Source organism: Nuphar pumila, chromosome 7 (assembly GCF_984573655.1).
Source record: "Nuphar pumila chromosome 7, dmNupPumi1.hap1.1, whole genome shotgun sequence".
Taxonomy (NCBI): domain Eukaryota; kingdom Viridiplantae; phylum Streptophyta; class Magnoliopsida; order Nymphaeales; family Nymphaeaceae; genus Nuphar; species Nuphar pumila.
Genome location: NC_143255.1, coordinates 407,095 through 551,273, shown reverse-complemented (window position 1 = coordinate 551,273; position 144,179 = coordinate 407,095). Strand labels below are relative to the sequence as shown.

Here is a 144,179-nt window from a genome sequence, read left to right as displayed (position 1 = left end):
ACCATTGTTGTGTGCCTTCAAGCTTTAGTTCTCATGTATTGTGAAGAAAATTCTAATAACCTTCTCCCCGAGTTCTCTTTCACTTGGGCGACCTGGGTGGGTGTGGATGGCAGTAGGACAATGTTGACTTGATCTTCATCACCTTTAAGTAACACATGAAGTTGCCACCTTATATAATCTAATGATAAAAAATTGGTGATAAAACTTTCAACATATGAGATGATTGAACATGTGCGGAGTGCTATAGATATCCATAATCTTCGTTTATGGTGTGTTTCAATGATCTATAACAAGCTTAGGCTGCTAATAGAACTCAGTACCACTTTAATGTTTCTTTCACCGACTCTTGAAAGAGTCAAGAAAGATTAGTGCCAAGCACGATTTATTACTGCCACTTTTCATGGACTGAGTTAGGAATCTAAACTAGAGTGGGCACAAATGCATAGTAAAAAAATAATAATTACTAATAAACTATACTAAAACAAATTACACAAAAAATTCTAAAATTCTACTAAAAATCAAGCATGAAATGATGATAATTGCTAATTGAAATGCAAATTGAAAAGAAAAAAAATAGGCAACCTTTAAAACCCTAATTAGATACCCGTGTCATTTGAGCAACTTAAATCAAAAACCTAAATCCTAGCAAAATTCCTATAGATAAAAAAATTGCTAATATTGTAACCAATATCAAGTGTTCATTATTCATGGATTCTTGGCTAATGATCATTGAAAGAAAAAATACAAAAAACCCCTAAAATCATAACTAAACATTTATGCCATTTTAAAAGAACCAAATCAAAATCATAAATCCTGACAAACATCATTCATAGATATGTTAATTAAAAAAACCTTAAAATTCTAATTAAAATTAAGCACACATTCATAGAACCATGTTTAATGTTGATTAAAAATAAAAACTCAAAAATACCTAGAAAGTCTAATTAAATATTCGTGGAATTGGAAAACCAAAATAAAATAAATAAATAATGACAAAAGTAAAAAAATTAAGGGTTTGATAACCAAAACCAATGAAATCATCCTTAATGATAATTGAAAAGAAAAAGAGCACAAAAAAAACCCTAAAACCTTAAAATCCTACCTAAATATTTATGTCATTTGAAAAATCCAAATAAATACCCTAAATCTAAAAAAAAAACATTAATTTATATTAATTAAAAAATAAAACAAAACTCTTGATATTCTAACCAAACTCAAGCATTCATTATTTATGGAGTCATCTCTAATGATAATTGACCCAAAAAATACCAAAACCCTAATTAAACATTCATATTTAAAAAAATTAAATCAAAACCCTAAATCCTAACAACGATCATACATTTTGCGAATTGAAAAAAGACCTAAAATAAAAACCTTATCAAGCATTCATTCAAGTAAAAGGGAAAATGATTAATTAGAAAAAAAGAAGAAGAAGGCAGGGCATTGGGCACAACAGTGAACATGGACTCATGCCTTAGTCATCATGGCCCCATGCCCATCCACTTCTGTAATGCTTCTGATTTATAACTCAAAATTTAATTAATTTTTTTTATGCAAGGCCTTTTTTATGGCATTGTTCCAATCGGACTAAGCTCTAGGGAGTCAGCTTGTGTGCACACACTATAGTTTGATGTCCCTATAGAACCAAGTTGAGAAGGCGACATCCAAGAACAAGAACCTCTTATCAAGAAAACAAAAAGATTACAAAAAATATGAAATCAAGAATGCTACAGACATCATATCAACCCATTAACAAATCAAATAATTTTCATAAGTTTAAAAATCATCATCCACATTGAATTAAATTATAATGTTCATAATAGGCTAGGTTCAGAACCACTAAGCCAATCTTAGAATCTAGTGAAAAAAACTGCATAGTATCTCAAAACAAAACCCCGTCAGTCCAGTCGTCCAAGTCTGAAAGGAACTATCTGATCAAGCCTCCTCACCTAAAATGTTAAAATTACTGTGGTCAAACTTGTCCAATCTTAGTAGGAACACAAATGCATACGATTACAATACTAAATATACATGAAACATACAACTTTCAAAACATATGTGATGTCATCCTATATCATGATGCATTCCATTAGACAATTATAACAATTAAATCCATGCATCATATTTCAAACTTAAAAATATATGGCTAGGGAACAACGTAACATTCAACATTTAAAAACATATAGGCACATAACATATTTATGCATGAGGAGTTAATCAATATATGAGTTTATTGGAACAGTTGAAGCACCTCTTTTATGCATGGACAACTTTTTATCTTATTTATCATATTCCTTACTTAGATGATGCATGCAATGCCTTAACTACATGCATGTCACATAATTGTTTTTTTATCACAAACTTTTGTGGGTACTACACAAACCTCACCAGATTAGAGGCAACAACTTGAGATGTATTTTCAACCAATTTGTGACTTATTAACATGGCTTTGCACATTGTCACTTGACCCAGGATATGGAGTGACCTTTGTTGAGAGAGTCTCCAACCCTTCAACCTGATATATCAGAATTCGTTCAGTTAAAGTACAAACCTACCACTCCATAACTGTAGTGGTAGCCAAATCTCCTCTCTTCAAAAGCCGAAAGCAACCTTCTGTGCTATAAAATAATCTCACAGAGCCGAAAGTATTGCTTACCTCTCCTTGTAAACCCAAGAAAATTACATATTTCATATTATTTTTGTCAGTTTTCTTGTCATTCATGCCTTAACAAAATTAACCCCTCACAAGGTCAATGACCTCCAATTTAGGTACAGACATAACACCATTTCGGGTGCAAACATGCTAAGATCAATTCGATTTTATTCAACAATTAATCTAGTTCCTATCGGGTTCTCATAATTGTAATACATATGCATTCCAATGTTCAGATAGGACAAAACAATAATTTTTTATGCAAGCAATAATTTAACTATATCCTCAACATGTAAGTCACCCATTGTACATATATATCAACATACATAACATGTTATATTATGACAGAAATCTAATAACAAGACAACATACCAAAACCATGCTTAATCTTCCTATCAACATGTTAATATCATATTCATAACATCACATTGTATAACATCATATGCATATCTTCATGTTGTATATCATATCAATATACATAGCATACCATTCATACATAATGCATAAAACCCAAAACAACTTCCTTATTAAACTGCAATTTATAAAAATTTACATATCATTATAAAATAAACCACAAATACCTCAAAATAGAATAAATTCTAGGATTTTTATTGTAGATTCATTAATTTGTTATCAGTACATAGAAAAAACCCAAACCCAATCACATTATAGATTAGGGAATAAAAATTACATAAGTAGCCATGGTGTTTTGTTCTCAAAACAGACTTGTCAAATCCGTCTCTCCAAATGAAACATCAAACATGAATTGTAAAAAAATATTTGATTTTAATCCTAGCAGAAAATTAAAAATACCAGAGCACCTGCCATTTTTACAATTCTGCAGCATAGGTTCTAAACCCAACTTCCAGGAGTTTTCATTTTCAAACTATAAAGAATTAACACCCAAGACTTTTATCTTGTGTTTCTACATATAAAAATGAACACACATAAAAATCTCAATCCCAAATCATGAATAATTTGGGAGAAATAGACTTCACAAAATTCAACAAGTTGTAACAACTCTCTGTCATGACAAAAAATTTGTACTGAATAACAGAGAGCATATCTCCAAAAATGCAACTCATTTAAAACCAATTTTCCTTTCTGGTGCTTCTTCTATGTGTTTAAATTAAACCCATAAAATTTCAAAATTTTATGGTTTAAGGTTTAGGAGAAACAATTGTTTCTTTCAGGCAGTTCAGAATAAATCAATACAGAAAACAGTTCAATGTTTTTGTATAATTAACAAAACATGATCAAGAAATTCATCCAACAAGTTTTTGATCTATAAACACCTCCAAAACAACATGAGATTCATACATATAGGCATATAACATGCTGTACAAGCATAAAAATCTAAACCATAGCATGAACACAACACCCGAAATCACGCGTACTTGAAAAGGAAAAGCTGATTTTCTTAAAAGAGGCATCCACGCACCAAAAATGATTTTTACAATAAAGATTATGAATTTTAAAGCATTCATGCACATGTAATAACATATACAACATGAATCCAAATCCATACATGTTCATACATGAATGTCATGCTAAACAATCAATAGCATAAACCATTTTTTTTTTAAAAGTCTCAAAGATCCCAAAATCGATTTTTCACATATAGGCTTTTAGGATATTAGTTAAATCATGCATAACCAATATCAGTTTCAGCATGGTTTAAATTTGATACATGCATATCATTTATAAAACCTACACATAATATAAATCTAAACACACATAAAAAGTTTTTAAGAAAGTGTAGTTTCTCCAAAATCAATTTCTCATAAAATTGTTTTGAAGTTTAATACAACCAAAATCAATATCATCTCAGCCTTCTCATTAAGCATGATTGATATGCATGCGTAGATATGCACACACACAATTAGTATGCCCCTACCTTAAAAATTGTTGAAAGATAGTGAAGCTTCAAAAATAAGGCTCTCTCCTTAACGTTGAAACCTTTTTTCAACCAATTGTTGTACCAAAGTTCAATAGATACCTCCAAAAACATCTTAAACGGTGCCTCTACCAAGAGTGTAAGGAAGAAGAGATGAGATAGAAAACAAGAAAAGAATGAAAGTGATATAATATTGATGGATGTGTGATAGGTTTCCTCTTTTTATAAGGAGGTTGACCCAATGCTACAAAGAATAGAAAACCTTTAGAAGTTCCTATTCCCAAGTCTTCATAACTTAGAGTCCATCCAAGTGTAGACTCTCCAAAACTGTGTGAGAGGGAGGGGAAATTTTAAACTTACCTTTTTCCTATGCCATGGCCACCTCACATCCTCCTTTCTTACCTTGATCTCTCTAAAAACATGAGAGAGAGAGGGGCTTTCTAATTTTCCTTTATATGTTCCTCTTTAAGTAGATTACTTATATACATGCCACCTTATCTTAGATTTTGTCTAATTAGGATTCCAAATAGCATATTTAATTTAGGACTCCTTTCAAATTAATTAATTTAATTAACTTATTAAATAAGGAAAGTAGGTGGGGATGTTCCACCCTATGGATCTCATTATCCATTTAAACCAAATTGGATCTGATATTGAATTATCTGAAATCCATTATGAGAATATCTAGAGTCCATTCTCCAAATAAAAAATTCAAATTCAATTCAACTTGAGATTCAAACAGGAATTAAACATGAATTTCATCTATATTTATAAAAAATATTATGAAAAATTCTCAGGTATTATAACTCCAATCTGAAAGAGAGAGAGAGAGAGAGAGAGAGAGGGAGGAGTCAGGGTGAGCGTTGATGAAAATGTGTGGTGGGACCAATCACAGTTGAAAGTGTTGGAGAGATTCTTATGTACCTTCTCATCAAAATTTATGAGATATGCTTAAAATAAAACAAGATATTTTGAGGTATGTACTCTAGATCTCGTAGAACAAGGCACAACATCATTGGCATCTCAAAACTTAAAACGAGTAGTGAAGATAATATGTGTTGGCCTAGATTGAATGGATGTAGTACATTTACAGGCAGAGAAGAAGATAGATTGAGAGAAAAGTAGGATTGATGACTTGCTTCAAAGGGGTTTTCTTCTACTGATGTTACAACCTTGTATTTCTAGTAGAGACCCTTGTGCTCTTATAGATTACCCCCTTGGTGTTTCCATCAAGCCAAAAAATATAGGAGATTTACCATAAATTGTGGATAACTTACCCCATGATCTAGTAACTATCCTCACTATCACTACACACTAAGGGTCCACTACGTTGGTGGTGGTTGGATTCTTAAGTGAGACCCAATAGACAACTGCGAATCCAATACCCGAATCCAACATCTCCCACTTGGTCATAGGGACAAACTAGCATCTTATATCACAATTAATGCATCATGTATCATATATAGCAAATCATGCACCAAGTGACCTTGCACAATTCTAAGATATATCAATATTTGAGTGTGATGATTTTCTCACATGCTATGAGTTATTTTCTCACATAAACATGTAGTTTTTTCATCATCATATGAATCATGATTCTTTCCCACATATAGTATGAGTTTAATCATGACATCGTGAGATTTTACATACACTAGCTGGACTTTTTCTTTATGATATATCCTTATCATGAAGATATTCACAAACTAGGTTAATTTCCCACTATAATCCTTTTATAAACTCATTTTACATAACTATATGGGTTTCTTATCAATCATAACCCTTAATGTGCAAATTTTATTTTCGTTCTTTCATTGCACCATAATTATGCAATTTATGCTCTAGAACAGACAAATACATATCATCATGGTGAATTATTTTGCACATATATCATAATGAGGGTCTTACTTTCTTATATAGTCATGGGGTTCATATTACTCTCCTATGACTATGCCATAAAATATCATCATGTCCTAATAACCTTGCACAAAATTCTCATGCACACTAGTAGGATACTATGGATTTTTAGCATCCCATGAATTTATAAAAATTAATTTGACAAACATGATTCATGCTCCCATTATTCAAGATTTCACCATAGACAATACCCCTACTATCCATGTGCATCATTATCACATGCAACATGCTTAGACATTTATTAGGTTAACCATCACTTGATTATTTTGAATCAATATATCTAAATCTAAATAGTCATAAATATTATTACAACACATAAAGCATCTAAAACATGTAAAACAAAACATTCATTCATGCACTCAAATAAACATCCATGATAAATATCTACATACATGTGCAAGTTATAATTCAGCTCATACTTTTTTATGCATTGTAATGTCACATTTTCCTTGGATCTTGTGCAATAAAAAGATTTCATCATATTGAGGTTGCCAACCTCCACTAACCACGATTATCTCCTCATATGGTTAATAGAAGTTACCAACCTTCACTAAGCACATGAGCATTATGTAAGGCTATTATGACCACTAATCATCTTGACATGTCCTTTTTAGGAGGAATGCATGGTCCTTTTATGACCATCCATGGGCTGACTATCCAGCAACTGATTTATTTCCAAACTGCTCATATTACTCATCAACAATAGGTTGTTTACCATGCTGCTAATTAATTAAACTCCAAGAGTTGATTCATTACTAAACTATCATTAGCCCATTAATGCAAGTTATCAATATCTAACATCTATATTGATAGTAAATTTTAAGCATATTCATCTTAAAATCAATACTAGTAAACCCTTATATGGACTCAAATTAAAAATCTAGTCACATTGCATGCAATTTACATACATAAGCTTCAAAATCTCAAACTAAACTTATTTAATCAATTCTTAAAATATGATAAATGCTCACACTTTTTATATGCATTATAAAAAGCATAAGCATGTTCTTTATTAAACATGCAATCAAAGTCATTTACTCTTATTTTCTTAAAGTGAATCACAACCTGATCATAACTTGATCATATTAGCTTTGGATTTATGTATCTTGATCCAATAATTATGCTTGTTATTCAAAACCATGAACAAAAGTCATGCACATTAAAAGCATGTCAAAAAAAGGTTCAATCATGTTCTCATCCAAATTATTCATTCAGGGAGCATTCAATCATAATATTACTTTCACTTTTCATGTATATAATGAGAAACTTGAATATATTTCTCTCTTGACATGCATATTTAGAGTTATGCTCTAATTTCACAAAGTAATTCACTATATCAACATATCAACCTTGGATCTATATATCCAAATTCAATTTTATCCAAACACATGATTACAAGCTATACAATATTCAAAATATGTTGAAGCCAGACAATTATGTTCTCATGCAATTATCTCATTTTGAAAGCATTCCAAGTGAAAAGAATGTTGCTTTCACTTTTATAATAATTAATATGATTCAAGAGAGCATTTTATGATTCAATAATGTCATGTAGTTTCAAGCATAAAACCAAGGCTTTTAGATTTATAATGTGTCAAATAAAGTAACACTCATAGCTCAACACACATTAGTGTCATTTTTAATGTTAAAGCGTTGATGTTTAGTCCAATTTCAGATTATACGCTGTGGATCATTTCATAATTTAAATCTGAATGAGATAATCAAGACCCACATAAGAAAATTCAAGATATTCATGTTTGGTCTTAAAAAAAAAAATAAAAGGAATCATCCTTGTTTTATCTTGATATAGCTCTTAAATCAATTAAACATATTCATTTCAATATATGTCACAAAAAGTTGAAATAAACTTGGATCCTAGTCTTTATTTTGGATCCACTATATCAACATCTATTTATTTAATCACACAATGTTTACAAATAAGATAATTTCAAGAGCCATTTAGCATAGGACTATACATATAACATGTTTCTATATGTATATTAGTGAGAGTATGACTCAATGATCATAGTTATCAATTATCATGCTCTTATGACTTAGTAAAAAATGTGTCACTTCCTAAATTCTTAATGTCAAAAGACATGCACAATGAAACATAATAAACCTTGTGCAACATATGTATCATTAAACATTTATATAGTATGATAAGCATGTCTTGTGGCAACTCTTTGTATTATTATACCCATCACAAGAATTTTCACATAAAGATCAAATAATGTATTATACATACATCATCATATATGCAATTTGAAGTAAACACCAAATTATGATCATTATGCATCTAAGTCCAATAATTATAATTAATCATTAACTTTATGGGCTTATAACTGACATTCTCCCACTTGCCCATAAAAATATATAATTTACTCTCACTTTCAGGTAGGTCCTAAAAATTTAATATTAAAGAAATAAAAAAAATCATATGCAATTATGATCTATTTAAATAATGACACTTTAATAAATCAAATAATGTACACATGTAGCAACTCATCATCATATTGTGAACAAGGATATATCCAACTTCAAGCAATTTCAAGAGATATTTATCATGAGACTAATCATATAACATGCTTATATATATATATATATATATATATATATATATATATATATATATAAACACCAAATTTTAAAACAAGTATAACAAGTTGGGATGTAAATCATACGAGCAATGTGCAATTTAACCTCAAAGCATATGCAATTTGGGCTAATGGATATAATTCATATTTATAATAATTTTATATGCATAAAAATAAATTTGTGTTCTCCATGGGCACTATATCAATATCCTCCCACTTAAGACAAGTTTCATTATATAGTTTCAGTAAATCTAAAATATATGCATCATTATCTTGTCCATTCCATAAACAAGGATATATCCAACATCCAAGATCCATGTAATGGAAATAATAACCACTTTTCTATTGCCAAATAAGATAAATCAATAATATTCATGATAATACATGATTCCATCTAATTTTATCATGCAAATATAAGTTTCTATAATTTTAGCATGATTTTATAGTCATTTTTAAGTTCCAACACTCCTATAAAAATAGAAAGTTACAAGCACTAAATAGTAAACCAAAATTTTTAAACAACAATTCTATAAATATAATATGTTGTAATAGTTAAACAATAACTATTATCATCATTATGCACTCCAGAGTCAAATATGAAATTCCAATCCTTTTTTCAAAAAATTTAAATTTATAATTTTTTTTTAAAATATAAGAACTAAACTAGCTTTCCTGAAAACTTAATAAATTTGGCAACCCTTCACTAAATTTTATAAGGTCTTTTCTAGAAATAATAAAAAAGTTAGCAACATTTCTACAAATATGGATTCTTAGACAGCCTATAAAAAAATACAAGTTCTGACCTTGCATATGATATTTTGGTAAAAGGAGCTTCCTTTTTTAATTTCATAAAAATCAAGTTGTTGAAATACAATTTTCAAATTTTTTAACATGTTTTTTTAATAAATAACCCAATAATATAGGTTAGGGTTCGAAAACTCATCCGAAAAAAATGGTGAAAATGAAGGAGAGAAACCAAGGAGTGGTCGCCCAACCACCCAGGTGATGGAGGAGTATGCCACCCATTTCCCGTTAGAGTCGATGACTCTAATGATTGTTGCTACTGGCTGGATGGTCATGAGGCACCAAAAAGGTCTATAACGTCCTGATCGAAGACGACATGATGGTCATGAAGAGGATTTGGGGCATCCAAAAGGTGCGCTGGAAGTGCGAGTGGCAGATGAAGCAGGGGTGGAGATCCTCTGATGCATCCGCCAATCACTAGGTGGTCTACAACGCCACCGCCAAGACCCTCTTCTTCTCGGCCCTCAACGAGTCCTCCTACCAGGTGTCCAACACCAGCTCGGAGACCCAACGACTCATGATCCAACTGGGGAGATTCATCCCAATGACGTGCATCGCCACTGACATCCAGAGTTAGAGGGTGTGGCTGGACCGGAGCCTCCCCTTCAACATCATCACCAGCAACACCATCCTCCATTTGATGCAAGTCTAGGTCGTAGTAAGCTACAATAGTAAGAATTATTCTTATCGAGGCGAATTTCGCAACAAGTGAATATGTATCAACATAATCTAATCCTTCTTTCTGAGAAAAACCCTTAGCAACTAACCTTGTTTTAAATTGATCAATACTACCATCAGACTTGAATTTCTTCTTTAAAATCTATTTACATCCAATGACTTTTCTTTTCTTAGGTAAATCAGACAATTTTCAGACCTAGTTTTTCTCAATGGACTCAATTTCCTCATTCATGGCTTTTACCCAGTCTGTTGACTCATGTGAGTTTATTGCCTCATCATATGACAGGTTATCTTCTATGTCATCCATGTCGAAAGAATAACACAGTTCCTTCGATAGGTAGACATAATAGTCATCTAAGTAAGACAGAAGAGCTCTAGACCTTTTGTGCCCAACCTAAGACTGGTGAGAAGAAGATGGAGAGTTTGCAAATGGTTCATCATTACTTAAATGTTCTTGTGGGTCATCAAAATCATAATACAAATCAAGATGATCATCTTCATTTATTTCATGAATAATTTCTTTCATGTTTTGATCTTCCAAGAAGATAACATCTCCACTTTTGATTAAATCTTTATCTGGGTGGTAAGATCTATAACCTTTGGATCCTTTGAGATATCTAATAAAGATACACCTTATAGATATGGTATCGAGTTTATCTTTGGATCGCTCTATAACCTTTATATGAGCTATTAAACCCCATCTACAAAAGTGACTTAGATTAGGTTTTTTTTCTATCCATGATTCATAAGGTGTAGAGACAATAGCTTTACAAGAAACCCTATTTAAAAGATATGTTGTTGTATGTATTGCTTCTCCTCATCAAACTTTGGGTAATAAAGCATTAGATAACATGCATCTAACTATGTCGAGAAGGGTCATATTGAATCTTTTAGCCAAATCATTTTGTTGAGGAGTGCCAGGAGTTGTAGTTTGAGGTCTGATCCCATTAGCCTTACAATATTCAGAAAATTCATTTGAGATATATTCTTCTCCTTGATAAAACCGTAAAACTTTAATCTTTCTACCAAGTTGGTTTTTGACTTCTTGACGTTATTCTTTAAAATTATCTAATGCTTTATACTTATAAGTTATAAGGTAGACATAATTATATCTAAAAATATCATCAATAAATTATACAAAATATTGCATTCCTTTATGAGTTTAAGCCTTGAAGGGACCATAAATGTCAGTGTGTACGATTTTCAATAATTCAGATGCTCTAATTATATTATGTGGGAAAGGTTTCCTTGTCATTTAACCATAAATATAGGGTTTAAATATATGAAATGAAGATTCATTAAAGTCAGATATTAGATTTAATTCAACAAGTTTCTTCATTTTTTTTAAGTTAATACGTCCAAGTCTTTGAGGACAGACATTTACATCCACATTAAAGACATTGTCAATATAAGTAGAAATCAAAGAAATTTTATTTATATCAGAATCAGAAATTTCGAACAATCCATGATATTTATCAAAGATCCCATCAAACAAGACTCGACCATGTTTTCCCATAGTAACTGATGCAACTTTTTCAATAGAATATTTTTTAGATATATTTTCAATAAAAATGTGTGTAAATCGTGCATCAAATCATAAAAACCGGTTCACACTAGTGGTGAAGTTTGGGTCGAACTCACGGAACAGAATAAGTACTTTTGTACCCCACACAAAACTACTTTTGTTGCCTTAAAAATAAAAATTAATTAATTAACTAAGTAAATAAAAGAGTGTTACCCTCTGCGGAAGACTTACAATAAATAATTAAATGATTTTATTACAAACCCAATGAATTAAATAAATAAAATAAATTCTAATCTAAAAATAAAAGAAAAGGTCTTTAGTGCTCTAAGCTTTTAGTCCCTCTTTATCTTCACTGCATTTAATTTTTAGTCTTTTTGGGGTTGTTGGAGGGGCTCTTTAAGGGGCTTGAAGGGCCTTTTGAGGGGACCTTTTGAGGACCTTAGAGGGCTTTTTTTAGGGCTCACCATATGTCAAAACGCTCTCCTGTAAAAATAAAAACACGAAACATAAAAACACAAAAGAAAGCTACACAGAAATCACAGGTTAGTATGAAGAAAAACCACAAAAACACTAAACAAACTAACATGAAATGACAAACTACACTACAAGACAAAATAAAATAATTAACTATTTAAACTAATCAAAAACTAATATGAAACTAACTACTAATCAAAATGAAACTAAATAACAACTATCTAACTAACACTTATGAATTATTCTAACCGAATTTAACACAAACTAAAAATAATGAGTTACCAAAAAGAAAAGCCATGGATGATGTTTAAGCATAAAATAAACTGGACTAATTTATAGCTCTAATTTATGACAAAGCAAAATCGTGCACAAGAGAAATTAACTAAAGCAATATTGCATTGTGATTATCGAGCAATGAAAATAATGCATTTAATTCCACTAATCTGAACTAAAAAAAAACTTCTAAAGAATTATGATTGCACTACTTCTAAGTCTATTTCAAGAAAGCACATAGAATTATATTATTTCCAATATCTTAATGCTAATGAGTTAGTGAGAAAAAAAGAAAATTAACTAGAGAATTTAACCAACCGAATACTACTTAAAGACTTAGATCCTTATTCCCTAAACTATACATATGCTGCAACATTAAATGTCAAAATAATGCATTAGGTAGATCTTTGAAAACCAGACATATAACCGCCTTGCCTGGGTTGGTTCTAGGAAGGGATGGGAGGTTGTGCTTGTGGATTTCTCCATGAGAAATTAGAATGGTTTCACCAACCCGGATTATAGGTGTTGGAAAATGGGTTTGGGTGCGGGCTTGGCGAAACCTTATGCCATCTAAGCTTGCTCCTGGACAAACTCAGGGTACTGTGGCGCCACAAATCTGTCAAAGACATGGTGTGCTGGGCTAGCACACTGTGCACACACCTGCATGGTTGGGGAGAGATTCAACAACAGCTGATCCAAGTTCTGGGTTAACAAGTCGACTTTGTTATGCAACTCAAGATTTGTCCCTAATTCGAGGATACCAGCCTTCTTGACTCCAACAGGGGCAAGTGTAGCCCTCTCAGATTGTGAGGCTCAAGCATGATGTATCAAATTCTCGCTTAGGGTCTCAAAAAGGGCACATGCCTTATCTTCACTCTTCAGCATGAAAGTGCCCCCACAGGCAGCATCAACCATTTGACTTTTCTTCTCAGTCAGTCTGTCATAAAAATATTACACCAGTTGCCAATGGGGCACCTAGTAGTGGGGACACTTTCAGAGAAAATCTTTCATCCTCTCCCACATCTCATAAGACATTTTCCTTTCAATTTGCAAAAAGTTGGTGATGGCTTTTTTATATTGGTTAATCTTACCAACAAATAGTATTTCTTGAGAAACTCTCTTTGCATGTGTTCCCAAGTGGTAATTTGAACTGTATCTAAAGCCTTCAACCAATGCTTGGTTTTATCCTTGAGGAAGAAAGAGAACAACCTCAACCTCAACGCGCCATCTCCAAAATTGTTGATCTGCACCGTAGAGCATATCTTGAAGAACTCATCGAAATAATGGTAGGAGTCTTCATTGTTAAGGCCATAAAATGAGGGTAGCATTTGAATGACACTGGCCTTGATTTCAAAATGATTTGCTCCTACATCAGGTCTTATGATGGAGGAGGTGGGAGTGTAAACATTGAGAATAAAGTACTCCCTGAGAGATGAGTCAATTGTTGATCCTCAGCCATGGGGTCGGGTCTGCAGGCTCTCCTACAAAGGAACTCGGGGTCCTCTAACATCTCCACAAGCTCGAGGTCAAGCAAGTGTTGCCCTTGCATACACCCTCGAGTAGACCAGTGTAGCAACCATCCTAATGGTTGGTTTTCTACCTAACTAGCATACTAATGTGATCAAACCACACCACAAAAGCATGCAAAAATAAAATAAAGAAATAAATAACCACACACTTACAACCAACAAATATTTTTGCAAAAAATAAACTATGAGCATGGTACCAATCGTGTGCAGTCACCTCTTAGGGGTAGCCTAATAGATGGGCCGTGCAGAAAAAGTAAGATGGTCTCTAGGTTCACAAGCACGTGGTTCTATAATCCTAAATGCAGAAAGCAAACTGACAGTCCTAATTAATCAACAGGAAAATAAACTAGCAATCCTAAATAAGTGCTCCAATAGAGTATTTTTTAAAACAAATTCTCAGGAAAGCTTCAGCAAACAAATTCTCTCGATAATATAGGTTATTTTGATAAATCTCGGGAAAGCTTCAGCACTTAAAAAAATTCTAAAAGTACAGAAATATCAGAAATATGTAAGAAACAAATATGTTTAGATACTAAAGTTTTTAGAAGTTATTAAAATTTTGAAATATAGAAATAGAAAAGAAATAAGGATAAACATATTTAAAATTAGAAAGGAAATATTTAAGTAAAAGTGACTGATAATATCACAATATTACCTTGATGATATTCCAGTAAATTTCATTTTCAAAATATCATGATATTTTACCTTATGTCATTTTTTTTCAAAAAACAAAGATTTATAGAGCCGATATTTTCCAAATATTACCAATATCTGTGAGTGAGCTAAATGCATACTATAATCCTGTTAAGATGCAAGGGCAAAGAGATAATGGTTTCTTTTTTTTCTTTTCTTTTTATCCCTTGGTGGGTGGGGTGGGGGGAAGGGTTGCACATGGTGCATAATTATGTGGTTGCAATTACAAGGTTTACCTGATGACCTAGATGGCTTTAATTCTTGTTGATGTATACTGGCAGTAACTGAAAAATTATGTTTGTCTCTAGAGGTTAGTATTTAACAACCTCAAACTTGCTCATAGGATTTGAACTTTGAACTTATTAGCCTAAATACACCATCTTGGTATACAAATTCAGATGTCCCCAAGTTTGGTAGGCTGAAGAAATGATGCATATGAAATAGGATTGCAGTCTTGGAATGCTTCTTATGATATTGGAGCAGTTAAATAAACGAGGTTTCTCTCTTTTAAAACTCAAAAATTTGATGCAACTTTTTCAATAGATTATTTTTGAGATATATTTTCAATAAAAATGTTTGTGCAAACCATGCAATAAATCATAAAAACTGATTCACACTAGTGGTGGAGTCCGGGTTGAACTCAGGGAACGATAACTACTTTTGTTGCCTTGAAAATGAAAAATTAATTAATTAACTAAGTAAATAAAAGAGTGTTGCCTTCTGTGGAGGACTTACAAAAAACAATTAAATGGTTTTATTACATACCCAATGAATTAAATAAATAAAATAAATCCTAATCTAAAAAATAAAAGAAAATGTCTTCAGTGCTCTGAGCTTTTAGTCCCTTTTTATCTTCACTGCACTTGTTTTTTAGTCTTTTTGGGGTTGTTTGAAGGGCTCTCTGAGAGGCTTGAAGGGACTTCTTTAAGGGATTGTTTTAGGGCTCACCGCAGATCTAAACGCTCTCCTATAAAAAATAAAAACATAGAAACATAAAAACATGAAAGAAAACTACACAAAAATCACATGTTAGTATGAAAAAAATCATAAAAACACTAAGGAAACTAACATGAAATGACAAACTACACTACAAGACAAAATAGCATAACTAACTATTTAAACTAATCAAGAACTAATATAAAACTAACTACTAATCAAAACGAAACTAAATAACAACTATCTAACTAACACTTATGAATTATTCTAACCGAATTTAACACAAACTAAAACTAATGAGTTACCAAAAAGAAAAGTTGTGGATGATGTTTAAGCATAAAATAAATTGGATTAATTTATAGCTCTAATTTATGACAAAGCAAAAACGTGCACAAGAGAAATTAACTAAAGCAAGAATGCATTGTGATTATCAAGCAATGAAAATAATGCGTTTAATTCCACTAACCTGAACTAAAAAAAAAAAAAACTTCTAAAGAATTATGATTGCACTACTTCTAAGTCTATTTCAAGAAAGCATGTAGAATTCTATTATTTCCTATATCTTAATGCTAATGAGTTAGTAAGACAAAATAAAATTAACTAGAGGATTTAACCAACCAAATACTACTTAAAGACTCATAACCCTATTCCCTAAACTATACATATGTCGCAACATTGAACGTCAAAATATGCCATAACATTATACTGTGATATGTACTGATGGTAAATACGTTCCAGCTTAAAATCAAAGAATTTTTTTTTCTCAATCAATCCCACTTGCATGTTCTGATGTGTTTCACATTTCTGCAGATCGGGTTTTTAATGCGTCAACCTAGCAAACAAGTTGTGTCAGATGCTTTCTGAGGTTGCTTGACAAGACACAGTTGCTGAATCAGATTGCAATGCCCAGACTATTCTTGCTGAACACAGAAAACACTGAACTACTAATTACACAAAACCTTTTCTTGTTAACAAAAAAATGCATGGTATGCACTTCACACTGGTCATGTGACTACAGATCATGTTACTCGTTGATTTCGATGATCGATTCTATGGCCCAACAGGTTTTGTACTATGTCGCAATGCTGCATTTTCTAAAAAAAAAGAAGTTTAAGATCTAAGCTAAAACTGAAACTAAAAAAATTATGCAAAGGAATCTAATGTAACTTACTAAGGAGAAAGCAAGTAAAGAAAGAGACTAAAAAACTAGATTATTCTACATGTAACCATGATGATAAACATGAACCGTGATGCATGCAATGAATATAAACTAACTACGGAAATGGGGGAGAAGAGGTTTAACTATGGCTTACCTTCGACAGACAGGTTGAGAAGAAGAAGTGGCCTTTCCATTGCAATCATACGCACCTCCGATCTCTCCGATGATGGGGGCAAGAAGAATTGACGATGACAAGGTTTAGAAGCAATAACGAACAAGAAGAAGATGAAGTAAGAATAGGGTAGGCAACCGATTGAGAAGAGAACAAGGGGAAGAAGAAGAAGAAAAAGAGGTAGAGGGGAGGGCGCAAATTCCAAGAGGGAAAAATGCCCCCTCTTTCTCTAAAACCACTATTTATAGTCTCTAATTAGGTTTTCAGAAAGTCTTTCAAAAAGAGTCTGTAGAATTCTCAATATTTTAAAAGACCTCTCTTTCTAAAAATATTTTTTAAAAATTTAATTATTTTGTCCAAAACACTCCAAAGAGGCTCAATTTGTTTGAATTACACTTTGATGAAAAACTATAAAAACCTTCGCAAACAAGCATTTTAAACAATTATCGCACATGATCATGCATGAAAATGTATGAAATTATGCATAAAAAATATACATGATTGGTAACCTTTCTTGGTAAAAATCTTACTTCAAAACCCTTGGCAACCAAAGCCGAAAGAGACACTAGATTACGTCTCATGGATAGTACAAACAAGACATTTGACATAGTACATTGTTTCTAGAAGTTTTAATGCAAAAAGTCCCGACACCCATAACATCAGAGTAGGTTTTGTTGTCCATGTACACCCAATGTTTACCAGGTTTATACTCAATCATATCCACCATTTCTTTCTTGCTTATTGCTATATGATGTGTCACCCCAGAGTCCACCCACCATCCAAAAAAGGGCTTGGTCCGCATAAGAGCATTCCGATATCACATAAATTATATCACACCTCTCCTTTTGCTGGCCATTTTTGTTGTTCCTGTCATAGTTGTTATTTGTCCGACTCCAACAATCTTTCTTGAAGTGTCTTGGTTTTTTCATACTTGAAGCACTTGACCTGAGAGACGGTGGCCTGCGGCTTGCAAAATGTTGAACCGTTTCTCTTATTAAATTTGCCATTACCTTTAAAAAATTTCTTCTTAAAATGTGGATGTCTAGAAGGGCTATGACTGCAATTGAGATCATCTTTCATAAAGTGTAATTCACTTTTCTTATCTTGTTGCATATGTTGCTGCTCAATTTTAAGTTATGCAAGAATCTCTTTCAGAGTTATATTTTTCGAGTTCAGTCTAAGAGCAATTTGCAGAATGGTGGATATCTGCATACGATCAGGAATTACATTCTCAACTATCGCCAAGTTCTTTTCCATAACTAGCATTTTGTTTACGTGATCAACTACATTATCATTTTCTTGCATCTTACACAAATTATATTACTCCAAAAGCAATTGAATGTGTGTTTCAGAGGTAGTATCATACTTCTTTGAAATAATATCAAACATAGACTTTATTATAGGATAATCTTTGAACACCCTAATTAGATCGTCATCCATGTAGGTGAGCATAATGGTTCTAGCCAACATGTTATCTCGTTTATATTTGAGAAAAATTGTTTTTTCTTCTTCGGTAGCTTCAGCACCAGGGTCCCTCATTTCAGTAGTGAGGGCATTCTTGATGCCCTCTAAAGTCAAAATAAGAGGAATACTCCTCTTCCAAATATGAAAATTGATTTAATTAAGTTTATTAGTTTTGGCCATTTCAGTTGCACAAACTCTATTTGTCATTTTTTTGAATTTAGGTATTTTATGATGGCAATGCATGATAAATATAACATTCAAAAAATAGATAAATAAGACAATATTGGCCATGAACTCATAAAATATCATGTTCATGATCAGCAAATTCATGATATCAAACTTATTGTGTCATGCAAATACTAAAAAAAGTGTACGACAATCATGTTCTTGATTTTCAATGAAAATGAGCCAATCTGCAATCTCTGAGCACTTTTCTGTAATTTCAGAAAAGTCAGAGGAGAGTACTGCAAAAAATATTATCCCCCCCCCCAAAAAAAAAATAGGACTTAAAAAAAAGGGGGGTTTTATGCAAAAATCAGAAATTTAAGCCTGTTTTAAAAATATTTCTGAGTTTAGGCTTCTTTTTTGAATTATCAAAAAATTGAGGACCTATTATGTAATTTAGGGATACAAATGTCAAAATTAATAAAGAACAAGGATAATACAACACTTTTATTGTAGAAGGATAGAATAGACAATAAAATAAAAAAGTAGGGACAAAAGCATAATTTAACCGAGCAGGAGCTTGACCGATAATACTAGAAAAGACCTTAGGCAAATAGTAATATCACCTGACAGGGATATGACCAAAATTATCGAAAAAGGGGGCAAAGACCTACTTTCACATGTAAAATCGTATAAAAAGAGCATGTCTTTTTGGAAAAACCAGAAGCTTCGTAAGGAAGCTTCTGGTGTTCTAATTTTTTTTTTCTTAGACAGTGAGAAAAAAATCTGATCGGTCTGCCAGTTCGTTCGTCAGAAAAAAGAAAGTTGGCAGCAGTGTTAAGCCCCTTTACCGGCAGGCAGACAAGGCTGCCGAAAGGTCGCCGAAGCATCCTCACTCACCGTTGCAGTGGTGGAAGATGTGGCAACGACAAAGATTGGAAAAGAAAAGGAACTTTTCTTCCTCATATCTACGTTCTCTTGCTATGAATTTTTTTTTATGTTCCCCCTTCTGTGATAAAATCCTTTTTTGGTTCGATCATCCACCACAGGAAGCCAGATTTGGCTCATCGAAATAGGGATGAAACAGAGTTAGACGACCCGACAGACGAAAAAAAATGTAATCTTTCCCTTCTGAACTCCCTTTTTTTTCATTTTTCATAAACCAGAGGTCGCCAGAAACCGATGACCCACTGCTTTTTCGTTTTAGTTTTAGTTTTTGTTTTTTTTCTATAGTTACCTGTTGACGAAAGAGAGAAAAAAAATTTTCTCATCCCTTTTCAAAAATGGTGTTCACTGTCGACGATTCACGACAACGATTAGAGAAGTCCGGTGCCGATGATTAAAGACATCAAACCTTCTGCTTCTTTTAAAAAAAAATAGAGATGGATTTGATTCTGATTTTTTTTTTCATGCGACAAAAAAGAGAGGTTTAATAAACCCGGTTTCTCCTTTGCAGGTGACCCTTTAGAGGCTGGACGCCCACCCCAATCCGGGGGCTGTGTTTTTTTTTTGTTTATATATATATATATATATATATATATATATATATATATATATATATATATATAACAACAACTACAACAACTACGCCTTCATCCCAAAACAATTGGGGTCGACGATATGAACCAAAAAAGAAAATCATTCTGGGTCTTTCTCATGAATTCTTCTCCTCCAATCATTTCTATCCAATGCCATGTCCTCGATGAGGTTCAAAGCATTTATATCCTTTCCTATCACCTCCATCCATGTCTTCCTAGGCCTACCCCGACATCTTTTAACTAATATATTTTCCCATTTCTCCATCCTTCTAACTGGAGCATCATTAGGCCTTCGCCGAATATGTTCAAACCACCGTAAACGATTCTCTCTCATCTTATTTTCTATGGGTGCAACGCCTACCTTCTTATGTATCTCCTCGTTCCGAATCTTATCTTTTATTCTATTTCCACACATCCATCTCAGCATATGCATCTCAGCTACATTCATTTTTTGAATATGATGTCTCTTGGCAGCCCAACATTCCGTACCATATAGTAAAGCGGGCCTAATAGTCGTCCTATAAAACTTTCCCTTCAACCGCAATGGCATTCTACGATTGCACAACACTCCAGTTGCACTTTTCCGTTTCATCCACCCAACCTTTATCCTATGATTTACATCTCCATCAATTTCTCCATACTTTTGAATGATAGATCCCAAATATTTGAAACAATCATCCACTGATATTTCTTGCTCACCAAGCTTCACTACACTCTCATCACTACTTTGTTGCTTACTAAACCGACATTCCATGTATTCTGTCTTACTCTTACTCAACTTAAAACCTCTTGCTTCCAATGTCTGTCTCCACAATTCTAACTTAGCATTAACCTCAGCTCTAGACTCATCAATCAAAACAATATCATCAGCAAACAACATACACCACATCACATTTTTTTGAATTGATCTCATAAGCTCATCCATCACTATAGCAAATAGGAAAGGGCTTAAAGCAGATCCTTGATGTAACTCAACCGTTATAGGAAAATTGGTTTTCACCCCTCCACAAGTGCGGACATTGGTTACTACTCCTTCATACATATCCTTAATTATACTAATGTACTTGAGAGAAACACCTTTCTTCATCATTGTCCACCAGAGAACGTCCCTAGGTACTCTATCGTGTGCCTTCTCCAAATCAATAAAAACCATATGCAAATCTTTGTTCCTCTCTCTATTTCTCTCAATAAGTTGTCTAAGAAGATGTATAGCTTCCATAGTTGATCTTCCAGGCATAAAACCAAATTGATTCTCCGATATCATGACAACCTTCCTCAACCTAGACTCAATCACCCTCTCCCAAAGTTTCATAGTATGACTCATGAGTTTTATACCACGATAGTTTGTGCAATCTTGTATATCATTCTTATTCTTATATAGAGGCACCAAAATACTCTTCCTCCATATATATATATATATATATATATATATATACTCTGATAGCCAGATTTTCACTGACTCAGGTTGGAAAATCCGATGATAGGTAATGAAAAAGATCATCGAATCCGACTCGATTGGGCCCTTCCAAATATAACAACCCTTAAACTTGAGAGAAATGATTACTGACCTTCCTCGTGTTCATTTTTCTTGGTGACCGTTGATTAGTGTCTTGTAATTTCTAGCATCAAACGATGATTTAAAACTCGGATTCAAAGATGTCACTGCGCACACCACTAACCTCAGGATCGAGATCCTCGATGTGCACCTATGAAGGTAAGATAAACTGTGTGAGGGAGGTCATAACTGACCTTCTTCAGAAGAGGATTTTGCTTCTCAAATCAGCGTATCTCTTTGAGTAAGCTCTCTCCCTCATTTAAAGAAGAGATAGGGGTTGGCGGTTTCACTCTCCAGGGTAGTCGTTATCCACTTAGTGATTTTCTCTTTAAAGAAAAAAAATAATAAACAATTTCACTGATTTGAGTTTATTTAGATAAAACATGCTTAAACTTAATTAATGTAGATAAAGGCATTTAATGGAGAGTGAGTTGGAGAGTGAGTGAGCTCACCTCTCTTCTCAAACCATAAAACTCTCCGTGAAACATAGCTAGGACCAACACCTCCTCCAATACCCGCTCAACTGTACTTCGACCAGCCTCTGCCACACCTACATCAATGGCTAGCCGCAGCCTGCCGTAGCGCCGACCTCTGCTGTACCTTCATCTCAGGCGGCTCTACTGCCAACTACACCATCGGGGCCTCGATTTGCCAATACAACGCCCTCTGCATGCCCTTCTGAATCAACCAAATCCGTTCGGGGTGCTGTAACATGATACTCTCGCTGTTGATAAGATTAGGGACGAATTCAGTGAGGCGTTCGTAGTCATTGAGAACTCTCCAGACGGTCTGCTCGTCAATCGAGACAATTATATGCGCCTCCTCTCTTCACCCCCTCGGCTGCACCGCTCCCCCCTTCTTTGTTTTCCTTGTTTTTTTGGCGCACCCTATGACTCGAATCAGATCAACCGATCATCTCCTCCCCCCATTTCTGTGGCAGTCGGTGCTATCCTTGTAAGGGGTGCATGCAGTAGCCCCTCGGGTGGAGCCAGCACTCAAAGACTCTGTGGGAGAAGTCACAGGCGTCATCGAGCATAGGTTCTCAACCATGCTCTGGTACCACTGAGAGAAGTAGGATTGATGACTTGCTTGGGTTTCCTTTTACTGATGTTACAACCTTATATCTGTAAAGAGACCCAAATACTCTTATAGATTATCCCTTGGTGTTGCCATCATCCCAGAAAATGTAAAAAAATTTATCACAAATTATGTGGATAACTTACCCCACTATTGAATTTTTAGCCAATGACCAACTGTCAACAATGTGATCCTTTAACGATTTCCCAAAAACCAATATTCAGTAAAGGTCACCCGCTGTCAATATGGTTGATCCTATTTACAAAGTCGTGTGTCAGGGAAAAGATCTTAACGGCAATGAAGCCATGCTGACAAAAAGTTGCCACCGCTTTTACTGCCATTTGTAGGATCGCGACTTAGTCTTCCTTTTGGTTCCACGTAGAACCACAAAGTTAGTTTTGACTCCCACACATTACTCTCTTCTATCAATACAGACTGAATAGGTGGAGGGAGCATTGGCAACTGAATTATCCACACCTGTCACATGCCAACACACCAATGACCTCTTCAATCTTGAAAATACAGAAATGTGGTCACAGACTCACAGCTAGCAAAGCTTTCCCAATCTTAACACGTCAGAATTTAACCAATCAACTCCACCGCTTGTGTACCTCATGCTTTTTTGGAAGACAATCATGCATTCGTGGTCTGCACATTCCAAATTCATTTTCCCAGGCCATAAAGTCGTGCAACCGACTCGTGTCTTGGTTGGGGGCGTTCAACATTTTGTTAATGGCCATGTTTCAGTTGTCTTAACTTTCACCAACAGAAAATATTATATTTGGTCAATCGGGTGTTTCATTACAGCAAGTCATGTTATAAATAACAAGTATAAAAAAAAAATCCTTTACTGCCAATGTCATTAAATTTAGATAAACATCCATGTCCAGACTGTCTTCGCGTTCTAATTTGAAGGTGCACTTCTCTTATTTTATGTGATATATTATTCTTGTTGATCAACATGACAAGATCGATCTTTTTTCACTCTACACTGAGTAAAGAGGCCAAAAAGGATCCCGTCCTTCGACATAGGATGAGTTCCAACCTACGTCCATCCTAGCCATCAGGGATGAAGCATATGGATCCTAGCTATTGATTGGACGGCTAGGATTGAATGTAGGATATGGAACCCATCCTATGCCAAGTTATGGGATCGATACGTGCTCTCGTAAGAGGCTTGCCTAAATAATACAATTTGTAACCATTTAGAAAGAAGTTGAATTGGAGAATACCTAAGTCTAATTTTTTTGCACAAGATTACAAAAAGGTTCTTCCTTCCTGTTCTTGAAAGCAATCGTTTTTGGGCATGGCGGCTAAGTTTAATACCGGCTTGTTCAACTAGAATTCCACGCTAGCTGCAATGTGAAGTGTTCATTTAAAGTGGTTAAGCCCAGAACGCAAATAGATAACAATAATATCTTTCTTTCCACGCCCTGAAATTGTAAAAATGCAAAAAGAAGAAGAATCTCCTTCATCAGATGTGAGAAGGCATGATGATCATGGGTGACTTGTAAACAGAGGAATTGTCATTGCCAACCTTAAGCGCTTTGGAACAATAATACCCAATTCCTTCGACCAAACTCCAGCTTGCTTTACAACCTGGAGATACGCATCATCATCGGGATGGTACTTACTAGTTGATGGTCGTCGGATAAACGAAACGTCTTGACTCACTTTGGTAGGATGAAACTTTTTTAATTGTGCAAGTAATTTGGTTTTCTTCTAGATTTGTTTGACCATGTTTGTTACAGGAGTTCCTTTGCCAAAATTCGTAGATCTAGAACTAGATTTTTTGTAGCAACAATATACAACAGCATGAACTCAACATTTAACGGTTTGGGAGATTGATTTTGTGACAGGTTTCTGTTTCCTGGCTTCCAGGTCCACACCCTCTTCTATTTAATCTCACACATGACATGACCCACAGCCTCAGTTTTCATGTGAAAATTGAATTCATGTCTTAGACGCTCCTCATCAGAATAGCCCTCTCTTCCCCCCCCCCCACCTTAAAAGCTCTTCACTACGTATATATTATATATTATAGGCACATGATGCAAGTGCCTTCTCGCACAATATCACTAATTCTGAAAATCTCAACATATTAATGTTGAGATCATTTTCAAAATCCTGCATATTTTCGTTGGCATTGGCAAATGATCTATGTCAGGACACGCGCTGTTTTTGGCATCGCGTCTAGGGATGCAATACAACATATAACACACCTCTGATCTGTGCAAAAAATATTTATGCTTTTTAATAATATTTTTAGTATCAAGTAAAATTTTCTGTATCAAGACATGAACAAATTTTAATCACGCGAGTCCTATTTTGCAAAGTAATTGCAAATTCACGCAAGGCACTCGTATTGTGTCGCGGTTCTCACCCATGACTCCATGACATAGCATATCATTAAAATTTTATACTTTTTGAAAAAATTTAACTATAAATATATGGAGATTTTCTAGACAGTTTCTTGATGAACAAAAACTTTTGCTAAGAAAAATCCCAACAACAAGATTCTAACTAGGATCCAGCATCCATAGGTTTGTACATGAACAGAAAGATAGAGATGATTCATCCATATATCCGGTCTAGATTTGGGCATTCATGTGCAGAGCTTAAAGTTCAAAGCAACGCAACATTAATTACAAATGACCAAGTCCTTGTCCGTCCAATGTGAGATGGATAGACGGGGCTGCCTTTCAACTGTAGCCACTGCATGAAGGATGACCTCATTTGCCCAAAAAGACTTCCGATTCTGCTCTCTCTCTCTCTCTCTCTCTCTCTCTCTCTCTCTGGGTGACCCTGTTGAAAATGACATGCTCTCTCTCTTTCTCTGTGGGGTTCAAACGATTTCAAATGTCACTTTTGTAACTCCGTTCTGGTAGTCTGATAGTGGTGAAGTCTCCGCTACCAGATTAACCAATAACGATAACTCTCTCTCTCTCTCTTTGTGTTCTCATGTTATGCTGTTGTGTTTGTGCTTGTGGGTCTCAACGCTTTGTTGAGTTTCACTTTTAAGTAACGTTGATCGCTTTTCGTCTCTCTCTCTCTCTCCAAACCCATCCTTCTTCCGCATATCACCGAATATCACCATCCCCTCCAACTTCCTGCAAAATCCATACCAAACAGAAAGAAAAGGAGGGAATAAAATGTCTGATCCAACCGACAAACCGGCTCCTCCTCCTCCCCCTCCACCCGCCGCCGCCACCACTACCACCAGGCCCCCCTCTAAGCCCAGAACTTCCAACCTCTCCTCCTCCTCCTGCTCTCGCGCCTCCCCTCTCTCCTCCCACCTCCAAATGATCGAACTCAAGAACCGGATACTCTCCTCCCTTAACAAGCTCTCCGACCGCGACACCCACCAGATCGCCATTGATGAGCTCGACAAAATCTCTCAAACGCTCACCCCCGACTCCATACCCATGTTCCTCAATTGCCTCTACGACGCCGCCGACACCCAACATAAGCCCATCGTCCGGAAGCAATCCATCAAGCTCCTGGCCGGCCTCTCCCTCTTCCACCCGGAGTCCCTCTCTTCCCACCTCCCCAAGATCATTGCCCACATTGTCAAGAGGCTAAAAGACCCGGATTCAGGCGTCCGGGAAGCCTGCCAATCGGCGGTTGGCGTCTTGGCCGAGCAATACCTCAAGGAAGGGGAGAAGAATAATGGCGGGTTGGTGGTGGGCTTGATGGTCAAGCCGTTCCTCGAGGCATTGACCGAGCAGAACAAAACGGTGCAAGCGGGATCTGCAATGTGCCTGGCGAGGTTGGTGGAGTGCGCCAGCGACCCGCCCATTGTGGCATTCCAGAAGCTGTGCCCCAGGGTGTGCAAGTTCCTCGGCAGTCCCAATTTCTTGGCCAAGGCGGCATTGCTGTCTCTTGTCTCAAGCCTTGCCCAGGTATGGGCCTCCCAACTGTTTCTTCCTCTTCGTTCTCTCTTTGATGTGGTTGTGCTTGGTTCGATTCAATTCACATTTATCTCATTGCTGGTGCCAATGTTGAGACAATTGATTGCCCAAGAGGAAACAAAATGGTGAAATGAATTGTTGATTTGGGTTTGTAGGGAATGAACATGGATTAATGTCATGTGGCTTGTGAAAAACTTTCATTTTTATGCTGAACAAATCTAGAAATCTTGTATATTTTTTTTATGGGTTTGTGCATTCCCCTGATCAATTTGAAAGAAGCAAAAAGGAGAAAAAAAAACAACAACAATTGAGCGAAATTTTTTGCTCCCTATGATGAACCCACCTATGGGATCACTTGCTAAACTAGAAAGAGCAATGGACGCTTTGGTGCTGCACCAGCCAAGCTCCTAACATGTTCGGTTCGTGAATCCATTTATCAGCTTAAATCGTATGCTAGATTTTCCCATTCAACTTACTACTAGATTTAGGTTTCATTGATTTGGATCATGCAGCCAAAGTCTGTCCACAGCTTCTTCTAACGGTGTGGTGAAATAATGGAAACAAATGCATATATTAACTCTCAGAATTTTATAGATCTAAAGGAGCAAGAGTAAAGAACTTGGTAAACAGGTTGATGAGTAATTTTTTGTAGGTGGGGGCCACAGCACCACAAAGTATGCTTGTACTTCTGCAATGTATTCATGAATGCCTTGAGAGTAGTGATTGGTCCACACGCAAGGCTGCTGCTGATGCGTTGTCTCATATAGCATCTCATTCAAGCCATTTGATTGGTCAAGGCGGGGCTTCAACCATTACTGCACTGGAAGCCTGTCGTTTTGATAAGGTACTTTTGTGGTTTCATGCTTTCACATCTTTCACCCTCTTTTGTATGTAACTGCTGATCTTTGATTTATGCAAAGAAATAACAGCTAATAAAACCAGTAAAATGATTTCTCTTGTTCAAACATAGGAATTCATTTTGTGGTCATTTTCGGACTAGTAAACATGTTAACCGGATGAACATTCAGCGATGTTGATCAGACAATAAAACTTGGCAGGTGAAACCTGTTCGAGATAGTATGACAGAGGCATTACAACTGTGGAAGAACGTTATGGGAAAGGAAGGAGATGGAAACCCAGAAGAAGCAAAAACAATCTGTCCTGGTGAGTGGATTTCATGTTTTTCACTGTCTTAGAGCTACAACACTTCGTTTCTTTTCCTTTGCAAATTTAATTTTTACTGCAACTGCAGAAGGAAAGAATCCAGAGTCAAATGAGTCTTTAGAAAAGCTGGACCTTCAAAAATCAAGTGGTAGGAGATTAGAAACCGGTAAAAAAGATCCTTCAAAGACTTCCACTTCTGTTGCTGATTATCTTTCCAAACTCCAAATCAATAGCATATCTGATAAAACAGTTGGATTGTTGAAGAAGAAGCCACCTGTATTAAATGATAAAGAATTGAATCCAGAATTCTTCCAAAAACTGGAATCAAGGGGTCCAGGAGATTTGCCTGTGGAGGTGGTGGTAGCTCGGAGGTATCTTCAGTTATCTCCTTCACAATTTGAAAAAGGATCACAAGCAAGCAATGCTAGTACTATGGTTAGTGGGAGCAATAATATGATGCTGTATAGTGATGCTGATAAAAGGGCACATGAAAGCAGTAATGCTGATAGAAGGGCAGAAGCATATAATAGGGATCAATCAGCTGAGGATGGTGCACGTGACAGGTGGTTGGAGCAAAGAAGCTTTAGGGGAAAAGATTTGAGGTCAAGAATGTTGGAATACAATGATAAGGTTGAAAACACACAGAGAGAGTTGTCTGCCTCTCGAATTGGTTTCTCTAGAGCAGATGGTCCGTCAGACAATTCCATGGGTAAGGGAAACTGGTTGGGAATACAGAGGCAGCTGGCACAACTGGAACGGCAACAAGCCAATATTATGAATATGTTGCAGGTATTTAAAATTTTGAAGTTGATTCTCATTCACAACAAAGGTTTCTGCCAGTTATTGAGGCATAGGTTCATAAAGTAGAGTTCTTGGTTTTGTAGAAAACTGGAAGGTTTGGACATCCTGATAGAGTTGTGTGACCATACTGTGGCTTCACATAGAGAACCTTATTATGGTGTCTAATACTTGATCGTTTCTTTGAATGAAATTACAGTTTTGCCAGTTGTCTTACATCATTCTGTTCATCCAAGCCTTTTTTCCCATTTGCAAATGTAGTCTCTACATCTTTTTTTGTTTCATTTCCATTTTAGGTATTTTTTAAAAAAAAATCTGTTTGGTTCTATTGAAAAAAGATCAGTTTGACCAGGCTTCAAGCTAATTACTGTTAAAATTTGTAAGTCTGCTATTTTTGTACCATACAAGAAAGTTGTATACATTAATTTAAGTTTGGTGGTTCTTGCCATAATTCAAATTGCAGGATTTCATGGGTGGTTCCCATGATAGTATGGTGACTCTAGAAAATAGGGTGCGTGGCCTTGAAAGAGTTGTCGAAGACATGGCTCGAGATCTAGCACTTGCATCTGGTAGGAGGGGGAGCAACTTGATGCTAGGGTTTGAAGGGTCCTCTATTAGGCCTTTAGGTAAATACAATGGACATTCTGAGTATGCCAGCTCCAAGCTAGGTAGGAATGTGGATGGGAGGATGTTTTCAGATAGGTTCCCTCCTTCTGATAGTACTGTACTTGGAGCACGGGGAAGGGATCCACCATGGCGGACAAATGCAACTGATGCATGGGACTCTTTTTCCTATGGCAGTCCAAGAAGCAGCCATCTTGCCTCTAGAAGAGCTATAAATGGTGCTACTAATGATGGGAGATTGTCCAGAAATGATGTTGATCAGGTTGGTAGTCGGAGAGGGTGGGATAAGGGGCCTGGACCTGTCAGGCTTGGTGAAGGGCCTTCAGCACGGAGTGTATGGCAGGCTTCAAAGGATGAGGCTACTCTGGAGGCAATCCGTATAGCTGGGGAAGACAATGGAATCCCTCGAACAAAATCAAGAGTGGCTACCCCTGACCCAACTGCAGAAGCCCTAACAAATGACAACTCAGGGCAGGAAAGGGGACCATTTTGGCCTGCATGGACTCAGGCTATGGGTTCACTTCATTCAGGCGATGTGGATTCTGCATATGCAGATGTCTTGTCTACTGGTGATGACCTGCTTCTTGTGAAACTGATGGACAGATCTGGTCCAGTTTTGGACCAACTTTCTAATAAAATTGCAGGCAAAGTTTTGGATGCAGTTGCAGAGTTTCTTAAAGAACAAAGCTTATTAGACATGGGATTGTTCTGGATCCAGCAGGTAATCTTTTCTTCTCTTTGGCCTATTTCTGTTTTTATTCTGTAGCCACTTCATTAAGGAGATTTTGTATTGCTTTAATTAGACATAAGTTAAGTTTATGTGTTTGTTACTAGTGTGCAATGCTCAATGCTTTTGGATGCATATTTTCTATTTCCAAATTGCACCATAGTTAGTCAATCGTTTGGATATGGCTATCATTCATCATCGTGAACATTAAGTTTGTTCTGATTCTTATGATCATGTACATATTTTTGGTATTAAGACAAGTCAGTGTTACACCAATTTTTGTGAATCTGAGTATCACATTCATGATTTACCAGTAGTAGTGCATGTAATATATAGACCTTTTTATGACATGGTGATGTGACCTACAGTTGTTTGGGTCTATCTGAGCATTCTAGACCTAATGTGTGGTCCAACTTGACCCATATATATAAGGAAACATCATCATATGACAGTCTATATGAATTGGTCATACTCAAAAGCCACCAATCAAAACAGTCACATTCACTTTAATCTCATCTTGTTTCTCAAGAATAACAAAAAAACCAACTTTTATTTTCATTATGAACTATGAAAGCATACCAAAATATCCCAACTATCAAATTTGACCGGCCAGTAACATTATCAAGACAGCCCAAGCAAAGCTTAATAATGTAAACTTAGCAGCCAATTCACATCTTAAAGACTACTAGTTGCAGTTTCACTGTTGACTAGTTTTACAGCTCTTGTTCTGTGCCCTGGTCCCTTATTAGTGTCAAGTAAGCACAAAGCAAAGCAGTAGCCATAAGATGAACACCAAAACCAAGAAGCTAACTTGGGCATATGTTTTGATCCCCATAGCAGTGTCATTAATGATGCTTCTGATGACCATGATGATAATGGTTGAGGCCATGATGGCTGTGGTGACCAAGGTGATGATCATGGTGGCTGTGACGATCATGTCCGTCATGGTGAGCATTGGGCAGGTCTTTTCTTCCTTCCACAGCTATGGTATGGGGAGATATAAGCATATACATCCCATTCTTGTGATAGTTCTAACAGATATAGGGAATCATGCTTTCCATGTGTATGTTAGAGGTCTCAAAGTAGACTATTGAACAGTAATTCATACATGTTTGAAGCATGAGCACAATGAGCTCGGAATCAACATAAGGATGCACTTTCTTTTGTTGGAGTGCTCATTCTAGTTATTGTTAAAATGTAAAACTGTACATATATGTATATATAATAATATTATATTATTATATATATATAAATACATTTTTCATTTCTTTCTTTTCTGTAATTTTTTTTCCTTTAATTTTATTTTTTGTCTTTATGTCATCTAGTTCAATTTGAACTAGAATGACTGTTGCTAGTCAAGTCCTGTCCAGACTTGACTAGCAATAGAGCTGTTGGACTGACACATTCCAACAGCTCTAAATAGAGCTGTTGGACTGTGCCCAACAGCTCTATTGAGTCCTCTTTCAGCTGTGTATATAAAGGGGTGCAGCCCCTCTTGTATTTTACTCCAATGCTTCTTAAGCAATTGGTTTTTCATATCAATAAAGAATACATTTTTATTTTTATTTTGTTTCCAGTTATACCCTTTTTAAGGGTTATGCTTTAGTGTCATTCTTGACACTTTCTCTTGTTAATCTAAGTTCGTGTTTCGAAGATCCCCATTTCATTTCATGGTATCAGAGCCGCGGAAGTACTAAATCTTGAGGAAAAGCTGCCTCGGTTTCCGTGCCCGTTTGCAAAAGTGTTCGTCACTTAAAGAGAAGTGTTTTATCACTTCATTGGAGAAGATTTCACATCTTGTTGTATTGTTTTTTTTTTCTTTCTTTTTCATTTTCCTTCTTGTTTCTCTTCTATTCCTATTCTTTCTCTCCTTGTAATCGATGGATGACAATGATAAAGTCACCATCATGCCTATGAAACTAAGCGATACGAACTATGTAACATGGGCTTTAATCATGAAGCACCATATATGAGGAAAAGGCTTATGGGGGATTGTGGATGGTTCCGATTCAGAACCTAAGCTATCTCTTACTAAAAAGGAGGAAGATAAAGAGGTCCCTCTATCGGAAGAAGAGAAAATCAAGGCTATTGCCTCATACGAGAAGAAATGGAAAGAATGGAGAATATCTCATGCGAAGATAATGTCATGGCTTATCAATAGCGTTGACATTAAAAAATGCTCAAGTCTTGCCAAATTTGATCATGCCGATAAGGCATGGGAATACCTTAAGAATATGTATTCCCTTAAAGATATTGCACTCGTGTGCAACCTCCAAGAAAAAGTTCGAATGATGACACAAGGAGACAAAACTATTCGTGAATATTACAATGGGTTGTCCGAACTTTGGGAAGAACTTTCCCTTTTAGAACCAAAGTGGCATTGTGCCGAAGACATCGAGCTTCGTCAGAAACAACTCGATGCTGAACATTTTTACCAGTTTATCACTGGATTAAGGCCGGAATTTGAAACCACTAAATCGGCCCTATTTCACCGGGGAAAAATTCCTTCTATTGTTGAAACTATTGAAGAGTTAACAATGGAAGAAAATCGTCTCCGAAAAGGTTCTTTAAAAATTGAAGATGATTCCGTTTTAGCCGTGTCTAGACCAGAGAATCATGTTCGATCATATAGGCCTCCTCACTTTAACCGACAAAATGGTGACTATGATAAGAAGAAAGTTATTTGTCATCACTGTCATGAACCGGGACACTACAGGCCACAATGTCCCAAACTTAAGGAGCTGAGAGAAAAAAGAGCTGCAATTGCTGGATCGGAGCCTAAAGATCAGGATGCACCAGTTTCCCTGGCCCAACTAATGAAGATTCTTCAGCCTCTCATCAAAGGTGCCTCTTCCTTATCTGAAGCTTCAACCGGCGCAGCAGCCTCATCTTTTTCTGATCTAGGTAAAATTTCTTGGCTTCTTGACTCTGGTGCATCTTTTCATATGACCCCAAATAATCAAAGTCTATCCAAATGTGTTAAAAATAAAACAAGTGTGTCAAAGGTCTTTACTGCTGATGGGACTTCTCTTGAAATAGAAGGAATAGGAAATTTTGAAAAAAATTATAAAACAAAAAATTTTTTTATTCCAGAAATTAGACATGTTCCCAAATTAAATTTAAATCTTTTATCTGTATCTCAAATTTCTGATTATGGGTGTAATATTTCTTTTTCTTCTCATGGTTGTTGGGTACAGGATCGCCAGTCAGGCAAGCTGATTGGGGAAGGTCATAGAGAAGTAGGACTCTATTACATGAATTTTTTGGAAATGCCGAAGAAAGCTTTTTGTTATAATATTCAAAAAATAGAGTTGAAACTGTGGCATAAGAGACTTGGTCACCCACATATAGCCAAAATCCAACATTTTCCAAATCTAGGGAAATTTTGTAACTCTGAATCATTTGATTGTAAAGATTGTATTCTCGGCAAAATGAAAAGATTACCATTTCAGAACAGAACCTTTTTCTCTACAAGACCACTTGAATTAATACACTCGGATGTTTGGGGTCCTGCACCAGTAATTTCTAAAGGAGGATTTGTTTACTATGTTATTTTTGTCGATGATTTCTCCCGACATACGTGGATGTACTTTCTCAAACATAAGTCTGAAGTATTTTCATACTTTCAAACTTTTCATAATATGGTTAAAAACAAGTTTGAAAATGATATTACTATTTTTCGCACAGATTCAGGGGGAGAGTTTTTATCCACATATTTTCAAAATTATCTTAAATTGCATGGCATCACACATCAAAGATCTTGTCCTTATACACCTTAACAAAATGGACTGGCAGAACGAAAGCATCGCCATATTATAGAAACCACTAGGACTTTATTAATAGCAAATCAGGTCCCGAAAGTCTTTTGGGCAGAAGCTGCCTTAACTGCCACCTATCTCATTAATAGGATGCCATCTTCTTCGTTACAAAATATCACTCCCATTGAAAAACTTATGAACATTTCTCCAGACTACTCTAGACTAAGAATATTTGGGTGCAAATGTTTCATATTTACTGACAAAAATGATAAACTTTCCCTTCGTGCGATTCCCTGTGCCTTTTTAGGATATCTGAAAACCAGAAAGGTTATAGATGTTTTGACTTCAAAAATAATAAACTATATGTGTCTAGAAATGTTTCCTTTCTTGAAAAGGAGAGCTTCTTTGATTTTAGAAAATTAAAAGACGTCACTGAGTACTCCTTTTGCTAGATCTAACATCAACATCTGATGAATATGACCTTGACTGTAACTTTGATGATGATCAAAGAATTATTGATCTTAATGTTGAAAATGAAGAAGTTCATAGAGATACTAGCATTCAATATTCCAGACGACAAGAGTCTAATCCTCCATGTGCACTTAAGAAATATTCTAACATTCCAACTAGACAATCAACCCGAATCTCGAGGCCTCCAGGAAAGTTTGTATCATACGAGTCTTTCTCACCCACATATAGGGCATTTATTGCATTAATTCACTCATATAAAGAACCATCCACATATTTTCAAGCAAAAAATGATATCAAATGGATAGAAGCCATGAAAGCTGAATTAGATGCACTTGAAAAGGCTTCTACATGGAATATTCAAGATCTTCCTCCAGGGAAGAAAACTATAGGATGTCGATGGGTTTATAAAATTAAAACCAAGAGTGATGGTACTCTTGAAAGATATAAAGCCCGTTTAGTAGCCAAAGGTTATGCCCAAGAATATGGGATTGATTATGAAGAAACCTTTGCTCCGGTGGCTCGTATGACTACTGTCCGAACCTTAATTGCCTTAGCTTCTATAAAAAAATGGTCTATTTTTCAAATGGATGTCAAAAATGCTTTTTTAAATGGAAAGCTAGTTGAAGAAGTATATATGGAACCCTTCCTGGTCTAAGTATTCCTAAAGGTAAAGTCCTTCGCTTAGAAAAAACTCTTTATGGACTTAAACAAGCACCAAAAGCTTAGTATGATAGGTTTAGTCGTGTTATGATTGATATTGGTTTTCAATTCTGTTTAACTGACACTGCTTTGTTTATTAAGAATTCTGATGCAGGGATCATTGTGCTTCTTCTCTATGTGGATGATATGATCATCACCGGAAGCGATAAACAGGGAGTTGAAACAATCAAAACACTTCTTAAATCTCATTTTGAAATGACTGATTTGGGCTTGTTGAGATATTTTTTAGGCATTGAAGTTGCTTATTCTCTTAGAGGATATTTATTATCTCAGACTAAATTTGCTTTTGATATTGTTTTCAGGTCTGGTATTACTGATGATAAGAAAGTCGTCACTCCAGAAGTTGTTAATGTTAAAATGAAGATTGATGATGGAGAACTTCTTGCAGACCCTACTCCTTACAGACAACTTGTCGGGGCACTTTCCTATCTATCCATTACCAGACCAGATATAGCACATGCTGTTCATACAGCAAGTCAATTTCAACATACTCCTACTTCTGTTCATATGGGAGCAGTCATGTGTATTATCAGATACATCCCGACCTCTCTTTTACAAGGGCTTTTCTTATCTTCCTCCTCTTTTCTTGATTTAATTGCATATACTGATGTTGATTGGGGAGATGATCCCAATAACAGACACTCAACCACTAGTTTTTGTGTTTTTTTAGGGGAATCATTGATCTCGTGGAGGTGTAAAAAGCAACAGAAGGTATCTCTCTCATCCACTGAAGCTGAATACAGAGCCATGACAACCACGACTATGGAAGTAGTTTGGCTCCGACGACTGCTTGCTGACATGGGAGCTGAAGCAACAAAGGCTTCACAAATATGCTGTGACAACAAAAGTGCGATCTACATTGCCAGTAACAGAACATTCCACGAACGCACCAAACACATCGAAATGGATTGTCACTACGTCAGAGAGGAATATCTACACGGGATAATTGATCTGCCATATGTCACTTCAGAATATCAGTTAGCAGACTTCTTTACAAAGCCTCTCGCTGCTCCCCGATTTCACTTTCTCTTAGACAAACTTTCGCTCATTGTACCGTAAGTTTGAGGGGGAGTGTTAAAATGTAAAACTGTACATATATGTATATATAATAATATTATATTATTATATATATATAAATACATTTTTCATTTCTTTCTTTTCTGTAATTTTTTTTCCTTTATTTTTATTTTTTGTCTTTATGTCATCTAGTTCAGTTTGAACTAGAATGACTGTTGCTAGTCAAGTCCTGTCCAGACTTGACTAGCAATAGAGCTGTTGGACTGTGCCCAACAGCTCTATTGAGTCCTCTTTCAGCTGTGTATATAAAGGGGTGCAGCCCCTCTTGTATTTTACTCCAATGCTTCTTAAGCAATTGGTTTTTCATATCAATAAAGAATACATTTTTATTTTTATTTTGTTTCCAGTTATACCCTTTTTAAGGGTTATGCTTTAGTGTCATTCTTGACACTTGCTCTTGTTAATCTAAGCTCGTGTTTCAAAGATCCCCATTTCATTTCAGTTATTCACCAAACATTGAGAGATGGATGACTTAAGAAAAAGTTCTCAAGAACAAGTCTAAAATAGCCTACTTCTGGTTAAGAAAGCTTTCCATGTAACACAAATACTCTGTTTAGCCAATGCATTCCTGAACACAGTTCATCAAAACAATTAATTAGAATGAGCATTGGGTCAGTTAGCTATCTTCGTCTAGGCTAGGTTTGGCGAGTTTTTTGAATGTTGATTTGACCTGGACTAGGCTTAGGCTCTGTCAGCGTTGTTTTTTGATAGATCAGGCTTGACTTTTAATAGGCCAAAGCTTGACTGTCCCATGGCCCATTAACAGACTGGCTGGCCTATTCAAAGAAGGGGTGGGTCAGCCTGAGCAATACCAATCCATTAGCCACCCTTTATTATAGGGTCAGGCATGTTAGGGCCTTCTGGACAGAGCTTAGGATGGGATTCTTAGACATTTGGCTCGATCTGGCCCTTTGGCAGGCTGGGTTTGACCAGGTTGCAACACATCCAAAATCCTTGTTGGGACAACCTGATCCCATCCTTACATATTGCCTAGAAGGAATTTGATCTAGGTTTTCCTATACACCTGGTATCATGATTTGATTTATGAAGGCATTTGGTTACCTTAGGTATTTAATCTGTCCAAAAGTTCTGGTATGACCCACTCATAATCTGAAGGTCTATCAAACTCTAGATTTTTAAGTGTAAAGGGAGATTCAAGGTAGTGTCAACCACCAACTCTCAGATGGGACCCAAAACTCAGAATTTTGAGCCTCAAAGGGGCCAAAATCCAAGGATGAGGTCTGTGCATCTCTTATCTTTATAGAATTTGTCCGAGTATTTCAGTTAGATCAATTACTGAAAGTGATCAAACAGCCACATAGTGATAGATTTCTCTCCATCTATGACATGCTTTGTCATTTTCTGCCACTTGTTTGTTAGTCTGTAATTTGGCTAGTCAAGCTCCTAGCCTTCGTATCTTAAGTACAAGCTTGGCAAGGTTTGTCAAAAGTCACTATGGTTCACCCAAATGATGAGAATAGAAAATGGTACTTTCCCCTGAAACAAATGCCCACTCATGTGGGCCCGTGTCTTTTCAGCAAATGCATCTGTTCCTACAAAAACCCATACCCAACCTCATGCATGACTTTTTCCAGTGCATTTTCCCATCTCTTGAAACAAATGGAGTCTAGCATAGTTCTTTAGTAGAACATCAGCAATGTTCGTCAACCAATTTAGTAGTTTTCCTATACCAATAAGGCTGCAATCTTGATGAGGGTGTTAGAAGGGTAATTATTGTGGTACTATTATTAGTATATGATGCATAAGTGACAAGACACCACCTTCAAGTGGCAAAGTAGTACAACTATTGTAAAATGGGTCCAATCAACTATTGGCCCTAAACAAGATTATTATAAATACTAAAGAGCATGGTTGGCATTCTCAGAACTCGGCATCAGATCGGCTGCAGTGAACTCGGTGACTCAGGCGAGTCAAGGTTTTTTTATTTAATTTATTAAATTTCAATGATTTCGCCGACCCCAATTGTTTTGGGATGAAGGCGTAGTTGTTGTTGTTGTTGATTAAAATTCAATGATAAACATATGAATTATAATTTCATTCTACAAAAATTAAATAATCTAACATAAACTAGTTATTAAGATTAAAAAAGAACAAATTTTTACCAAGTATGATTCCTATTTAGCTAGATTCAACATAAAAATGTAATATCATATATTATATCTATATATGAATATCATACATTTGAATATATTCTAAAATTAAATAACAAGCATACAAATTAATTATTTTGTTTGCTTTGTAAATAAATTTGTTGAACTAGACTGTCTAACGAATGAGGTAAAAAAACCAGATTAATGATCAACATCAATATCAACTTGGACAAAAGCATCCACAAAGATAACACGATCAAGGGGAAACAAATTACTTCCCAACAATGCGATTGAGAGTCTGAAACCCAAAGATGTATTGAAAAGAGATGCAAAGGGGTAGATTCAGACACTAGCCAAAAAGAAAAAAGCATATGGCCGAACTCGAAGACTAGCCAAAGAGAGAGAGAGAGAGAGAGAGAGAGAGAGAGAGAGAGAGAGAGAGAGAGAGAGAGAGAGAGAGAGAGAGAGAGAGAGAGGGCCACCAAGCTGGTCCATAGACTGCTGGCCTGGCCCTGCCCTTCACCAGAAAATCCATTGGAGGGTTGGCTGCAACTTGTAGTGAGAGTTAGAGAAAGAGAGCAGGTCAGGGCTGCCAGGTTGGTTTGTAGCCTTGGCCCTTATCCTTCGCTGAAAAAGGCATGGGAGGGCTGGTGGCACACACACACACACACACAGAGAGAGAGAGAGAGAGAGAGAGAGAGAGAGAGAGAGAGAGAGAGAGAGAGAGAGAGATGCCTACAACCTACTTGCCTTGCGTGCCACCATCTGCTCCCTTGGGTGTCAACTCGCCAAAAAATCTTACCTGTCACCGACAGTGCAACAACGGGTTCAACACTTGAGAAGCTGAGAGGGGTTGAGTAAAGATGAGGGGCAAGAAGTGAAACCCTACCCCTTTGCATTTTTCTTCGATTCTTTTCTTAAACATTTTATGTAAAGTTGAATAAACTGTCACATGGACCTATGACTCAGTCGATTATGTTAAATTTCAACACTTTCGTGACCCAATTAATGCAGATTTTTTCTCTCTGAACTTGTCTGAGTCATTCGTGACTCGTGAATCAGCTGAGTCTACCATTTTCACAAGTAAATCAATAGATTTTTGGATTAAAACGAGTTTACCCTCTTTTTTGAATCAGGAGGGCTCCAATTCGAGACGGCTGGGCCGAGTCACAAGTTGACTCGTCGAGAAATCCAATCATGCCAAAGAGGCCAGCCTTAGTAGATAACTTTCGGCATTAAGATTTTGTGGACATTTAGATATGAAATGGATGAAAAATTTGTATCATATATCCGACCTGGGTCCATATGGGTTCTAGTGTACATTGTATTCTGGGTCTAGATATTATACCAGACCCGGATTCATTGTGTATACCAAAATATATAAATATGTCTTTAGGTCACGATTTCATTGATTGAAATCGTGACATCCGCAATACCTCTTCTTCTATTCTTCTCTCTTTCTCTCAATACAGGTTCTATAGAGGATTCTAACATGGTATCAGAGCTGAGATCCATCTAGGGGTTGAAGAGTCTTCCAAAAGGTGCGTCCGACCAGAGGTTTGAGGATTCCTTCATCTCTTGTCTTCTTCAGTTTCGTTCCTTCTTCATCTCTCGTTTCTTCATTTCTTCTCTAGTTCTTTTCTGGTGGATTCACGTCTCACGTGAATCCCTAAATTCACCTGTGAGGAGTTCACGTGAATCCTTTGTTCACGTAAATCCTGTGTGTCAAAAAAAAAGGGGAAAAACTCGTTTCACGTGAATCTTCTATTTCACGTGAATCGCTAAAGTCGACCCACCTTCTTCTTCGTCTGGTATATTCAGATCTGGTGCACCAGATCTGTACCCTCTGCGCATCCCTTCTTCTTTCTCACTTGGACTGGAATATTCAGATCTGACTGTGAAGTTGCGTCAGATCTGAAATATTAAGTTTTTTTGCTGTCCAGATTTGTTGTGTGACAACAGTTTTTCAATCTAATTCTTTTCCTTTAAGTGTCTCCCCTTCCAGTCTTTTTCTTCTCGCTGTCATAGCTAGTATTCACATTGCGTTTTGTCTGAAAATATTGTTAGTTTCAAATTTTGTTCAACATGTGAGGAGTTCCATTGCATTAATCTCAAATCTTATAAAAAAAAGGCAGAAGGGAAAACTTAGATCTGGTCCCCTTTTAAATCTGACAGTCTCTGATCGCCAGTTTTTGAAGGTTACTCAGCTTTTCAAAAAAAAAGGAAAAAGAAAAAAAAGGAGGCGATCAACAAACTTCTCTGGCAGTAGACTGAGCACTTCATGAATACCCTTGTTAAATTTCCTTTCTTCATGGATTCTCATTCTTCTCAATCGAGTCTTTCTTCGAGTTTTCTCAATCAGCTTGTTTTCGAAAAGTTAACCACCTCAAACTTCTTGATTTGGAAGAGACAAATCATTCCTTTTATAAGGAAACAAGGTCTCTTAGGTCACCTGGATGAAACCACTCTAGTCCCTCTAGAATTTGTTACGAGAGAAGAGAAAGATGATAAATGGGCAAGTTCAATTGTGTATGTAAAAATGCAAAATACCTCAACTGGGAAATGAAAGATCAATCAGTAGTTGCATACATCACTTCTACCTTGTCTCAAGAGGTTCTTGTTGCAATCCCCGACAATTGTACAACCCTGCAACTTTGAGAGAGATTGGTTCAGACGTATTCACAAGTTTCACATGCGAGGATGGTTTTTCTCAAGAGGGAATTTCAGCTGCTGAGAAAAGATTTTATGACCATCATGGAATATCTAAACAAGATGAAGACTATCACAGACCAACTTGCAGATATAGGATGTGCGGTGAGTGACAGTGATATGGTGCAACAAACTCTGAGTGGATTGAGATCTGACTATAGTATGATCGTCACTTCACTACTGTGTCTACCTGCCCTTCCTACTTTTGATGAGTTGCAAGCTAAATTAATTCAGTATGAAATGACTCTGAAGGGATTTTCTGAAGAAACTCATGCTCATACAAATTTCCAAGAAGTTTTTGCCACAGGGGTGACTTATGGTTGGGGACGAGGGCAAGGGGGACAAGGGCGAAATGGACACGGAAGACGTGGATTACTTCCCACCCCAAATATGTTGACTCATGCTCAGGGACAAAGATCTATTCTCACTTGCTTCCTTTGTAACAAAATGGGGCATATCAAGGCAAATTGTTGGCACAATCCTGAAAATAAAGGAAAGACTCCACAGATAGAACCAAAAAGAAAGTCCAATAATATCAGAGACAGTGGAGAGATTAGAGATTTGTTGATATCCGCCTTGTCAGAATTGAAATTAAAGCAGAATGATCAAGGCACCTGGTTCGTTGACTCAGGGGAAGCTACTCACGTGACTGGCGATGCAGGTAAACTTTCTAAACCTATTCCTTATTTTGGCAAAAGTAAAATTGTCACTGGAGATGGATTCTACCATCCCGTTTCCCATGTTGGAAAATTTGTCATTCCTATGTCACATTCTACTCTTGAACTGTCTGATGTCCTTCATGCTCCCAATATCAAGAAAAATATTGTCTTTGTTTCTAAACTTGTTGATGATAATAATGCTTCAGTCGAATTCACTCCCTTCTCTATGCAGGTCAAGGACTTTCTCACGAGGGAAACATTTGCTGAAGGAAAGAGACGAGGCAATATATATGTCTTTGAAGAAGCTCAATGTCATACCGTCTGCCCTACTCATCTGGATTTGAAGTCTTCATTAGAGTCGTGTTCCTTCTCTTCAGCAAATGTTTTTAGTATTTATGAATGTAATAAGCCTTTCTTATAGCACAGTCGATTAGGACATTGTGGGAGTCATTTTATTGAGAAACTTGTTTCTAATAATCTCATTTCAAAAGAAAGACTCAATGTGGATGAGAAAAGTCAGAAGTGTTCCAGTTGTCTTTTATGTAAAAGTCATGTATTGTCTTTTCACTCTATTAATAAGAGAGCTTCAAAGCCTTTTGAGGTAATATGTTCTGATGTATGGGGACCTGCCCCAGTTGCCTCTGGATCTGAAAGCAGATACTACCTAATCTTTGTTGATAGCTACTCTCAATACACCTGGATATATTTCATAAAAAACAAGTCAAAAGTTTTTCTTTTGTTTCAAAATTTTCTTTCCTTAGTAAAAAATCAATTCTCTGAGTCCATTTAATTCTTCTAGTATGATAAAGGTGGGGAGTTCTCATCTAGTGACTTTATTTCTTTTCTTCAAAATAATGGAATAGGAAGAAGGGTGTCCTGTCCACACACCCTTCAACAAAATGGGATTGCTGAGCGAAAACACAGATATATCGTTGAAAGTGCCATGAGTATGCTCCATGACAACGATCTTCCCATCAATCCGTGTTTTTCATTCTGCCGTATATGTGATAAATAGATTGCCTATGGTTCTGAAAAATAAGTCACCTTATTACTGTCTTTTTGGAGCTCATCCTAGTTATTATGATTTGTGTGCCTTCGGATGTGTTTGTTATGTGCACATTGATCGGTCCCTGAGAAATAAGTTTCAGGACAAGGCTCAGAAGTGTAGATTTGTGAGATATGCAAACGACTAGAAAGGATATTGGTGTTATGATCCCGTCAACAGACGTATCAGAATCTCAAAAAATGTTATCTTTGATGAACAAAATTTTGATCACAAAGCTGGAACAACGGATATGTCCCCTACCACCACTGAAGTTTATTACCCTTGGTTGAATTCAGAACTTTTTGCTAGTTCCAATGAAGTTTGTTCTCCAGGTTGTGGGCGGCAGGAAGAAGAAATGCCCGAGACTATTGGCACATCGGGATCACAGAATGGGGAAAAAATATCATATGTATCGGGCATATGCAAGAACATTTGCTATTCTAAACAGAGAACGACAACGCCAGACCTTTCAAATCACACCTCAGCAGCTGCACCTACTTCCTCTCATACTCTTGTGGTCAGAAGATCCAATCGCATGCGACATCCTATTGATAGGTGGGTCAACTATAACAATTTTTCCTTGGATTTTCAGCTCTTTTTAACTGCTCTGAATAAGGAAGATGAACCTATTATGTACTATCAGGCAATCACTTCTACCAAATGGGTAGAAGCCATGAATGATAAAATGTAAGCCTTACATGAATATGGAACCTGGGAAATCGTTCCCAGACCACCTGACAAAAATGTTGTCGGATGCAAATGGGTTTACAAAATAAAGTATAAACCAGATGGAACCATGAATGATACAAGGCAAGACTGGTGGCAAAAGGGTTCACTCAAGAAACAGGGCAAGACTATGATGAGACCTCCAGCCCTGCGGTGCGAATGGGAAATATTCAAATTATTCTTTCCTTGGCGGTTGAACATGGATGAAAGCTGAGTCATCTTGATGTAAAAAATGCATTCTTGCATGGGGATTTGAAGGAGGAAGTCTACATGAAACAACCCCTAGATTTCAAAAGCAAAATTGTAAAACACATGTGTGCAGGCTAAAAAGATCTATCTATGGCCTAAAATAAGCCTCTCGTTCTTGGTTTGACAGCTTCTCCCTTGATATTCAAAAGCATGGATTTTCACGCTCTCTACTGGATCACTCATTATTCATTTTTAGAAGTCAGAATGTGATCACTCTATTATTAATTTATGTTGATGATATTGTTATCACAGGAAACTCTGAAGATCACATCAAAGTAAAAAACTATTAGGTCAAAGGTTCAAAATGAAAGATCTCGGGGCCTTGCGCTATTTTCTTGGTATAGAAGTCGATAGCCAGGCTCATGGCTTGACTCTCACTCAACACAAGTATACGATAGATGTTCTGGCTGGTATGAAAGACTGCAAACCTTTAGCAACTCCAAGTGTGCTCCACCAAAAATTAAGTACTCATGATGGAGACCTGTGTGAGGACCCCACCAGGTATCGTAGTCTAATAGAGATGTTGCAGTATCTCACTTTTACTCGACCTGATATTGTTTATTCAGTCAATCAAGTGTCTCAATTTATGCATGCACCACGTACTGGACATATGGAGGCGGTTAAGAAGATACTCAGATATCTGAAAGGAACCATTGGAGATGGGTTGATATATTCTTCACAGTCGTCTGATAGGGATGTGCGTGAACTTACTGTATATTGTGATACAGACTGGGCAGGAGATCCTGATGAACGAAGGTTTACGTCAGGATATTGTCTTTATTGGAAGAAACTTAGTCTCTTGGAGTAGTCGAAAACAAAAGGTTGTTGCTAGATCAAGCACTGAAGCTGAGTATAGATCCATGGCTGCCGCTACTGCCGAAGTCACATGGGTCAGGCATTTACTAACTGAAGTGGGAGAAACGATCTCTTTGTCTACCTTGCTGTGTGACAATCAAAGTGCTCTCAATATGTCATTCAATCCAGTACATCACAGTCGCGCTAAGCATATTGAGATCAACCAACATTTTGTGAGACAAAAAGTTGAAGAAAAAGAGATCGAGCCTGAATTTGTTTGTAACGCCCCAAATTTCAAACTTGCGAACCCTTTTCAGAAAAACAGGCAAGAGACTAGAAATATCTCTTTCCTTCAGAGATTGTTTATGTAATCAGCGGAAGATTTTTCTTTGATAAATCATAAGGCAAGCTGACAACTTTGAGCACGTTAGCTAAAAGAACCAAAACTCACAAGATTCGGATATCCTAAGGGAAATCCGATACAAACCCAAGCGTCCAGGACGCGAGCTAAGAGCAGGAAGAAGAAGTCTTGAAGCCATCTTGCAATCGCGCCATCGCCCGTAGTGTACCTAATAAACACCTGTACCCATAGAATGGGTTAGTTTCGCGAAAAACTAGTAGGTGCACAAGAGAGGCTACAAGGAACTGAATTAAGTACATTTAATTCAGTAGGCTACGCAATTTAAAGCAGATATGCAGTTAAACAGGTAAGCAATGCAAGCAGGTGAATAGTGCAAACACGTAAGCAGTACCAGCGAATAAGGCGTGCGAGCGAGTAAGTAGTGCAAGCGAGTAAGCAGTGCAAATGCGTAAGTAGTGCAAACAGTAAGCAGTTCAACGCAAGTAAGCAGTTCAAAGCAAGTAAGCAGTGCAATTGACCAACGCAGCATACGATCCATTTGATCGTAAGTTGAGAACTACTACGCAACAAGCATGTCCTCGTTCCTAGAACGAGGTCTCTGCATCTAATCACCATCAGGACATCGTTTGTCGCTCACTACTTCTAACAAACGCATTGTCCTGAACAACCTTAATCTATCATCATCTCTCAAAGTCTTACGCGGCTAACCGTCACCGGTGATGACACACTAAGGCGTCATACCTTTACAGAGAAGCTCACCCTTTCGTAGAAGGTCCAAAACATGATCACTAACTCAAATCACTAACGATCTGATTCTCACAGCTGAGTCATGCATGTAATCATGATAAAACAGAAAGCTGAAACTATGAATTCATAGTTGGCTATCACAAACAATCTCAGAAGATCGTCACAGCTCACCATAACTTTTTATGGTAAGCGAAAACACAAGATCCACGTCGGATCGTTCGGTCCGAGAGATATACGACCGGACAAGGAATTATCGCCCTAGAGGGTATACCTGATCTTGGACCCTACACTTCCTTACAGGAGTTCACCGTCTTTGCAGCTACCCGTTCGTGGACAGTGTACAATCTCACAGAGATCTCCCACTCTAGCCGGGTCACCCGATCTGGGAAATGTATAACCTCACAGCGAAACCTTTGGGAAACCGATCCCCAACATATGCCATATCCAATGAAAATCATTGCGATACACGCATCAACACAAAAGACTGCTCTTGGGGTCGATAGCTACTAATACCAACAACAAGATCAACGCCGGATCACCTGGTCTGGGAAATATATAACCTCACAAGGAATTCCGCTCTAGATGGTATACCTGATCTTGGACCATACACTTCCTCACAGGAGTTCACCGTCCTTGCGGCTACCCGTTCGTGGACAGTGTACATCCTCACAGAGAATCTACCACTCTAGCCGGGTACCTGGTCTTGATCATACACGCCCTCGCAGATAATCCTTTGGAGATCAGGTGCTCGTCAGACACCCTACTCGGTGATACACGCATCTATACAATCGACTGCTCCGAACAGTTGACTGCTCTCGAGGTCAGTAGCCATAATATGGGCACAAGCATGTATATCAGCAATATGCATTGTATCACTCCGCGCAGAAGCATATAATCCTACGCATCGTATGATTGCCACGAGGAATATTGAAATTCTCAAATAGGCCCTCAAAGCATGTGTAAATGACACATGAGAACGCGCAGATATGGCAATTCAGTTGATTCTATGGGCGAAGGGTAGCTAACTCTACACGTCAGCCAAACAAAACAACTGAATAAGACAAGCACTCAAAGCAATGCTCGTAAAACATATAATTACCATAAAATGGCTCAGTCCATGAACAAGTAATTAAATTAATCGTAAGGCATAAACCATTACATCACAAGCCATTCATAAGCAATCATACGACAACAATTATATCACAATATGTAAGCAGCTTATAAGACAAGCGACCACATCAATCCTAGTTGCCACCAGTTCGTAGATTACGAGCTGTATGCAATCACATCAATCATAAGAGATGCAAGCCAACAAGTGCTACGCTACAATAAGCACCAAACAGTTCGACCAAGGTATAAAGCAAGTCACATGCTAATATGTAGCAACTGGCATAATGCTACTATTATAAGCATTTAACTAGTATGAGAGACTCCTTATTACTCCGCAAAGAACTGCGTAAGCAGTTTAACCAACTAGAGTAACGCCTTGACAGGCGTACACAGCTCAACGAGTACCATATTGAACTATCGAGCAAGCAAGCAAATTAGTAGTGCAGGCGAAGCAGTAGTGCAAGCGAATCAGTAGTGCAAGAGAAGCAGTAGTGCAAGCGAAGCTCACGACTCAACGACCAGTGTGAACAAACCTTATGTTTCGATAATTACGAACCTGCGGGTACGCGCAGGCAAAACGTAGACCCAACTGAAACTAGTTCGGGCGTCTGTTATTTTATGTATTTTCAATAACCCGAATAGCTAGTTGAGTTCGCTCCAAAAGGACGGCTTTAACAAAGAGAGGATTCCCCAAAGGAGGCTGTGCCACAGACGCATCCAACTTCTGCAGAAGTGTTGAGCTAACTAATGTAGCCCCTTTCCCCTAACTCCAATGACTGGGGAGGCCGGATCGTTGCCCGTAGGGTGGTTGTTAACAACCTGTCCATTGGAGTTTGTACCGCTCTGTCCTCTCCCTTGACAGACACAAAAAAGCGAATATGTACGTTAAGGGTTGCTTAACTAACGACCCATTCTATGCTGTGGTATTTAAACCACCCGAGCATCTTGCCTGTGAAGGCGAATGTGAGGCCATTTATGTGATTACAACATTTTGCATTTAGCGTTGTTCGAGGTCGCACAACCGTCTCATCCGATCATCACAGTACTAGACGTGTCGTGCACGACTACAAGTACTCTAGGATGAAGGGGGTATAGCTCCTCAATAGAAGCCTCAACAAGAGTGTTTCATAAAGATGTAAAGTTTATCTACTTTACTTTATCTTTTGAAACAACAATACCTTGTACCAACACTATGCATGTGATTATCTCGAATCACATCCGCTATCGGGGTATCTGTTAAAATGTAAAACTGTACATATATGTATATATAATAATATTATATTATTATATATATATATAAATACATTTTAATTTCTTTCTTTTCTGTATTTTTTTTCCTTTATTTTTATTTTTTGTCTTTATGTCATCTAGTTCAGTTTGAACTAGAATGACTGTTGCTAGTCAAGTCCTGTCCAGACTTGACTAGCAATAGAGCTGTTGGACTGACACAGTCCAACAGCTCTTAATAGAGCTGTTGGACTGACACATTCCAATAGCTCTAAATAGAGCTGTTGGACTGTGCCCAACAGCTCTATTGAGTCCTCTTTCAGCTGTGTATATAAAGGGGTGCAGCCCCTCTTGTATTTTACTCCAATGCTTCTTAAGCAATTGGTTTTTCATATCAATAAAGAATACATTTTTATTTTTATTTTGTTTCCAGTTATACCCTTTTTAAGGGTTATGCTTTAGTGTCATTCTTGACACTTGCTCTTGTTAATCAAAGCTCGTGTTTCGAAGATCCCCATTTCATTTCATGGTATCAAAGCCGCGGAAGTACTAAATCTTGAGGAAAAGCTGCCTCGGTTTCCGTGCCCGTTTGCAAAAGTGTTCGCCACTTGAAGAGAAGTGTTTTATCACTTCATTGGAGAAGATTTCACATCTTGTTGTATTGTTTTTTTTTTTTTCTTTCTCATTTTCCTTCTTGTTTCTCTTCTATCCCTATTCTTTCTCTCCTTGTAATCGATGGATGACAATGATAAAGTCACCATCATGCCTATGAAACTAAGCGATACGAACTATGTAACATGGGCTTCAATCATGAAGCACCATATATGGGGAAAAGGCTTATGGGGGATTGTGGATGGTTCCGATTCGGAACCTAAGCTATCTCTTACTAAAAAGGAGGGAGATAAAGACGTCCCTCTATCGGAAGAAGAGAAAATCAAGGCTATTGCCTCATACGAGAAGAAATGGAAAGAATGGAGAATATCTCATGCGAAGATAATGTCATGGCTTATCAATAGCGTTGACATTAAAAAATGCTCAAGTCTTGCCAAATTTGATCATGCCGATAAGGCATGGGAATACCTTAAGAATATGTATTCCCTTAAAGATATTGCACACGTGTGCAACCTCCAAGAAAAAGTTCGAATGATGACACAAGGAGACAAAACTATTCGTGAATATTACAATGGGTTGTCCGAACTTTGGGAAGAACTTTCCCTTTTAGAACCAAAGTGGCATTGTGCCGAAGACATCGAGCTTCGTCAGAAACAACTCGATGTTGAACATTTTTACCAGTTTATCACTGGATTAAGGCCGGAATTTGAAACCACTAAATCGGCCCTACTTCACCGGGGAAAAATTCCTTCTATTGTTGAAACTATTGAAGAGTTAACAATGGAAGAAAATCGTCTCCGGAAAGGTTCTTTAAAAATTGAAGATGATTCCGTTTTAGCCGTGTCTAGACCAGGGAATCATGTTCGATCATATAGGCCTCCTCACTTTAACCGACAAAATGGTGACTATGATAAGAAGAAAGTTATTTGTCATCACTGTCATGAACCGGGACACTACAGGCCACAATGTCCCAAACTTAAGGAGCTGAGAGAAAAAAGAGCTGCAATTGCTGGATCGGAGCCTAAAGATCAGGATGCACCAGTTTCCCTGGCCCAACTAATGGAGATCCTTCAGCCTCTCATCAAAGGTGCCTCTTCCTCATCTGAAGCTTCGACCGGCGCAGCAGCCTCATCTTTTTCTGATTTAGGTAAAATTTCTTGGCTTCTTGACTCTGGTGCATCTTTTCATATGACCCCAAATAATCAAAGTCTATCCAAATGTGTTAAAAATAAAACAAGTGTGTCAAAGGTCTTTACTGCTGATGGGACTTCTCTTGAAATAGAAGGAATAGGAGATTTTGAAAAAATTTATAAAACAAAAAAATTTTTTATTCCAGAAATTAGACATGTTCCCAAATTAAATTTAAATCTTTTATCTGTATCTCAAATTTCTGATTATGGGTGTAATATTTCTTTTTCTTCTCATGGTTGTTGGGTACAGGATCGCCAGTCAGGCAAGCTGATTGGGGAAGGCCATAGAGAAGGAGGACTCTATTACATGGATTTTTTGGAAATGCCGAAGAAAGCTTTTTGTTATAATATTCAAAAAATAGAGTTGGAACTGTGGCATAAGAGACTTGGTCACCCACATATAGCCAAAATCCAACATTTTCCAAATCTAGGGAAATTTTGTAACTCTGAATCATTTGATTGTAAAGATTGTATTCTCGGCAAAATGAAAAGATTACCATTTCAGAACAGAACCTTTTTCTCTTCAAGACCACTTGAATTAATACACTCGGATGTTTGGGGTCCTGCACCAGTAATTTCTAAAGGAGGATTTGTTTACTATGTTATTTTTGTCGATGATTTCTCCCGACATACGTGGATGTACTTTCTCAAACATAAGTCTGAAGTATTTTCATACTTTCAAACTTTTCATAATATGGTTAAAAACAAATTTCAAAATGATATTACTATTTTTCGCACAGATTCAGGGGGAGAGTTTTTATCCACAGATTTTCAAAATTATCTTAAATTGCATTGCATCACACATCAAAGATCTTGTCCTTATACACCTCAACAAAATGGACTGGCAGAACGAAAACATCGCCATATTATAGAAACCACTAGAACTTTATTAATAGCAAATCAAGTCCCTAAAGACTTTTGGGCAGAAGCTGCCTTAACTGCCACCTATCTCATTAATAGGATGCCATCTTCTTCGTTACAAAATATCACTCCCATTGAAAAACTTATGAACATTTCTCCAGACTACTCTAGATTAAGAATATTTGGGTGCAAATGTTTCATATTTACTGACAAAAATGATAAACTTTCCCCTCGTGCGATTCCCTGTGCCTTTTTAGGATATGCTGAAAACCAGAAAGGTTATAGATGTTTTGACTTCAAAAATAATAAACTATATGTGTCTAGAAATGTTTCCTTTCTTGAAAAGGAGAGCTTCTTTGATTTTAGAAAATTAAAAGACGTCACTGAGTACTCCTTTTTGCTAGATCTAACATCAACATCTGATGAATATGACCTTGATTGTAACTTTGATGATGATCCAAGAATTATTGATCTTAATGTTGAAAATGAAGAAGTTCATAGAGATACTAGTATTCAATATTCCAGGCGACAAGAGTCTAATACTCCATGTGCACTTGAGAAATATTCTAACATTCCAACTAGACAATCATCCCGAATCTCGAGGCCTCCAGAAAAGTTTGTATCATACGAGTCTTTCTCACCCACATATAGGGCAGTTATTGCATTAATTCACTCATATGAAGAACCATCCACATATTTTCAAGCAAAAAATGATATCAAATGGATAGAAGCCATGAAAGTTGAATTAGATGCACTTGAAAAGGCTTCTACATGGAATATTCAAGATCTTCCTCCAGGGAAGAAAACTATAGGATGTCGATGGGTTTATAAAATTAAAACCAAGAGTGATGGTACTCTTGAAAGATATAAAGCCCGTTTAGTAGCCAAAGGTTATGCCCAAGAATATGGGATTGATTATGAAGAAACCTTTGCTCCGGTGGCTCGTATGACTACTGTCCGAACCTTAATTGCCTTAGCTTCTATCAAAAAATGGTCTATTTTTCAAATGGATGTCAAAAATGCTTTTTTAAATGGAAAGCTAGTTGAAGAAGTATATATGGAACCCCCTCCTGGTCTAAGTATTCCTAAGGGTAAAGTCCTTCGCTTAGAAAAAGCTCTTTATGGACTTAAACAAGCACCAAAAGCTTGGTATGATAGGTTTAGTCGTGTTATGATTGATATTGGTTTTCAATTCTGTTTAACTGACACTGCTTTGTTTATTAAGAATTCTGATGCAGGGATCATTGTGCTTCTTCTCTATGTGGATGATATGATCATCACCGGAAGCGATAAACAGGGAGTTGAAACAATCAAAACACTTCTTAAATCTCATTTTGAAATGACTGATTTGGGCTTGTTAAGATATTTTTTAGGCATTGAAGTTGCTTATTCTCCTAGAGGATATTTATTATCTCAGACTAAATTTGCTTTTGATATTGTTTTCAGGTCTGATATTACTGATGATAAGAAAGTTGACACTCCAGAAGTTGTTAATGTTAAAATGAAGATTGATGATGGAGAACTTCTTGCAGACCCTACTCCTTACAGACAGCTTGTCGGGGCACTTTCCTATCTATCCATTACCAGACCAGATATAGCACATGCTGTTCATACAGCAAGTCAATTTCAACATGCTCCTACTTCTGTTCATATGGGAGCAGTCATGCGTATTATCAGATACATCAAGTCCTCTCTTTCACGAGGACTTTTCTTATCTTCCTCCTCTTCTCTTGATTTAATTGCATATACTGATGCTGATTGGGGAGGTGATCCCAATAACAGACACTCAACCACTGGCTTTTGTGTCTTTTTAGGGGAATCATTAATCTCGTGGAGGTGTAAAAAGCAGCAGAAGGTATCTCTCTCATCCACCGAAGCTGAATACAGAGCCATGACAACCACGACCATGGAAGTAGTTTGGCTCCGACGACTGCTTGCTGACATGGGAGTTGAAGCAACAAAGGCTTCACAAATGTGTTGTGACAACAAAAGTGCGATCTACATTGCCAGTAACAGAACATTCCACGAACGCACCAAACACATCGAAATGGATTGTCACTACGTCAGAGAGGAATATCTACACGGGATAATTGATCTGCCATATGTCACTTCAGAATATCAGTTAGCAGACCTCTTTACAAAGCCTCTCGCTGCTCCCCGATTTCACTTTCTCTTAGACAAACTTTCGCTCATTGTACCGTAAGTTTGAGGGGGAGTGTTAAAATGTAAAACTGTACATATATGTATATATAATAATATTATATTATTATATATATATAAATACATTTTAATTTCTTTCTTTTCTGTATTTTTTTTCCTTTATTTTTATTTTTTGTCTTTATGTCATCTAGTTCAGTTTGAACTAGAATGACTGTTGCTAGTCAAGTCCTGTCCAGACTTGACTAGCAATAGAGCTGTTGGACTGACACAGTCCAACAGCTCTTAATAGAGCTGTTGGACTGACACATTCCAACAGCTCTAAATAGAGCTGTTGGACTGTGCCCAACAGCTCTATTGAGTCCTCTTTCAGCTGTGTATATAAAGGGGTGCAGCCCCTCTTGTATTTTACTCCAATGCTTCTTAAGCAATTGGTTTTTCATATCAATAAAGAATACATTTTTATTTTTATTTTGTTTCCAGTTATACCCTTTTTAAGGGTTATGCTTTAGTGTCATTCTTGACACTTGCTCTTGTTAATCAAAGCTCGTGTTTCGAAGATCCCCATTTCATTTCAGTATCTACATGTCTCGCATGACTCGATACCGGCCTCGATAAACGGGATACGGGTTTCTCAACAGAACACCCGCTAAGAAGTTCGCTTGAACCCCCAATTCAGGATCACCCGAGATATGCCAAAAAGGCCAGCAGAAACAACCAGTCACATCATTCCAAATGCTTCGATTTGGAGCAGTCTTCGATGCTTTTGCACAGCTCCCTAAAATCTCAAGTCGACTCTGCAGGACTGCACACACGAAGAGCCAGGATCCTTACGAGGTATCCCTCTCCTTAGACGAGGATGTGCCGCTCGCTTCCGACTGAACTCTTGTCGCAAGAGGGAGAGGGGTAAATGCTCCTTGCATCCTCCACGAGGATGCCTTTAAGGCATACGCAAAGATCAAGAACATGCACGTCATCTGCAATAGCAAGACAATACAACACTATGCAAAGGCAAGAGCCTAGGCGCAAAGCGCGACAGCAAGGTAAAGGCGGTAAGCAGAAGTGCAACGCAAACCCCCGGCACAACGCGCAACGGCAAAGTAAAGACCGTAAGCAGGAGTGCAACGCAGAACCTTTGCGTGATGCACGACGACAAAGTAAAGGACAAGGATCGCGAAACCGCGTCCTTGAGTTAAATGCGTACTCATATAAATATATATGATATATATATATATATATGCATATATATTTATTTAATTGTCCCTTTTTAGTTAATTGAGCTCAATTCAATTGTCCAAGTCTTCTGTGTAATCTTCCCCTACCTTTGAGAGTTGCAAGCTTGCTGTCGTCCGCAGATGTACGCGATTGGCGGCTCGGGTCGCGGAGCGCGAGCGAGATCCGTCGTACGAGCTGCAAAAGTAACGATCTTAGCAAGCTAATACCAAAATAGAAAGTCAGAAGCACTATCGCCGCCCTGACGTAAGGGAAACAGAGGCAGGGGCATCGTGCGCATGCACACCTGCTATAAGTGCAAGAAGCAGAAGCAGGGGCTGTGAGCCCCTACTGACTTGCTGTCAGCGGACTCCGAGGAGGCAGGGGGTTGCACCCCTGCCCTCATAAAGCGAGGGCAAGCAGGGTTGCGCCCCTGCCTGACAAAGTAGAAGAGAGGCAAGGGCAGAGCCCCTGCCTGTCAGCAACGAAGGCGTCGGAGGGAGGTCGCAGGTGGCGGCGGGTCGGCAACGCAGAGGAAGGAGACGAGAGAGACCGAGAGACGAGAGGGGGAAGGAGGTTTCCAGAACCTCCCCCCCTTCGTCGCTGCGTGCTTTTAAAAGCACGCAGCCGACTTGTTTACCCGGGTCGGATCCGGGTCCGGCCCGGATCCAAACATAATTTTTTTTTCGATTATTACATCAATACTGAAAGACAAGTTGCAGACATTTTTACAAAGGGCTTGACAAAAGATCACTTTTGGATGCTTAAAGGCAAGTTGTTCATGGTTCAAAACCATGATCAACTTGAGGGGAGGTGAAAAAGTTGTATCATATACCCGACCCGGGTCCATATGGGTTCTAGTGTACATTGTATTCTGGGTATGGACATTATACCAGACCCGAATCCATTCCGTATACCAAAACATATAAATACATGTCTTTAGGTCACGATTTCATTGATTGAAATCGTGACAGCCGCAGCCCCTCTTCTTCTATTCTCTCTTTCTCTCAATACAGATTCTACATAGGATTCTAACAATGGATGCAAGATTTTGTCAAAATTTAGATGTGAAATGAACATTTTGTCATGAAAAGCTTAGTTGTCAAAGGCGGCGCCTAGGCGCAGCCCCACCGCCTGAGCGACCAAGTTTGGGCTGTACGGCCCTATATTACCGCCTAGACTTAAGCCTAGGTCGGTCCACTTTTTTTTTGCGTTGATCATCTTATAAAAGGGGGAAAAGGTCCCTTTTCTCCCTTTTCACCCCTCTCTCGCTTGGTTCTCTCTCCTCTCTCTCGCTAGGAAAGAAGAAGAAGAAGGTCAACCTTCTCTTCTATAGTTACCTCTCTCTCTCTCTCTCGAGCTCACTCTCTCTCTCTCTCTCTGTCTCTCAGTTTTGGTCTTTGTCTCTCGCCTCTCTCTCTTGCTCTCGGTCTCTATTTCTCTGTCTCTCATCTGAGTTGTCTCTCGGTCTCTATCTCCCTTTTTTCCATTTTTCTCTCTCTTTTTTTAGATATGTTTTATGTCTTATTTGATTTTTTTTTTTTTTAGTGTCTCTTACATGCTTGGAACTATCAGTTAGCTATATTTTGCTGCTTATGAATTTACTGTTGGCTATTTTTTTGTGAAAACGAATATGCATTTTACATATAAAGATATATTTATACAATGATTTTTTCATTGTCTTATTTGCATGATTTTTGCATTGGCTTATTTTGATTCTGATGCGCAGTTGCTGTTGGCTATTTTTGTTGTTGTCTTATTTTGATTCTAATGCTGCTTATGAATTTACCAGTTGCATCCTGGTTTGTTTATTTAATTATTCATTTTTTCTTCTTATTTGTCTATTGTTGTTAAGTTTTTTGTATACATGATTTTATTTTTTGTATATTGTTCATTCACATTGTTAGTTGTATGGTTTGTTTATTCAATTGTTAATTTATTCATAATTTGTTTGAGCAGGTTATGTAATATAATTGTTTTACAGGTGTTCGGTGACATTATTTGTCTATTGCTTATTATTGATTGATTTTATGTTGTATACATGTTTCTTATTAATTTTAGTAGTTTGTTTACATATTTTGTATGCTTTTTTATTTTTTTTTATTTGGGGTACTGCCTAGCCCCTCCTAGGCCTTCTTAGGCCTTTTTAGGGGCTCACCGCCTAGGCTCTACCTAACGCCTATGACCACTAAGATGAAAAGATGTGTAAAATATGAAAAGTTCATCTACAACAGAATGAAACCTGGAATCTGCTGAAGTTGGAGTTCACTTATCAAGATTGTGGCTTTAATGTGTGTACGCGTGTCTGCGTCTCTCTCTCTCTCTCTCTATATATATATATATATATAGATAGATAGATAGATAGAGAGAGAGAGAGAGAGAGAGAGAGAGAGAGAGAGAGAGAGAGAGAGAGAGATGCAAACATGCCAAATGGTTTTTTTGGCCTTTCCGATGCTTTTTTCTCAATTCCAACCCCATAGATATGTTCGGCATGGTCAATTAACTAGGACTGGCCACCCGGATCATGTGTTTTCAATGAAAAAATGATATTTGGAGCCTCAAAGTTTATAAAGATTTTGGACCATTGATTTTTTGAACCTTATAAAAACCCACCCAATGTGTCATAATCAAATGCTCCAAGAGCTGATCCCTATAAAATCAAGTACGTAGAATTTATAAATAAAATAAAAAACCTATTTAGCATGTTTTCATATATATATATATATATGTGTGTGTGTGTGGGGGGGGGGGTGTGGGTGTTGTGGAGCATGAGAAGACTCATTTTGAAAGAGATAAACATGAGAAAATACAACTGCATTTGTGGAAACCAATATTTTGAAAATGTGAGAAATAATTGATTCTCTGGGTACCAATTCTCAAGCAAATACTAAGATTCTTCCTTACTGTCATCATACAAGATGAAAAACAAACTCAGAATGGCTTCATCTTTTTTCTAAGATTGAAGATGTGGGGTTGTAGTCGATTTATAAGTATAAATGGAGATACTGATGGTGAGTATATTGCTTCTGTCAATTCAACATAGCATAGATGGTTTTTGGATTGCCAAAAAACTTGAAAATGATTTTGTTTCTCATTTTCTTTACAGTTGGTAGATTTGGTGGTGGAAAATGGAGCAGATTTTTTGGGCATCTCTTTTGAAAGCAAGAAAGCCCTATTGTTAAGTTTACAGGATGCATCAACTATGGAAATGCCAGATGATTGGGATGGAGTTCCAGCAGATGAATTGATGCTGCAGCTAGCAGCAGCTTGGCGGATTGAGTTGCAACAGCTTAAGAAATAGCAGATCAACACTCTATGAAACGAGTCTTTGTAATTCTTTAATTTTTCTTGTATCTTTTCCTCTCTTTTTTTCGGGGGTGGGGGGGCTGCAAGGGGTGAGTGTGGGCTTCCTCTTGGAGTTTTGTATTTTATGTAATTTTGCATGAAATGTAGGACATGACATTCACCTGTTAATGTGTTTTATATCATTTTCTCCAGATACATTGTTTTCACGCTTGATGCAGTAGTCAATTATTTTCCTCAAAAAAAAGTCAATTATAAATTTATAATCTCTTAGAGAGATTTTGAGTCCTTTCTCCTTGATCAAGCATCGTTTTAGACTTTAAAAGATTCATCATGCAGAAGATGCTGTTTAGTGAGAAGCCCTCGATGATTTACTTTTGATTCAGGTGAAAGATACCCTGGAACAGAGGCCCTCAGATCAGCGAGAGTGGGGAGGGAGGGATGGGGAGTGACCATCGCTACTATAAAAGATTTTCTGAGGTATCAGAACAACCAGGTTTTCGTCGTCGAGTCTCTGGTGCGAGGAAGGATTAATGTGCATTTGGAAACCATTGGTCAGGAGGAGTATGTCCCAGTAAAGGAGCATAGCAAAAGCTACGTAGATGTGGCTAAGGGAGTTTCCGCTGCATCAGTTGCGGTAACTGTGGATGGCATTGCTCTAGCAGAGGGAGCGCAGAAGATTTGGTGGAACAGGTCACCTGGGAATCGGGTGCAACTCTGGTTATTTAAGCATGAATCTCTCAAGAATATTGAAGCATTGAAGGATGGACTACATTGGCGACAGACCAGAGATGTGAATCTTAAATTCCTGCACATAAGGATTTGGTGTCGCTGGTTGATACTACTCTTTTAAAGAGGAATGGCTTCCTACCCTCCTCAGGTGTGTGCAAACAGAGGGGGGCTGGACTGGTTGGATGTTTTGCCTCTCCTCAGGAGTGTTGGCCACCTTCATTGTTCCGGGACTAACCAGGGATACCAAGAAGCGCTACAATCATGGAAAGCAGTTGTGATGAGATCCTCCTTATCGATACCTTTGGGAGGAAATGACTTTTCAGTGGCTGATATATGGCACCTCTCTTCTGTATCACCTAACATCCTCACCCACAACACGTTCCAACTTCCTCCAGACTCCACAAAAAGAGGTAAATAATTTCAAACTTCATCTACCTCATTCTTTAACGTCTCCACATGCGGTATTGGATTGGGAGGTGGAGCGGGTACGGGTGGCCTATCCAGGGGACCCGAATCCGGTTCCACAGAAGCAGAATTTTTTTATCTCACCTTATAAAACGAAAAAGACTGGACATAATGTATTCAAGAAATCAAATGGAATTTAGTGGACAGAAATGTTTTAAACCAGATTTGACACAATTGTAATTATGTTGAGAAGCCAACTACAGGGCATGCGGGTGGTATTCTCATGGCATGGAGAGAGGAACTATTGGGTTCAAACATTTTTATTGGGGATTTGTCTATATTGGTGTTTTTTCACACTCAACAAGTCCCTTTCTTGCTCACCAATGTCTATGTCCCATGCACATCTGATCAGAAGGAATTGTTTTGGGCTGAATTGGAAAATATATCAAGAGAGTAGCTTTTGCGATCATCGGACTGTTGGTGTGTGGGTGGTGATTTCAACGCATTGTTGTGAGTGGAGGACTCTAACACATCTTCAATTTATACAAGGAATATGCGCAGGTTCTCTTCCTTCATGGATGTTGGTAATTTATCGGACCTTCCTATGCAAGGATGTAAGTTCACTTGGTTCAATAAACACAATCCTCCTATTTTGCTTAAATTGGACCCGTTCCTTATATCATCGCCTATGGTGCAATCCCTTCATGATATGACAGCCTTTGAAGACATTATTTCAATGTCGGATCATGCACCAATATGGTTGTCTTGGGCGGAGTTGAATCAAACAAAAAGGGTGGGACTCGGCTTCGAGCTTTGGTGGTTAACGGTTCTCAAAATCCATGATAGAGTTTTTGAATGGTGGAACTCGGCACCAAATTTGGAAAAAATGGGCTGCACTAACATATCATTACCAAGCTCTATGTTGTGCATGAAAATTTGATAGAATGGAATAAAGAAAGACATGCATCTTGTTTCCATGAGTTGAATGTTTGGGAGGATCAATTGAAAGTAGGAAAAGGTGGAGGACACATTTCAAGCTTTGTAATTGAGTAAGGCGAGAGAAAAGGTAGTTAAAAATTAGTGTTTAGAGAATTCACAAAATTATAAGATGGAAGCAAAGATCCAAAGTGCATTGGCTGAAAGCGGAAGAGGCCGAAGTTTTTTCACGTGTGCTTCCACAAGGAGGAGGGTGAATAATATATTGGCTTTGAATATTGAGGGCCAGCGTTTGGAAGGGCTTGTTAAAGCAACCGAATATTTCAAAAATTGTTTCTCCAATTCGGTTTCGGCATCTTATGATATAACAAATATGGGTTTCACTCATTTAGAAGAAGTGGGTCGGGTTGGTTTGGAAGCTAGTTTCAGCTTGGAGGAAATCAAAAGAAGAATGGTGTGGTCACTTCCTAATGGTAAAACTCGAGGGTTGGATGGTTTTTCCATTAAGCTTTTTAAATAAAATTGAGAATGTGTGAAGCAAGAGTTGATACTATTAATTAATGATTTTCATGCTAATGCCAAGATCCCGAGCATTATGGGAAGGTCGGCTGTCATTCTCATCACTAAAGAAGAGAATGCGGATGATATAGGGTGATTTTGGCCTATCTCCTTGATTGACACATGTTTTAAAAATCATCTCTAAGTCTTTGGCGTTTAGGTTGAAGAAGCATATAAACTCGGTTATTTTCTCTTCCTAAAGTGCATTCATTGGCATGCATATTGGTGCATGAATCATTACACTCGATCCACCACTTAGGTACACCCTCTTTGTCTTGAAGATTGATCTTGAAAAAACATTTGATTCTCTTGATTGAGATTTTTTATTAAATTGTTTGTCATGTATGAGGTTTGGTGATAAACGGAACACTTGGGTGGGAGGTCTTCTACCGGCCATCTCAATAGTCATCACCATAAATGGCGAGAAAGGTGAACCTTTCAAGCCTAAGAAGGATTTGAGGCAAGGTGATCTTCTTTTGCCACTTTTGTTTATTTTGGCTATGGAAGCATTATAGGTGATGATAAATTCAGCTCAAGAAAATGGGTCTTTCATGGAGGTAAGATTTTCAATTCTGTTTTCATAACCCATCTACTTTTTGCGGATGATTTATTGGTGTTTGGTGAGGCCAATGAAGCGAACATGTTCGTGATGTGGGTGATTTTGAGATGCTTCGGTGAAAATTTAGGTTTGAAAATGAATGAGGGTAAGAGCCAAGTTTTGGTGTTGAATGATGATGATGGGTATAGACAAGAGTTAGCATGTCATATTTTTTATTGTGCAGCGGGGCTTCTACCTTTTACTTACCTGGGCTTCCCTCTTCTTTTGGTGTGAAAACTTAATCCTGTGTGGCTCGCCTATTGTCTAGGGCAGCTCATATTACTTAGGTCAAGTTCAATATTTCTACTATGATTTTTCATTTTATAAAATTTTTAAAATGCCAAGGTTAAGAAGAGGATAATCAAGATTTTTACAAAGTTTATTTGGAATGGGCACTTGGAGGGAAAGTAAAAAACTTGGGCACTTGGAGGGAAAGTCGAAAACTTTAGTGGGTTAGTGTGATTTATCTAAACCTTTGATTTTTGGAGGGTTGGGTATTCATGACATGCATAAGTTTAACTTGACTCTTCTTGCTAAATGGCGATGAGTGATATGCAAGAGGGAAAACAAGGTGTCTGTAGTGTTTGCTAAGAAATATGGTCTTTCGGAATGGCCTTGGAATTGGATCTGCTTTAAGCCCTTTCCTATTTGCTATAGTGATGGATGAGCTTACGAGATCAATTCAAGAAAATGTGTCGTGGTGTATGTTGTTTGCAGATGATATTGTTTTGATTGATAAGTCTAGAGTTGGGGTTAATGCTAAGTTAGAATTATGGAGACAGACATTGGAAGCAATAGGTTTTAAGTTGAGTAAGAGTAAGACAGAATACATGGAATGTCGGTTTAGTAAGCAACAAAGTAGTGATGAGAGTGTAGTAAAGCTTGGTGAGCAAGAAATATCGGTGGATGATTGTTTCAAATATTTGGGATCTATCATTCAAAAGTATGGAGAAATTGATGGAGATGTAAATCATAGGATAAAGGTTGTGTGGATGAAATGGAAAAGTGCAACTAGAGTATTGTGCGATCGTAGAATGTCATTGCAGTTGAAGGAAAAGTTTTATAGGACGACTATTAGGCTCGCTTTATTATATGGTACGGAATGTTGGGCTGCCAAGAGACATCATATTCAAAAAATGAGTATAGCTGAGATGCATATGCTTAGATGGATGTGTGGAAATACAATAAAAAATAAGATTCGGAACGAGGAGATACATAAGAAGGTAGGTGTTGCACCCATTGAAAATAAGATAAGAGAGAATCATTTACGGTGGTTTGGACATATTCGGCGAAGGCCTAATGATGCTCCAGTTAGAAGGATGGAGAAATGGGAAAATATATTAGTTAAAAGAGGTCGGGGTAGGCCTAGGAAGACTTGGATGGAGATGATAGGAAAGGATATGAATGCTTTGAACCTCACCGAGGACATGGCATTGGATAGAAATGATTGGAGGAGAAGGATTCATGTGGAAGACAGAATGATTTTCTTTGTTGGTTCATATCGCCGACCCCAATTGTTTTGGGATGAAGGCGTAGTTGTTGTTGTTGTTGTTGGAATGGCCTTGGAATTAGGTGCATAATTATAGGTGGCAAAGAGGTTCGGGTATTTGAAAGGGATGGGCTGAAATTATTGCTACTTTAAGGTGGATATCAGTAATGGGAAGCAAACGCACTTTTGGCAAGATGTGTGGTATGGTGATCGGGATTTTAGGCTTGAATTTTCGGACTTATACCAAGCTGCCCGAAGACACTTTGCTTTGGTCAAAGATGTCTACTTAGCTAGCCAAAATGATTGGGATATTGTTCATGGAAGAGACCCGCCGAAAGAGGTTTTTCAGCATTCGACTAACATCATGTCAATCCTTCATGCAGTTCAGTTGTGGCAGCAATTTGATTGTGGCTTGGAAACTCACTAAGGATGTTACATACTCTGCTGCATCGCTCTATTTTGGTCACGAGCAGCCCGTCGGTTGTTTTGATGCCTAAAGGGGCGCTATGGGGGTGGCCTTCCTTATCGTGCCTCTTTGACCGGTTGGCTTATTTTGTATGAGAAAATTTAAACTGATCATGGTTGAAGTGCAAGAGATTCCACTTAGCGAGCCGGTGTACACTTTGCCTTCAACATGAAGAGGATGTTAGGCATATTTTTTGGCAATGCCCTTTCATCATCTATCTGCGATCGCAAACATGGGAAGACCTCCATATTGCTTGGGACGATATTTGTTTTCCTAGAGAGGTGATGATTGCGGGTTACCTTGAGAATCACCGTTCAGAGTGGACCTTTGTGTGGCGAGTTTGGTGGCTGACGGCGTGGAGACTCACCTGGCTGGAACCGAACAACATAATTTTCAATGGGACCCAGTGCTCTCCAGATCAGCTGCTCTATTGAAAACTAAAATTTCTTGGAGGGTGCATAGAAAGTGGCATCACAAAGGAATCAATTGGCTGAGTCCACGACGCATTATGGTTTAGAAAACTTTATTTCAAGTTGCAGGAAAAGGATGGACAAGCACTGTTGTTTTGTTGTTTATCCTTTCTTTCCTGTTTACTTAAGTCTTTTTTATGCTCTCTTATTTTTGTGATTTTTCCTTTATCTGAACGGTATGCGCATGAAGATTGCATTAAGGGTGGTGGGTGATATCTCATCACTCTCACTTTCATCTGTATGGCTATGAATACTGCAATCTCAATGAAATTAATCTTCTTTCAAAAAAAAATCTCTTAGAGAGCTTTTGAACTCCAGTGATTTTTGTTCTCCTTTCATAGTAGTGCAATCTCAGTTTATAGACAAATGCATCAGGCACAATTATGTAAGTTTCTCAAGTTCTCAATGAGTGTTGTTTTATAGGAATTCGAGTCCTTTCTTTTGGAGGGTGTCATTTCGAGAAGGCTTTGGACTTGACATGTTGAGGGCCTGGTAAGGTTAATGTTATGATTTCATAGGCTTTGCGGAGTGTCTCAATGCAACTTTGTTCATAATTATGCTTTCAGTGAGTGTGGCTTTTTCATACTCGACTCAGATGTCAATCATGGCAAAACTGAATCAGTTAGAACTTTCAAATCATGTTTTTTGTCTTTTACTTAAAATAGGGAAGTCCAAAGACACTTAGATTAAGCCTAGTCCCTCCCCCAGTATCTGTGTATACAGTACTTAAAATAGGAAAGTTGTGCAATAGCAGGCACCATGCTGGACGGTCAATCTGTTCTCCAAACCCCATGATCAAGACAGAGTACAGATCAAAAGGTCAGATCATATACTCTCATATGTGGAACTAATCTAGCATTGGCACACAACTTGGACTCAGAAAATTATCTCCTATTTTCATGGTACATGAAAGCTTAAATAATTTGTCCTATTTTCCCAACGTGAAGCGGCAATTATCTGATAAATTTTCCTAATTTATACATGCCATGCATTACATAATCTGTAAAGAATTAAAGATGGCCATCAATTCTTGGATGGTAAACCAAAATAATCTACAAAAAAATGACTATTATTTATGAAATTTGGCATGTTCACGCAAATACCTACTAATTTACCATAATTATCCACCTATCCAAAAACACCGGTTCCTAACTTTTCATGGATCATTTTACCCTTTGCAGGTGTTTTACATGGACATGTGACATTCACACACCAAGATGATGCAAATCTCCTACCCAAAGTGGTTTCACACCTTTATGAGGAATACCAATGGATGTTCAGTGTATCTTTAGTGTGCATTTCCCGTGTTAGATTCGTAGCTTGTTTCAGCACACTTGAGGAGATCTCGATCTATTAGTCCCATATGTTGGTATTTATTAGGAGGTTAGCGAAGTAATTGGATCATTTTGAATTCGCTCACTCATTCATAAGAAGTCAACAACTATTAAACGCGTAGCTAAGGAGACACACATCTATTAGTCTCAGATGTTGGTATTTAATAAGAGGTTAGCGAAGTAATCGGATCGTTCTAAATTCACTCACTCGTTCATAAGTCAACAACTATTAAACATAGTTGAGGAGACACACATCTATTAGTCTTGAATGTGATGGTATTTAATAGAAGGTTAGCTTATTCATTGGATCATTATGAATTCACTCACTCAAAATTAACAACTATTAAATTGAGGAGATGCACATCCATTAGTCTCAAAGATTTGCATGTATTTGTCTAAAATGTGATGTCATATATATACTAACCCTTAGACAAAAACATTTTTCATTCGAACTTTCATAGTTGCTTAGGGTTTTGTTGTGCAGTGGGTTTATTGTCCCATTCTTCAGTCTGATTATCGGTGAGATTCTTGCTAGTATTGGTTCACCCTTTAACAATGCCCTATAAATGTCGTTGTTATTGGTCAACAAATGCCATTTTCTTTCAGTGATTTATTCACATCATAGTTGGGTGAACACGTAGACAGGATTAATTTTAGATCATAGTTGGATGATACTTCAAGGAAGAGGTGGCTCCCACACACCACATGCCATTGTAGCTCCAAAGCCATCCATGGCAGCCTTAGATAAATATTAATCCAGTACTTCTTTATTATAATTAAAAGTTTATTATTGACATTCCTATTAATATTTGTTTTGTTTCTTACTACAAATTAGCAACTGCAGAATCTTTTCAATGCAAACGTTGAAAGAACAAATGTGTAGCCCACCAAAGGCAAATCAAGCAATGAAAGGTGTTGATGACTATCAAGCGTAAAACACAAGGAGTACTTGTGCACAGGTTTGTCCAAGGTTTTGTTTTGCTTATGCTCTTCTCGCAACTTAATCATATAAGGTTAAATTTATTTTCTAAATGCTACAACATTGACATATCCATTAAGGTTGAACTAAATCAACACATCATAACAAACAAACAGAAAAATCCATCTCTTACACAACTCATCAACTTAGAATCTTTGTTAATCAGGAATACAAGTGAATTTGGATCCACATTTGGACCCACTAATAACTCATCTTCCTCTTATTATTATGAAATAGTACAAATGCATGAACATTGTCACCATATTCAATCGTATCACCATGAAGTACAACTTACTACAACTTGTTTCTTCCTATTTTGACATTGTGTTGAAGATTTGGTCATTTGAGTGTTTTTCTTCTTTGTTCCATGCTGCCCTGCTCTTGTCATGTCTTTCATGGTAAATCTCATTCACTGCATGAAGCCAAATTCATAATTACATAGTTGTATGAAAGTAAAGAAAATAGGATAATAATTTTTTCTTCAATGTAACAGTACGACATACTTTTAATGATGATGCCGCCTATTATGGCCAACCTCACCACATATGCTACAATTATATGACATGACTTCCTTTGGTGTTGTCTTTCTTCTCTTGACTTTAGGATTTCCTAGTTTGTGTGTCACTTTCTGTAGAAGAAGTGGAAGAAGAGGTTTTGTAGGGATATGTGGAATATTATTATCTGCAATTGACATAAATAGGAATGTATTATACACAACTTTATATGTTTCAACCTTATAGCATTCATCACAAAAACTTCTATCATCTTCCTCTCATATTGGATGCATGCAATTTCATGCTCATATGGAATCTCACTGACCTGCCACTCTAGACATGAGCTTGTATGCTTCTCAAGATCAACATTGTAACCATGATTTCGATCGTGAACCTCGTATTGACGATGAAAGCAATGTATGACATTGACATATTTTTTGTGTCTTTTCTTAGTTTATCTACATTTTTTTCACATGAGCAACAACAATGTTTGTCATTTTTTGCCTGTCTCTTTCTGTTTTTTAAACAATGTCATCAACATGAGACAAAGTCTTTCTATCATATAAATCAAAGGCTTTTCATGCAAGGGTAGAATCCATGCATTGGATGTTAGCAGTTGTATCTTTTTCCTGAGAAATAAGAGTGTGCCTAATATGTTGGATCCATATTTGTGGCAATGTAATCATATGCAACTTGATCTTGTTCTCGTACCTTCTTAAGAAAGTATAAAAAATGTTTTTTCTTCGTTGTTTGTGATGTGTTCCACCAAAGTACAATCATAGGTGAACCAAACATTGATGTGAAATTGGTCATCAGGTACTTCACGTAATATTCGATGTAACACGTACCTTGCCACACAGTGGGAACAACATACAATAGCCTTGGATGCCTATCTGAGATCACTATCAACTATTTTCTCTTGTGAAAAGAGTCAAAGTGGTGAGTTCTTGCTTCACACCTTCTAGAAACCATTCTCATGAATCTTTGTACTCCTTATCTACCACTACAAAAGCTTTGGGAAACAACTCACCACATGGATCCATACCAATAACATAATGTTCTCACGTATTTCCTTTTGAGAAACATTCTCACTACCATAAGAATAAGGGGATACCCTTATAGAAAATGATCAATGCATAGACAAAAATATAAGAAAATGTACTTAAATCTTCCTTGTCTATCCCTCTTGATAGCCCCTAGAGTTTCATGGTTCACTCTCATCAAGTGATCTAAATAGGCAGAAAGTTTAGTGAAGAATTCTTTGAATATACCATACAATGCTACCTTTATACATTTCCTTCTACGCCATTCCCGTTTATAAGTAACTTCCACACTTTCCTCATGACTGATGTCATTCGTGATTTGTCTTGGAGTCATTTTTGGGTTATAATACAACCTATCACGAATGACACCTGAGATACAAAGAAGGGATGTTCTCTACTTGAAGGTTGTTCGACGAACAACTATAAATATGATTGCTTACATACATTTTTACTTGAAAGAAAGAAGATCTATGAACCCTGGTGCAATGGATCATCCATGTGCAATCCTCCACGCTTTTTTTATTTTTTCTTATGCATACAACAATCACTCTTTGTTTGTCTCCCCTCATGTATTTTGTTTTGTAGTTATTTCTTATTATGTGATTTTTCAAAAATTCATGACACTGGTGTTTGCATCATTAACATTGATGTCATGATCACCCAACCCGACGACAGTGGTAATGGCAAAACAATTCGACTGCAGGGCCCACCCGACCCCGCAACGATGGCAATTCGCAGACCTGCCTTTCTTTCTTTTTCTTTCCTTTTTTTTCCTTCCTGTCAGAGCAAGGGAGTGGGGTCGACCCCTCACAAGTGAGTAGGGAAGATAGGGGAGAGGACATCTCTTCCCGCTCTGGCCGAAAAAATGGAGAGCGGCCTGCCAAAAATTAGGAGAGAGGGGGGCAGGTGGCACACAGAGGTGCGACAAAGGGGGTGGCTCATCTGGGTCACCTCTGGTTGAGGAGGAGAAGAGGCAGGGGCGCGACAAAGGGTGGCCTCTATTTGGGGCTGCCCCAGACTGAAGGGAGGGGAGGTGGCAAAGGAGGTAGGGCAGCCTCTCTACTGCCGGAAGCACACAGAGAGAGGGAGGTGCTGCCCTCTTTGCCGAAAAACACCGAAAGGGAGAGAGAGTCGAAAGAAGATCAACATTAATACTCATGAAGATCAACAAAATGTTGAACCCATGAACCGAACAAAATAGAAAACAAAACTAAAATATAGAAAAAACAAAAGCTAAAGAAAAAGAAACTACAGACAGCTAGCAACAAACAACAAAGCCAGCTCAACCAGGATCCGCTGGATTAGAAGAAACCACCGTTGAGTGGATGTTGTTTAGATGAAAGGAGAGGTCTCTAAGATGCATACGTAAAATCGCATATACGTCAACCATGATTTTATAGACAAGATGATTAAGGGTGACCGGAAATTGACGAAAAGTAGCATCATTGCGTGCCATCCAAACAAACCACCAAGTAGTAAGCAACCATGTCTTCCAGATCAGTCTCCACCGCTTGCATCATCTAATTTCAATAGGGCTCAGGAGCATATCAAGCACAAAAGACTCCTCTTTGACAATTACGTTCGAAGATCTCCGTGTCCTATTAAATAGGGCCACACAGATTGGGCATGACCAAAATAAATGAAAAGTAGTTTCTTCAGCAGCTTGACACAACACACACCAACTTGGAAACTGAAAGCCCAACTTCTTTAAATAATTGTGAGTCTGAACCCTATCATGCAAAATTAACCAAGCCAAGACCCGAGATCTTGGAGAAGGGGCCTTACTCTATAACGCACACTCAGGAAACCAATCTGCCCCTGGGGGGAGCAACGATTTATACACTTTGTGGGTGTGGAACGCACCATTTGGTGTAATCGCCCATTGCAACCACTGATCATAATTTCTAGCATCCCTAGTTTGATCTCTGAAGGACGATAAGGCTCTCAGCCACATGCTTCGCAAGTGCGAGATCGCCAACCCCCGGGTTCCATGGCGAAAATGAGATAAATCAGGAGCACCATATTTAGCATGAAGCAAGCAAGCACATGGAGAGCCTGGTTGATGGGCCATCCAACATTGCTTGGCCACAAGAGCAATACTCCTCTGTCTTGGAGCAAAAACACCTAAGCCAGCCATACGACTAGGTAACACCACCGTTCACCAACCAACCAAATGGCGCTTACTCTTAAGTTGACACCCAGACCAAAGAAAATCTGTCATTAAACGACAAATTTGCTTCTCCACGCCCACAGGCATCACGAACATTGACATGAAGAATTCAGGGATAGAAGAAAGAACATGTCTGATTAAAGTCAGACGGCCAGCAATAGAGAGATAAGACGCCTGCCATGAAAAAAGCTTGCTTTTCGCTTTTTGAAAGGGAGAGAGAGGGTAGGAGGGGGATGGCGCCCTGCTCCCTATCGATAATAGAGAGAGACAAGAGAGGCAGGAGAGGTGGTGCACTCCTATTGGTAACCGAGAGGGTCACTCTACCCTTCCCTCTTATCTGGTTGAAAACAAAGGAGAAGAAGAAGATGAACGAAAGGGGAGAAAAAGAAGGTGTTGGCGGATGTTGCCGCCAGTGGGATATCTGACCGTTGGTGGAGGCGGTGATGGGTGGTCTTAATAGGCATAGAGCCACGGTAGTGTCACTGGTGAGGGAGGAGCAGGGCAAGGCGGTAGGGGAGCTCCAATTGGGGAGTGGCGCAAGGGGATGCGACAGGGGTGACCCCATCTGGGGTTGCCTCCAGTGGCTTCCAAACAAAGCAGAAGAGGTTGCCTTTGGCAGGGGCACCACCAGCAGTGGTGGTCTTGCCAAAAAATAGAGAAGGGTGGCAGCGTACGCAGTAAAGAGTCGAGAGCGGTGAGAGAGAGTTGCAGAGAGAGATTGGTATGGTTTTATGAAGAACCATGGGGGGTGTTTAAATAGAAAAACAGAGGATCATGTGGCGGTGGGGTCTTGGTAGGTTGGGTTAAGTGGATGGGTTGGGTTTGGGTTAGAACTGGGTGGATCCAACTCCAAACCCAAAGCATATATTGTAACGACCCAATTTTTTAAATAAAAAATTTAAAGATTTTTTTTATCTTCTATATAATTTTCAAGAGAAATAGAAAAAATTATTTTTAAACATGGTTCAAGCCTTGGGTGGTTACAGTTCTCAACTCACACGTGGAAGACTAGAAATAACTGAATCAAACCATGAATTGAATTGAAATAAATCAAAGTACTAGTTGATGATGCATGAAATGCATCATATTTTAGTCATTACTTGCATGCATCTAATTGCAATTTCATGATTTAAATCCATGATTAGATTGTTATAAGGTTCAAAGAGTTGTGTTTCGAATTTGAGCAAAAACGAAGTTAAAATCAGGAAGTTATACGCATTTCAATGTTCTGGAGCGAAAGCGATAGCGAATCAGGTCCAAATCCGACCCAAAATTAGCATTGTGGGTTTTGGATCAAACAAGATCCTAATATTCATTCCTAAACCCATATCCATCTAAATTCATGTTCTACAAAATTCAAATTAAGTCAAAATAAAGGGGCATTTTTATGCCAAATACAATTTTGAAGAGTTTTTGAGGGAAAATAAATTTCATGGAAATATAAGAGGTGTTTTGAAAAATTCTAAAAAGTAGCTTGCTGATCCTCCTCATATGGGACGTGTTTTCCATAGAGAGGTTTTGTCCATGGCTGAAAGAACAAAAAATCCTACTTTGTTTCTTGCACCTAGTCTAACTCTTCTTCGTCGGAATCTGGCAATATTTTCTCTGCTATCATTCCATCCTTCTTAGTCCTTCCTTTTTATCTTCTCTAAATTTTTTGTACATCTTTCTTCATGGTTGCTGCTTTGTTTTTTCAAAGATTTAGCAGACAAATGGTGTGATTCATGCTCGAGTAATCAAGCACTATCGAAGATCTAGTCAGCCTTCTTGCATCTAACAATCGGATCTTCTTCTTACGAGCGTTTTCGCTCTTCTTTCCTCTACCCAACCACTGTGAAACCTGCTGGATTTTTGCAGACTTGAGAGCAGCCATTGAAGGACGTCTTTGGGAGGTTCTGGAGACCATGGTCTGCTCTTCTTGCACCTACACTCGTCGGGCTTCCGAAAGGTAAGCCTTCTTGCATCTAATCATGTGGTTCATCATGCCATCATGTAAACACAACTATCACGCTTGCATACTGCATATCATATGCATATTACAGTAAAATTTTAAGCAATCAAGAGCAATTATTTGTTCACAAGTAAACATGTCCCAATCAAGGAATGTACATAATAGGAAATTATCTGATGATCACAACTTTGTAGGTCTGCACACAAAATAGAATCAGACCGACAAAAATTCATGAGCATACCCTTAGGTTTTAGATTTCATATCCAAGTGACAGATCATAAAAAAATGTTTTTGTTTACTTACAGTAAATCACGAACTGAAACCTGTTTTTCTACTCTCACATAATATTGCAGAAATTAGTTCCTCAAATAAATTGATACCAACATCAATTCGAGTGGATTTTGTCTCTCAATTTTTTTTTATTATATATACATGTGTTAGATTTTCAAATTAAATGATTTTATTGAAAAATTCTATCATATGAATTTTTGATATTTTCTAGATCGAACCCTATATGAGATAGTCCCAGATCTAGATTTTCTGCTGAATCCTAAACTTCACCAGACTTGTGCGAACTTTTGAGATTTATAGATAATGAATCTAAATTTTTTATTACTTTTTTCATATTCATCCACATCTCAACTATAACATATCCAAAATTCAGCCAACAATACCAAACCATTGATTTATTGAAGTTTTTGCAAAACCGACTGTCGAAGTTTGCTTTGCACACAGGACATAATTTTTGTCTTGTGTTGCAGCAGCCATAACCCTCAATTTTGTAACACCACTAGAGCCCAATTTTTTTTTGAGACACCTCTCAAATGTTTAAAAGGTCTCCATAAAAGGATTTTGCCAGAGATGATTCAGTTTGAGAGCTAAAATTATTTTACCACGATGAATCAATTAAGAAAATCATGACAACATATGCATCACAATGTATAACATGATAAATATAGGAAAAAACATAAGTATCAACATGCAATATTGATATACAATCATGCATCAATCATATATATAGTATCTAATCATCATATAGATTCATAAAAATATCATACAATTCTAAAACATGCTTCAGATCCTAAACTATCAATATAACTCATGATTTATATATATAATAACTAGTTAAAGATGCTAGCACACAAAATCGTTATAAAACACGTGAAAGAAATTTGTAGAAACATGATTCATACTGTAAACACATGGAAGAAAACAAATATTCCTTTAGTCATAATGAAAACAATTACCTACTAATCTTAAATCATATATGAACATAAAACAATGTGTTTCACACTACCCACTTTTCTGGTTTGGTAGTTTGGGCATAATTTTACTGAAAATGTATTTTTAAATCTATTTTAAAGCATGATATTGATTTTAAAATAAATTTAAAACACTTTTCTAACTTGTTTCAGGTTCGATCCACCATGGACCAGCCTGTAGAATCGGTAAGACGCATGATCTATGCACTTGTGTTTGATCTATGGCTATAAATAAGATGAATCCTACCTTAACCGGGTTTTTTTATGTGCTAACGCCTTCGTCTCTCATCTTAGCACATTGAAGCAACTTTAATGGCTATTGAAAAAACTCAAAAATAAAAGAAGGACGAAGAAGATAGTAGAGAGAGATTAGAGAATTTTAATGAGAATGAGAGAGAGATAACTAACCTTGTTAATCCTTCTCATGAGGATCTCTATTTATAGATGGGCTTAGGCAAGAGTCTTATTTCTAATATAAGAGGTTAATATCTATTATTTTTTATTAATAAAAAAAGAAAATAAATTATGAATCCTAACTCATTAAATTTTGAAATTAATTAAGTTAGAGAAGAAAAGTGGGGACTTTTTACCCTAGCTTGCGCTCTAGTGACATGATAACCTTTTCGGAGGCTTACAGACTCAAAGACTCAATAAAATTTAATATTTAAATAGTTGATTTGATAGCCCTCAAAACATAAATCGTCATGGTGATCCTAGATTTAATAGTATGTACATGGACTGACAAAAAAAATAGTTGATGCCAAAAAATGCTTATTTTTTATCTATAATTAGGCATGAACTTCGATCGACTATAGAACACTCAAATCGCATCCAATTTGGGCATATAGATAGTCGATCTTAATGCCTTCAAGATAAGGAACATCAAGGTCAACTCTGATTTAATAGGTGATCTACCAATTAATCAAAATTTCTATCAGAACAATAATGATGTTGTTCAGAGCGTCCCACTGTATGGGTCCAATCTATTTGAGATTGGATCTGTAAGACCCGTATTTTTTCAGCAAAAAATCCGAATAAATCTATGAGATATTTTATGTAAAAATGGTATATAAACCTGAAATACGAAATAAATAGATTTCAATGAACCAATTATACTTATAGCGTTCGTATCTTCGCAAATATGTGCTCAATCAATAAGGGAGCCATAACTTCCTCCCTAAGTAAAATTAGGAGATTTCAACAAGCCACCTTTTTTAGTTTCGTTGATATAAAGAAAATGGTATACTCATAAATTTTTGTAAAAAATATCGACAAAACTCCAAAAATCTGCGGGACTCACAAAAATATCCGATGGGTCCCACAAAAATATCTCACCAAAAATATCTTGTGGGCCCCACATAAATATCCCATGAAATTAATTAGGTGGGCCTCACAAGGATATAGAAGTCATTTGGTTGCTTTATGCCCAAGTTTGGTTCTAGGATCAAGTAAGGAGTTTTGGATTGGATCCACACCATATATGGATCCAAGATCCATATTTTTTCCTATAAATAAGAGGAGACCCCCCTCCTTTAAGAAAAAAATTCAGCCCTCCCTCTCTCTCTCTCTACCTCTTTCTCTCTCTAGAACCTCTCCTACTTAGCCCACCTGTAGTGAGCTTGGACCTATTTTAGCCCAAGCTGAGCCCAGTTGGTCAAGACTCACTTGACTTACCAGGTTAGCTTTTCTCTCTCCTCTTTTTTTTGGTCTTAGCCTAGGTCAAACTCACTTGATATAGACTTAGCATAGTTAGGGTGGGCTTGGACCCACTTAACCCAGTTTGGATATGACCCCATAGTCCTGCCGTCTTGATCTTCTAAATTATTTCCTTGCCTAAACCTAACCCATTCGACCAAACCTAACCTAGTTGAGGTAGGTTCGAACTTAGACCTAAGCTAGGTCTAAACCGGTTCTTGATTTAAATTGTGTCGGATAGTCGTTTTGTTGAAAGTTGCAAGCGACACTCTTATTAATTGTGAGAATACTGAGCGCAAAGGATGTGTTGACCATGACATAGGAGTGCCTCAACCACTTCATTGAAGCACAACCACATGTCTTGGTAGGTTTGTGCACTAATCAGTGTCAAGGTTCTACTTTTTTTTATATATACGTATATGTTGTTCGCATATTAAATATATATGTATTTGTTTATGCTTTTAAAATTGTTGTCGCATCGAACGATGCCAAGGCTTCTGTTTTCTGCAAATATATATGTATTTGCTTATGCTTTTAAAATTGTCATCGCATCGAACGATGTCAAGGCTCATGCTTTCTACATATTACATATATATGTATTTGCTTATGCTTTTAAGATTGTTGTCATGTCGAACGATGTCAAGGCTCCTGCTTTCTGCATATTACATATATATGTATTTGCTTATGCTTTTAAGATTATTGTCGTGTCGAACGATGCTAAGGCTCCTACTTTTTGCATATATATATATATATATATATGTATGTATGTGTGTGTGTATTTGCTTTTTGCAACTTATTTAGTTCGGTTTCCTCCACCAAACATTAAATATGCTTTCATTTATGTCATCGCTCTATATCGCATAAGCTTCTGTTTATATTATATATAGCTATGCATAAATGAGTGTTCAAATGAAGATCAACTTCTATCGCCAATGTGATTTCATATGCCACTTCTCAATCAAGATTCTGATTAACGAAAGAAGCCCCTAATGGAAAAGCTTCGCTCTTGCATAAAACTGTTTTTTCATAAAAACCTAAGTCACTTGCGCATGGCCTAACTAAGGCCTAAGGTTCCAATGAACCACGATAGATGCGAAGTATGCACAATAGTGTGCATATATCCTCAATTTAAGCATAGCATTTTCTCCGTCAAAGAGAGGAAATGTTGCCAAGTTTTCTGAAAAAATGATCACCGAGCTTAAAAGAACACAACACTTTCTTCATCAAAGAGATGAAGTGCTGCTGAAATTTCTAAAAAAAACTCAACAAAGCTTAAAAAGAGTGTAGCACGTACTCCATCAAAGAGAGGAGGTACTATCCAATTTCTAACAAGTACTTTCTATAAGTAGAAAGGGTTGTCATGCTTCCTTAGTTAAGCAGAGGAAGTGTTGCCAAAATGTTTGGCAAAATACTTGCCTGAACTAGTTTGAATGACATGATGATGCCCCTATTGTTGAAACGCTGCAAGAATGGCTCGTTCCACCTTCGCTTGTAAGGGCCAGTGCACCAAAGCAGTTGTTACGCCTTGACTCAGCCAAGTGTTTGTTGCGGCTACATAAGCCGAGTAGTCTATTCGATGTGATCGTGGTACATGCATGTTCATGTAAAATAATGTTGTACAACTAGACTCATAAGGGCCGAAATGCCAGAGTTTGTTGTCCACCCGAAAGAGGTAAAGTGCTCGTGAAGGCTGTAGATGTTGAGAGTTGAGTCATGCATGCATATGAATAAAACTTAATGATAGTTTTTGGACCATATGGTTGGACCGTACTTCAGAATACTAAATGGGGTTGGGGTACATATTCCCTTAATGCAGAACACACTGGTTGCCCGAGTGGCATTCGAATATCCTATAAAGAATGATTATGTTGTCAAACTCCTTCAGAACATGCGCTAGTTGTGGCAGGCAGTGATGGTACAGCTGCGAGTGACACATATTTATTATGAACCAAAGGGTTCAATGGACCTCACTGTCACTCAGGAGGTTTGGAGGTCGGGTTATCCTTAAGATCTGAGGATTGAACCCCACTACTGTAGTAGATGATGCATCTGAAACGACTTGGTGGGGTTATCCTGGTATAAATTCTACCACCCCATTATGAACAAGGTTATCAGACCTCTGGGGTATCTAAAATACATGAAATAATAAACTCCCAGATAGCTTCGTTGACGAAAAAAATAAGTTTTCCTGTGTACCAGGGGATGGACGAGTTAATATCGAAACAATGCATTAGTTCTAGGTTCAGTGATGTATGAATGTATAAATGAATGGGCATTATTCTAATAAGTCTTGCATAACCTTGTGGAAGGTGTTGAGATCGGTATACTACTGGACCAACAAGGCAAAAACCTGTATTGTATCCACACCACTAAGCTAAGCTCGAGGAGCTCTCGCTTAGATTCATGGGATATGGATATGCCAAGTCATAGAGACTTGAGATTAATGTTTCAATTGAGGCCCTAAAGAGGCTTATGTGATATACGTCAAGTCTTGGAGACTTGAGCATAATGTTCTAATTGTGACTCTGAGGAGACTTTCGCAATATATGCTAAGTTGTGGAGACTTGAGCATCGTTGTTGTGAACTGTGGCTCTAAGTGGTCTGTGTATTTTCACGAGTTTATACTTGTTTTGTTATAAATGCTTTTTTACCAGACCAACAATGGTTCTGACCCCGTTTAATGAGGAATATATGTATTGAATCTGTGATGCAATATGTGGAGCAAGGTGGTATCGAGTTTCAGTGTTTCTCCAGACAGTGTTGTATTGTTTCCTTTATAGAAACTAGTTTTATAGAATACTACTTTTCTAAGCAGTGATATTTGTAATAAACAACTCATTTTTATAAATAAAACACTTTAATGGTCAATGAGTACTTGGCCACATATCTGTGACTTGTCCAGTGTTTTCTGAAATCGATGACTCATTATCGTTCATTTTCGCTGCTAAAAACATTTTTTAAGTTTCGCTGCAAAAAAAAAATCGTGAATTTTTGACCAAGTAATGTTTTGGAAATCTAGGGCATTACAGGATCAAATAACCAAATCAAGTCTGGTCAAAACTTCTTAATTAAGAATTCAAACCCAAAATCTAATCCAAACCCACATTGAATCCAGTTAATATAGTTTAGATTCATATCCAATATATCTGAAATCCATTAATTAATCCAAATATGTATTGGATCCAAATACTAATATTTGGATCCATATATGACTTACCCAAAATCTATTATTTAAGAAAATACCAAATAATCTGGGATTCACCTGGAGGATCTCTACGCGTTCTGGAGTTGCCACTTGGTGTAGAGATGGTGCAAATGTCCATTATACCCATGACCACCTCCAGGCCCCTGTGGGCTCCGTATTGACACATGGTGCTCTACTGGATTGGGTGTGACCCTCTGGGCCCCATATGCCACTGCGACATCCTATTAGGACTCTGGGTTGGGTCTGAAATACAGTCTAGCCAATTTTGAAAAATCTATTTTTGGATCCAATCCAAGTGAAAAAATTTAAAATAAAGGTCGGTCCAATTTGAAAAATGCATTTTATGATTCAACCAAAATTTAAAAATGTGAAATCGGATCTCCTACGAGATCTACAGATCATAATGCATCTAACTAGAGTCCTAGTTCAAGTTAAACTCTTGCATTTTGCCTGAATTTAACCTGATTTTAACTCAAATTTAACTTGAATTTCACTCAAATTTAAAATTTAAGATAAATAAAATTCGCAGGTGCTACATATATAAGGGGGGCCTTGTATGGTGTTGGACTGGGTTGGGTCCATTTGGACCCAACTCTGTAATTATATATATATATATATATATATATATAGTGTGTGTGTGTGTGTGATATGGATTTGGATTTTAAAAAAATCCAAATCCTTTTTTAAGGTAGAATGCATTGGATTAGATCTAATTCCAATTCAATGCAATAGTGTTGTATTCTTGATTGGGTTTAGTCCAACTGAACCCAAAACCCAAAGTTATCCTATATGAGACCTACTTTGGGTCTTGTTTGAATCTTGGCTCCAATATAACCATTCATATCTCTATTTTGATATATATATATATATATATATATATATATATATATATAGGTCTTTACATGTTTGAGAATTGGTCCATATTTTTTTATCCAATTCTAGATCCAGTGTTTATTTATATGGATCTCAAATGGATCCAACCTATATTGGTGAATGGATCTATCTGATGGATCCAGTCTTATGATTTAAAGGTTTTGAGTGATTCAGATCTCTTCAGAGATCTGGCTCTAAATTATTCTATACTCAAACCGGGTTCATTGAATGGATTTGAGTCCTTGTTATGATTTTTCACAAAATTGGATCATACACTAGATCCAAACATGCTTAATTAGGAGATTGAGTGGATCCTACGCATGTCAAATGTATGATTCGAACTAGGTTTCATGGGGGTCGATCCACGTGGATCCTCCATCAAGATCCAAATCCAAAGGTATTTAAAAATCTTGTATTGGTTAAATAACTTGATAAACATTCAAAATTTCATCGATTATTAATTATCAATGAATTTCTGATAAAATACCAGGAATAATCTCTTATTATTTTTGAAAAATAAAAAAATTCACAAACTTTACATCTAGGATTGTCCATCTGCAATTCAAAGTTAACCAACCCCTGGCAGTCGAATCCTTTTCTTAGTCCTTTAAAGACCTTCTAGTCCAAGAATGTGGATGACGAACGACCAACTAGCCAGAATTGGAAACTCCTCTCACACTCAGAATGACACTGAGACATGATGTTGATCATTGCATAGTCACCCTCAGCATAAAACAATCATGGCAGGTGGCAGGATCTTTGGGACGAATTGTTGAATCTTGACCTTGAGCCAGAGGGGGTTGGAATGAAATCTATTGTTGAGGGAACACGAACTGACGGGGGTGAGTCAGGGAGAACAATGGAGGAAGGAGAACCAGTTAGAGCTTGAGCAAATGGAGCACTCCATATTTAGTTCTGCCTCTTGATAAAGTGCCTCATTGGAACACGAAGCGGCATGTCTTTCCCTAGAATATGAAGAAATATGGGACGAAACATGCAACCATATCAATGGATTGCTTTCTCACATTATAGAATACTCAAGAAACTAAACGACGGTGAGCAATTAAAAGAGGGAGACAGGGGAGATGATGGGAGAGGGAATAAAATCTTCAATAGATTTGCATGGAACCCTAGACATTCACTCAAATATCACGCAAATGGCTGACATACTCGAATTAAAGAATGAGATCCACCCAAAAAGGAGATTCATAGTTTTTTTGTGTGTACCTACTGACATTTGCACTAAAACCTCATGAACAAGAGACTTGTAAGTACTAAAACATTATATGTGCAACATCTAACATTAGCTTACAAAAACTGCAAATCCCTTTGAAGAGATGCACACTAAATATGCACTAACTGACATACTCGAATTAAAGAATGGGATTTGCCCAAAAAGGAGATTCACAAATATTTTGCGGGTACCTACTGACATTCTCACTAAAACCTTATGAATAAGACCCTGTAAGTACTAAAACGTTATTTAGGCAACATCTAATATTAACTGAAACAAGCTGCGAATGTCATAAAAGTGCAAATTCCAAAAATTATTTGCACATCTAACTACACAAGGAGATGCACACTAAAAATATGCTGACCTCCAAACATTCGTTGGTATTCCTCGTAAAAGTGTGAATCCACTTTGGGTAGGAGATTCACATTATTCTAGTGTGAATGTCGTAGGTCTGTGCAAATCACTTGTAAAGGATAAAATGGTTTAAAAAAATAGGGAATTGGCATTTTTGGCTACGCAGAGAATTTTTGTGAATTAGGTATTTGCATGAATGCACCAAATTTCATGGATAGTATGGTCGTTTTCTGAATAATCTACCTGAAAGATGCATAGAGCAATCGAAACTACACCAAAGGCTAATAAAATCAGACGAAGGGTGGTAAGGCCTTTACAAACCAATTGCAGTAGCGAGATAACAGTTCATGGCGGGTTACTTGGCTCTGCATACCACTTAGTAGGTGCACACTTTGCATCAACCGCCAGGTCAATCCCAAGAAAGTTGGTGCTATGCAAGGGCTTTGACATGCATCTCCACGACTATTCCTTTGGCAAGTTCAGCCGTCTAAGCCCTTCCAAAATCACATCATCATGTAATTGTACCAAAAGAAAACTCCCATTCTGGTTTTCTAGGTTTCATGTGATTAGGTCATACACTTGTGATATCGTTCTCAACGAGTGGGACAGGACGGCCTAACTATCAGAGTTACATACAAATTTTAACAGACAAAGATGATGAACACAAATCATGACTCCATTTGCTTGAGACTAGTTGCACCGTGTCGTTGACCTCTCTCTCTCTCTCTCTTACTTAACATCCACCCTCCTTGCCAGCCCATTTTCAGCCAGTGTGGCTGAGAGTGGTAGAAATGGTGCCACTCTTGCTGTAGCTGGAAATCCACTCTTGCTAAGTAACTCGCCACCCAAACCATTTCAGCGTTTCACTAAGTACATGCCGTCGCTTGTGGAACAAGCAAATAAACTAAACCCTCTATAGTTTTCATGGTTTTTATTTTTTCTTCATTTTCACGCCCCAACATGGAGAAGAGGCATATGGTTGAGTAATGATGCAATCACATTGCACAAGTGCAATGTGCCGCTGCACCTGATTGCCCTCCATCTGCTGTTGGGCCCACATCTCACAGGCTGTATGGGGCAGATGGAGGGCGCTCAGGTGCAGCAGAACATCGCATTTGCATAATGTGATTGGCACATAATGTGAAACCATGAAAGACGAACCAAACAATTTTTCATGTACTTGAAAAGTTTACAGCTAGCCGGTAATACATGTAACATCTTTGAGGTATATGTCTTAGCTCAAAAAGAAAAAGATCAAATGCTTAAGCCAAATTGAACTGCATAAAATAGATTAGTTGGTTCTATGATAAGTTGATCATGAGGACAAAATAATTGATTTGGTTTGATTGAGCTAAGTGTTTCGAATATTCTACTTTTAGGTCATGAGCATGAGCATCGTATATACAACACAGAATGAGCGTTGACACTTTTAGATGGTCAAATATGGAGTCTCATTTAACATTTCAAACTCGACCACCAAAGGCTCCTAGACAAATTTGAGAATTTTGTAGACTTTATACACAATACAGCATATTTTACAGTATGCACTCTAAATGTCCATCATCATTCTTCTCATTCTCCTTCCCCTTGGCTATACCATTTGACTTGGTCCTCCCGACCAGGAGCCATTCATTGTTATGTTGATGCTTGATTCAGTCTATGGTTTTGAATTTCATGTATCTTCTCTTGTGTTCACATCAGGCATAACATTGATCATTCTGTTGCTTGATGAAGGCAACTCTAGAGGACCAACGCTTTCATTGGAAGTACCACACTCTCTTTGATCATTAGAGGAAGATAGCTCTCTTGGATCTTCATTTTCACTGCAGCTAGTATGGTTCTTTTCATCCTTTGGCGAAGGTGGTGCCTCACAATTTTGATTATCTGCTTCCCTTGATGAAGACAATGGTTCCTGAGAATTCATATCTTCCTCAGAATTCATCTCTTTTGTTTGATTGCTTGGCAACTGTTGGCTACTCGAGTTTTTCTCAGGATCGAACTTCTGTGAAGCTAAATAATCAAGTGCTGTAACAACATCACCAATCAAAGGTCGAGTACTCGCTTCCTCTTGAAGGCACATAGCAGCAACAGCAAGAGCTTGATAAAGGCCCTTGATTGGATATCTCCCTTCAAGTAATGGATCAGCCATCTGAGGAAACTTTCGGCGATCCTTAAATAATGGTTGCGCCTACAGAAACACGTATGAGTCTTCAGGGTCATACCAATGAAAGAAACACAGAAAATAATTACACCATTTCCACATGGACGACATAGTACCTGGAGTTCTTAAAATGACCCACCAGCACATGAAGCAGAGGTAGATTTTAATTTAACTGTGGAATTTAATATGATCTTAAAGAGGTTAAATTGCTATCTTGTTCAGAGTTTGAAAAACAACTCAGGTACTCTTCCCATTTAGTTGGGCAAGTGAGCTTGGCTAAGATTCATCGTAAGTCTTAAGTTGTTTCATCTGGTGTTTAACATACACCGTTTACTCACAAAGTTTTTGGTAACTATGATCAGAATGAGTGAAATAACTTAACAGATTTTGTCAAGAACTTCAATATAAGAAAATGACCAACAATTTCTGAAAAAATCTGCATGTTATTCAATGTAATAATGGAAATAGATCTGAATCAATTATAAAAGCTCCAGAAAAGGATGCATAATCCAAAACAAACTAGTCACCATAATCATGCTAGGCACACGCTAAGAAGTTTAATGCTTGAACACAGAGACCATTAAAGGCAACTAAGCGTACTATGAATTCCTACAGATAAAATGCCTGATTTTTCATTATTTTAAAGCATTAATGTCCATCACATATGTCTCTATCAAGCTAAGATGCATCAAATGGTATCGCAACAACATGACTGCACAATCTATTGTTATTGGTGAGAAGAGTAAAATAGCCTAGCATGTATAAAAGATCATACCCAAGAAACAAGATTCTGCTCGCTTGTTGGTCTAGCATTGTCAACCGCCCGTCTTCCGGTGATAATTTCTAGAAGGACAACACCAAAACTGTACACATCGGACTTGGTTGTGAGTTGGCCTGTCATTGCATATTCTGGTGCACAGTAACCGTATGTCCCCATCACCCTTGTTGAGACATGGCTCTTGTCACCCACAGGACCATGTTTGGCAAGTCCAAAATCAGAGAGCTTTGGGTTGTAGTCTTCATCAAGTAAAATGTTAGATGCTTTAAAATCACGGTAAATGACAGGTGGGTTAGCTTGATCATGCAAGTACTCTAAACCTTTGGCTGCACCTTCAGCTATTTTCATCCTGATACTCCACTCCAAAGGCTTTTTATTTGGTGGCAAGTCTGAAAGAACAATATATTTCCTAATTAATTTAAATATAATGACGAGTTCTTTCAAGAAATTTTGCAATTGATGATGCAAGTCACTTCTTCGGTACTCTAAAAATTCAGATTTCCCAAGCGCAAGCAAAACCTTTTAAGAACGACTCCACATGATCCAGTAAAGTGGCAATTCAAGATATTTTGGGAAAATTTAAAGTTGATTGAACATTAACAAATTCAATTTAACATCAGTGTTTTCCATAAAAAAAAAAGAACACAAACGCTATTATTTATTGTACTACATTTCCAACAGCTATTACCATGATACAAGCATGAAAAACTGAGAAACATTAGGCCTACCAAGAAGATGATCCTCCAAAGATCCCAATGGCATGTATTCATACACCAAAATCCTTTGGTCACCATCTGCGCAATATCCAATGAGGTTTACAAGATTTGGGTGATGGAGGAGGCTCAACATCAAAACTTCAACAAGGAACTCCCTATTTCCTTGCAGCCCATTTCGGTCAAGCTGCTTAACAGCCACAACCTGAAGATACAGAACCATAAGTTAGTCATGTTCACCAGTGCCAGATTGAAACAGTGAAACAGGGTTCATTGAACATTATATCAATCCAGTCAATCAGCTAAGTCAGTCCTAATAAACCCATTCAACTTAGTAGGATCGACTAATGTTTCCAAGTAGTCCAGTTCATGTTTGTTGCAATCAGTAGAATCGACCAATGTTTCCAAGCCAGGTTGACAATACTACCATGCTTGGGATCTCTAGCCACGTCGATATCTTGTCGTGAAGCATTTTTAATTAAATAAGCAGCATTATTAAGATAGGAAAGAAGCACAATACTTGACCCGTGTTCTTAAGTACTCCTTTATAAACTCTTCCAAAACCTCCCTCTCCCAGTAAACAATCAGCTCTGAAGTTATTTGTAGCAGCCGCTAACTCATGGAATTTGAAAACTCTTGCAGTAATGTCACCATTACCAAGCTTTTTTATTTCCTCGGATATCAACTTATACCTGAAACTGTCTGCACCATGGCGTTTTTAGTAAATACAAGCAGCCACTAACAGACTAATATATCATTAAGATACTATAAAACTGTGAGAGAATTACAAAACAGAAATGATCCCCACTAATAATTTCCAAAATCTGAAGTATAAAACATTAATCCTTGGATGTTGCTGACGTGTAATTAGTACCAACCAGAAAAAATTACAAAAACAAGCAGACACTTAAAGCACATCAGAGTCCATTCCAACCTGTGATTGTTCATCCGTAAAATACACAGATTCAACACCAACATGTGGACTATAGAAATGATAGAATCAACCCTCAAAAGAAAGCTGAAAATTAACAATTATTGGACCACAACGAAGTCTCCATTCCTATCACGTGGTTATTCATCAATTAACTATATATCACTACGCATAAGCTAAAGCAAAACCAGTATGAGTATGATGGGAATAATGGAATTGACCCACTTACCATTTTTAAAGGAAACACTCTCGAACAATGTTGCTATTGGAATGCCTTCTCCCTTGTCGTCGCTGTTCGTTAAACGCTTGCCTTCATAAGGTTTAAAACAACAGAAGCAGCTCATACTCCCTCACCTTTATTGTCAATTCTCTGCACCCCTGACCTCAACTTTTGTTTATTTGCAATATTTTGATTGCTTAATTCCAATTTCACAGACAAGAGCAAAGTGATCATCAATAGATGCTAAAATGAAGAATCCAATTCAATCTATTGGAAAGAGAGAGAGAGAGAGAGATGAAAAAAATGGGAATTGGAACAGCAAACTGGTTTTAGAAGAGGAAAACAGTAAATAACAACGCAAGATGGTTAAAACCAAAATAACTGAGAAATGTTAGAGGAGGAGGAGAGGTGGAGTTTATGCGTTTGCGGGAGGGAGCAACACACGGCGTTTGTTTTGCATTGAATTCAGTAAGGCAAAAGGTAGTTTCCCATGGACAGCAATTGGTCATAGCTTTTTACTCTCTTGACCAAGAATGGATCGTGGGGAGGCCGTGGAATTGTTTTGCATTTTCAATTTAGTGCCTTAATATAGCCCCATTTCATTTTGACCCAATTGACCAAGTCAGCAGCGATGATTGGAAACGCCAAGATTGTAGGCACAAATCTAGTTGTTTGCCTGTCGCAACGTGTAGGAACCGTTACTGTTAAAGTGCTTCCAATGCCTTGTTAGAAAAGTTTTATAATTTATTATAAAGTTTAGGTGCATTTATTGCTTCCCAAAAAAAAACCTCTGAAAAAGGGTTTAGTCCCACATATAACCAATCACAATACACAGTTGGGAGAAAAAATTCTGGTATCGGTATCTGCCCTGAATGGTTGGGCCACCCCCACCTATTTAGCTGTATCGGCCTATACCAATACTCAACAGAATCGTTTTGCATCAGCCCAAAAATAATAAAAAAAAACTATTATGCATCAATCATAACATGACACATGTTAAAACCATTAAAATAATTTTAAAAAAATATTTTTGTTATTTTTTTATATTTATTAAAAAATAGCCGATTCAAGCCTGCAACATATCAAAATTCTGCTGATACGATGAGTATTGATCGATAAGCACCGATACTGATAACATTGGTTTAAATAGAGTTTTTTCTCTATGTTTTATACTTTGGTGACCCCTTGTATCTTGTGTGGCTCCTAGACATAGGAACGGACACGTGTGTAAGGGTGTTTAAGTGCTTGAGTCACAATGTAGCGCTTTGGTGGCACACTTGTGTGAGTTGCATTATGCGTTCATTTGTGCACAATGTGGTGCTTTGATGAAGCACTTTGCACTTTACACTTGCGTGAATCGCATTACACATACGTGTGTTTGGGTGCAAGGCACATTATGTGCGCATGTGTGTAAGGGTTCTTGAGACCTCAGTGTGGCACTTTGATAGCACACTTTGCATGTTCAAAGCGGGCAAAGCGCATTCAGAGGCTCTTAGATCTTTTTCATTGTACAAAGTCCACTTTTGACTTTTGACTGAGTTAACTTTGACTTTTTGTTCTCATTTTAACTTGGCCAGTTTGAGAACTTTTAAAGAGCATTTAAAATGGTGTTTATGGGGCTTTGTGACTGTTAACGGTTTTGAAGGTATTGAACCATTGATAAAAAAAATGAGTGACAATTCAGGGTTTTTTTTTTGTTCAATTTTTTGAATATTGAATTTATGGCCATTTAATCCATTTATCGCTTGCCAATAAACTAAGTCTGTTTGGATTATGGCTTTGGAAAAGTGGTAGCAGCAAAATCTTAGATTTCATAGCTACTACCACTTCTTAGAGGTGGTAGCTACCAAATCCACTCTTTAGTGCAAATATAAAATATAAGGGAGGGGGGGGTCGTCTCATTTCCTCTCCCAGATGCATAAACTCTTATTCCAGCTACTAGTTTCCAAACAACCACCACAAGGTAGTATGTATCTCCCAAATGCATAAACTCTAATCTAGCTTCTAGTTTCTAAATAGAGCCCTAAACTCTCTCTCTCTCTCTCTACATATATATATATATATATATAGAGAGAGAGAGAGAGATAGAGAGAGAGAGAGACGGCGTAACAGTGGATGCCTTGATTCTCTTTTCTTTTGTGATTTTTGAGCTTTAGCCCTGGGTGAAAATTGCCCATTTAGGTGGCCAAGAACCGCTGCTAAATGTTCATTTTTTGTATTTTCATTGCATGAATCAGTGACAGCCACGCATCCATTAATAATGAACTACTTATGTCGTCCACTCTCTTATACCCATCTATATATAATAATGATAGGGTGCTCTCAAAGCACCTACTCCCACCTAATAAAAGTTTTAGATTTTCAAATTTCTTGAACTTTTTTTTTTTGTTGATTGGACCCTATATATATAGATATGATCTATACACATTATTTATTTGAAAACAAGTTTTGGATTATGTGATTATAGAATATATGTAAGTCTTTTAAGACATTTAAAAATCAACGGCTCACAATGTATCAAAATTTTATGACTTAAAAATCATATTTCTATATCCAAAATATATGATGCAAATGATGATGCGTATGAAAAAAAACTATGTTGATTACATCCATATGGTTTGATTGAGAAGATACAACTTATAACTATGATCTCTAGTACGTGCTCTCGGATGACCATATTATTACTCATATATACGTATAGAGAGAGTGATGTGTACGCACTCATTTGGCCGTCCATCGATGACCACACAAAAAAGCAAAAAAAAAAACACATTTTTCTACTTTTTTATAATTAGCAGCAGTTTCTAATTGGTTGGGACAAGTCTGTCACTAAAGGGCCCAGCAAAAATTGGGGCTTTTAGTGACTGATTGTTTACCCGCACAATGATCCAAAATCATCGCTAAAAGCAAAAAATGTGCAAAAACAGCATTTTTTTGTATTTTTGCATGGGCCGTCCATCCAGACCGCAATGGATGGTGGCAACCACCACTATATATAGAGAGAGAGAAAGAAAGAGGAATGAGTAGGTGTGAAATGATAGGTGCTAAATGAGTTTTTCAGGGTTTGTTCATTTTATTTTTAAATTTTGACCGTACAAATGTGATCTATGTAGGGTGGCAATCAGGTCGGGTTGGCAGATCGTGTCGACGGGTTGGCGGGTCAGCATACCTCAACATGAACCCGACCCGTTTATTAAACGGGTCGGCTGTGGCAAACACGAACCCAACCCATTTATTAAACGGGTAACCCGACACAACACGGTTAACCCGTTTAATAAACGGGTCAGGTCGGGTAAACGGGTTGGCGGACGGGTTCGGGTAAATGAGCGGGTTGGAGGGTTGGGTTCGGGTAAACGGGTTGGCAGGCGATTGGTAAGGGGAGTGGTAAAGCCCGAGGGCACCTTTGTAAATTTGCCTCCTCTAATTATGGTTGGGAATCATTTTCTGAATTGAATGGAACTAAAAAAGGCATCGTTACATAACTTACATTTGAAGCATTGACGAGTTTCCAAGCACGCTTTCCGATGGGCACCGTTCATCGTGCTGCACTCTCGTCAGCTGAAAGAAAAAGGGCGGAAAAAGCAAAATAAAAAACCAGGTGTCGTGCCACAGAATCCTCTTGGCACGTGTACACTCTCACATGCTCAAAATAAACAGCCCCCCTCTCGTTGTATGATATTGATGGGAATCGGGATCATCGCCTTTCCCTAGACGACTACACCACCAAAGAAAAGTTGAACCAGTGAACGAAAGAAGAAAGGAGACGATGGGATGACGATACCTTCATCATCTTTCAAAAGGAGGAGGGGTAGAGGAAGGGACGACGAGGAGGGATCGGGTGCCGCTGAGGCGACTCTTCCAAAGAAAGGAGACGATGGGATGACGATACCTTCATCATCTTTCAAAAGGAGGAGGGGTAGAGGAAGGGACGACCAGGAGGGATCGGGTGCCACTGAGGTGACTCTTCCGGGTGGGTGCGGTGGCCTGCGGGGTCCAGTTTGGGTAGGCGTTGCAGTTGTCGCTGTTGACCCCTTATGTCCAGGAGCTCGGCATCCCGCACGTCTAGGTCAGCCTCGTCTGGCTATGCGGCCCCGTCTCCGGCATGGTGATCCAGCCCCTCGTTGGCCATATTAGTGACCATTGCGCCAGCCTCTGGGGCTGACATCGTCGGCGCCCTCTCCATTTCCCTCGCCGTCCTCACCATCGACTTCTCCTCCGACGTTGGCTTCTCCTCCGACATTGGCTCCCTACTCGACGATCCCCCGAGAGCGCAGCAAAGATGGATCAGCCCCGCCAGACGGAGCCTCTTCGGAAAATGATGCCCTCCGACTGACTGATTCTTGCACGCCGCGGGGGTTCTCCTCGCTCTCGTTGGGATAACGCACGCGAGTCTTGCTCGACAAGCATCCATCCCGCTTGGATTTCGGCATATATATATATATAAACGGGTTGGCGGGTTAGCATATCCTTAACACGAACCCGACCCGTTTAATAAACGAGTTAGGCGGGTCAACCCGTTTATGACACAAACCCGTTTAAGCCAAACCCGAACCCAGCTAAGAAGCGGGTTGGTTGGTAGGTCGTGTCAGATTTTGCCACCCCTAGATCTATGTAGTTGATTATATAGGAATCAGCTCTTGAAGTTTTGGATTCCAACACATGGGTAGATTTTTATAAGGTTCGGAAAATCAACGGTCCAAAATCTTAATTTGTACATTTTTTAGGCTCCAAACATCATTTTTTTCGTCGAAAACACATGATCCAGGTGTGAATTCCTCATAAATCAACCATGCCCAACACATTTATGAGGTGGAAACTGCAAAAAAAAATATCTGAAGGGCAGAAAAACCCATTTAGCATGGTTCAATTTGGCACCTACCCATTACTCTCTCTCTCTCTCTCTCTAGAGAGAGAGAGAGAGAGAGAGAGAGAGAGAGAGAGAGAGAGAGAGAGAGAGAGGGGACTGAACATATTAGGCCCTTTTTCTCGTTCTACCCCGTTAGGCCTCATAGTTTGAAGTGTTTTATGATATATCTGAATCATTAGATGTATTTAGCATGCTCAATTTAGTGAGAATAGATGCTCAGATCATGTTTTTTCGACAAAAAAATGTATTTTTAAGAGCCAAGAAAAATTGATGTCATTATAGCCATTGATTTTGGATCACCAAAAGGACCAGGTCGGATTCTGTGATTCAAAAGTCAATTCCCACTAAACAAAACCTATAGATCTCATCTACGGTATTAGATGTGCGAAAAAATACCAAAAACTTCACTTTTTGAAGGGGCCTAACAGGGCAGAACGAGATAACGGGGCAGAACTAGTGCATTACTCAAAAACTAAGCTTTTTGAAATGCATAGGAAAGTTTGAAGGACCGCTTGTTTCACAGAATTTTTTTCTCTAAATCTTTGAACTGGATGAAAATGGTAAGTTTCTGTGTAAGGAGGGGAAGAATCCAATGGGCTCCCCTTGTCTGGCAGGAGCAGTTAGTGCACGTTACCTTATGTTGGGGACGTTGCAAGTTCCAATCCCTAACCCCGCTTTTCTTTGTCCCAGAAAAAAAGAAAGAAAGAAAAAAAAGTGATTTTTTATTGCATCTGGTACAAAGGAAATGGCATACGAAGAGTATTGATCAGTTTAGTTGAGGCTGCTTGTTTTTCTTTCTTTCATGCATTTCCTGGCTCATTTAGTAAACAGCTAATGAATATTTAACACTTAACAAATTCTGCATTTCTTATTGTAGCTTATGAACTGTTGTTGGCTAAATTGGTCTTTGGAAGCGCACATTTTGGCATTTACGATTTTGTGTTTGTGCGGTGCACACGATCGCACCCATGTGTGTACGATTTCATATGAAAAAAGCATGAAAACATCTGCATGCATTCAAGTTCAACAAATTTACATGGGAAGGTCAAACTTGGTAGTTTCATCAATATTTCTATTGTTTCCAATTAGTTTCTTATCATGTGGATGTGAACAATGAAGAAATTAAATGTCCAGTAAGCACAGAGACAAAACTGCCAGTGGTGGTTTAGTTAAATCACTGGGGTATGCGGTGCAGTGCATCCTGCACATGGTGTGTGTGTGCTCGGAGTACAGGCATTGAGCGATGCAACGGCGGGATCGCACAGTCGGGCGGGCAGCACGACGGAGGAAAAAAAAGGAGGAAGATGACCCCCCTCCGTTGAATGGTCGCCGGTCTTCGTGGACCCCTGCTGTCAGCGACAGAGGGAGGAGGAAGCGGCAACGATGGATGATTCTTGCTCCATGGCTGAGGAAAAGGAGGAGGAAAGACGATGCGAGGAAGGTGCAGATCTCAGCGGCATCCCGGTACTGAGCAAGGTCGGGACAGAGGTTTTTGTCGGTTTGCACAGGCATCGGTGTCGGCGTCGGGGTTCCGCCGGAGTCAGGGTTTCCGTCGGGTGGTCGTTGCCGCTGCAAGGTGGTGGATGCCAGAGAGGATGCCGAGGAGACGTCGGATCAGGAAGTCTCTGACGTAGAGGCGCTGGAGGAGCTTGTGAACCCTTAGACGATGACGACAACGATCACGCGAGGTCTGCGATCCACGGCGTGGTCTCTGAGGCGATCGCCAGAGCCAATGGGACGAGAGCGTCGGTTCGGTGGGCGGTGATGACGCGACTGAGAGAGGCTGAGTTCAATGTCGTGATCTGTAAGGTCTAGTGGGACATCTCCGACCGGCTGACCACCGGGAGGTGGTGGAGCCCCCTCCACCAGAAGGGCATCCCCTGCGGCCCGCCGAATGGTTGTCGGAATCGGCGGTGGCAGCCAAGTTGGACCTGCGAAAAAGATGAAAAAAAATAAAAAGGGTTAGTTTCGCAAGAACTTCTTCGTCCCATTTTTTATTGAATTTTTATATTTAGTCTTTATTTTCTATAATATTATGTTTTGAGACCTCTGTTATTTTTAGATAGAGGTTATATTTTTGAAATTTTCAGAAATAGACTGGTTATCTGAAAACAGGATTGTAGTTTGAGATTTTTTTTCTAGAATTTTCCTGAAAATATAGAAAAGCACCAATATTTTTTTGTTTAACTCTGAAAGTTCTAAAAATTTAGTTTTAGTGTTTTGGTTTGTTGGTTTTTTCCATAGCTACTTTATAACTTTTTTATTTTACAGAAAAGTGTTTTAAGCTTGTGAAAAATCTCCTAGTGCTTTATCCTACAAAGATGAGGATCAATAACAACAAAGGATGAGGATCAATAACAACAATGAAAAACATCCCTATTGCTCTCTTTATCGTTGTTATAGATATATAACGGCAACAAAAGGTAGCCATCTAGTTTTGGCCTCTATTGAGTAATAATGATGATAATTATAGCTTGTTAAAAAATATATTTATTAATAGTGATGACTTAGCCTATAATGACGACTAGCCTTTAAGAGCAACTTTATAGTCACCGTTATATATAGGAGATAATGGCGAGAATTAAATTTCATTATAGCCTATAACGACAAACATGAAAATGAAAGTATATGATAGCTTTTAATATTCATTAACAGAAACAAAGTTTGAGTTGCCCAATCATTGACATGATTGGCTGTCTCTCTCATCACTTGCATAATTTATTATTGGAATCACCCGAGTTTGGATCTATTATTTGGATCTTAAATTATTTTCATGAGTACGATATTCAGTTGAGATAATTTAACTCTAATGTATTGGAAAGCTAACATCTAACTTTTTTTATATGATTTTTTATATGTTGAGCAGCTAACATCTTCAACTTTAATTCAGCTTTTAAGTGAAAAATCAAATTCGATAGTTTTGTGGCAAAAAAATTGTTCAAAATAGGACCTAACTGAAAAAATAAGTTTTTTTACTAAACAAACTTTGTTTTGGTTATAATTGTAAAACCCCCTCCGGCAAAGTCGTCGGAGGGGATAAGTTTAAAAAAAAAAAAAAAAAAATTGTAACTGCGGTTTCCCAAAGGGGAAACCGCGTAACGGAGGGGGGAGGATAAGCCTCACCCCCCGAAATCCGCGGGAGGGTGAGGGTTATCCTCACCCTGCGTGAGGGTTATAAAAACCCTCACGCAGCCTCCCTCCACCGCACCAAACGAGCGGCAGAGGGAGAGAGACAGAGAGTGAAGGGGGAACGAGAGAAAGAGGAAGACTTACCCGAGGCGGCGGCGGCGGCGGCGACAGCAGCAAGGTAGGCCTCCACCTTCCTCGTCTTCTTCTTTTTTCTGTTGGGAGCTCAGAGGGCCGGCAGCCATGGCTGCCGGCAAGTTGCAGTTAAAGAAAAAAAAAATCAGAGACAGAGAGAAAAGGGGGGTGGTCGGCCGGCCCCTGTGGCGGCCGACTCCGACGGCCGGCCCCGGCGACCGGCCGACACGGATGGCCGGTCCCGGAGACCGGCCCAGGCATGTGGGTGCAGAGGGAGGGTCGGCAGGGGCCGACCCCCCTGCACCTGAGATCGGAAGGGGTTCAGCCCCTTCCGCTGTTTTAATTTGGGGGACCGGTTTGGTCCAGGGCGGACCGAACCGGGTCGGTCTGGGTGCGACCCAGACCGAGCCCACCGGTCTGGGTTGCGCCCAGACCGAGTTCTTTAAAAAAAAAAAAAAAAATTAATTAATTTGTTGGGGGTAAACCGGTTCGGGTCAAACCGGTTCAGACCCAAACCGGTTTGAATGGACCGGTTCGGGTCGAACCGGTTCAGACCCGAACCAGTTGGGTAACCGGTTCGGATCGAACCGGTTCAGACCCAAACCGGTTGGGTGGACCGGTTCGGGTCGAACCGGTTCAGATCCAACCCAGTTGGGTGAACCGGTTCATACCCAAATCTGTTGGGTGAACCGGTCCGGGTCGAACCGGTTCAGACCCAATAAGACTTTCTGGATCCAATCAGCAGTTTTGGATCCAGTTATGAGAAAGATCTGAACCCAAACAAATAGAGTTTGGATCCAGATCAGGATTGGATCTGAAAATAGTCTCGGATTGGCCCGAAATCCGAAATGTGCTAAGAGATCCATTTGGATCCGTGAGATCCATTTCAGTAAAATGGTCATATCTTCGCACTCCGAACTCGGAATCGAGTGAGGTTTGGTGCGTTGGATTCGTATTAAAGAGGGGAATCCAATAGTCTATGAACTTCAGTCAAAATAGTAATACAGAAACTGTGGTTTATTTAATAAGATTCGGGAAGGGTATTTTGGTAATTTTAGTAAGAGGTTTTGTGATTAATTCAAATATATTGCTTTAATTACCAGATCCTACTGTTAGAGCATCTTGAGACTCACTCTTAGTGAAAGTACAGATCCGCACTTGAGGTAAGGGATGTTATAAGTAATTTTAGATGTGAATAAACCCCTTACACGTTGCTTGTTATCGTAGTGCTATAGAGGTTATGTGATTAGCATGATAGCTTTGAGTTAGACTATGACATGCATAAATTCCATGCTTGACAATTATGAATTACTCTAAACAAATGTTTATTTTGAGATGCATGTTAGTGTTAATATGTCATGCATGATAGAAAGAGATTGTGTTTATGATTGCATGTTAATTGAGCATTTATATCATGCATTGTGATGAGATTGAGTTAGATTAGAGTCTCATTTAATTCATTCATGTGGTGTGAATGGATATTTAGAGTTCAGCATGCAGTACCCCTTAAATCCCGGAAGTGGCGACCTGTGGCAAGGGCTACCTGGTTCGCGGCCAGAGTGCAGCCACCATGGAGAGTGGGCCGCCGGTGATTTAATGATGTAGAGACACTACATCATTGCGTGCTAAGTGAGAGCTGTGTGAGTCCTAACGTCATCATGAGATTGAGAATGAGATTGTTGTGATTAGTCATGACATCACTCGTGAGGGAACGAGTGAACTTTGAATTTGAGAATATTGTTCAATGTGTGAACTTGGCTATGACTTAGGATTTCACTCACACTGGTTTGAGACTCTAGAGGACCATGGATGGTTAATAACCATCATGTTTAGGATGTAGCATGAACCATGCCGAGATTGAGAGCTTGATCCCCCGGCTAGCTACCGGTGGGGTCCCCGTGGTGGTTCACTGCAGTGCCTGGTGGTCTGGGGACCACTGGGAGTGTATGGTTCATTGTCTGGCCAACATGTAGAATTGGGGTGTTCTACAGGGTTGCTACGCCCATAGATGGCTATTACCGGTATAGCCAGCCTAGTGATAGTTGTGTGAAAGAGAGTAATTGAGAATGATAATGGGGGAAATTAAAATAGACAAACATGTGTGGTGTATCGAGAATTAAAATAAGACTAGGGGCTTAGAGCCCACTACAGTTGTAAATTGTTGTTTGTTTACTTATGATTATCTCTTACTGGGTTGTAGACTCACCCCCATTTGTGTTTAATTACAACTGTAGGTTCCAGGTATTAAATCAGTCGCTTGTGAGCAGTTCTTTTTCAGTCTTCAGCAGAGCAGTGGTATATTTTTACTTTCCTTGTCATTGAATAAGATGTAATTGCTTTAGTTATTATGAATGATGAACAATTGTAAGAAAAAGTTTGATTTATGAGAATGAAATAAAAAGTTTTTTTTAGTCACGTTTTCACTGTGTAAGCTTTGCACTCTTCCCTCTGGGAAGTAATACCAACCGAACTCGGACTCCTGAGGTCCCAGATCGGGGTGTTACAAAGTGGTATCAAAGCCAGGTTTACACAGAAAAACTGTTCATCATTCATAATAAGACTCAATGACAAGATGTAAGTCTCTGCTCGAATTAGGCACGTTAATGATTAGATTGTTGCGTGATTAGGAATAGCTAGCGAATGAGGAAACCACGAAGACCCAAGGGCTCAAGACCATGCTGAGCCTTCCGTCAGAGAGAGAAAAGTGTTCATCACTGCAATGGTGATGACTACCGAAGTCATGGCAAGCATGTCTCAAATTGTTATAGATCTTACACCACGACGTCACCAATTTACATCATATTTAGGAGAAGAGATATGTATGGACATGACTACATCGACACTACTTTCGGGCAATAGTCATAGCCCTATGGGCGTGGGACTCACCAATCCCACCGTCAGAGATCTCGGTCAGTATGTGGTCAGATGATGAGAGATTAGATGATGGCTTGATGAGAAGTTACAAGGAGATAATCCCTTAGCGCAAACTTTGCGTTTCAGGGAGGGTTTTGTATGGCTAGTGCAAGGACACAACATATGTTTCGAGCCATTTAGGTGACTGTCATGAGTGCAACCAATTGAGGAATTGTAAATCTGATCGAGGAGTTTATTGCTGAAGAAAATAGGAGATGAATAATTCAGACCATAGACACAATATGACTTGAATACTTATCCTCCGACCCACCTTCAATCAATGCAAAAGAGTTCAAGAAGAGAACCAAGCTTCAGATAGATCGAAGAGGAACATGACGATGAATTTAGGGATACTTAGCTTTATTTAGTCTAGTTCGATTATCTATTACTTTGCTTTGTGTTCTTCTTGTTTGCTTAGTAATATTTTATTTATGTGTACTTGGATGAGCAATGAAATAAGACATTTTTAAGCAACTGAGTGGCGTAATCGTTAATATGTGATAGAATTTTTATACGAGTATAAATGAATCAAATAAGAAGCCTATTACGCGATTAATTTAATATAGCTACACATAGTTTTACCATTTCAACTTTTAGAAAGTGGTTGCCAGTGATACCTTCTCGATTGAGTGTTTCTTACTTAATAGAGACACCTATAGGAGCAACCACCATTGTGGATACTGTGTATCTAAATATTGCAAGTTGCCTGTGAACTTGTTGCAACTCGACTTCAAGATATAAATGTGGTTCTGGGCATGGACTGGTTGTCGGACCATCATGCCACTATTGATTGTCGAAGAAAGTGTGTCAGCTTTCAGATACCCCATACTCCAACTTTCACATACCAGGGTGTTAGAAAGTTGCATAAGCCAACTGTCATATCGTGTTTGAAGGCCAATAAATATATTGAAAATGGATGCATGGGATTCCTGGCGTACATGAAAACCGAAGAGAAAGAAGATCTCTCAATATCAGATGTAGACATAGTCTGTGAATATAATGATGTCTTTCCAGAAGATCTTCCAGGTCTTCCTCCTGATCGGGAGACTGAGTTTCAAATCGATCTAGTTCCGGGAACAACACCCATTTCGAAGGCTCCCTATCGGATGGGCCCTGCAGAACTCAAGGAACTCAATGAGCAAATACAGGAGTTATTGGAGAAAGGATTTATTCGACCTTCAGTATCTCCTTGGGGTGCTCCAATTTTATTTGTGAAGAAGAAGGACGGATCACTGCGTATGTGTATCGTCTATCGTCAATTGAATGCAGTAACCATAAAGAATAAGTACCCTTTGCCGAGAATTGACGATTTGTTCGATCAACTGCAAGGAGCGGCATGCTTCTCAAAGTTGGATTTGAGATCAGGTTATCATCAATTGAGGATTAAGAAAGAAGATGTGGCCAAGACAGCATTCAGATCAAGATATGGCCATTATGAATTTATGGTCATGCCTTTTGGTCTGACCAACGCACCAGCTGCCTTCATGGACATGATGAATAGAGTGTTTAGACCTTATTTGGATAAGTTCGTCGTGGTATTTGTCGATGACATCCTCATATACTCTACCTCAAAGGAGCAACATGAAGAACATCTGAGAATAGTTTTGCAGACACTTAGAGAACATAAGCTCTATGCCAAATTCTCTAAGTGCGCTTTTTGGTTAGAACAAGTGTCATTCCTTGGACACATTGTTTCTAAAGACGGGATTATGGTAGACCCTGCAAAGATTGAAGCAGTCACCAATTGGTCTAGACCCAAGAATCCTACTGAAATTCGCAGCTTTTTGGGTTTAGCTGGGTACTATCGGAGATTCGTTGAAGGATTCTCGTTGTTGGCGGCTCCTATGACGAAACTCACAAAGAAAGATGTAAAGTTTGAGTGGAATAAGAAATGCGAGCAAAGTTTTCAGGAGATAAAGAAGCGTTTGACCACTGCTCCAGTGTTGGTCTTACCTTTTGGATCTGGAGGTTTCACTATTTATAGTGATGCCTCTCACAAAGGATTGGGTTGTGTTCTGATGCAACATGGAAAAGTGATAGCTTATGCATCTCGTCAGCTCAAAACTCATGAAGTCAACTATCCAACACATGATTTAGAGTTAGCAGCGGTGGTTTTTGCCCTTAAGATATGGAGACACTACCTTTATGGCGAGCAATTTGAGGTCTTTACCGACCATCAAAGCCTTAAGTATTTATTTTCTCAAAAAGATTTGAATTTGAGGCAAAGGAGATGGTTGGAATTTCTGAAAGATTATGATTTTGAGCTGAAATATCATCCGGGTAAGGCGAATGTAGTCGCTGATGCTCTTAGCAGAAAGGCAGGAGCTCTAGCAAGACTTGCAGACTGGGAATTATTTTCCTCGGTGGCTCATCAGAAGGCAGAAGCTCAATGTTTACCAGGTCGATTACTATTCGTACAAACCACATTAAAGTCAGAATTGTGGGAGCAGATTAAGGAAAAACAACCCTTAGACCCAGAATTGATGCAAGTAAGAAAGAAGATTTCAGAAGATGAAAGATCAGAATTCAAAATTGATGATCAAGGACTTATTAGATTTCGTCAGAGAGTGTGCATTCCCAAGGACGATCAACTTAGAAAACAGTTGATTGAAGAGGCACATCATTCTAGATATGTCATTCATCCCGGTAGCACCAAAATGTACCAAGATCTGAAAGCTACGTTTTGGTGGAATGGTATGAAAAAAGACATTGCTGAGTTTGTTAGCAAATGTCTAGTATGTCAGCAGGTGAAGATTGAGCACCAAAGACCAGGCGGTCTTTTGCAACCACTTCCCATACCCGAGTGGAAATGGGCAGATATATCGATGGACTTCGTTTCGAGGCTTCCTAAGACGAAGAATGGGATGGATTCAGTATGGGTGATTGTCGACAGGCTAACTAAGTCAGCTCACTTTTTAGTTTGTAAGACAACTCACTCGTGTGACCAATTGGCTCAATTATTCATTAGAGAGATCGTGAGACTTCATGGAGTACCTGATTCAATCGTCTCAGATAGAGACTCGAAGTTCACATCACGATTTTGGCAAAGTTTTCAAGAAGCTATGGGGACACAATTGAAAATGAGTACAGCTTTTCACCCTCAGTCAGATGGTCAATCAGAACGAACCATTCAGACCCTTGAGGACATGCTCCGGGCATGTAGTTTGGAGTATAGCGACGCGTGGAATGATATTTTGCCATTAATGGAGTTTGCCTACAACAACAGCTTTCAAGCAAGTATAGGCATGGCTCCATTTGAGGCATTGTATGGTCGACGATGTCGAACTCCATTGTGTTGGGATGAAGTCGGAGAAAGGAGGTTGATAGGACCAGAGATGGTTCAGCGAATGGCAGATCAAGTGAGATTCATTCGAGAGCGTCTCCTCACAGCACAAAGTCGTCAGAAGAGTTATGCGGATAAAAGACGTCGTGAGTTAGAATTTGAGCAAGGTGATCACGTGTTTTTAAAGATATCTCCGTTTAAGGGAGTAATGCGTTTTGGTCGAAGAGGAAAGTTGAACCCCAGATATATTGGACCTTTCGAGATACTTGCGAAGGTTGGTCAAGCAGCATACCGGTTGGCTCTACCTCCTTCCTTATCCCGAATTCATAACGTGTTTCATGTCTCCATGTTGCGGAAGTACGTGTCAGATCCCTCTCACATATTGGATACAGTTGAGACTGTATTAGACTTGCAAGATGATTTGAGTATGAGGGAAAAACCTATCGAGATCCTGGACACGAAAGTGCAAAAGCTTAGAAACAAGGAGTTATCTTTGGTTTTGGTCAAGTGGAGTCATCACGACAATAAGGAAGCTACTTGGGAGCGTGAATCTGATATCCGCGACCAATTTCCACAATTGTTTCCAGGTAAGATTCGGGACGAATCTTCTTTTAAGGGGGGTAGAATTGTAAAAACCCCTCCGGCAAAGTCGCCGGAGGGGATAAGTTTTAAAAAAAAAAAAAAAAAATTGTAACTGCGGTTTCCCAAAGGGGAAACCGCGTAACGGAGGGGGGAGGATAAGCCTCACCCCCCGAAATCCGCGGGAGGGTGAGGGTTATCCTCACCCTGCGTGAGGGTTATAAAAACCCTCACGCAGCCTCCCTCCACCGCACCAAACGAGCGGCAGAGGGAGAGAGACAGAGAGTGAAGGGGGAACGAGAGAAAGAGGAAGACTTACCCGAGGCGGCGGCGGCGGCGGCGACAGCAGCAAGGTAGGCCTCCACCTTCCTCGTCTTCTTCTTTTTTCTGTTGGGAGCTCAGAGGGCCGGCAGCCATGGCTGCCGGCAAGTTGCAGTTAAAGAAAAAAAAAAATCAGAGACAGAGAGAAAAGGGGGGTGGTCGGCCGGCCCCTGTGGCGGCCGACTCCGACGGCCGGCCCCGGCGACCGGCCGACACGGATGGCCGGTCCCGGAGACCGGCCCAGGCATGTGGGTGCAGAGGGAGGGTCGGCAGGGGCCGACCCCCCTGCACCTGAGATCGGAAGGGGTTCAGCCCCTTCCGCTGTTTTAATTTGGGGGACCGGTTCGGTCCAGGGCGGACCGAACCGGGTCGGTCTGGGTGCGACCCAGACCGAGCCCACCGGTCTGGGTTGCGCCCAGACCGAGTTCTTTAAAAAAAAAAAAAAAAAATTAATTAATTTGTTGGGGGTAAACCGGTTCGGGTCAAACCGGTTCAGACCCAAACCGGTTTGAATGGACCGGTTCGGGTCGAACCGGTTCAGACCCGAACCAGTTGGGTAACCGGTTCGGATCGAACCGGTTCAGACCCAAACCGGTTGGGTGGACCGGTTCGGGTCGAACCGGTTCAGATCCAACCCAGTTGGGTGAACCGGTTCATACCCAAATCTGTTGGGTGAACCGGTCCGGGTCGAACCGGTTCAGACCCAATCAGACTTTCTGGATCCAATCAGCAGTTTTGGATCCAGTTATGAGAAAGATCTGAACCCAAACAAATAGAGTTTGGATCCAGATCAGGATTGGATCTGAAAATAGTCTCGGATTGGCCCGAAATCCGAAATGTGCTAAGAGATCCATTTGGATCCGTGAGATCCATTTCAGTAAAATGGTCATATCTTCGCACTCCGAACTCGGAATCGAGTGAGGTTTGGTGCGTTGGATTCGTATTAAAGAGGGGAATCCAATAGTCTATGAACTTCAGTCAAAATAGTAATACAGAAACTGTGGTTTATTTAATAAGATTCGGGAAGGGTATTTTGGTAATTTTAGTAAGAGGTTTTGTGATTAATTCAAATATATTGCTTTAATTACCAGATCCTACTGTTAGAGCATCTTGAGACTCACTCTTGGTGAAAGTACAGATCCGCACTTGAGGTAAGGGATGTTATAAGTAATTTTAGATGTGAATAAACCCCTTACACGTTGCTTGTTATCGTAGTGCTATAGAGGTTATGTGATTAGCATGATAGCTTTGAGTTAGACTATGACATGCATAAATTCCATGCTTGACAATTATGAATTACTCTAAACAAATGTTTATTTTGAGATGCATGTTAGTGTTAATATGTCATGCATGATAGAAAGAGATTGTGTTTATGATTGCATGTTAATTGAGCATTTATATCATGCATTGTGATGAGATTGAGTTAGATTAGAGTCTCATTTAATTCATTCATGTGGTGTGAATGGATATTTAGAGTTCAGCATGCAGTACCCCTTAAATCCCGGAAGTGGCGACCTGTGGCAAGGGCTACCTGGTTCGCGGCCAGAGTGCAGCCACCATGGAGAGTGGGCCGCCGGTGATTTAATGATGTAGAGACACTACATCATTGCGTGCTAAGTGAGAGCTGTGTGAGTCCTAACGTCATCATGAGATTGAGAATGAGATTGTTGTGATTAGTCATGACATCACTCGTGAGGGAACGAGTGAACTTTGAATTTGAGAATATTGTTCAATGTGTGAACTTGGCTATGACTTAGGATTTCACTCACACTGGTTTGAGACTCTAGAGGACCATGGATGGTTAATAACCATCATGTTTAGGATGTAGCATGAACCATGCCGAGATTGAGAGCTTGATCCCCCGGCTAGCTACCGGTGGGGTCCCCGTGGTGGTTCACTGCAGTGCCTGGTGGTCTGGGGACCACTGGGAGTGTATGGTTCATTGTCTGGCCAACATGTAGAATTGGGGTGTTCTACAGGGTTGCTACGCCCATAGATGGCTATTACCGGTATAGCCAGCCTAGTGATAGTTGTGTGAAAGAGAGTAATTGAGAATGATAATGGGGGAAATTAAAATAGACAAACATGTGTGGTGTATCGAGAATTAAAATAAGACTAGGGGCTTAGAGCCCACTACAGTTGTAAATTGTTGTTTGTTTACTTATGATTATCTCTTACTGGGTTGTAGACTCACCCCCATTTGTGTTTAATTACAACTGTAGGTTCCAGGTATTAAATCAGTCGCTTGTGAGCAGTTCTTTTTCAGTCTTCAGCAGAGCAGTGGTATATTTCTACTTTCCTTGTCATTGAATAAGATGTAATTGCTTTAGTTATTATGAATGATGAACAATTGTAAGAAAAAGTTTGATTTATGAGAATGAAATAAAAAGTTTTTTTTAGTCACGTTTTCACTGTGTAAGCTTTGCACTCTTCCCTCTGGGAAGTAATACCAACCGAACTCGGACTCCTGAGGTCCCAGATCGGGGTGTTACAATAATTTTATACTTCAATGTCATATTTACCTGATTTTTGGTTTGTTGAAAAGTTAAGATTCTCTAATTTAACTGATATTTAAAAAAAACTTAAAGAATATTGTTTTAGAGGCTAAAAATGAAGTTGAAGACAAACCTTAGTAAAAAATTCTGAATTTTGGTACGTGACTCTGAATTTTGGGTGGGCTGTAGCCCAGTTCTGTCTCCCGAAACAGTTAAAAAAAAATTTGTAAAAGCCCAGTCCTAGCGATTCCATATGAAATAAATTTTTATCCATTTTTTTAGCCCAGCCCTGACTGAGCAAATAGTTTGATTTGTCCATATGAAATAGATTTTTATTAATAATTGTAGCCATTTTTTATTTTATCTAAAAAAAAAAATTTTGGGGGCGCTGCCCCCGAACCCCCGACTATCAAACCAGTTTTTTTTCCTACACCCCTGTTCCCCCCCCCCCCCCCCTCACATGAATCCTTGCTACGCCACTGGGGATGTTCATATCTCGTACAAGAACATGTACCTCAATGACATACGTTACAAGATAAAATGGTAGTTTCCATGTTATCATTTTCTAAATGTTGTGTCAATCTCATAACAAATGTCAATGTTGATGTTCGTACGATCAGTGGACTATCCTCAAGGAGACAACAAGAGATACATCTACATCCAACATATATGCACTTTATTATCCTGTACAAGCTTCGCAAATCACAATGAACATCGTATCCTCAAGAAGGTTTTTCACTCTTAGATTTAGTGAAGAAGTCGTCTAACTCCAGGTCATAAATTTGTTTGGACAGAAACATGCATCTTTTTACTGATCCCTCTTCAGCTGTATTTCCAGTTTAAGCTCTTTTCATGGGCACGTGGATGATTTTTTGCTAATCATTCTTTTCAAGTGTTCTCTTACTTCCTACCAATGTTTTAGGACTCATTGACCTAAATTTCATGATACCAGTTTGGCTAAAGTCTGAGTTGGTGTAAGGTTGCATAAAGGTCCTATCAGTCGATGTTAGTTCATAGATTTTACTTGGGTTTAACCAATTTATTTATGGTTTTTCAGGTGGGCTCAAGTTGGATTGGCCTTTCTTAACCTCATTGATATTGCTTTAGTATCAATACTAAATGTTCATATTGATATATCTCACAAGGCCATGGTGCTCGGGGGATCTGCTGTTGCAAATGCGGTTCATCAGCTGAAGTATGACTCTCGTTCACTGCTGCTTAGTACTTTCCTTGTTGACTGATGTGCCTTTGATCTTCCCTCCACTATGATGAATGACAACCCTACCTTTGATTAATGTTGATAGTTTAAACTACTTTATTTTCTTTCTTTAAGCTTTAATATTCATATCCTCACGAAGCATTGATACACTTTCAATATAAAGTAGGATAAAAGTTTCTTTTTTTTATGATTTACTGAAAAATGCAGAACTTTCTGGAGAATATATCTTATTTTATCAGCAATACACTTGTCTCATTTGAAGTTGTTCAAGCATTTCATGTTGATTAACTTTTGTTTTTGTCTTCTTTTTGTAATTCTGTAGGTTAATGCCATTTCTTATCATTTATGGCCGCCTATGCCCTCCAGGAATTGAAGGCACGCTTTTTGCTCTCTTCATGTCTATAAATACCTGGGTTTTACATTGAGTTCATTCTTAGGAGCTGGTTTGGCCTCTGCTTTACACATTCAATCGGAGGCTTTTGACAATTTTCTACTTGGGAATCTTATCAGGCTTGTCTGCAGTTTTATCCCTGTTGCTTTACTTTACATGATACCAGAGGAAGCCATTGGGCTATCATTAGCATCGATTTTTTTGTAAGACTAACCTGTTTTTGCTAGGAAACCCAATTTAAGGTGATGCCTAACCGTTCATTACAAGAAGAAAAGAGGTTTGATGATTCAATTGCTAGCAAATATAGCAGCTTTTTTTCTGCCAAAAATTTTCTATACCCACTCTCTAAACCGGTTCGTTGACACCTTCATTGTAGCATCTTGTAATTTCGGTATTGTTGAAAGGAAAAGAAAAAGCATCAAGGAGCTGTTCATGAGTTAATATTATTCCTTCAGTATACTTTACTATGTTTATCCTGTGCTCTTAGCATTTACATATCCTTTCTGTAGCGTCATTATGAACATTGTCAATTTACTGTTGACTCTGCCTAAGTCAAATTACAGGATGTAGTCACGGAATTGGTTCACTTTTTTGGAGTTGTTCATTATGAACAAGTATATATATTAAGGAGTAAAGATGTAATACTATATGATGTTTAAGCCCCTACAACTCATTTTCTTGTTCTTTTGTCAGTCAAGCTGAGGTTAGCACTCGAGGGTGTTTTGAACGTGAGGCCACTCCGTCAACCTAAACGCTATACAATAATTTGTATGCTTCATGCCCATGAAGTGCTCACCTCATCTGGTAAAGGCGACTTGTGAATGTCACCAAGCCGAAGCCCAAGGGATGCTTGTAATTCGAAACCCATGGGAGTTATCCTTGAGCGTGAGGCCACTCCGTCAGCTGGTTATACATATAGCCCCCCCCCCCCCCCCCCAGTGGGTGGGACCACCTCAAGGGTTTTACAATTAGAGACCTGCCAATGTGCAGTTGTTGATGGGGGTGTTTCTCTGATGTAGATCTTTTACTGCTCATATCAAAACCTTTTTTAATGAAAAAGATTAAGGAATATTAATATCAACACTTTGGTGATTTTTGCATCACAAGGAAACTTATTTTGAGGGGCTACATTTTTTTTCATAGATCATTTAAGTTGAAGAAACTAGAAGTTACTATATACACTAGTTTTTAACCAAAGTATACTTGTTATCCAAGCAGAATTTATAGTTTATCTGAAAGTCGATGTATGCAATAAAACTCTGTTTTAAATGAACTTCTTTGACTTGAAACTAACATTTCTCTGATCAAGTAACCATAAATACTTGTTCTTTCAACTATTAGCTAGATCCTGCCTTAATTGCAAAAGAGACATATCTTGAGAATCTGCTCATATAAATAAGGGCTTTTGGAAACAAAAAGAACATACTCAAAAAATTTGGAGGCTAATAAAGCAAAGACAGGCTTCCAATTTTCCTTAATGTTGCGTTCATGCTTTACTGATTTTTTTTAGTTTTTACAAGATCCGGTTACGGTGAATCGGAAGAATGAGCTTTCTCTTCTCTTAGGTGGAATCAGTTATTCCAATAACAGTATGCAACTCCATTCCACGAACACCCCCCGCCCTCAGCATCGTCTCATAAAAGAGGTTCATCATCTCACTTTTAACTTGATAATGAGCTCCACAGAAATTGAGCTGAAGAAACGCACCCTAGATCGAAGCCAGTGGTTAACAAAAAGATGAGACCATCTCCAACACTAGCCCTCTTCTGCAGCTGAACAATGTACAACCTACCCAGCATTATGTTCTAACAAGTTGTCATCACCCAAAGCATCATGCGTTCCACCATAAGAACTGCAGATATGCAAAGATGAATAGCCTTGCACCTAGGCTTATACCTTATGTGCATAGCAAACTTTTTATAAAGCCTCATGGAGTAATTGAATTTGCATTACCCAGCACAAACACCATTCTTATTTCAAAATTCTGTCATCATTCTGTAACTTGCATTCACGAGGAGATTAATTTGGAAATAATGGTCATTATCAGCTTCGTGCTTTATCTGGTTGGGAGGAACCGTGGAAATTTAAAGGCCCACTATCAAAGAGTGAACTATATGTCGAAAACAAATACAAGTAGATATTCGTAAGTCGGGGAAATGGCTTAGGCTCTCAGCATGGATTTAATCTCGGATTGTTGATGTAACTATTCCCGTCACTCCTCACCATTTAAATTTACAATTTTTTATCAAAAAAAAAAGATTTTTTACATTCCTGGAGAATCATTACGTTTCATAACACAGCATATGCGGAATATAAGCATTCCACTGTCTGATTCAAGCCATTATCCACCAGAGTTTTTCCCTGCAAAGAACATAACTATCACATTCCCGAACACAGGATGTATTGAGTTTTGCATGTGAAGTCAGGTAGAAACATCGCCCAGGAGCTTTGTTCTGGCTTGGAGGCTGCATCCAACAAGAGATAATAATAGCAATGGGCACCCAATGTGCATCATATTTCCCAACAAGAGATAATAATAGCAATGGACACCCAATGTGCATCATATTTCCCCACCATAACCCCCCGAACCAAAATAGTCCCTTGATCCAGCGACGGCCATGCTTTTCTGGTGCTCCAACTTGGGACAATCACGGATTCGATGACCAAGCCCACCACAGTAAGCGCAACCCTTTACTCCACTTGCATTGACGATCGCATCCACATCCTCCATTGGATCATTCAGTTCAGCCAGTACTGGGGGAATCCTCTGCTTTGCTTCTTGCAAGAGATGCTTCAAATCAAGCAGTGTAGTCTCACTTTGGTTTTTATTTATAAAGGTTGTTGCAATGCCAGTTTTCCCACACCTTCCAGTACGTCCAATCCTGTGTACATAGTTCTCAATCTCTGCTGGCATGTCGTAGTTGATGACATGCTGGATATCAGGAAAGTCCAGACCTTTGGATGCAACATCAGTTGCCACCAAAACATCTTTCTTCCCAGATTTGAAAGACGATATAGCATCTTCTCTATCTACTTGGTCCTTCCCGCCATGAATGGCCACAGCTTCAACTCCCTTCAGAAGAAGATACTCGTGAATGTCATCTACATCAGCCTTGTTCTCACAAAATATCAGGACAGGAGGTGGTGTCTTCTGCAGGCATTCAAGGAGGTACACAATCTTTGCTTCCTGCTTCACATACTCAACTTCTTGTATAACGTCTAGATTTGCTGCACCAGCTCTTCCAACATTTACAATCACAGGCTTCACTAGTGCACTTCTTGCAAAGTTCTGGATCTTCTTGGGCATAGTGGCAGAGAAAAGAAGGGTCTGTCTCTGTGCTTTAAAATGGTCAAAGACTTCCCGGATGTCATCCTCAAAACCTAAATCCACCAATCTATCTGCCTCATCCAATGTCAGGTACCTGCAAAACATACATTTTCAATTTGGAGAATACAAGAACAGCCATAGCTATTGCTTGAGGGTAATCAACTCCCTTCTTTCAAAATGAAAGCAGCAAAAAGGAAAAAACTAACCAAGAATGCACATAATTACAGTGAATAACATGAAGAAGCAAAAGGCCAAGCTAACTGTGGAGTAATTCAGTAACTAATCATACAAATCAAAGATTGGATTTATATTCAGAACGAGACATAAATTCTGTATCAATTTGTCAAGATGCATAGAAGGGGTGACCGCACTGGCTAATTATAATATGATCCAACTAGAAAGAAACCTACTGCCCCTAAGAGAGCTAAAGCAACAGCTAAGAATAGTCAATTAATTAGGACATACAAATGACCAAGATAAGAACATTGTGCTATTTCAGTAGGTTATGAGTAATCTTCTAACCCTTCTGAACTAACAAAGCTACAGCCGTCCTGTAATGCAATCCATACCAGCCTTCCCCTACTCTAGAACACTACGACGAGAATTCAGTTCAACCTGAACCACTTCCAATCGCCAAAAGTTTCAAGAAAAGAAGAAAGCAGGGCTAAACTAAGAATAGAACCTATTTGTAAGTCATGCCAACAAGCGTTAAATGGTTCTTACGAATATTTTTCTGTGTGCCAACCAATTCAACCAAGTTTTAGGTTTTAACAGTAATATTAACTAGAAGCAGCAAGCAGAACAGCAAATCGGCATAACAATATACATATAACATACGTATGCATGTACAAGCATACATGTGAGTGCATGCGTCTGCATGTGCATGGTTAGAATACCAGAAAACATACACAACCATCGGCTACATTAGCACCAAAGAACCGTCTCACCACCATCCAATCAGTTCCATGGCAATGAATCAAAAGCACCATAAATTGGCAAGGGGAATGGTAAAATTAAAAGAAAATAAAATGCAATCGAAGAAAGGCACAAATTTAAGGGAAAGCCCAATATGTATCGAAGCTAATATGAGTTTAGAAAAGGAAAAACATTAAAAACTGAAAACCAAATAAAATAACCAACCTGCAGTTATCGAGATTCATCTTCTTCTTGGCTAACATATCCTTCAACCTCCCCGGTGTCGCCACCACGATATGCACCCCTCTCTTCACGACCTCCAACTGCGAGCGCATATCGACTCCCCCAATACACAGCAACGGCCGCAAATCCGGATACCCACTCTCCCTCAGCGGGACCAGGAACTCCTGGACAACCTCGAATGTCTGCCTCGCCAACTCCCTGGATGGGCAAATTATCAACCCAAAAGGGCCTTCCCCCGCCACAATAGGCATCATCACCTCCTCTTGCAATGCAGCCATGATCAGCGGGATAACGAAAACCAGGGTTTTGCCCGACCCGGTGAACGCAATTCCGATCATGTCCCGCCCGGACAATATCACGGGAAGGCCCTGTACCTGAATGGGAGTCGGCTGCACGATCCCTTTGGCCTTGAGCCTTTTGAGGATGGGGTCAGGAAGACGCATATCCTTAAAATTCTTGATGGGCGAGGGGATGTCGTCTCCCTCCACGAGGATGTGCCACTGCTTCCGGATCGCCTCTCTCTCCTTCTCCGTCATATGGCGGATCGGAAGAGGCGGCTTCCAGCCTGTTTTCATGGGTTCCGTGTACTGGATCCCCTTGGCAATTTCGCGCACCGACATGAGGGTCTTGCGGTCAGAGAGCTTGTCGATCATCTCCTTCTCCTGCAGGACCAGTTGCTCGGTGGGGCTGATATCGGGCAACGACTTCTTGAGCTGTGACGCCTTGACGAGGAGGCTGGGCTTCGCCTCGGAGGGCTTCGACTGGTCAGGGTCATCGGCGGCGGCCGAGCAGGAGGACTTGCCATCCTTCCGGCGGAGGATCTTCTGTGCCTCTTGCATCCGACGCTTCTTGACGGGTACATAGTCGTCATCGTCGTCGGCGGCGGCGGCATTAGCATCCCCGGTCATATCGTCGGCAGAAGGCCGCTTAGCCATGGAAGGCCTAGGGTTGGAAGCGTCTGGGAGGTCGACGAAGGAATCCTCTAGGAGATAAGGGTCACGGGCTAACATTCCTGTCTCGACCGAAGATGCTGAGGCCGCCTCTCTTGTCTGTCCGATTATTAGGGTTCTTATATGACGTCTCTCCTTTAGTAGTCCTCGGGAAACCGATAGGGATTGGAAAGAAATTTTTTTGTTGGAGAGCAGCCAAAGGGTCGCTTATAGATTTGAATTCGAATCTGAATTAGATCCGATGACCCAGACCCTACCCGGGTTCTGACTAAGATCCATAAAAAATTTCAGTATAAAAAAAAATATATATATATATATATATTATTTTCACCAGGTCTGATTTATAGAACCTTTATCTTTATAGGATCCAGGCATGGTTTTTATCTTATGATGAGTCTGATTAGAACCTGTTTCCATCATCTAAAATCAAGATTGGGTGGGAACCAGACACATCCAAACTCCCGTTCATTTTAATTGTGGTAAAAAAAGTTAGGATAACAAATTTACCGAAAAAAACCATAACTAAGGTCTAGTTTCAAACGGCCGGAGTGGTGCAAGGAATTGGTGGCCCAATCATCATCTTTTATTTCTTCTTCTTTTTCTGAAAGAAAGAAAGAACAAGCAAAGAACCATCCATCGGCGTTGGGCTCTACTAGGTTAGCATCACTCGCAAAAGGGTCAGCATAGTGCTGGGAATACCAAGAAACAGGTATTCATGTTAATAAAGAGGAGGAGGAGGAGGATGGTTTTCCCTTCTCTCCTCTCGTACACTTGCATCGGTCCTCGTTTTCTTCAGTTTTTTCTTCCTCTTCTTTCAAACGAGAAACCAATGGATGTTCATAATACTATAACAATTCAGTTTATTCCATTCTATGATGGTTTTTCATTAACACAATAAAATTGCCGAAGCGTGGTGATTATAGAAAAAATAATAATAATTTGTGACTGTCATACCTTTTTTGTTTTTTCAGAATGGTTCTCAAGGGTAGATATGTCTTTTCACCAAAGAAGGTTTTTTGGTCACGATAGTTAACCACAAGGATATCTCTGAAATGGTAGGGGGGGGCTTTGTTGAGATAAGTAAATGGGTTAGTGTATGGATGTATTTGTGAATCCCTCATAAGATAAGATAGGGATGACTAAAACGCATCTACTGAAACACAAAAAGTAATTCTAAGCTCTAATTATGATTCTCACTTGAGAAATCTTATCCTCCCTTATAAGTAATGTTATCAGTACCTGTGAGTATCCACAGAAATTCCATGAGTTGCAGGCCTGAGTAGGCTATAAAAAATACTTTTTATTACTATTTTAAATTTATTTTAATGATTTTAACATGTGTCACTTTACGATTGACACGTAATAATCTTTTATTATTTTTTGGGTCGATACATTAAGTTGAATATCGATATCGGTAGATACTGTAACACCTCTGATTTTTTGTAAAACCTGTAATATTTTAATTTAATATGTATAGAATGACTTCTTAAATATATATCGAGGTGGTTGCCGAATAATTTTAAGTTTTGAATCGATGTTCCAATCAAATTTGGGTAAGATTTGAAATTCGAATTTATTTCAGGGAAAATTTATCTATAAGGACGTTTTGGGTATTGTTGAAAGAGATATAAATGGTGTTTTATATTAGGACCACAGTTTGAAAGGAAAATATCAGGTGTGAAAAAAATTTGGAAAAAAGGGGGGGGGGGCTAATGGGTATAAAACCAAAGCAGGTTATATGTTCCCCCCGAACAGGACAGTTAGCTACATCTCATGATCGGGGGTCCCAAAGAGCACCACGTATGTAAGCATGTGCATCTCGTATCCCCATGTTTGTCAGCATTAATTAGCGTTGGAGTTTGATGCGATTGCAAAGACTTAAGTACCCTCTCCTCCATTGGTGCAAAAAAAAATGACGGTTCTTGAAAAGGAGTGGTTGTAAAGACTTAAGTACCCCGAAGATGATTATTTAAAACTCAGTCTCTGCACTGCAGGATTATCCGAGAAAGAAATCTTCCCTGGAGGAGGCCATGAACATCAACCCTCTTACTCTCTCTCTCTTCCTTCTATTTCTGCTTCTGTGCACATCCATTAGAAGATCATACATTGCTCCATCAAGCACCGACTGACCTGCACATTGACTGTTGTGGAGCCTGATTCAAAGTTTTTACCCTTACAGGAGGAGGGTTTGGGGGCTCATCCCAGCGTGGGTAGCATCATTCAACTCTCACTCTCTCTCTCTCTCCCTTCTATTTCTGCTTCTGTGCACATCCATTAGAAGATCATACATTGCTCCATCAAGCACCGACTGACCTGCACATTTACTGTTGTGGAGCCTGATTCAAAGTTTTTACCCTTACAGGAGGAGGGTCTGGGGGCTCCTCCCAGCGTGGGTAGCATCATTCAACTTGAAGAGTTGTGGAGTCTGATTTAGAGTTTTTACTCTTACAGAAAGGGGGGTCTGAGAGCTCCTCCCAGTGTGGGTAGCATCATTCAACTTGAAGAGTTATGGAGTCTGATTCAGAGCTTTTACCCTTACAAAAGGGGGGTCTGAGGGCTCCTCCCAGCGTGTTCATGGCCTTTTGCCCTTACAGAAGGGGGGATTTACATTTCGTAGAACACCAGTCACCGGAACGAGATGAACACCCGTCACCGGAACGACGGCTCCGCTGAGACCTCCTCGCTAGGGAGAAGAAGACGACATGGTGGAGCTTCTGCTGGCCATCCTCAGCGCGACTGCACCGACTGGGTTGCTGTCGAGGAGGAGGGCGAGAACGGTGACTCTTAGCTTGGGCAATCTTTCTTTTGATGATTGTGGTTGTAATGTATCGTTGAAGTTAAAATGGGGAATGAAATGACAATAGAAATTGCTGAAAATTTACAGAAATAAACTAGACTCAATAACGAAGACACCACTTTTTACGGATTTGGAATATGACCTCCGGTTAGGGAGATATGACTCTAACAAGTTGGTCCTAATTTGCGGAAGACACTACAAATCGCTATAGCGATTTGCGGAAGACATTACAAATCGCTATAGCGATTTGCGAAAGACACTACAAATCGCGGATTTGGAATATGACCTCCGGTTAGGGAGATATGACTCTGACAAGTTGGTCCTAATTTACGGAAGACACTACAAATCGCTATAGCGATTTGCGGAAGACACTACAAATCGCGGATTTGGAATATGACCTCCGGTTAGGGAGATATGACTCTGACAAGTTGGTCCTAATTTGCGGAAGACACTACAAATCGCTATAGCGATTTGCGAATCGCTATAGCGATTTGCGAATCGCTATAGCGATTTGCGGAAGACACTACAAATCGCTATAGCGTTTCGCGATTTACGGAAGACACTACAAATACTACAAATTGCTGTAGGAAATCCCGATAATACTACAAATCATTGTTGGAAGGCCCAAAAAAATTTTGGTCCGGAGGGCGCTGCCCCCCGCCAGGGGCGGACCCCCCGGGATCCGCACCGGGGGGGAGCCCCCGGACCCCCCTCCTGTAAGGGCAAAAACTCTAAATCAAGCACATAAGTAGAGAGAGAAGAAGAAAACATGTTTGTCCTTTTTTTGAACAGAAAAAGAAGAAGACTTTGAAGAGTCAACATCATCCTCGACTTTCTGGATGGAGGACATGTTTGTCCTTTTTTTGAACTATTTGTTTTTTCTTTTTTGAATGAAAGGCATTTTTGTCATTTTCTCAAACCAGTACTTTATGAGAAGAATAGCAATAAAGGGTACTTAAGTCTTTGCAACAACACCAGAGTCCGATGCAAAGTTATGTCAACATACACGGGAATACGAGTCCCATGTGCTTGTATACGTGGTGCTCATTCAAAGCCCCGAACACAGACGTGGGATTCAGTGAATCATCGGGGGCGAACATACACCACCCTCTCGTATAAAACCCTCCCTCCCCTTCTCATTTTCGACCCTCTCACTTCACCCCTCTAGTTTCTCCCGCTTTCGTGTAAAACCCCTTTTCCCTCGAACCTCTCTCTCTCTCTCTCTCTCTCTCTCTCTCTCTCTCTCTCTCTCTCTCTCTCTCTCTCTCTCTCTCTCTCTCTCTATTTTTCTCTCGTCCCTCTCGAGTTCCCTTTCTCCACCCTTCTGTTTTGCCGTGGAGGAGTGGAACCGAGCACGGGCCCGCTGTTGCGCATCAGCTGCAAAACCCTTCTCTGTTCTTTCTGGGATTATTTTGTAAGGTAGTTCTTTCCCTCCATTCCCTTAGCTACTACTTTGTGTAGGCTAGTTCTTCTTGGGTTTTTTAAGGGTAGATTTTGTTGATTAATGAATCATTTTGGAAAAAAAATCTGGTTATCATAACATGTAGGTAATATTTGTATTTTTCCTTTGCAGTTCTCTTAGGTTGTGTTTTCTCTCATCTTGAGTTTTAATTCTCATCACACAACTTTAAGTATTTTTATTGTATATATTGAGAAATTTAAATCGTGCAAATTTAAAATGATAAGGAGACCCACACTAAGAGGCATAACCCAAAATATAATAAGAAAGTTCATGATAAGAAGGAGCACTATGAGGTGGCCAACAGAATATGCGATAAGGAAGTTCACGATGAGGTGGCTCATTAGATGCTAAGGCAAATGGAGTCTGTTAATAACCAAACGAAGGTTATTGATAATAACTAACTCAGACCAAGAGGAGTTCAAGTTAAACATAAAGAGAGAGAGTGAGAGAGTCCAGATATTATGATAAGAAGGATTCACGAGTCTAGATAGGCTTGAACTATCCAATTGTAAAAACTATATAAAGACTTTCAATAATAGAACCTACTCAAGTCGTCAAGTTGAGTAGAGTATTTGGCAAGTAGACGTAGTGATCACAAACACCAAACCACGTAAATCGTGTGTAGTAAGTTGCTTTTTCAGTTTATTCTTTTTGTTTTCATGGTATGAGAGCACTGTTTATGGTGAGAGTGTTTTTGTATTCATATTGTTTTTCTCATTATGGCTATAGTTCCAATCGAGTCGACTTCACCGATGAAATATTCATACTCATTTAACATGAATGTCACTAACTTTGTAACAATCAAACTCAACCATAACAACTTTTTGTTATGGCAAACCCGGTTTCTTGGTCTTATTAAAAGCCAAGACATGGCAGGCTTTCTTGATGGGGAATACCCCATGCCGCCTCAATATATGTAGACTCCAATTGGTGCTGCTATGAATCTCAAATGTATGGCTTGGAGGAAATCAGATTGTTTACTGCAATGATTGATCACTGGTACTCTTACAAAAGAACTCCTTAGAATTGTTGTTGGACTCCAAACCTCTCGAGAGGTATGGAATGCTCTCAGAACCTCCTTCGCTCATGTATCTAAAGAATGTGAGTTCTTGTTTGTTCAAAAGTTGCAATTGCATCAAAACAATGAAATACCTATAGTTGATTATATAAATAGTTTCAAAAAGATATGTGATGAGCTTGTGGTCATAGGCAAGCCTATCAATGATGGCACCAAGGTATTTTGGTTATTGAATGGGTTTTGAGTTGGTTATGAATCGTTTGTTACAACCATGCTAAAGCCACCAACCCCGTCATATGAACAAGTTGTCGGGCTATTGCAAAGTCATCAAACTAGATGTGATCATTATGAAGAAGTGAACAACCACTTAGTGTTTTTTGGTCAAAGAACTGAAAATCAAAAATATCGATACTCTAATAAAAAATAACAGCTCTCTTCAAAAGGTCGTGAGTTCACTCAAGCAAGTCAAACCATAAATCATAGAAATAATTCAACCTAAAAGAAGCCTTTCAATGGTCAAGCAGAAAATCAAATTCAATCAAAAAATAAAGAAAAGGGTGTGACCTGTCAAATTCGTTTCAAGTCAAATCACAGTGCTATCAATTATTGGCATTGATTCAATCATGCATTTCAGGTAGAAGATATTCCCCAAGCGCTCACAGCATTAAAACTTTCTGATGGTCAAGATAATGCATGGCTTCCAAATACAAGAGCAATTGCCCATGTTACTTTAGATGCAGGTAAACTTGACAATCTTAATAAGTATTATGGTTCAGAAAAAATTATGATTGGTGTTGGATCTAAACTTGTTATTACTCACACTGGAACGACAAACTTGAAGGTTGGAAGCAAAGAATTGATTCTTGAAAATGTTCTTGTTGTCCTTGAAATTAAGAAGAATCTTTTTTTTGTTGGCCAGTTAACATCTAACATGTCTTATTCTTTTGAGTTCTCATCTAACGGTTTTTGGTGAAGGATCAAGCCAACAACAAGGTGGTGGTGACTGGCAATAGAATCGGTGGCATGTATGGAGTCACGCCAAAGAATAAGCAAGTTTATTATTCTACACGATTCCAATCTGTTAGCAAGGATGTCTGGCATGCGAGACTCGGCTATCCCAATATACAACTGGTTGATTTTTTAGTTAAAAATAATTTTATTGAGGTAACCGCACAGAATAAATTTCCTTCAGTATGCCCAAGTTGCCAAATGGGCAAAATGTATAGGCTACCATTCCTTCAAGTTGATGAACATTGTTCTCAACCATTTGATAAGGTTCATTGTGATTTGTGAGGACTATCACCTATATCTTATTTTCAACAATTCAAGTTTTATGCTATATTTGTTGATGAATATTTTACATTCACATGGTTTTATCCATTAAATGCCAAATCTGAACTCACAAAAAAATTTATTGAATTCTACAATTTGGTGATTACTCAGTTTGAGAAAAAAATCAAAGTTTTTTTAACTGATGAAAGAGGTGAGTTCTATAACCACATGCTGGAAAAATATTTGAAAAAAAAAAGGCATCAAACATATTAAAGTCTCCCCAAAAATGCTAAAACAAAATGAAATGGCAGAGTGTAAACATCGCTCTATTACTGAACTACGATTAACTATGATTTTTTATATTAATATTCCAACACATTTTTGGGTGGAAGCCTTCTCCACGACTCTATGGTTGATTAATAGACTTTCATCTCAAAATCTTCATATGAAGTCATTATTTGAGTTGTTAACAAGAAAATAATCGGATTTTTCATGCCTTAGATCATTTGGCTGCAGATGTTTTTCCTATATTAGGAACTACAACAAAAATAAGTTTGAACCACGGTCTCTACTGATGCAATTTGGAAAACAATAATTTAAAAACCAAGAACTGTGCACCAAATGGTAATTTTAAAAGTAGTTCTTGTAATCGTTGTAGAGTAGCGAGTTGGATCGTCTCCTTAGGGAACAGAGCTTAGGCAAAACAATTCACTTTATTTACTTTATTAATAACTGGAAAAAAAATTACACTATCTTTAAATTACAATGCTAATTAAAATGAAAGAGACAAAAACAATAAAAATAAATATTTTAAACTAAGCCTTGGGTCCTCTAACAAAATCCAAGAAGCTTTATAATCATATTCTTTTGCATCCACCTCAGTCCACTCTCTTCCTTATTTGTGGCTCAAATAAGACTCTGTAAAATAAAAATAAATAAAAACTACTACCTTATTTTAAACAATAAGCAAATGAATATCAAATTAATTAATTAATTAATTAATCTAACTAATAATTAAAAGGATAATAAAGAACTAAATGTATTTAACAATTTATCTAAACTAAACTATCCTATTGACAACTAATTAAGAAATTTAATTAACTAAACAATCAAGAAGACCAATTAACCAAAAATCATGACAGCCATCTATTTAATAAACTATGCAAGACAAAATCAAATCTGAATTAAAACAAAAACTAAACTAACTAATACATTAAACTATAGAAACTATGATTAGTCTAAAATAGAAAAATAAAGATTAACTATTCTATTTTATTAGAGAAAAATGGTAATCAGATAAAAAATTAATTCGGCTAATCTAGTTTTAATCTGAACTAAATCTTAATTAAACTAATCTAATAAAATTTAACTAACTAATACTGATTTAATTAATATAAAAGAAACAAAAATTAATATGAATTAAAATTAATGATTAAAAATAGAAATAACAATTAACGATAATCTAATTTGGTTGATTATTCTACTAATTAAAGATCATAATTAATAAATAACATGATTAAATATCTAACTAGGTTCTAAAATTAAATTCTGGAATTAAATATTAACAATTAACTATTGATGAAGAACAAAAGTTAAATCTAATCTATTTGGCTGAATTAAAACCAGTTAATTTATTCTATCTAACTATTGATTAATCTAAACTAACAATAAATTAAATAAAAACTAATTAAAGCAACTAAAATAATCAAGAACAAGAATTAATCTATGAATAAACTAACCTAGTAATGAAAATAAATAGGAAATACTTAGATCTAACTACTGAAAATAAAAGAAAACTAAAAAGACTACACAACCCTAATCAGCTATTAAAAAGAGATCTAATTAATTAAATTTACTAAATACCAAATATTAAAACCTATTCTAAACTAAATCTAAACCTAAATTGAATGAAAATCACAAAAATAATAAAAAGAACCAATCTATACCTAACGATTTTGACTAAAACATAAAACTATGCCTGAATATCATGAAAATCGATAAAACCTAATTTAATCTATTTTTATTTTATACAAAACATAAATCTTAAATAAAAGAAAATCAGATCTAATCTAAAACTAACCTAGAGTTTATCTAATTATTGCAAATATAAAAATAAACTAATTTACAAATCAATACAGATAGTTTTTACAATTCCAAACTTACCCAATGGGCCTTTTCGGTTAAGTTTTTCGACCCGGACAACTCAAGACTCGACCGAAACTCCGACAAGAAAATGATCAGACCTTAAAAACAGACTCTAGACGACAAATAAAGTTAAAATCGCCAATGTTCAAGTCTTTCCTGCATTTTTCAGTGTTTTGAGTCATTTAGGATTCTTTAGTTTGTAGTTTAATTAGTTTAGGAATTGCTAACTAGTATTTTACTTTTTTTAGAATTGCCTTTTTATGAAACACGCTTTTCTAGAAGTGTTCTTTTGAAAATTTTGAAAACTAATTGAAGTTTTCTGAAAAAAAACGTGTGACTTAATTTCTTTACTATAAAAAGTATTTTTTCTAGCCACAGGGGGGTCTCCCTCTTGTAAAAAAATGTGATCTCCTTCTCTCTCTTCTCTTCCTCCTCTTTTTTGTTCCCAACCAATTCTCCTTTTTGCTCTTCCTTTCTCCCTCTTTTTCTTCTTGCTTTTAATTTCTTCTGACACTGGTTCTTCTTGTCCCTATCGTTGGAGGCACGTGCAACTCAGAGAAAATATCATTTTTTCTTCTCAACCCCTCCATCGGAGGCGAATCGTCAGGTTTGCTTTTTCTCCCCTGTCTCTCCATAGATTATTATTTAGATTAGCTTTTATTTATTTTGTAGAATACATGCATCGTATTTCATCTTGGCATATAGCATAGTTTAATCTTTGTATATTTGTTGCATTTAGTTTAGATTGTTTACTTTTATTCATTGCAAAAAAAAAAAGAATATATATATATATATATATATATATATATATATATATATATATATATATCATATCTTGCATTCTATATAGCGTAATTTAGTTTTTGTCATGTCATTGCATGCAAACTAACATGGATTGTTAGGTTTAAAATAGTTTTTTTATAATTTTCATGATTTTTAGATAGTTTAGGCTTAGATTTAGTTTAGATTCAATTTAGATCAGTTTCTTTAATTTGATATTTGTTAAATTAATTATTTAGATAAAAAAATAGTCGATTTAGGATTTTTGCAGTTTCTTTTAATTCTTTTTAAATTTCGTGATTAGATCTGAATATTTATTGTTTATTTTTAATATTTGGTTAGTTTAATTAGTGTTAATTCATGTTCTTGATTTGGTTTAATTGCTTTAGTTAATTTTTATTTAATTATTTGATTAAAATAGAAATCAGTAGATAAAATATAGATTAGTTAATTAGATTTTTTTATTGCAATCAAATAACTTAGATTTAATTCTTGTTCTTTATTAGTTAAATCTCTGTATTTTCATTCCAGAATTTTGATTTCAATTCTTAGTTAGAAGTTAATTGTTTTTACTTGTTAGAAATCTTTTATATTTAGTGTTTTTAATTTAGCCGATTTAGCTAATAAGTAATTATGCTTTTAATTAGTTAGTTTAAGTAACATCAATTCTTGTTTTTACCTTCAATAGACTAGTATTACATTCTATTAACGTGGCTAGATTAATTAAATTAGTTTAAGTAAAACATTAGATTAGATTAATTAAATCAGATTTAGTCAAGCTATGCTCTTTAGCCGATTATCGTTTTCTTGTTAAATAGTTTAGATTATAATATTATGTTTTTATGCAGTCATGTTCAGCTATACTTTAATATTAGTTTAATTTAGTTGGTCAGTTAGTTCTATTTCCATGTCAGTTTTAATTAGCTTTGACTTTGATCTTGCATATAAAGTAGTTAGTTATCGATAGCTGATTTCTTCCTTTTTATTCATTTTTATTAATTAGATTGAATAGATTAGTTTCTTTATTACATTTTTAGATTTGCTATTAGTTTTAGAATTTTATATTGTACAACATGCTAGTATTAATTTGTTACAATAGTTTGTTAGCTTATTAGTTATTATTATTTGCTAATTAGTTCAATTCTTGAATCTTAGTTAATTCAGTGAGTTTTTTGTTAGCTTTATTAGATTAGATAGTGTAAGTTAGTTTTTGTTTTGTTATTTGTTAAAGTTAATTTGTCAAATTCATACAGTTAGTTTGTTATTATTTTATGTCATTTAGTATATTAGTTTGTTTGTTAGTTTTTATTTAGTTACTATTTTTAGGATAGCTCAAATCTTGATTTTTGGTTAACTTGTTTTCTTGCTTTCTTAGTTAGTTTCTTAAGTTTGTTACATGTTAGTTAATTATTACAAGTTTGTTAGATTAGTTTCTTGCTTGAAATATTAGATTTTGGTATTATTTTTTTGTTTGGTTCTGCTCATTTTATGTTTTTTGTTTTGCAGGAAAGTGATCGAACGTGCGATAGATCCCTCAAAGGTCCCCTGAAGGTCTCTAAAAGGCCCCTCAAAGAGCCTTTATCAAGTGAGCAAAGAGTAAAAGAGCCTACAGATCAAATACTAATAGCTTTTATAAGCTTGTTGGTTCAACTGAAGCAAAAGAGAGAAGCAGTGAAGATAAAAGAGACTAAAGCTCAAGCAATTGAAGACCTCTTTTTTCTTTTCTTTTAGATTAGGGCCATTTATTTATTTATTTATTTATTTTGAGTTTGTAATAAAATCATTTATTGTTTTTTTTAAGCCCTCTTCAAAAGGGTAACACATTGTAATAGTTAGTTATTTTCATTTATTTTTATTTTAAATGTAATAAAGCCTATCATTCTTTGGAATACAAAGTTTTCTCCCGTTCTCTGAGTTCGACCCGGATCTCACCCTAGTGTGAGCCAATTTTTATTATTTGGTGTCTGGCTTTCACAAAATTGTTTTTATAAAAAATATCTTTTTAAAATATCATTTTATAAAACTTACAGCACCCACCACAGATGAAAGGAAATGACCCGGCTAAGTAGTGTCGGTATCACATAATTATATGTCATGACACCGAAGAATGTTTTATCCTTCACCATGTTATCTAAGATAACATCAAAAGTGGTGACCTTATCGTAAATCAAGAGCAAGAACAGTCCCAAAAAATGATGACATAAACCACAATGAAGAGAAAAAAGTCCAAGCCTGCGAGCCTAGAGAAGAATGGTTCCCGAAATTGATCAATGTGCGCAAAGCATCAACCAACACAGTGGTCTGCATTTCTCGAATCATCTCATGTAGTGATGGTTTCTATCATCCATTAGTGATTTCCCAAGTATGCTACCAAGGGTGCATGAAAGTACAAAAAAATATGTCTCACAAGAGAAAGCAGAAATTATAGGGACGTCCCCCAGATAACTGTGATTCTCCTAGACCTACCAGACGATCACACTAGGGTCTCCCCTCCTACAAGAAAGATCACATCCTATGAAAGGACAGTCTCCTTGTGCTCTCACTCAATAAGAAACGTCTAGGAGGTGAGGCAAACCAAGTAAAAAAGAGTACACTCTTATTTTCTCACAGAATCATCTCTCAACCCAAAGGTCTCAAGCACAAAAAGCGAATAGATGATTCTTAGTTTAGAGGTCACCATCAGTGCAAACAAGTCTAAATGCCTCAACAGGTGGAGAATTGCCTTATACATGGGGTACCAACCTTTCAAAGGATTGGATAAAAACCAGCAGAGCATCACAAAGCCTCTCCTAGCAATGTCCAAAGTGGGAACTCAAGGTCTAGGTTACGAAGGACCTGAAGAAAAAATAGGCAAAAGGGAAAAGCTCACATGAGTCTTGAAGGATTATTTCTGAAAGAAGCCATCACCAGCTTAGTAGAGAGGCCTGTTATATGACATAACATAGGGTTGGCACTTCCATTGCAGCAACTCATCCTAGGTTCACAAAGGACAAGCAACAATTCATGCTCTTCCTTCTCTCCTAGAAGAGACCATCATGCTCAGAAAAAGGCAATCATAGGTCAAGGTAGAGTTACAATGGTATGGAAGAAAAATGAAAAAAATAGACTCTGAAAATAGCTTTTTAAAAACCAAAAAAAATAAAAATAAAAAGACCAAAAATCTCAAAATAATGAAAAAGATTTTTTTAAAAAAAATGAAAAATTCTAAAAAAAAAAGAAAAGCTAAGAAAATTCAAAAAGATTTTTCTTTATAGGGTTTAATCTAGCATCTTCGTTGCATGATCATACTATTCTTGTTGACAAGCCTAAGAAAGCTTTTGTCAAACTCCTTTCTTTTGTTTTCTTTGATCATTCTCAATTATGTCATTTTATTCAAATCATGTAAAGGCATATCAAATGAATTCGAACCTATGCAAAACCTAGGGATAAATCATCGTAAAGCCATCCAAAGTCTAAATCTCTTAGACAAGAAGGGACCTCTAGAAAGGCGAGCAAGTGGTGGGGGAAGTGACCCTCGCCCCTACGCCGTTCCATGAAAGAGGGAGGTGGCGGGGAGGTGACCCCCACCCCCCATTAGTAGCGGGAGAAGTGCCCCCCCCCCCCCCCCCCCCCCTTAGTGTGTCATGCGTGAGCCCACCCAATGGTGGTGATCGTCATGGTCAGCCACTGCAGGTGTGGCTTAGGCCACCGTGTCAAATGGCACGGTGGTGACGACAGTGGCTCACCACGCAGGTGGTAGGCATCGGGTTGGGAAGAAACAAAAAAAAAAGAAGGAAAACTTAGGGTTTGATTCTTTTTTTTTAGTTGGAAATAATGAAAGGGGTTAGGTTTGGGTTTGGGTCCTATTTAGACCCCATCCAAATTAAGTGGGTAAGTTCATTAGGGTTCTTGGGATGGATTTGGTGAGACTTATTTGGGTCTCATCAAATCCAAACCCAATTCCATACTTATTATATATATTAATGTGTATATATATACACCTTGGATTCATTTGGGTCCTACATGCATCCAAAAATCCTAATGGGATCCGTTTGGGACTTCAAACGGATCCACTCTTATTTTCTTTAGTAGGATCGATTTGGATATTTCAAATGGACCCAAACCTTATTTTGTTTAGCGAGATCTATTTGGGTCTCCAAATGGACTCAAACCATATTTTTTTTAGCAAGAGTTACAACACCTTACATGACCTCGGGGCTGGTAGATGTTGACTGTCACGGCTTTCTACCGTTCAAGATTCTGTTGTTGACTCGTGTATATAGTGAAGGTACTGTTTTTTCTGTTGTGCTATGTATTCGATCGGTCATGGATTAAAAAAAACGATGGCTAATTTTTTTAGACTTGGCTCACTCCAAGTCTAATTTTAGACTGTGCTGAGTTGGTATAGAACTGGGGACGTAATGAATGACTTGGTAGATACTGTGTATTTCATGGGCCCGCAAAGGCCTGACTGGCCCGAATGATGTGCTCGCCCGGCCAGACATTATCAGGGTGGGGCTGCCAACCAGATCTGACCCGTTTACGAGTACACAGTTCTCAGTAGGGGTGGCAAAACCTGACACGACCCGCCAACCCGCCTCTTAGGAGGGTTCGGGTTGGGCTTAAGCCAACCCGTTTAATAAACGGGTCGACCCGCCTAACCCATTTATTAAACGGGTCGGGTTCGGGTTGGGGGTATGCCAACCCGGCTGACCCGTTTAATAAACGGGTTAGGCGGGCTCGGGTTGGGCTTAAGCCAACATGTTTAATAAATGGGTCGACCCGCCTAACCCGTTTATTAAACGGGTCGGGTTCGGGTTGGGGGTATGCCAACCCGGCTGACCCGTTTAATAAACGGGTTAGGCGGGCGGGTCAACCCGTCAACCCACCAACCCGACCCGTCAACCCGTCTGCCAACCAGCCAACCCGCAAACCCGACCTGCCAACCCGACCCACCAACTTGACCCGCGAACCTGAGAACCCGTTTACCCGACCCAACCCATTTATTAATTGGGTTGGCGGGTCGTGTCGGGTTACCCGTTTATTAAACGGGCCGGGTTCGTGTTTGCCACAGCCGACACGTTTAATAAAAGGGTTGGGTTCGGGTTCGGGTTGAGGTATGCTGACCCGCCAACCGGACACGATTGCCACCCCCTAGATTTCTCAGACACTTGTTAGCAAATTATTGACTTTTAGGTGTTTCTTCTGTAAACTATGAGCAACTACCAGCGGGTACTCAGATTTCTGACTAATTTACAAAAAAAACCCAGAAATTGAAGTTATCAGCTATTTACAAAAAAGTGCCCAAACTTTAGATTATTACACTTGGTTGCCTGCTTTACGGAATGCAGTTTGAATATCCGCTTACTCATAAAATGATGATTTTTCTCCACGTCTAATCTAATAACTCAATGTATGCTTAGTCAATAAGCATTTTAGCCATTTGGTTTGACTAAACAAAGGACAATTTGAATGAATTTAGGGCCAAATGTGTTTTTAAAACATAAATGGAAAAGAAAAAAAAACAGCTAATTGCCATAACCGATCGAAACGTTTTGTAAACTGCAGATAAATTAGGCAGCTTTTGTAAATTACACCCCACCTCTCTGCCTTCCCTGTGACGGAAGTGGGGCTCATACCAGAGATCCCCTCCCTGATTTAGTTTTTTTTTTGTTTTGCAGCCAACCGTCTGAATGTCTGCATGAGTGAAGCTCACCGGAATACCACCTCCGGCAAGCCACCACGCATCTTACGTGACCGAAACAGGGCCTCATGCCAGAGAGCACCTGTTTCAGTTTTTCTATTTTTTTTTTTATCATGTTGTATGTTATTTTGAGATTTGGTTCCTCACGTTAAACAAACATGATTTATAATTTTCACTTTTGAAAAACACAACCTAAATGGTCTAAACGTAGCCATTTCTCGAATGGCAATAATGCTCACACTCGAAAAAAGCATTATGGTGTCATTCCTTTACTAGAACGGTCAGGATGATCAGTTAAAGGTCATTCCATATTGGCTACAAGTTGACTTGTTGAGTTAAAGAACAATAACTTGTATTTTCTCCTTTTTACTTCCCACTGCGAACCGTAACACGGTGTTATTTTTTTCTCTTTTTACTTTGTTCAGCTGATCTCAAGTCGGACCAGAGCACTCGTCCCCGGGAAAAAGAAGCCAGAGCCCGTCGTCAATCAAGAAAAGCAAGGGACATTTCGCGTAATTGGTCGCTTCCATCAATCAAATCAAACCAACAAACCGTCCTGCCTGCCTGCCTGCCCATTTTTAAAATAAAAAAAGAAAAGAAAGAAAGGTGGAAGAGAAAGGCCGGTGGGGGAGAGGAGAGAAGCGGTGAGATGAGGCAGGGGCACTCCAAGTCATTTTTATCCTCCGCAGCCCAAAGGAGTTGGGGGGCCGGTGTATAAATATATAACGAAATAAAAAGGCGCTCCCGCGCACTCTGTCCGTCCGTCCCTCTCTCTCTCTCTCTCTTGTGGTTGTGGCGCACTCTGAGTCTGAACTGAAGTGCTCTCTCCTTTGTTGTTTGGACTTTGGAAGCGTAGTTGGAAGGAAGGACTGTATGACCGTAAGGTGAGACTGGGAAGGAAGGAAGGAATCGAGAAAAAATAATCCCTTCCTTTCGGGCCTTCCCTTTCCTTGCCATTGGTTTGGCCCCGGACGTCCGTGTCTCTAGAATCTTCTAGATGTCGAGGCTCGGACTGAACGTCACCGAGCTCCCGCCGGTGGCCGACTGGTGGGCGGCGGAGCTCGGATCGGTCGTCGACTGGTGGACGAAGATCAACGAGTCGTCGAGGTGGCAGAACGGCATCTTCTACTTCCTCTGTGCCGCCTACGGCCTTGTCGCCTCCGTCGCTCTGGTTGGATTTGGATCTCTCTCTCTCTCTCTCTCTCTCTCTCTCTCTCTCTCTCTCTCTCTCTCTCTCTCTCTCTCTCTCTCTCTTAATTTGTGCCTTCACCACCTGACTTATTTATTCATAGCTTGGTTCACCGTCTTGCTGAATCCCGAGCTCGACTCGTTCAATGGATAGACTTGTTTTTTAAAGAAATTCGTTCGATTTATAGACTTATTCCGATCATTTACTAGCTGGGCCTTTTTCCTCCATGAATTAGAAGGAATTACAAGCAGTAATTAATTCAGTTTTTATATCTTTTGGCTAGATTGGAAAATAATTTGACTGAGAATTCTGGAGAACTGGATAGTTCTTGTAGTTTAACGTAGCTTTCCAGCGGAAATGTGCATGGTTGGAATTTGCCATCATTTCCTTTGTGTTTCTAAATTTCTTGTTTAGTTGCGTTTTTCCTGGAATATATCACAAAAAACCTTGCCATATAAGGAACCTAAGTTGCCATTCGGTCAGGTTGATGCTTTGCTTATGGCGGTCAAGGGGCTTTACTGCATTTGATCTGCAACCGGAGAGTTAAATTCTTGTAACGAGGCTGTTATTTACGGTTAGTCGCTAGTCTCAATAGGTCACGTCTGAGCAAGGCGCAGCTCTAATTGGTAACAGTTGAGCATTGCAATCATTTGCACGAATAATTAGTAGACGAAGACACAGCCAGGAAAAAGCTTAGAAGCAGGTATAAAAATCTCATTCTCCTGCGGTGTCGTTGAATATGTTGGCAGATTTTTCTAATTTATGATTGCTTTCATAAGCAGTAAGAAGCAGCCCACCTGTTCTCAAAATTTTGTAATATATGATTGCTTTCATAAAGAGCGTTCAACCTGTTGTCAAAAAAAAAAATTCTACCTTATGATTGCTTTCGCTAGGAGTGATGATCCTCTGGCTTTTGAGAAAAGGAGCATCACTTGTTAAGAGTCCATAGGCAAGGCTGTTTATCTCCCTTAAACTTATTATTGTATATCTTCATCACAAACATTTCCAATATGTTTAATTTACCACAACAAATTATGATAATATGCTGATAAAATCATGATAAATTAAAAAATATCATCTTTTTAAATATATCCAATTTTATCATGATTTTGTGGCTTTTTATTTTTTTTTTTTGTACTTTGTTTATTATTATTATTATTATTATTATTATTATATATTTTCACTTTTAACATATCAAGATTTTTTTGGATATTTTCCCCAAAAATCAAGTTTTTTAAACTTATCATGGGATCTCCACTTGCTGAGAAAATTCTTGAGTACGACATTTATGATAATTCTCTGGATTAGTGAAGAAAATAACTTGGAAGCCAAGCTAGATCAAGAAATCCATCTGGAAACCGTCATGGAAAAATGTATGTAAATTTTATTTTATTTATGGTAACCTGCTTCATTTGCAATATGTGCTTTATAGAGCTTAGCTGTTTTTCTGAGTATGAAACGACATTTTTTGGAGCTTTTCTTTCTTTTCTTTTTCTTTTTCTTTTTCTTTTTTTTTTGTGACCATACATATGTAATCTACATGCTTGGTTTTATGGGAACCAACCTTCATATCGTCCAATTTTGACAGATGGAGTAGGTTTTTATAGGGTTTGAAAATCAATGGCACAGAATTTTCATAAATATTCAAGGCTCGAAAACTCATATTTTTCGCTAAAAAACATGATCCAAGCTATGATACCTTGACACAGCACTTTGGGTGCCGTACCCGCGTCGACAGTCATATTTTTTGCTAGAAAACATGATCCAAGCTATGATACCGTGACACAGCACTTTGGGTGCCGTACCCGCGTCGACAGTCATATTTTTTGCTAGAAAACATGATCCAAGCTATGATACCACAACACGGCACTTTGGGTGCCGTACCCGTGTCGACATGTATCGACAAAGGTACTGGTACCTGGACACAGCATTTGCCATCTCCTACATTATATTATATATTATATTTTCAATATATAATATATATTTTAGATATATAATATACATTTTAGATATATAATATATATTTTAGATATATAATATATATTTTTCAGTATATATTTAGCCATGTCTAGGGATGGCAGTGGGGCGGGGCGGGGCGGGGCGGGGCGGGGCGGGGGACAAGGTCTCCACCCCCGCCCCGCCTCAAGAATTTATCCTCCACCCCCGCCCCGCCTCCCTGGCGGGGATGGATTTTATCCTCCACCCCCACCTTCATCCCCGTTTCATGTCCTCCATCTCCGGTTCAAACGGGGATGAGGCGGGGCGGGGCGGGGATATTGCGGGGAAAAGTGGTCTGGCGGGGTTGGGGCGGGGATCGTGGCGGGGACGGGGCGGGGCAGGGAAAAGTGCACGTCCATCCCCGCCTCCACCCCCGGACGGGGATGGATTTTAACCTTCGTCCCCGCCTCCATCCCCGTTTCATACCCTTCATCCCCGGTCCAAACGGGGCGAGGCGGGGCGGAGCCCCGCTTTCCCCCGGTCCACTGCCATCCCTAGCCGTGTCCCCGTACCCACATTTTTTGGAATTGTTGTACCCTCTGTACCAGTACCCGCACCCGTACCCAGGTGACATAGGATCCAAGTGTTGATTCCCAGCAAATGGACCATGCAGAACTCATCTGCTGGGTCAGATTTAAGAAAAACACATCAAAAGTGCTTTATCCATATGCAGTTCGCACCAAGCCCCTCCACATGTACTCCCAAATATATATATATATATATATATATATATATATATATATATATATATATATATATATATATATATATATATATATATATATATATATATATATATATATATATATATATATCGGTGATATTTTCAAAATATCATGATATTATTGCTTATTTTCAGCAAAGGATATTATAGGTAAAATATTGCAATATTTTGCAAATATAGTGGTATTATCAATTATTGTTATTGTTTTTATTTATTTTTTAGATCTTGAATATGGTTTTCTTCTTTATTTTGCATTTTTTAATTATGTCTTTTATTATATATGTATCTTATTATCTACACATGATATTTTCTTTCTTATTTTTATATATTTTTAAAATTTTTAAGCCCCAAGATTTTTTTGAGATTTATCACCAAACCTACAGCCCAGTCCTGCCCCCCCTAGCTACGCCTTTGCTGTGGATTCTCATTTCACAAAGAGGCGTCTGCGTATGTAATTTTCTGTTTTATACTTCGTGTTGTGTTTGACAGAATGCATTAATGGTCTCTTTCTTCCACATTCAACTTAGAAAAGTCAGTAACTTCCATTTTTTTTTCTTGCACCGTGATTCTGAACTGAACAAATGTGTTTCTATGTGGGAAAAAAAGTCATATTGGTAGATAAGCTTTGGATGAGAGAGATATTGGGCAGTAGTAAAGTATTTCTCTGCAGTTAAATTCTTTGCAGTCTTTGTGATAAGATGCAGGTGTGCTTCACAGCCTGCACATATCATCCTTCTCATCTGTTCAAAAAGAGAAAAAAACTACTGCACTTTTTTCTTATCTTTGAGAAAAAACCTCATTGAAGAATAGTAGAGACCAACACTTATGACTATGATTGTGGTACTTACCGTCCATTATGGTTAACAGATTCAGTTAATTCGTATTGAGTTACGGGTGCCAGAATATGGATGGACTACGCAGAAGATTTTCCATCTTATGAATTTCATTGTAAATGGACGTAAGAAACAATTTTACCTTATTTTTCCCTTTTTGATCATCTTTTTCCATTCCCTTATTGTTTATCTGATGCATTATTGTAGTCCGTTCCACTGTATTTGGATTTCACAAGCAAGTGTTTTTATTGAAGCCAAAGGTAATTTTATCTGTTGTACAGGAAATTCATCTTTTTTGGAGTTTTGTCTGTCCTATTAAGTTCATGTTTTAGTTTAGCTACTTAGATTCCCTTCTTTTGAACATCCAGGCATTAAAAGAATTGATATTTGCTTGGTTTTATACAACATTCTAAAGCAGTCTATGGAATCAATATGTGCTCCGGTGCAATCTGGAGCCGATCCATTCTTTAAAGCTTTAACCCAGATGTGGTTATCAACTTTGTGGGAACCAAGTGGGTTGCATGATGTCTTCATGGGGATAGAACTGCTCCTTTCCTTGTTACTGAGAATTAGTTTGTCAAAGAATCAACGTTTTAGGTCATCTGCTTGTGGTTCCAGAGTAATACTGCAACTTGTCACAAACACTGCAGCCTCACTCTTGACTTGTACTGTTTGTTGATCCTAGCAGGCCTTGTCAAAAAATTTCTAATGAAAACTGCCAGTCTGGTCTTGTTGCAGAAATGCTTTCATGTGACTGTATACTATGATTGACACATGATTTTTGTATTACTGCTTATGTTAGGTATTTTCTTCAGTTTTGTTGGACCTCCCTGGGCTTTTGTTCTTCTCTACATACACACTTCTTGTCCTATTTTGGGCGGAGATTTATCATCAGGTGAGACAAAATGTCTGAGTTCAGCTTTGATGGTTGAGATTCGAAGTGGCTTTCAATTAATTTCTTTCCCAATAAGAGGGAATCTCAATCAATTAGTTGCATTGAAGTGAAAAAAATTAAAATATTTCACTTCACTTTTGTCTACTATTTGCAGGCACGAAGTCTACCAACAGATAAGCTGCGGATTGTATATCTGTCAATCAATGGTGGAATCTATTTTATACAGGTCTGCACATAATTGAGCTAAGCACAACATAGAACTTAAAATGCAAGCCATATGCAGGCAAAAGGAAATTATTTTTTCTTCTTCCTCTCTCTCTCTCTCTCTCTCTCTCTCTCTCTTTGTCTGCATCAACCTACACCAAACGTGTGTTTTAGTCTATTCATCAGTTCATATATGACCTATCCGCTACTTATTCTCATGCTTTATATCATTTTTCTTGCTGATTGTGAATACTCCAAGAAATAACATTTTTCAATCAAAGAATTGGATCTTTTGTTCTGCAAATAAGTTGCAAAACATCTCCTCTTCATGATGATAGCTCTTTTTCTCAACTTGCTTACATTGGAAGAAATCTTTCCATCAGGTATGCATCTGGATATACCTCTGGATTAATGATAATGCTGTTGTGGAATTAATTGGGAAGGTATTCATAGCAGGTTTGTATCTTCTGCATTGTAACATATATCCAAGATTGTAAAATATATGATTCCAGTCTGGACTTAGTTTACTTCATGAATCTGCATAAATCTAGTGGTGGATGTTTGAACTAGGACGTTTATGCCCTGTTATCTCATCTATGTGCTGGCATCTTTCCTTTCGTCTTGTTCAAGTACTGACTGCATTGAGTACTTATGATTTCTGATGGTTGCTGCTTCTCTACGGAAAATTCTTTGTTCTGTCCGTTTCTTTTTCTGATATATAGTTTGCAATTTTTTGTTTTCAGTTGTATCATTTGTTGCAGCTCTGGGTTTTCTGGTGTATGGAGGAAGGTAACATTTCTGTATACTCTCGCCAGGAGACACATGCCTGTTATGTTTTCTGTTCCCAACTTTTGACAAGCGAGAACATTTTGCAGTTGTTTGTCAATTTAATTTGGTTTCATTCTTATTTTTGTTGCAGGCTATTTATGATGCTGAGACACTTCCCTATTGAATCTAAGGGACGGAGAAAAAAGCTTCATGAGGTCTGTGTGCTTCCTTCAATAGTCTTCAACATGCTAATATAACTGACACAAGCAGTGGTCTTGCTCCATATGCTTTTTTATATCTATATAGCAATAAGCTTCCTATCCTGATGCGGCTCACAAACAATTTATGTCGATAATACCACTGAGCATGAAATATACCAACCAGTGATCCTAATTATGCTTTCACACATTATGATGCATGGACAAATATGGCTTCAAACACAAGGTGTTTTATGAGATGAAGCATAATGCTGTTTGACTTTCAAGGGACAGTCCTTTGTTCTTGAAATAGCATAAGCAGTTTCCTACTTCTGGATGGGATAATGCATAGAATATGCTCTTGGATTTCTATTGTCAGGGGATCTTTGAAAGTATGGCCTTTGATGGTCCTGAAAAGGCAACCAGAAAATAAGAAATCACAAAAGTTAAAGCAGTATTTTGCACTACTGAAGTCCCTAATCCACACTAATTTGCAAAATTGACCCAGGAAACGACTGTTGTTGAAGGTGAAATATCATTTTGCTGGAATGCTAAAAGATCTTGGATACTGGAATCTCTTCAAGCAGATTATTTTATGTGTTCTCAAAGATGCTAAACCACCATATGTTTTGAAATCAGTTTGACAAATTGTCATCTACACCACCATTGACATTGTTTCATGAAATATGTAGATGCCTCTTTTTCTCTCCATTTTGGCCCAGTTTTTTGGTTTTCTGATGTGTAGATGCTATGGTTTTCCGTTTTTTCTGCTAAGATTGCAGTAAATTTCTGCAAACTAGGAAATAAGTTACACTGCCCATCAACTGGATGCTATATAATGCTTGGTCTCTACAAAGATATGCACTCGTCACTGAAATATATTTCATATAGTGATCGGAAGCCTGTCATACCTTCATATCTTGTTTCTACACAATATGAAGTTACGTCTTTCTTGTGTTCCTTGGTCTTCCTCTTACACCTATATTATTTTGCCTTTAAAAGTTTCATACTTGTATCGCATAACATTGGAACTTCTGTAATGGTTTCCCTGGTTAATGCAAATGATTTGTTCAAGTGGATTCTTGATATGTGCCTGCATAATGAGTCAGTTATTGGTTGGTTTGATCATCTTGCAAGATGGATGGCTCTGATCTGCATTTTATAGTTGATTGGCTACTTTTATGCTTTATATGATGATGAAATTGTTTATGTGCTACAGGTTGGCTCTGTTACTGCTATCTGCTTTACCTGCTTTCTCATAAGATGCTTTGTGGTGAGTTCATGGGATTTAAAGTTTTACCGGCTTTACTATGGATGATGGCTGTAAACAATCTTATGTTAACAATTTTACTTTTAAACAAGCATTTAAGGTCTTCTTTGCAGGTTGCTTTGTCTGCGTTTGATTCTGATGCATCACTCAGTGTTTTGGATCATCCAATTCTCAATCTGATTTATTATATGGTATGCATATTTTTTCTTGTCCGTGCTAAGTCCGATTTATGTTTCTTCACTAATATTTATGTTTTGGTATGAATAAGTTGACGGAGATCATGCCCTCGGCACTTGTTCTTTATATCCTTCGCAAGCTACCTCCTAAAAAAATTTCTGGGCAGTACCATCCAATCCGATGAATGATCAAATGGTCAAACCTTTTGATCAGGGCTTATTTAGAACCCTGCAGTGAGCGTCATGTTAAATGGAATCCATGAATGACACAGCAATAACCTGAAGCTGGTTGAGAGAGCAATCATCTGTGAATACATAAGCTACGGATATTTTGTGACAGCAGTTTCCGACATCATTCTTGGTGCATATGGGAGAGAAACTAGAACCAAGTGGTTCTGCTGTTTTGTTTTCTTGGGTGGCCTTCAATTTGTTCTGTTTTGTCTTTTCTTTTTTGTCTCTTCTTGTTTTGCTGGATAGTGTTACGGGTGAGAAAAAATGTATTTGTTGGATTTATGTATCCATTGAAGACTAAAGAAGATTGTAACACATGTTCTCACTAAATCGTTGAAACAGAAACAAAACTCAATGCAGAAGCGTACCTGAATCCATAAGTGTTCTGACAGATCGTTGACGGGTATAATCTTTCAGAACCTGTATATGTGGTCATTTTTCTTTATCTAAACCTAATGAGAGAGGGACCGAATTCTCTTTTTTATTATGGGAAGTATGAAGAAAGGATCATTATATTAGGTTTGGGAACCATAACCTAATGTGATTAGGAATCTGTCTCCAATTCAACCCATTACAAAATTGTAGACGGAGCAGATCTCTCCACATAGTGTATCATACCATATGCGATATCACAGGACTCAACCAGATTAAATCATATAAATCGGGCCTAAATTTAAGACAGTCTTACAATGTGTGGTTCAACATATGTAGGTCCACATGATTTTTTTTAATAATCTCACTTGGGTCACATACATAACCTTATAATCACACAGTATAACCTTATGAGCTCAAAAAACATTATCTTATCAATTAATATCTCTACCAATCCTGTCAATTGATCATGTCAACATAGAACAAAAGCGGTCTTCATTACAATTAACGTAATTGGACCTATCAATGATCATGTATATCGACATAACCAAATGACATGGATCAAGTATGGATGCAAAGCATGAAAATTGCATCTAATATGATCAAACATGTCTATTTTCAAATGATCCTACCTGAAAACTTTAGTGAGATCACAACATAATGAGTACATAATGAAACTAAAACTTTAACTTTATACCAAAGTGGCAAAAGAAACTTTATTATATCATAGAATATTTAAATGCAAACTCTCACTAAACGAGTATATCATAAAATGATAAAACACTCATTCAAGCAGTATGCTCGTAAAAGACCTTGGGTGGTAAACCTTTAGTAAGCGAATTCACAATCATGGAGTTTGTGCCAATATGTTTTATTGATATTTGATCATTTTGCACTCTTTTTTTAACAAGGAACTTATTGTTAATATGCTTTAACTTCGACAAGTTCCTGTTGTTATTGGAATACAGTACTGCTGAATTATTGTCATAAAATAACTTTAACGATCTCTCAATATAATCTAAAATTCGCAACTTTGTGACAAAATTACATAGTCATATTTCATGGTTGGATGCTTCATAACAAACTATGAATTCTACTGTCATTATGGAAGAAGCAATGAGTGTTTGCTTGGCACTCCTCCATGAAATAGCTCTCATAGCCAACAGAAAAACATAGTCTAACAAGGATCAGCGATTGTCTTGGCATCTCGCAAAATCAGAATCAAAATACTCATTGATCTCTAACTAATCTGACTTCCTGTATGTGAGCATATAATATTTTGTTTTCTTTAAATATCGCATAACCCGTTTGGCTGCTTTTCAATGATCCATACCTGGGTTACTAAGATACCTGCCTAACATCTCAATAATATACGCTAAAATTTGGACACTTACATATATGAGCATACATAAGACTCCGCACAATAGATGCATAGGGAATCTGGTTCATAACCTTAATTTTAAACTGGCCTGTAGGGCAGTGTTGTGAGAGGCGTACGCCTCAGTACCTGAAGCGTATGCCTCAGAGGCGAGGCGCACGCTCAAGGTACTGAGGCGTGCTGTGATGCTTAAATTGCCCATCATCAACCTCCAAAACCCCCTCCTTCATCCCCAAGTCTTCCTCCTCCGCCCGATTCGTCGGTTGTGCTAACCCCAAGTGCCGGTGGATCCACCACCACGTGACGGCCAACTGCTCCTCTGCCGCTCTCTGCCTCCCCTCCCACCGCTTCACTTCCATACCAGTTGTGAGAGGCGTACGCCTCAGTACCTGAGGCGTACGCCTCAGAGGCAAAGCGCAGGCTCAACGCCTCGCTTTGCCTCATCGCATTTAACAACCTTGTTGTAGGGTCTAGCCTCAACTGGACATCCCCAAATATGAAAATGTTTCATACTAGGCTTTTGGTCTGTCCACAATTCATATGGGGTCTTGGTTACTGTTTTAGAGGGTACTTTGTTCAAAACATAAATTATAGTCTTTAACTTCTCCTTAGAGGGACTCAGGTAAAGTAGAATGAGAAATCGTATTCCTTACCATATCCGCAAGTGTCATGTTTCATCTCTCAGCAACACCATTTATGCTAGGAGTACCTGACATGGTATACTGAGGGACGATCCCACATTCTTCTAGGAATTTAGCAAAGGGCCCTGGACGTTGTTCACTTGATTCATCATATCTACCATAGTACTCACCACTATGGTTAGGGCCTTGATTTTTTTGTCAAGTTGGTTTTCAACTTTAACCTTAAATGATTTAAATACATCTAGGATAAATACAGGTACCCATAATGAGAATAGTCATCTATAAACGTAATAAAATATTATTGACCATTCCAAGAAGCCATAGAGAATGGCTCACAAATATCTGTATGGATTAGTTCTAATACGTATGTTCTCCTTTCGGTACCTAATTTTCTTATGTTTGTTCATTTCTCTTTTATACACTCAACACAAATTTGAAGGTTAGTGAAATCAAGAGAATCAAGAATCTCACTCGACACAAGCCTTTCAATTATTTGTTTAGAAGTGTGACCTAAGCGCTTATGCCATAATGAGGTAGAATTCTCATTTGTTAATTTTCATTTTGTATCATGAGAACTTAAATGCAAGATTTCATTAAATGAAGCAACAGTATCAAGCGAATAAAGGTTATCAACCGTAGATAAATAATCAGTCTCAATAAGATTTGAATCAAGAAACAATTTAAACTGATTATTTTTAAATAAACAAGAACAACCGTATTTGTCCAAATTGAAAATAGAAATCAAATTATGCCTAAAAGATGACACAATAAATGTTTCTTTTAAATCTAAGTAATTTTCAGTCTTTAATTGCAACCTAAAAGTTCATATTGCTTAAACTTCAACTATTTTGCCATTACCCACATAGATGAATCTTTTAACATCAATAGGCGGTCGGCAACTTAGGCAACCTGTATAGACACACTTATATACGTGGTTGCATCAGAATCCATCCACCAAGTGTGTTCGAGTACAGAAGTTAAATTAACTTTAGAATAAACTAAAGTAAGGAGCGTACATTTCTTCTCACGCCAGGCATGATACTTGGTACAGTCCTTCTTTATATGACCCTCTTATTTGCAAAAGAAATAACTGGACTTTGGGTTCTGGTGTCTTTAATATTTCTTCCACGTTTGAGGGTCAACTGCAACTTTCTTAGTCTTTTTTTTCCTTAAACATGTTCTTAGAGGTTAATTGTCAAATTAGCACTCTCATTTTTTTCTTGCTTCATCTTATTCTCTTCTTGCATACAGTGTGAAATGATCTCATTAAGAGTATTTTTTTTTTTTGATAGTTGTAACTGACCTTAAACTGACTGTATTGTGCAGGAAGAGATATCAAAACCAAGTGCACGAGTAAGTCCTCAGACAACTTTAACTTTAATGCCTTGAGTTTTGAAGTAAGATGGAACATCTCCATGATGTACTCCCTAATGTTCCATTTGCCCTTATACCTCATTGAAACAAGACTCGAAAGAAGAGTACTTGTCTCAGCCTTTTCGTTTTTCACAAAACGCTTTTCAATTTCTTCAAGAAAACATTTGGCATTCACCTCTTCGGACATAATACCTCAGAAGAATTCAGGAATTACATGTTTCATGATCATGAGACTCATGTGATTAGAACGATCTCACCGCTTGGAGTTTTTTTATCCTCAGTGAAACTCCTATCCGTAAGAGCAAGGGATTGATCTTCTTATAGTGCAATATCTAAATCCATGCATCCGAGAACACTCATAATATTCTCTTTCCAATTCTTAAAATTAGAACCGCTCAAAATAAGGATGGAATTAATGTTTGCAGATATCGTAGAAGCAGAGGTATTAACTGAATCAAAAACAAACAAGATCACGATTAACATACATTTTCACATGCATTAACACAAAATAACATATTTAAACAGTGGTGAACCTCATCACAAGATACCTAGCACAACATTGACATTTAGTCTTCGGACAGAAATTTTAATTTATAAGTGTTACTCTTAATACAATAATCAAATATGAATAATTAGTTATGTCAAACAACAAGACTTTCTTTGGACCGACCCGTTATTCACATGAAAAAACTGTATAACTGACTCATATTTATTACTGAAAATATATATTTAGGTTCAGTCAAATAGTAATCTTCTTTTGGGTCGATTACAATTCTCATGAACCACAAACATATAATCATCACAATATTCTAAAATAAACAAATCTATACAGCAAAGGTTACTTTGGCAACGTATTGATTTAACTAATTCAATTTAGAATATTGGACCCAGAATAAAAAATAATACCAACGTTCAAATATATCAATACATGCATATGAACATAATTAAGCATAATCAATAAAGTGCATGGGTCAAAAAGTAACTGAAAATAAGCCCACCAAAATGACCCATAATGCATGCCAAATAGCCTTATAATTCTTAATTTAATTTTTTTTATAAGGCATAGTGCACGAGTTACCCTCCTGCGGGTCCCAAAACTGGTCTGACCCAGATCGGGAATACCCAGCCCATTGCATGCATGTGTGGTGGATTGGGTCTAGACCAGGTCATCAGGTCTCACCCTCCAAAAAATACACATGCTGATTTGGTCCTAGATCGGGCACCGAACTGGTTGGTATCCTAGTAGAGTTAGTATTCGATGAGACACAAGGCCAAATCGATCTTGAACCCAATAGTCGAACCAGTCATGTGCATAGAAACCCGAATCGACCTGAATCATATGGTTGACCCAGCCCAAAGAATCGGTTTGGACCAGTCAGTGGTTCAAAACATGTCTGACCTGGCTCTGGTTAGACCCGAATCAGAAATACCCAAAACGGGTATGACCAACAAGTCTGGACCAATTGGGTCTAACCCATGAGTCAGATCAAAACTGACCCAGCATGGGTCAGACTTGACTCGAAGTCAGTTCAACCCCACCGACTAAAGGGAAGTGGACCAGTTCAGTCCACTAGCAGACTCGGCATGTCCTCAGCTTATGAGGCCGATCTCGGCCCGACACCTCCCTCACGGCCACAAATGGCTCGACACCACCCTGACGACCGAAAATGGTATGACAACACCCTGACGGAGACCGATGCCGGTGCAACCTCGGCTAGAGGCTGGACCCAGCATGCCTCATCGGTGAAGATCAAGACCTGGTATGGACTGCTAGCCCGAAACCTTTCCTGGGTGCCTCCTCCTTGATCGTCGAACGATAGTTGGGCTAATCGAATGCCTGGACCACTGTCACTAAGCATCGATCGATGTTCGACAAGAGCAATCATAATGAAACCTAAGGGCATCCAGCAAAAAGAAACCAACGAGAAGGACCAAAACGGTCCATCTCTTTTGGTTCAGCAGCTATCAGGTGGAGGACAGACTTCATCGACTCTGGACCACCCTGCGATGGTCGCTGGAGCAAGCCAAACGCCCTTATGTATCATTATCGGATGCAACCAGTCCCCAAAAAGGATTGTCGATGCATGGGAAAAAATTGATGCCCCAAACACTGATTGATATTATTCAAAGATCGACCCCAGAAACAATTTGGGGAAGGGCCAAGCGGTCCTTCTGTCTGATTCAACAGAAAAGGGGAAAGGGTTTGCCGACCCTTTCCGTCTGACCAAAACCAAATAGGAGCAAAACCACTTTCATTGGCTTCATTTCGGTATCCTGAATAGAGAGAATTGATCGGTCCTCACTGCATTTGGGAACAACCAAATGGTGTAAGAAATGGTCGATCGGCCCTCTCTCGCTCGTGCCCTGTCGTCGATCAAAGTAGATCGACGCCGAAAACAAAAAAATATGAAATACATAATGAAATTGTGTGCTTCAACAATTTGATGGGAACATGATGCGCAGATACTAATTGTTGAATTTATGTATCCATCGAAGACTAAAGAAGATCGTAACGCATGTTCTCGCTAAATCGTTGAAACAAAAACAAAACTTAATGTGGAAGCATACCTGAATTCATAAGTGCTCTAGTAGATCGTTGACGAGTATGATCTTTCAGAACCTTTATACGTGACATTTTTTCTTTCTTTAAACCTAATAAGAGAGAGACTGAATTTTCTTTCTAATTATGGGGAGTTTGAAGAGAGGGTCATTATATAAGGTTTGTGAACCATAACCTAATGTGATTAAGAGATTGTCTCTAATTCAGCTCATTACATAATTGTAGATAGAACAAGTATTTCCACATAGTGTACCATACCATATGAGATATTACAGGGCCCAACTGGATTAGATCACATAAACTGGGCCTGAACCTAAGACAGTCTTACAATGTGTGGTTCAAGTTATATAGGTTCACACAATTTTTTCCAACATTATTCTAATGCAATTCATTTGATTTCTTGGCTTTCATGTAGAATTTTGCTGAATTGCTTGTGTTTATAATCGACATAAGTGATACTGTGGGCGAAGTTGACGGCAACAAGCTGTTATCTGTCAACCCAACATTGGCCATGTGAACCGAACATCCCTAGTTTCTCGTATCTGTGGGAAGAGTTGTGTGGTGATGATGTAAAATGATGGTTCACACTGCGTGCTTGCCGAATGCAGCATAACGAGCTCCAATAGCTGGAGTTTCTTACCTTTTTGTGGCCTATACCTAAAGATCATGACTTGTTAGCAGCAGCATAGCATAAACGCCTCTGTGTTTCTTGTGTGAGATGCTACGCTAAACTATGCAGAGAGATGGTCTTTGGGCCACAGTAACTAAGATCATGTAACAAAAACTTAAGGCCTGTTGAGTTGGGCTTGCTTCGAGCTGAGACCGACTTGTTTGAATAGAATGTGCGAGAATGTTGAATTTATAAACGAATGAACTCTTCTATGACAAATATCCATCGTTGTCCGTACCATGCAATTTCAACGTATTTCATATAAACCCATGTGTATCTTAAGTTCAGCCATGTCAATCTAGGTTGCCGTTTCAAATTTTCACCCCAAAAACCGAGCAATTGCCAACCGATAATTGTCCCAAAGGGTTTGGCGTAGTGGAATGGGGCCTAGGCCGTTAGGCACGCGGCCTATGTTCAAATCCCATGGGCATCACCCTGTGCACAAGCAGAAGGGTGGCCACTCCCTAGGGGCAAAGGGTAAGCCCACGGAGTTTTATGCTATCAGGACAGTGATCGTAAGTAGTCAGTCAGAGACGGCATGGTTAGGTCTTTGATACTGGAACAGTGTTTCTGTGTAAATATCAAAAAAAAAATTTGCCAACCAATAATTGCAACATAAATCATATACCCAACCCCATCCCTGCTGGACCCATACCCGGTAGGCTTTTTTCAAAAATCCGACCTTACCGATGTGTTATGCATTATCGATTCACTAGAAATTGACTCTTGGATCATTCATTTTGGATAAAATAAAACAGTTTTTGAGTCTCAAGTTTTCAAAATTGTAGACCTTTGATTTTGGAACCTTATAAAAACCTATCCACGCACTGGAATCAAATGATTCAAGACTCGATTTTTACAAGCCCGTAGAACACATTTGTAAGGTTAGAATTTAAATTTTCAAACAAACCCTATCTGATATGGGTCGGGCATGGATGGAGTCGGGTAGATACACATTTTCCTATATATATATATATATATATGAAAATAAAATCCCTCCCAAACCTCTCCAATAGATGTTTTATTGGATTTTTTATATTTTTTTCAAAATTCCAATTGTAAAGATGTGATCTATATGCTTGTTTTTATAAGAATTAGTTTTTTGAGCATTTGATTCCAATGCATGGATAGGTTTTTATAAGTTTCAAAATCAACAATGTACAATTTTCATAAATTTCTGAGGCTTCAAATACCATTTTTTCTATCCAAAATGCATGATCCAAGTGTCTATTTATAGTAAATCAATCATGCTGAACAGAATTTTGAAAAAAACAAAAAAAAAAATCCATTGGGGAGGTTTGGAAGGGTTTCCATTGAGGAGGTTTTCATTTCCATATATATATATAGCATTTCTTGCATCAATATTTGCTGCTTAGTGACTCTCTCTCTCTCAAATATCTTTTAGATAAATTGATGCAACTAGGGGTGGGCATAGGGTCGCTCGGCCCGCCGGGCTTTTAAGTGTGGCCTGGCCTGAAAATGGCCCAGTTCTTAACAGGCTCAGGTTTGAAGAGCAGCCCAATGGGCCAATGTGAAGCGGGTCCGGTCCGGTCCAGCCTAAATTCATTTGTAAATAATAATAATTAACAAGTTCTCAACCTCTCATGCACCCAATTAATTATCTTTTTAGTTTTCATAAAATTAATGTAACTAATTAGGTAAATAATAATAAAGTTACGATGTAATAATTAATTTTTTAATTTGTATATTATTACAAATTTAATAAATAACTCAGACCCATCAAGCCAACCAAGGCCCAGCCCACATATATAACAGGTCAGGTTTCAGCTCAGTACCTAACGGCCCGGGCCTAAAATCTTTGCCCAAACCTGGCCCATTGCGGGTCAGGTTTCGGCCTGGTACCTAATGGGCCCGTGCCTAAAACCTTGCCCCAAATCCAGCCTATTGCGGGCCGGTTTGGATTGACCCATCGCCATCCGGCCCAATTGCATGTTCCATCCAGTTTTTTGCTTGAAAAAGTATACATTTGCTTCTAAGGAATGTAATACAGTCCATCAATTTTATTCTAGAAAAGAAACCCTTTTCTCTTTAAACAAAATTGCCTGCTTCTTTGATCGGAAGTAGGTTTTGGCTGAGCCAGGATCAGATGCCATCACATGGCACACTTTGCCCTCCATCTTTGGCTGACAGTGTCAGTTTAGGGGGCTCAAAAGCAGATGGAGGGCAGCCAGGTGCGGAGGTACACTCGAAGTGTGACACACTATAAGAAATCGGGGCAAGTTTCACACAGATATTTTCCTGTGGATTATAGTTGTGAGATCTATCGCAATTATTTGCACTTTTTAATGTCTATATTATTGTATTCTAGTTATTAAATTTGCAGATATTTTCTCCATATTGTTTTCGAACCAAAATTAATTCCCTTCCCTAGAATCTCAAGAACGATATTTAAGACCGGTACCATGAATGAAAATGAATCTGGAAGAAGACAGCTTGCGTCAAAGGCAGGCACTTGATCTAATATAATATACATAAAAAACTTAGAAGGGGGAATTTTGTACAAATATTAGGAACAGTTCACTAATATCTAATTTCAAACTCTATAAGCACGAAATTTCTCAACAGATTCAGAACTAATTGCATTTGCAACAAACGGTCACGAGACCTCACTTCTCTGTGAATTGTTCACGACTCTCCATCCGATGCAACCTCCTGAATAATTTGTGCATCAATCTTCATGATTTTCTGGAATAGGGGCACCGAATCTCACATTCGCAGGCCGCGCTACAACTACATTTTCATCAGCAAAAATCGATCTAATAACAGCAGGAGTTTGGAGCGGTCGTCTGCCAGTCATCCGAGGATATACATCTTCTAGGAAGTAATAAGCATGACCAGCTGCCATACCCTGCATGGATACGGGATTCTCAATTTTAGTTAATTGTTCACATAACTATTAGTAACTCCCAAAATATTATAAAGCGGAATCAATCAGTTGACAGCAGCAAAGTTGATTCTGCCGCTAACCTGATTGTGCTATATTATCAGAAAAATTATGGTGCTGAAGTAGAAAGTAACAAAATGCTGTTAACATACCAGAAGATCAATCCAAGGACTGCTACCCACAAGTATGGAGAAGCCCAGAAGAACCTGCAGGCACGCATCTATTGAGATCAGCAATGGAATAAAAGCATTTTATTTCCAGTATAAATGATTGGAGGAGGATTCATGTGGAAGACCCAGAATGATTTTATTTTTTGGTTCATATCGCCGACCCCAATTGTTTTGGGATGAAGGTGTAGTTGTTGTTGTTGTTGTTGTTTTGTTGTTGTATAAATGATGCGCTTTTCTTAGTTAAATTCCGAGAAATGTATCAAACATGTGACAATCGACAAGCATTCGCCAACAAAGCATATGGTTAAAAACAGAAATTCTATTCAACCAAGCAAGCAGTATAAAGTATAAACATTTGATGTAGAGTGTAACCGATTTAGAATAAAATAGAAAAGCTTTTATGTGTATTTCACAACAAAATTGCTCATGCAGTTATGGATGCACCATTAGTTTTATACCGACGAGTTTTTTTGGATACTCAAGTACACATTTGAAACATTCACAGATGATGTGCCAAACTTAAGGTTTCATGGTAATTCATGGGATAAACTTATTGATGCCTCGTCATACATCCAACCAACAGATGCTCGCACATTATTTTGCCTACAACTAAATGAACATTCAACCAGCCGCATATCAACTTTTTCCAAAGACTTGATAAAAGATGTACAGGTACAACTCACTAAGCAAATTTGGAATATATCCTAAGTAGTTAATTTGCTTCAAGTTTGTGAACTCGCTTCCAGCTAGTAATTGGTTTCATTACCATCTTGCTTTCATGATATTCATCAATACAAACACCTGGACTATCGATCTGCTCTAAATTTAAAATTCTGAATTCTTTGTGATGATCAAGATGTAAACATTTGATGCCAATAACATCTTTAGCACAGTAGCTTATTCAAGTGCCCTAGGTGCAGCCATGGAACTAATAAAAGCTTACCTAAAGCATGTTGCACCATTGGGTCTGTGAAGGCATAAATGCAGCTACTCAGAAGGAAACTCCCACCAAAAGAACAGGTCTACAGAATGAACCCTGTCTGAGCCATCTCAGCAGAGACTGCAGTCCACAGGCTGCTAAAAAGGCTCAAGAGAGCCATCTAATCAGCATATTCATTATTAAGGAGTGCCTCCTAAAGCGAACCCACCATTCTAAACTGAGATTCAATGATTGAGAACCAACTTGGACAATCCAACAAATCGAAATTGAAGAAAAAATAGAGA

At 38.2% G+C, this 144,179-nt stretch overlaps 5 protein-coding genes across 5 annotated transcripts in view; 2 read left to right on the top strand and 3 right to left on the bottom strand.

Annotated features, from left to right (window-relative positions):
• The first annotated feature begins 26,255 nt into the window (after positions 1-26,255).
• Positions 26,256-57,425, top strand: LOC149830757 (microtubule-associated protein TORTIFOLIA1-like). The gene is made up of 7 exons (XM_090011817.1): positions 26,256-27,005; positions 27,667-27,858; positions 28,073-28,178; positions 28,267-28,323; positions 28,429-28,967; positions 29,440-30,321; positions 57,231-57,425. Exons 1-7 carry the CDS (start codon positions 26,256-26,258, stop codon positions 57,423-57,425), a joined length of 2,721 nt encoding a protein of 906 aa, XP_089867943.1.
• Positions 57,426-81,347: 23,922 nt separating this feature from the next.
• On the bottom strand, positions 81,348-84,602 carry LOC149830756 (putative serine/threonine-protein kinase PBL7). The gene is made up of 5 exons (XM_090011815.1): positions 84,488-84,602; positions 83,848-84,029; positions 83,343-83,532; positions 82,612-83,003; positions 81,348-81,863 (listed from the first exon to the last, which is right to left on the bottom strand). The coding sequence occupies exons 1-5, from the start codon at positions 84,600-84,602 to the stop codon at positions 81,348-81,350; spliced, it is 1,395 nt and encodes a 464-aa protein (XP_089867941.1).
• A 21,396-nt stretch (positions 84,603-105,998) lies between these two features.
• Positions 105,999-109,350, bottom strand: LOC149830755 (DEAD-box ATP-dependent RNA helicase 35-like). The gene is made up of 2 exons (XM_090013472.1): positions 108,276-109,350; positions 105,999-107,229 (listed from the first exon to the last, which is right to left on the bottom strand). The coding sequence occupies exons 1-2, from the start codon at positions 109,301-109,303 to the stop codon at positions 106,368-106,370; spliced, it is 1,890 nt and encodes a 629-aa protein (XP_089869598.1). The 5' UTR covers positions 109,304-109,350; the 3' UTR covers positions 105,999-106,367.
• A 16,047-nt stretch (positions 109,351-125,397) lies between these two features.
• On the top strand, positions 125,398-133,235 carry LOC149830754 (tobamovirus multiplication protein 1-like). The gene is made up of 11 exons (XM_090011814.1): positions 125,398-125,571; positions 129,179-129,269; positions 129,352-129,404; positions 129,947-130,039; positions 130,194-130,265; positions 130,627-130,699; positions 130,987-131,032; positions 131,163-131,226; positions 132,428-132,481; positions 132,592-132,669; positions 132,747-133,235. Exons 1-11 carry the CDS (start codon positions 125,398-125,400, stop codon positions 132,837-132,839), a joined length of 891 nt encoding a protein of 296 aa, XP_089867940.1. The 3' UTR covers positions 132,840-133,235.
• Positions 133,236-142,334: 9,099 nt separating this feature from the next.
• The window catches only part of LOC149830753 (derlin-2), a 19,138-nt gene continuing 17,293 nt past the window's right edge, over positions 142,335-144,179 (bottom strand). Inside the window, exons 5-6 of the mRNA XM_090011864.1 lie at positions 142,938-142,991; positions 142,335-142,749 (exon numbers count right to left, since the gene is read on the bottom strand). Of these exons, the coding sequence (XP_089867990.1) occupies positions 142,570-142,749; positions 142,938-142,991 (234 nt within the window). The 3' untranslated portion in view covers positions 142,335-142,569. The remainder of the gene's footprint in view (positions 142,750-142,937; positions 142,992-144,179) is intronic.

What these genes read in the sequence shown, in the direction of transcription:
- LOC149830757 (XM_090011817.1), top strand. Translation starts at nt 26,256, where the DNA reads ATGTCTGATCCAACCGACAAACCGGCTCCTCCTCCTCCCCCTCCACCC. An exon ending in ATATTATGAATATGTTGCAG is followed by an intron (nt 28,968 to 29,439) that starts GTATTTAAAATT and finishes TTCAAATTGCAG; the next exon opens with GATTTCATGGGTGGTTCCCA. An exon ending in GATTGTTCTGGATCCAGCAG is followed by an intron (nt 30,322 to 57,230) that starts GTAATCTTTTCT and finishes TTTTCTTTACAG; the next exon opens with TTGGTAGATTTGGTGGTGGA.
- LOC149830756 (XM_090011815.1), bottom strand. Translation starts at nt 84,602, where the DNA reads ATGAGCTGCTTCTGTTGTTTTAAACCTTATGAAGGCAAGCGTTTAACG. An exon ending in GAGTGTTTCCTTTAAAAATG is followed by an intron (nt 84,030 to 84,487) that starts GTAAGTGGGTCA and finishes GCCATGGTGCAG; the next exon opens with ACAGTTTCAGGTATAAGTTG. An exon ending in TTTGGAGGATCATCTTCTTG is followed by an intron (nt 83,004 to 83,342) that starts GTAGGCCTAATG and finishes TTGTTCTTTCAG; the next exon opens with ACTTGCCACCAAATAAAAAG.
- LOC149830755 (XM_090013472.1), bottom strand. Translation starts at nt 109,303, where the DNA reads ATGTTAGCCCGTGACCCTTATCTCCTAGAGGATTCCTTCGTCGACCTC. An exon ending in ATGAATCTCGATAACTGCAG is followed by an intron (nt 107,230 to 108,275) that starts GTTGGTTATTTT and finishes TATGTTTTGCAG; the next exon opens with GTACCTGACATTGGATGAGG.
- LOC149830754 (XM_090011814.1), top strand. Translation starts at nt 125,398, where the DNA reads ATGTCGAGGCTCGGACTGAACGTCACCGAGCTCCCGCCGGTGGCCGAC. An exon ending in TTCTCATAAGATGCTTTGTG is followed by an intron (nt 132,482 to 132,591) that starts GTGAGTTCATGG and finishes TCTTCTTTGCAG; the next exon opens with GTTGCTTTGTCTGCGTTTGA. An exon ending in TCAATCTGATTTATTATATG is followed by an intron (nt 132,670 to 132,746) that starts GTATGCATATTT and finishes GGTATGAATAAG; the next exon opens with TTGACGGAGATCATGCCCTC.